Genomic DNA, 127359 nt, shown 5'->3' on the forward strand with positions numbered 1-127359 from the left:
CAAAAAGCCTCTAAATGCATGAGAAACAGATAACATGACAAATGTGTGTTGGGATTGAATGAATAATAAATAGGCTCAGGATAGGGAAGCCCCAGGGGTTTCATGTCCCGCAGTTGTTTTCTGCCTTTGGTACGTACAGTATTTTGAGTATAAATTATGCTCTACAGGGAATACTGTTCATGTCATATGGTTATTGCTGTTGGTTTGTTAAGTATATGAGTGATGGACAACATTTGCAAGTTCCATTTCGGGAACAATAAGACAGACAGTTACATACAGTACTGTATTTTCTTTTTAAGTGTTACCCCCTGAAGAAATGAATAGTACTTTATGTCTAAAGGGATAGTTCACCCAAAAATGAAAGTTCTGTCAACATTTACTCACCCTCATATTGTTCTAAACTTGTATGGCTTTCTTTCTCCTATGAAACACAAAAAGAGATGTTAGGCAGAATGCTAACCTCGGTCACCATTCACTTTCATTGCATCTTCTTTCCGTACAATGAAAGTGAATGGTGACTGAGGCTAACATTCTGATTAACATCTCTTTTTGTGTTCCATCCTCCAAAGTGAGGGTGAGTAAATGAAGAGAGATTTGTCATTTTTGAATGAACTATCCCAAAAGCATGTACACTCACATGAGATAAAGACTACGATCATAGATGACTCCTATATCGGCCAATGCAACCTAAACAAAAAATACTTAGTGTATCTTTAAACTGACTTTTGTGATTTGGTGCATTATCATGCACATGATTGGGTGCACATTCTTGCATTCATATGTTCGCACAATTTTACTGTCAATATTCTTTTAACTTTGAACCATTGTTTTCAAGATATCACCTTCAAACACCTCTGGGGTTTGGAAAATGAAATGATAGGTGCCAAAATCATGTGGGTTATTTCTGGATGATTGATTTCTCATGACTCAATCAACCACTAACTCTACCCCTCTTCTCTTTCCTTTCTGTGCAGATTAAAAAGATGGAAAAAAGAGTGAAAGTGTAAGGTGTGGATAGAAAGAGTGGTCAGATATTATGGGAGCTCATGCGCCATAATAGAGATGTATTATTTGGGGTGATATTGAAAATTGCTTTTTATCCTCACTGATTGAATTCAAGCCAGAGATATATTGATCAAATGACCCATCTCTTTCTATTTCTCTCATACAGTATTACACTTATCCTTCATTTATTTATTTATTTATTTATTTTGAAAATATACACTATAAATTTCTTGATTCATTTAATTAAAACAACTATGACCTACAGCAGCATCTTGGAGGAAAATACATTTATTTCCAGTTTCACTGAATTACTGTAACTCAAGTCTGAAGTTTAAGGTCAATATGCCTGTCCTTTTTGTTATAAACTGTATTTATTTACAGACTTTCTCCCTCAGGATCTTTTTAGATAGACATTCTGAGTTAGGTTCTTTAAACCTATGGTTCCTAACCTAGAAACGTTAGAAAAGGCTCACCCTGCACTGCCTTTAGTTACGTCACTGACTTCAAGCTATAGCATACTTAATGCTAACAATTAACAATGTTTATTTTTTAAAATATATATATAATTCTCTTTTCTGGTTAAATAACACTCAAAAGGTTTTTAGATGTGCATATTTCAATTGTATGATACATTTCCATCAAACTGAAATAATTAATTTTAAAATAATGTATGTATTAATCATAAATGTAAATAATTTAATAACTTTTTTTTAATTATTTAATCTAAAAGTATAAACGTTTAAACCTTAGTAAACAAATATAATGTTGTAGACAATACAGTTTGGTAAACTGCAAAGCAGCTGCATTTGCTTTGGCATTTGAACTCATTTTATACTTTGTCAAAGTGAAGCATATTAAAATAAATGTAATTAAAAAAATATTTTAAATCTTACTATTTCCAGGATTTTTTTTATTTTTTATGGTACAAACGCATGTAGAGATGAGACCTCTCATCTCTCTGATAGAGAGAGAGTGTTTCTATATATGAGGCCTGTGAATGTGTGTCCAACTTCAGTGTAGGATTAATGATTATTAGGTGCAGCCATGATATAATGAGATTCATCTTTTAGGACATAAAGAACAGAATAATGGACAGTAAGCTACTGTACCTTGTTCATCTCTCTCTCTCTTTAAGCCATGACATCCCTTCACTCATCTCTCTTTCTCACATTGTACCCTAATTAAAACGAATCAACAGTCCCAGGCCATGAGGCACATTACACTGCTCATTTAATAGCCTATCAATGCATATCAGGGAACTGCCCAGGGATCACAGCATGCCTAATGTAACGAGGACGTGCAGCTGTCCATTGATACGCTACAATCGCCTCATTATACTCAAGAGTTACACCATAACACAATTCATTGGAATCACAGTATTGTTCATAGTATTTCATTCACAGTTACTCAAATAATGGGGTTTGTTGGGTTATTTATCCAGTGTTGTGTAGTTAGATTAACCGACAAACTCAACTTGATGGGCTAGATTAACTCGGTGTGTTCAGGCTTATATTTAGCCAGCGGTGTATTTAAAAACTAACCAGACTGGGTTGGTACCAGCCTTGAACTTCAATGTGTTGGATAGATAGGGGTTGGTTGGAAGGTGACTTCTAAATGTTTGCCTTTAAATTCAAATGTCAAATTTATTACAATTATGTCAAACCAAAAAATTACCCTCAAGCTAAAAATTTTATAAACATAATTTTGAGAAAGACATTTAATATCTATAATTAATAGAGGTGGGAACCAGCTATATTTTTGATAAAAGATTTGGAATCCTGTGATAAATTATGATGTCTGGCTGACATCATTTAAAAGAAATGAAAAAAAAAAAAAAAAAAGTACAATCCCCCAGTCCAGAATATGTTGATGATATAATAAAAACAGGCGACTACTAGAGAAAACAAAATTCAATTAAAAAAGCATTACATTTTTTTACATTTTAATATTAACTTAACTTACCTTATTTTGCTTTCCTCTCTACACTGTAAATGATGTTCTTATGACGTGAATCCTACCAACCCTGTTTTCAGGGTTGGTTTGATCAAATACACAACATATTTTAGTCATTAACAAAAGTTCATGTCATTAACAAAAAAATTATTCTGACAAAAAACAAAATCTGTTTGTTTTTGTTTTTTTCTTTCTTTCTTTCTTTCTTTCTTTCTTTCTTAGTATGCTAAACATATTGTAACTTATTTCTTCACTTCTGTTCAATAACAGTAAAACTAGTATTGTACTGTTGTCTTCTAGGACTATATTGCATTAATACAGATAACAAATATTGCAAATTAGCTATTGTTTATTGTGTTACACATTTTACCCTGATATAGTTGGAGAAAAGAAGAAACAGACTAAAAGAAGGAAAAACTGCAGCTGGTAAAGGAGTGAATGAGTTTGCCAATTGAGTTGGATGTGTGTCAATAGGGAATGCCAGTGCCAACTGCGATTGAGACAGCATGGCACAGACAAGAGAGGAGACGATGCGAGAAAGAAAATGTGACTGTAGGTGGTGCAAATGTGAGGAGAAGGATGAGGTAAAGTGTAAGGATGCAAATTTGATGTCAAACCACAACAAATATAAAAGGACAGTAAAAAAGGAAATGTTGAGAATAAATAAGTAAGACAAGTTGAACACAAATTATGCATTTACCAATACGTTATCCCTACCACACGAGTAAAAAAAAAAAAAAACATAACAGCCTTTGCAAAGTTTATACCAAAGCTTGTGGAATCATAAATAAACACAACTTCTCACCCAGGAGATCTCCGTGCCCTTTCTCTGCCTCCAACAAGTTTGTTTTCACTATTTCTTAGATGTAACCTTTTTTTTCCTCCATCCTGTCAGTTTCATGTGTGCCTTCCACATCCTGCTCCAGGGCAATCTCTGGAGAGAGATTGTGTTTAGCCTCTGAGTGGCAGAGATAAGCCAGCATCAATGCTACAGGTTTAACCACAGCCAGACGCGAACGAAAGAGAGACAACCGCGGGGCAAACAAACAATTCACCCTAACATGTTTGACAACGAGACACCCGCTCTTCAGTTTTATTCCTGACACTTTGAAGTGCAAATGAAATTGACAGCAACGGCGTAGCTAGACCCTGGCTGATGGGGCTGAAGCCCCAGATCTTTTGTTAATAGCCATAAATGTTTTTTGTGATGAGAAAAAAAAAAGTAAGGCTTAATGTTAATTACATCAGGGTACAAATGCAACAAGGCAGGCCTCAATTCTGGCTTTAAATGTAAATTAATTCCAAACAGTCAGCCCAACTTGCATTAATTGACAGTTCCTACTGACTTTTACCTGCTGTTCGTCCTCAAGTTCATCAGACGAATTGTTATGAATGCCTCGTGTGGGGTACAGCTTTTATGTATCAAAGACACTGAGGTTTTATTATGCAAGCCTTATTTCTAAATATATAATCTATATACCTCATTTCTAATCTTTATTTGTTTTTAACAATCCACACACCAAGTAGATTTTAATGCATGCACCAGTCATCTTGTTACTCGGGTTTAGTCGGGAGTCGGTACATGGGAATAAAGAATGTTTATTGCAATGGAATTTCCTCAAATGCAACTCAAAATAGCAGCACATTGAGCTATAAGCCTAAATAACACAATACATAGGTCTTAATATTATAAAATCTCACATTAAAGTCAAACAAAAATGACTGCATGTATGTGCGCTCTGACCGTTTTGGTTCACATTTCCATGTTATGTGCGTGGAAATAGCCTCCTTGGGGTGCCTTGATTTTTAAATGGTTTAAAATCAAATGACATTGAATATGTCAAATTATTGTGCTTAAAATTGGAGTAAGCGATTCCTGAGAAAGACTGTTGATATTTGAACTCAACAGCCAAACAAACACACCCCTCCCTTCAGTGCTCTTTCAGAAGCTCCTGCACACTTGAATAGTGTTGTGTGGATCGGTCTGATCCACTTTGTTTATTTTCCCATTTACAGAGCCAGGGCTGTGTACAAACACCAGGCAGCGCACACACAGAATGGACAGCTAGCGGACCATGAAGAGATATTCGTGGAATTTTACAAAAAGTGCACTGGATTCAAACTACTTACTCAACCTTTAAGTCTGCACATCAGAGCAAAAGGTGGGAAAAACACTCTTACAATTTATCAGGCGTTGAAATTTTGTATTGTTAAAAACAACCTGGAATCATGTTTAATAGCCTAACAGTCATGAAACCCAACACAGGTGTTTCGAGATGCATTTATAAAATTTTTAGTTATTTTTAACTTTACTCAGTGATCCCACAATGGCCTTTTATTGCAACATTAAATAAAAAATAATAATAATTAAGATTTCGATAATAAAGTAATAATATTTTGTGAATAAAGTAAAAATTACAAGAATAAAGTTGTAGCATTATGAGATTAAAGTCATAATAGTTTGAGAATAAAGTCATAGCATTATGATATTAAATTTAGTATGAGAACAAAGTCAAAATTATTAGAATAAAGTCGTGGCATTTTGAGATTATAGTCATAATATTTTGAGAATAAAGTAAAAATGATTAGAATAATGTCTTAGCATTGTGAGAATAAAGTAGAATATTGTGTGAATAAAGTAGAAATATTAGAGAGAAAAAAAATCTAAATATTAGGCTAAACAGAACGTCATAATCACAACGTTAGAATGGATGCTGAGCTATCAGCTTCATTAATGCAAGAGATGGATGTGGAGGACGTAGTTAAAACAATTTGTAATTCTCACTTTGATCATCCGCAATTTAAATTAAAACGTGTTTGATCCGTTTATTGTGCGCCTGATGTTTGCTTATATAAAGTTCTGAACCAGTGTCAGTGTTGCGCTTAATATAATTATTATTTGACAGACAGGTGGTAATTTTTAAGTCATGGAAGGAAGGATTCTTTTTATTTTTATATTATAATATGGCCTGTGGTCTAAGCCCCAGAGGACACTGAAGTATAGCGATGCCCCTAATTGTCAGACAAACAGACGTGTTCAAGGTTTGATTATATATTTGGACATATTCTGATATGGGCTGAGGAGAGGGGCCTGATGTTCAAGCGTGATAAGATGGTTGAAGGGAAAAGGTAGATTTTGCTTTCTCTGGCTACTCCTGCAGTTGGATAAGGCAATTTGCATGGCAGTAGAGCAATCTGAAAAGCACTTTTAAAAGGTGCCCTGAAGGCAGGTCCTCCTGACAGATAGAGTCCCTTTTATCCTGTTGAGCAGAGCCGTTCGCATGACACGCTTAGCACACATGTGAAGAGAATGCTGAAACATGAATGTGTAGAGCAAGAACTGCAGAAATGCCTAAACATTAAAAGCTACATCAAAACCAATTTAATTCCAGCACATTAGTTTTGAATCGTAATTTTAGGAATTCACATTTTCGAATTACAATCACATCTACAGTATGTCTGAATACAAACTTTTAGTCCAGGAAGATTTAAGGTTCCTTGATACAACAGTCTTAGCTATATGTCAGTATAAAACAGTTAGTTCTGGTCCTCGAATCTGATTTGACGAGAGATGTTCCATGAGTACTGATGTCTCAGAACATCAGCACTCGGATGCTTCACTGTCTTTATCACTCTGCTTATGTTTGTGCTTTTCTAAACTAAAGTGTAAGAGCAGTGCATATGTAAAAAGAGCTAGATGTGTCTCTTTACATATTGATTTTAGCCAGTAGGTGGTGGCAAAAGACCATTTTTGTGTGTAAAATAAGCCAGTTTAGGTGATGTGCAATAAGTCAGCAATGAGTGTTTTCATTCATCAGCACTACATGATCGCTCGGACTGCTACTACACTACTAAAGCTAGGAAATAGCTTTAATTGGCTTTAAACTAACAACTTCAGCATTAAGGCTCATCACAGCTGAGAGACACAACAGACTGATTAATTACACAAACTCAAGGTGCTTACCTCTTACCACAGAGTTTCCACATTGAAGAGCTCTATTTTGGTCTCGTCACTCCAAATTACAGTGTGCCAGAAGCTGTGAGGCATGTCAAGGAGTTGTCATGCATATTGTAACTGGGCTTTTTTGTGGCACTGGCGCAGTAAAGGCTTCTTTCTGGCAGCTCGACCATGCAGCTTATTTTTGTCGTATTGTGCTCCTTGAAACAACCACACCATCTTTTTCCAGAGCAGCCTGTATTTACCTGTGGGTTTTTCTTTGTATCCCAAACAATTCTTCTGGCAGTTGTGGCTGAAATCTTTCTTGGTCTACCTGACCTTGGCTTGGTATCAAGAGATCCCTGAATTTTCCACTTCTTAATAAGTGATTGAACATTACTGACTGGCTTTTTCAAGGCTTTGGATATCTTTTTATATCCTTTTCCATCTTTATAAAGTTCCATTACCTTGTTACGCAAGAACAACAGTTCTTTACTTCTCCTCATGGCTCAGTATCTAGCCTGCTCAGTGCATCCACGTGAGAGCTAACAAACTCATTGACTATTTATACACAGACACTAATTGCAATTTAAAAAGCCACAGGTGTGGGAAATTAAACATTAATTGCCATTTAAACCTGTGTGTGTCACCTTGTGTGTCTGTGACAAGGCCAAATATTCAAGGGTATGTAAACTTTTGATCAGGGCCATTTGGGTGATTTCTGTTATCATTATGATTTAAAAAGGAGCCAAACAACAATGTGATAATAAATGGATTCATATGATCACTATCCTTAAAGACAGTTTTTTTGCATGATCAGTCATATTTTCAAAATCAATGCCAAAATTTCACAATTTCTGCCAGGGTATGCAAACTTTTGAGCACAACTGTGTCTAAGTCCCTCATTTCATATGTTGCTGATTGCTCAATTGGGAACATTTTAGTCTCAGATCATGCCCTGGTGTGTTTAGAGGTGTTGCCACATATGGACAAAAGGAAATCATATAGTTGGCTCCTTAATGTATCCTTTTGCAAAATCCTGAATTCCAACAAATGTTAAAGACTGAAATCAATGTCTATATGGAGATCAACTGGTCCTCAGTATCCTCTGTGGGCATGGCTTGGGAGGCACTTAAGGCAGTTCTTAGGGGCCGGATCATACAGTATGCCTCATTCACCAAAAAATTCCAAAGCACAAGAACTTGTGGAATTGGAAGCGAATATTAAAAGTCCCAAGGCAGAGCTGAAGCACCCAATATCGTCTAATGGCTTCAGGGAATTGATCCGATTGAAATACAGATATAATACTATTTTGTCGCGGAAGGTGGAGTTTTGGCTATTCAGGGCAAGACAGTCATACTTTGAGACAAGGCAGGAAAACTTCTGGCTAGATATATAAAACAGAGAGAGTATTTTTCTACCATTCCCTCAGTGAAATTTGCTGGTGGTAAAATATTTGCCTCAGCCACTGATATTAATAATACTTCTAAGAATTCTATCTTTATAGTTCCACATCTTCGTCTACTGATGAGGATATTAGAAATTTTGTGGAACCATAGGAACTTCCTAAACTGACGGCTGAGCAAAAATATTATCTTGATTCTGAGACAACCTTGGAGGAGTGTGGCGAGGTAATTAAGGCCTTGCCTACAGGTAAGGCTCCGGGGCCAGATGGCTTTGCCGCTGAATTTTTTAGATCTTATGCAACAGAACTGGCTCCACTTTTGCTAGAAGTTTATATGGAACCATTAAAGAATGGTAAGCATTCGCCAACCATGACGCAAGCCCAGATTAGTCTGATTCTTAAAAAGGACAAAGATCCAATTTCCCTGATCCAGCTAGATGTTAAAATATTGTCAAAAATGTTGGCTAACCGATTAAGAAAAGTTATGACATCTCTTATACATATAGATCAGGTGGGGTTTATTCGGGGCTATAACTCTTCTGATAACATTAGGCGTTTCATTAATGTCATGCGGCCAGTGGCAAACGATCAGACTCCAGTCGATGTCATCTCACTTGACGCCAAAAAGGAGTTTGATATGGTAGAATGGGATTATCTTTTTAAGATTTTGGAAATGTATGGGTTCGGAAATACTTTTATTGGGTGGATTAAGTTACTTTATAGACATCCGGTAGTGGCAGTTCAAACAAAAGGATTAATTTCAGATTATTTTTATCTGGATAGGGGCACCCGGCAGGGTTGCCCTCTTTCTCCCTTATTGTTCTGTCTTGCCCTGGAACCATTAGCAGCCGCGATAAGAAAGGATGATGATTTTCCAGGGGTGATGGCAGGAGGTGTGGCGCATAAGCTTTTGCTTTACACAGATGATATTTTATTATTTGTCTCCGACCCTACTACATTTATGCCTTGCCTCCATGTAATTATTAATTCCTTTTCTAAGTTCTCAGGATATAGAGTGAATTGGTCTAAATCTGAAGCTTTGGCTCTGACAGCGTATTGCCCGATAACGGCTTTTCAACCGGGCGCCTTCCAGTGGCCCAAGCAAGGCATTAAGTATTTGGGCATTTTATTTCCAGGTGGGCTTCACTACATTTATCTATGAATGGGAAGTATAATATGATAAATGTTAATGTTAATGTATTCCAAAATTCAACTACCTACTACTGTCTCTCCCCATTGAAGTTCCCCTCTTTTGTTTTAAAAACTTTGATTGTATAGATAAATACCATTATTTGGAATGGTAAACGCCCTCGGTTTCATTCCAGTAAGTTACATAGGCCAACTGACAAGGGTGGGTTAGGTCTCCCCAAGATTTTGTTTTATTATTATGCTTTTGGTTTCAGGCATTGGTCGCTTCCACCTGAGAGAGCCCCTTCCCTGGCTCTTTATTGAACAGGAGGTCCTTGCCCCTATCTTGCCATTGCAAAGTCTTTCTACCAAGCTGCCCGCAGAAGTAGACACATCCCGTTATGTCGCACATGCATTTAGTGTGGACAAAAGTCTCCCGCGTGTTCAGTTCAGACATTTACCTGAACATTGCCGCAAGTATTTGGTTGAACCCTAAATTGTGCACTAACAAGTCCCCTTTCTGCTGGACAGAATGGATTGAGAAGGGTGTTACTACGCTGGGTGACCTGTATGAAAATGGAGCATTGAGATCCTTTGAAAAAATAATACAGTGGTTTGGGATTCCCAGATCTCAACTCTTCAGGTACTTACAGCTGCGCCATCTAATCTGCACCACGTTTGGATGTAGTACGCAGCCCCTTAATGCGGCAGACACTCTTGAGATTGTGCTTATTGCTTTTAGAAAAGGTTATGAAGCTTCAGCTTATTATTCCTGGCTAATTCAGAGTCTAGGGGATGGGGTTTTAACATTTAAGAAGTTATGGGAGAGACACTGGAATTTAGTACTGGAAGATGGAGAATGGGGTAGGATTTAAAAAAATGTCAAGTCTATGTCTAGGGATGCAAGGGTGCGCCTCATTCAATTTAAGATTCTGCATCGTTTTTATTGGACTCCCTCTAAATTGTATAGTCTTGCCCTTAAAGACACACCTACTTGCGGCGATGTCAGTTGGAGGATGGGGACATGGCCCATGTATTTTGGTTCTGTACTAAGATTCAAGAGTTTTGGTCAAGGGTTCAGAGGTCTTGAGCACTCAGATTTTATTTTGCCCCAGACTTTGTATTTTGGGTGATGGGGTGGGTATTAACATAATGAACAATCATATAAAAAAACTGGGTCCTTACCAGCATGATGATCGGCAGGCAGGTAATTCTTAGGGGATGGAAGTCGGCTGGTGCACCCTCATTTCATGAGTGGCGGCTTTTGAAGAGATGACACGTAGATGGCTGGGCAGTTTGGGTGCATATGGTAAGAAGTGGGGCACTTATGTGGCCTTCCTAGAAGGTTGCCAGGGGGAGCAGTGGAGAGGGACAATTCCGATTAAATATATGCAAATTAATTAATACGTGGAACCCTTTTTCTTTTTTGTTGGTTAATTTTATATGTTTTTTTATGTCATCGAGTATTTTCTTTGGACTGTCTGTTTATATGTGTGTCTGTTGTTGGGGGGGGGGGGGGGGGTGGATATTGTACTAGTAGCATTTAAAATTAACCTTTAAAATACATACCACTTAGTTTGATGTTTTGTTATCTAATGCAATGAAATTCATATATTTTTTAGTGTTGTTTTTTTTTTTTTTTACTATATGTGTTTACATGTACTTTGTGTTGAAAATAAACCACACTGTTTTCAAAGTTTTCTTTAGCTATCGAATCTGCTCGTCACAGTTGGTATTTCCTCTCAGTAATTAAATAATGAAGCCCAGGCTGCTTTGGTAAGAGATAAGTGCTAGAGGGAAACTTTTAGCATCCGCTCCTGCTCCAATAAAGACCTGAAATCAATCGCCCCTCACAGAGGACATACTCTCCTCTCTATTGAACTGTTTTTTAAACTGTTGTTTGTAATTTTATGCTCATGATGCATCTGTTTGAGCATTTAATTACTCAAATTAAGTGTATACACTTTAATTGTTTTGATAAATGTTTAAGCTGAAGTGCCCATTTCTAATTTGGGCTCTCCCCCAAGTGCAAAGCTTTATCTAAAAACTGAGGGGGGTGGCTGTTTTGGACTTGCATGGCGTGAATGGAGCATACGTTTCTAATTGGGCGCAGATTACCTAAGAGTACTCAGGTTGGAGTGGAATGCCCCCACTGTTCCCTGCTTTTCACTGAGAATGAGACTTATTTGGCCCTTTACTCACTCACGGCTCATGAGTCATGATGCTTCAAGAGTCTGATTTGCTCAGCACACACTGTGAAACCATTCAGAGCAATTCCCCTTTTTCCAGGTAAAATGTCCAGGGGGACACAGCAAGAGGTTTTTGCACAATTTGGTGGCTAGTTTTTATGTTAGCCCTGAATACCTTCCAATTATCCTCAATCAGCCGTTTTTCAGTGTGGATGTGTAAGTGTGTTCCCCATGCTAATCAATCTGAAATGCATCATGCTGGCATGTTGCTTAGCTCTGGAGTCATGCAGTTTCTGCCTTTTCCTCTCCCATTTTTCCTCCCGCTCTAGTTTTTTTAATTATATTTATCATTTTCCATATCAAGTTCCTCCCATCCACTTTCTTGCTTTTGATGACTTAACTACACAGGGGCGACAAGGCAGTGTTAACAACTTAACTTTAAATATAAAGGTACAGAGTGTTAGTATAGATGTACAGTTTGTTTGCCATGCAAAGAGATCAGGATTCATATCTAATAGATAGAGAGATAGATAGATAGATAGATAGATAGATAGATAGATAGATAGATAGATAGACAGAGAGACAGACGGACAGACAGATAGACAGATAGATAGCAGGAGTGAGGTATCTCACTATGGGAAAAGCCTCGGTCATGGCCAATCCTGGAAGCACCAATAACACCCTGTCTTTCTGTTGACAGACCAATCACAGCAGTGATGAGGGAGTCCACCTTCCTGATATAAACCACTGTCATAGGTGCCTACTTCATTCTCCGCATATCTCTTCTCCATGCAACTGCAAGGAGGGAAGTGTGATGAGATACCTAGAACCGGGGTAACATCAGTAACCTAAAGTTCTCTTTCTAACATTCTTTCAGTATCTCACTATGGGATATAGGCAACTCCCGTATTGCAGATATGCTGTCCGAAGCAGACCAGTCAACTGACTCAAGGTGTTCAAAATAGAACCCCATAAATTCTAAAAGAATGGATGGGGGAAACAAAACATCATGTTACTTTCGTAACCTCCATTCCCTGATGGAGGGAACGAGACGTTGTGTTGATGTAGTGACACTAGAGGTCACTCTTGGGAGCCCCAACACCAGTGAGAATTGGCAAGTGGAATTTGCATGCCACTCCCCCGGACATATGGGTATAAAAGGAGCTGGTATGCAACCACTCATTCAGGTTTTGTGTTGAGGAGCCGAGACCAGGTCCCGGCCGTTTCAGCGGGTAGTTCAGCGTTGTGGCAAGAGGGACACAACATCTCATTCCCTCCATCAGGGAACAGAGGTTACGAAAGTAACCATGACGTTCCCTATCTGTCACTCACTCGACGTTGTGTCAATGTAGTAACACTAGGGGTCCCTATACAAACCGCAACAACTATCTGAACTGTGTTACATGAACTGGCGGTGTGTGACAGGCAGACCGCTGTGTGCCCCGTAGCCAGCGCACCAGGCCATCACTTAACCTCCCCCAATGCTCTTATGAGCGTCGAACGGTCCTTCAGGAACAAGTCAACTGCCCAACGATAGGGACAGGCTAGCCCAGCCGAGGCCTCTTTTCCTCTCTTTTCTCCCCAAAGAGAGTGGAATTTGTTAACTGACTGGGAGGCATAAGTGTCTGCGTCGGGGGGTGTCTCTATCAAGGGGAAGACACCGCGGAGACCACACCGCGCCCAAAAAGAGGGGGGGTATACATCGACACAACTTTGAGTGAGTGACAGATAGGGAAAGCACACTTGTGCTTTTAACGTTTTTTTGGGGGGGGGGGTTTACACATTGGCAGAGTGCGCACCCACACCAAGGACTCAATAAGCCAGTGATGGCTCTGTAACATCCAGTCTATAAAATCAGACAAAAGTGTGAGGTGACACCCAACTCACAATTGCACATATGTCTTGGACTGTAATGCCCCTAATTAGTGCTCACGATGTAGCCATGCCTCTGGTAGAATGAGCTTTCAAGGCCTCTGGATGTCGCAACCTTAGACTATTATAACTTAATATTATAGCCTCTACTACCCAATAAAACAGGTGCTGTCGTGATATGGGTCTGCCATTATGAGAATCAGCCCAAGAAACAAAAAGCTGATTACTCTTCCTCAATTTCTTCGTTCTTTCCACTTACAAACCTAGAGTAAGAACTGGACACAAACAGTGAAGCCGCCCGTCCTCCGGCAAGGGAAAAGGCGGCAGGTGAAAAGTTAGCAAATCCATCGGCTTATAGCTGAGCGCGGAGTCTCAACTTAGGCACAAAGGCTGGATTTATTTTAAGAAACACTCTTGATAAATCCACAGCAAAGCACATACACGAGTGATGAACTGACAAAGCGTGTAGTTCACTAACCCACTTCACAGTTATTAAGGCCAATAATAAAGCTGCCTTTAGCGAAAGGAGCTTCAATTCTATACTTTCAACTAGCTCAATGGGAGGCTGAGAAAGCGCATTCAGAACCACAGACAGATCCCATGACGAACCAGTGGTTTTGACAACCTGTTGATACAATTCCGATATATCACACAATTTAATATAGTAAATAACATAAACATAAAATTGCTAAAAAATTTATAAATCTTATTTAGCAATATATTTACTCAATTTCACCCAAAAAAAAAACTTTTAATAAGTTATATTAATAAACTTATATTTAATTATCTTTGAAAAATAAGATTGTATTTTAAATGGTAGATAATTTCTTCTGTTTTCTGTTTAGTCATAAAATATTAGTAATTTATTTTTGCATGAAGGAATTGTTAATATATTAGAAAGAAGGAAGTTACAGTACACACAGTAGTCCAGCAACAATAGATGGCATTTGCGCATTACCAGTCGCATTTTCTCATAAAAGACCCAATCAAACCAAATGTACATACAGTACACAGTGAATATGGCATTTACTCAAAGTGCACGTGAAACACTTTTACTTTGAAATTGCACTCACGTGCTCGTGCGGATCCAGCGAGAACAGCAGCAGTCTACTGAGAGTATAAATGCCGTGGATCACCTGCTTAGATTATCACGGACTGACCATCATGATTTGTGAATTATTAGAGGAACATTTGATCCATATCCTGAAGTTTTGATTCTGGCTGATGGAATACGCGCTTCAGAGAAAGATAGTAGATAAGCGCTGGGTGGGAAGAAAATGCTGGATTTTCGTGAGGTTTGTGAATTACATCTGTTTAAACAAGATATCTGCATATTTGCAAATGGTATATAATAGAAGTTTTATTGATATTTTCCTTTTTATCATTAGATAAGACAGTTAAGAGATACAGGGAACTGTTGAGGAAAGAGATGGAAAAGGAAAGAGGCAAGCACTTTAACACGTCATGGCTCTGATATGCGGACCGTTTAAATGAGTCTGTCTTGTACACCGGTCTATTATTGTAGTAACACGATGGCAAGTAACAAAAACGAACTGTGATTGGTTGTTTACATGTCTCAGACACTCCTTGTCATGCAAGCAAGCAATTCTCTGCACCCTTGTGGCCTTAAGAAACCAATCGGGCAAACAGGAAAATTTATCAGCCGATGCGATAATTAAAGAATTCTGAATATCGGCCAAGTAACAACAAAATGAACTGTGATTGGTTGTTTACATGTCTCAGACGCTCCTTGTCATGCAAGCAGGCAATTCTCTGCACCCGTATGGCCTTAAGAAACCAATCGGCCAAACAGGAAAATTTATCAGCCGATGCAATAATTAAGAAATTCAGAATATTTATTGGTCTCTGCAATATATCGGTCAACCACTACTTGAGATGCAAACTGGGAGGCACTGGGGGAACTGGGACCAACACTCTCATTAAATTGTTTGTGCATGAACCGTGTAACACAAAACTTATGATTTGATTCTCCTTCCGTGTCCTCTTGGCTGGAGGGGTGGAAAACAAACTCACTTCTTGAGGGAGGAGTGGAACAGAGACTCCGCGAGTGCTGTTCACCCACTCCATGTCCCGATCCAGAACACTGGTTAGGTCGCTCTTCTTTTCTTGTTTCCCTGAGGATTAGACGGAAGATGTTTTTTCTGCTCTGATGAGCAGACGAAAAGGCTGCCCGACGATCAGGGTGAGGTGATTTGTCACTGATGCCTCGACTGGAGGGGCGCTAGACATCCCCAAATCCTCTGTTTCATGCACATCCAGCCTAGAAAAACCTTTAACAGGCATTCTGTGTGAAAAAGGCTTCACCCAAAAACGACGCATCTCTGTGACGCATGCTGGTATAGCTGGAATATTTTTTTGACAGGGGCAGCGTGAGACGGTAGCCATTTGCTTTACAGCTGTTTGTCATACAGATCCCTCTCTGTACTGTGGTCAGTCTGCTGTGACAGCCAGTCGATGGAGCGCTTGACTGCTGCCCTCCTACACATTTCAATAAGGTCCAGCTCTCCTTGGACACGAGAAGGGGACGTGTCCATCGCACTACCTGGCCAGGAAGGAGGAAGAGTAGGGAGAATGGCATCATCTTCATCCTCCTCACCATCGCCCTCCAAAAGAAGAGCATCAGCTTCATCCTCCTCCTCTTCCCTGTCTGCCACCAAAGGGGCTGATTCAAAGAGGGGAGGAAGATCGGGGGGAACTTCGCCCATGAGATTGCCCCAGCTTCGCTTCTGGGGTGGGGGGTCTTTCTCCGCTGGTGGCAAAAATAGGAAAAATAGGAATCTCTATTATTCTATGCCGCGACCCACGCCCCATTTCCAAAACTCTCTGAACTAAATGGAAGCAATGCGGGTAACATTCGGGATTAGCGAGTGCAGCCTGTGCATGCCTGACACCCAGACTGGCATTACATAGTGTCCTTCTGAGAGATCATAGATTCACAAGCACAAGGATGAGAGGGATCCTTCCCCTTCGCTCCGCCGCTCGGTAATCACGCAGTTGCATGACAGAACTCGAACTCAAGAACACAGAAGCAGTTCACCACAACGTGCCACTTGATTCTGTGTTAATTCTCTTAATGTGACAAGACCGCCTGATCTGCCACACCACCACAATGTGCCAGAGAGTTAGAAGCTATAACAGCTCAAAACTCAGAAGAAAAAAGAAAACCCACCTCGACACGCTGGTTCACACCACCCGGAGAAAAACAGTACAAATACAGCAGAAAATATATATTCATTTTGACAGTGAATATACTCGCAAAAAGAACAGCCGCAACGTACCTGAACAGTTCGACTGATGAACTGTTTAGCAACCACTTCTTACAAGTCCTGCTGAGGATAGCTTCCAATGATCTTCACAGGGAAGAGAATGACAATAATGTAGGCACCTATGACAGTGATTTGTATTAGGGAGGTGAGACTCCCTGATCACTGCTGTGATTGAGGCATTTCCCATAGTGAGATACCAAACGAATGTTAGAAAGGGAACTCCACCCATCTTTCAAGCAGTTAGTCCCACTCCCATCCCAAACTCACACCATTGGTCGAGCCAACTTAAAACAGCTCAAAACTTCCCAAAAAAGTTTTAATAGTGCCACATTATTACACTTTTAGGTGAAATTACCCTACACATTTCTTCCTTGAAGTTGACTCTGCACATTAAGCTGGGATATAAAAAGGATTTTAAAATTGAAAAATTACAAACATCAGTTTTAATCATCAAAGACACTTTAAAAAAAAATCAAAATAGGTTTTCATTGGATCTTATTTTTTACAGGTAAGATTGCTGTTGAAGGTATTTGGCTGTTCCTGACACCAGACATACAGTAGATACATTTTTTCCAGGCAGTTTTTCTTGCTCACTCTTTTTTTTTCATTCTTCTTTCTTGCAAGGCTGCTCCTTCGCTCCACATCATCATGTCACACACTGATAGTGTTCCCAGTATGTTTCCTCAAACCCATTTCCCAGACTATGTGTGTGTGTGTGTGTGTGTGTGTGTGTGTTTGTTTGTTTGTATGGCGGGTACTAGAAAGATTTGATATGAGAATGCTGTTGCCTTGTTTGGAAGGTCTAACTGCTGAGACGCTAAGAATAGATAGGCCATTTGTGGAGGGTGATGAGAGCTAACTGGTGCTCATAAGATGTGGCTGTCAGACAGAATGTTGATGAATGAGTGTCTACACGAGGTGGCTGAGCAGGATGAGTTTTAGGCAGTTGATAAGGGAATGTTTGATAGTTGCGGAGATGAAGTGCCGTTGTTTCAAGATGAATGTGGATCAGTAATGGGTTGGGTCAGCTTATGTGACTCAGAGACAGAGTTTGAGGAGAGAAAAGCCTGGCAGAGTTATTTGTGGTGTATGGAAAATATGGGTCTGCTGGGTGTAAAGGGCAATATAGTCAGTTAAACAGGACTAGTAACTAATAGACTAGTGAGTTGAAGCCTACATTTATAGCCTCTTTCTAGTCATTAATGGAAGATGGCTTAAATTAGGCCTCAGTTGTAATGGCTATAAAAGACTTAGAATACAGAGGTTGAATTTATGTCCTTTATATTATTACAAGGATTCAGTGGTAATAATTAAGGGCCACACAGAATTTGTGCACATGCAGAACTCTGCAAATTTGTGTAGCATTTGAAAACTCCTCATTCATAAAGTTTGTTTATTAAATATTTGAATGATTTGGCTACCAACAAGAGTACAGTACTCTCTAGCCCTGTTAACACCTTACATTAAAATGCATTTTAAATGAGGCAATGCTAAAGAGTGTTGTAAACAGAATGTCCACTTCAACCACATTCTGAGGTGGTCAAATATTGTAGAAAATCCATGTGATAAAGATAGGGTCGTAGGCAATGGAGGAGTCAGGAAACAGCGAACAGTTGAGTGTTTATTTTTATCATCAGTTTCACACACACATTCAAACATAAAGCAAAACGGCTCTGGGTGGCTAACTCAAAATAGCTTTCTCTCTGTGGTCTGTTGCTCTGGCCACTCTGGCGGGCCTTATCAGGTCTCCCTCCGCCATCACTATAATGAGAGACAGGTGTTAGAGTAATTACAGCCCAGGTGACAAGCCTTACTGCTTTCCCTCTCCTGCAGACAGACACATGACCATGCCCCCCCCCCCCATTTCACAATCCATTTGACCACATTGGGCTCATACTGCACCCAATCGAATAGGTAAACGCCTATTCATTCGAATGCGTTCGAACAGCAGCTAAGTGCCATCTACTCACCTGTACATCAACCACTGTCCAAAAACAAGAGTTTTAAACTTTGCCAGTTATGTGCGGTTTTGAAATAAAATAACAGTCCAATCAGAAAATTACAAAAGCGCATACAAATACTGCACATTCACAAGATCTTAACAGACCTTCTTCAGTGTGCCTAATATCAACATACAAAACACACACACACACACACACACACACACACACACACCTGAAGCTCAGTTAAAACTTGCATTCCTCTAAAATAACAAAGAATTCTGCTCTAAACATGTGGTCATGTTTGTGCTTAGATTAAATGCAAATGGGTGAAACAGTGTGCTGTTGCTTTGTGCTTTCTTTTTCTTCTGTTACTTTTTTGTGATTTGTTATAATGCAGTAACAGACGCTGTGATTAATGTGTGTCATCATGAAATCAGAGCCCTTCCCCTCGAAATCTGAACACAAGTGGTCAAAAGCAATGCATATTGCAACCAGGTGTAAACAGTGATGTGTCTCTCCTGTCCACTTGTGATCGAATGGCCCAAAACGCATCTTAATACCAGGTGTAAACATGGCCTCACAGCTCTGTTTAACATATTCCACCATGTTTACAGTAAATCCATTCCTAGGCATTTTACATTTTCTCCACACACACACACACACACACAAAAGTGCATAAAATGCTTAAAGTCTGCAGATTTTGTGCGGGGTATGCCTATAACTCTTGTATACAGTTTATTTAACTAGTTTGTTCTATTTTCTGCTGTCTTTTGGATTTGTAAAAGTCTGATACAGACTGAGTAGCCTACCACCTTTCTTCATAGCTGATTATAGCTTTAGAGTTAAGACTTGCTGCAATGGGAAAGGTGTTATGGTGAGTGCACAAACCAGACAGCACACATTACTAGCTGCCATATGCCAGCTTAGCACATTTTTCACAGCTTGCGTATCAAGGGCCTTTTAAGCTGTCAAGACACTTTTTTCTGTCCAGTAGACCAAACTGCTGAATTCTAACCTCAGTTTGACACTGTCCAGTGTGCTAAAAGAGTTTTAAACCAGCCCCATTGCCCCAATGGCTTCAAAGACACACACTTCCCAAGCACCCAAATATACCTGCATTCTTATTTTCTCCAGACATTTTCTCATCAAATGCTTATTTGGTAGCATGGGATTACTCAGATCCTCTCAGGTGTGTGTGCGTCCTTTTGAAGTATCAGGACTTACTGATTTTTGTAGAAGATGTGTGAGAGGGAGGGGAAAATGTACATGTGAAATACTGGTATCAAATAAAAGCCAATGTGAAACAAGCATATGTAACTGCAGCCTTGAAATGTCTCTATGAAAGTGTGTTAAACACTGAAAGGGCACCAGGCGACTCTTTTACATTATATACTGTTTATGCTGCTTTCCAACTAACTTTCTGTGTAAAAAAAAAAAAAAAGAAAAGAAAAGAAAAGAAAAAGAAAAAAGAAACCATCATGCAGTGGCCTACTGAAATCTTTGGGCTAAACTCCTAGAATTTACCAGATTAACTTCACTGCTCATCATAAAATTGTGATAAACTTAACCTTTCTGAAACTACCCTGCACTACATAACTAAAACAATTTCCCAGCAGTGAACACCATCCATTCTGATTATGTCTTTTTTCATATGTAAATCTGAAGCTGAAAAGCTCTGAATTTGACAACCTATCACACCGTTTTAAGCTCAAAATGTAAATTTCCTTTAAGTAACTCCCAGAAAACAGAACAAGAATGCTAATTCTTTGGTTTGGAATTCAGATAACTTTCATCAACAGATCCCAAACTCCCAGCCCAGGGACCGGCTGTTGGGAATAAAGTGAGGCCTACCTCAGCCACCACCACTGAGCATCTCTCCCACAGGCACAGAGGCAAAATTGGGGGCTGAGAAATTGTACCTGTCATTCTCACATATGTAAAACAGTTCTTTTTTTGGCATTTCAATTAAACTGGAGATGGAGAATCTCACCTAAGCTGTCGGTGTGATCGTCGCTTGGTCTGTGGGAGGATTCTGGCACTAACACTCTCTGGTAGGACATTTCTCAGCAGACTTCATAATAGAACTGCTGCTCTGTGGGTTACATTCAGAGCATATACATAATGACAATCCACAGCTAAAGCTTTTCTCTCTGTAGAGTTGGTATTAAAATGTCATATTAGTTTGATGAAATGTTGGCAGGTAGCACCATATTTTAATGGCTGTTGTACTGATAGACTCGGCTTTGTTCCCTTTGTTGCTACTGAGATTAAAGTGAAATACTGTTAGAGAGAGCAGTGCAATATTATTTTCCTAATGTATGTAATGTATGTGGATAGTTTAAGCCTAACATGTGCATTTTCTTTTTATCAACATCAAGATTCTAGGTTAAAATGTACATGAATGTGTTAGAGAACGTCCTAATTTTAGGTGCTGTGTCAGGATTGAATCAAGTTTTTCATTGTTTTTTTTCCATTCACTAGTTCATTTTAAAGCCATGTGAATGTTTTTTTATTATTATTTTTATTTTATAAAGTGCTGTTTAAATTAGTTTTAGGATGGAGAATGGAGTAGACATACTATATGTACTGCCCAAAAGTATTTTATGTCTATTAGCCATATATATGTAGTCAATATCTTATGTAAAATACCATAACATGTTAGATGTACAGTATAATAATGTAGTGAATATCTTCTGTAGGCCTGCATATAAATACAGAAGACATTTTTATCCAGACCAGTGTGCAAACATCAGTGATATTATCTGTACCAAAGAGACGTATGTAGTATTGATGACAAAGAAAAAGTTATTAAAGTTATGAGATCCCCTTATTATGATCATATGAAGTGGTGCTCATCGGGTGCATTCACGTTACATGCACTCCTTGCATCACTTATATTAATCTCTATAAGCTGAGCAAACATCTGATACCCTGTTTTACCAAAGCCCTAATTATTTATTTAATTGAATTCTGTAATAGTTAATAGCCTCGACAAGGTTACAAACAACTTCCATGTTTGTTAGTATTTCTACATAATTTTCTTGTTGAGTAGACAAACACCTGGACATATTTGCCAAAGTGATCAGCACCTTTGGAAGGGACAGCTCCCATAACGAAGCACTTAAGTTCACCTTTATAATGAGCAATCTATGTGCTGGTTTGGGAAACAGCCGTTACTCCATCATATAAATAACGAACGGCATCAGTTAAGATGATCGTAAAGGCTTAAGTTGCAACGTTATCGGGAAACCCATCGTTGGCTATTTCCCCAAAGATCGAATCTTTAAAATCTGACAACTCTCCTTTGGCTTACGTTCTGGGCTTCGTGCATGGAGCTGCTGCAATGTCGCAAAATATTTATTTTGATGAGCAGTCTATGTAAAATAAGAGGTCTGGTGAAAATGTTCTATTTAACAGCTGTGCTAAAGAGTTGGGGAATGTTAGATTCAAATGGAGGCTAAAGAGTAGACAAGCACAGAAGAGAAGCTTCTTGTTCAAGAACTATTTCTGAGGTTATAGCTGCTGAATTATGACACATATGACAATTCACCTGTCGTCCCAATGTCCTTGCATCCTGAGATGGTCTGAGATCATATTCAGCATTATCATAGATGACACTATTCCTGCAAATTGTTCCCAGATTACAAACAGGGAAGAAATAGTGAGAACTTGTCATATGCATGTGTTCCGCAAGCGTGAGCGCCAATAAACCTCTAAACACACAGTGAATCAGAGACAAGCATCGACGGCTTCTCTTTCGTCTGGTTTCCAAAATATGATCAAGTGTGCTTCTTCAAACGCGCATATTTGTGTCTAACAGCGTTTCTTGTCATTTGTCACTCCGAGAAGTCTTAAAGGTCACCTGCCACACAGTTGCGGGAGTGCCATAAAGTTGGCTTGACGTTGGACGTTCGATATTCAGAAATAGTCGCAAATTTAGGGACCGTCTCTAAAGTTACATACGACATTAGTGTACACATTTCTAACTTTAATAGCATTTGAACCATATCACCTACAGTCACAAAACCAACTCCAAAGTGTTCAGCTCGGTGTCAGCAATAATGCACACCTATTAGATTTTTTATATCTATTAAAATAAACTGTCCAATCATATGTAAACATTGCTATGTATATCCCTACTGTTTAGGCTCACACACAAAGTATACCATAATTTGAAGCTCAGTAGCATTTAAATAGAATGACTTACAGTCATACAACCAACTCCAAAGTGTTCATCTATGTGTCAGCAATAATGCACACCTTTTAGATTTTTGTTATCTATTTATGTAAACTGTCAAATCATATTTAAGCATTGCTATGTATATCACTACTGTATAGGCTCATACACAAAATATACCATAATTTGAAGCTAAAAACATTTGAAGAGAATGACATACAGTCATACAACCAACTCCAAAGTGTTCATCTAGGTGTCAGCAATAATGCACACCTTTTAGATTTTTTAAATGTACCTATTAACTTTTACTGTAAGTAGCAAATGTGACGCTGCTGTACTACCCACTCCATACGGGACTCAAACCGGCATCTCCAGCATGGGAGGCGGGTGCACTAACAAGGAGGCTAAAAGCTACAGCCTCTAGCGTCAGTTGCTGGTGCACCTCTTGAGGTCAGGTGAGTGAGGTTTATACACATTGCACAGATATCTATCAGCTGGCCACCGTTACACTCACCCCCCTAAACCTCACTCCCATCCGGGTCATGGCACCATTGTGATGCTCCTGTTCTACCTGCTCCATACGGGACTCGAACCGGCGTGTCCGTCATGGGAGGCGGGTGCGCTAACAAGGAGGCTAAAGGCTACAGCCTCTAGCGTCAGTCGCTAGTGCACCTTTTGAGGTCAGGAGAGTGAGGTTTATACACATTGCACAGCTATCTATCAGCTGGCCACCATTACACAAGCATCTCGCAATCATTGTTGTGTAAAGTGAGTGAGATATGTAGTTTAAAGACAATAATTATCATATACTGGCTATATAGGAAGTTAGGTTATAATGTTGTAATGCTTAATGTGATCAAGTCCATCATTTTTACCCGTTCAACACTTTTTTCCACACTTGGCTTTCTAATTATATAATTATTATGTTTCTGTGGGCTGTAAAGATAACAGAGTGAGCACAATGCAGCACATTCATTTAAATTGACTAGCATAATGGATCTCTTTAGTAAAAAGATCCACAACAACATTTATTGTTTAGATTTTGTAAAAACATTTGGTAAACATGTGGTTTAAAAGATGAAAATAAAAACAGTATAAAAGAAAAATGAGTTTTGGTCTAAAATCACATTTCTACACGAACTTGCTTTAAGAACAATCTTTTTTATTATAATTTTTTTTGGGGGGGGGGACTTTTTGGCTTTATTGGGGTAAGAATAGTGGAGAATTGACAGGAAATGATAGGTAGAAGAGTGGGGATGGGATTGGGAAAGGACCCTACAAGCCAGGAAATGAACCCTGGTCACACGTGATGCATTTATATTCCATGTCATGAGCGCAGCCCACTAGGCTACACCTCTGTCCGTTAAGAACAATCTTAAAATAATTTTTTTATTGGGAATACAAAAGATTCCTAATTAGAAATTAGAAATTAAGTGAGAAATTAAGATGAAATTGGTAGTAAATAATAATCTTCTTCTTAAGAGCGTTTCATGAATCTGGCCCCAGGCCCCTAACTGTAGGAGACAAGCAATCAGGATTTTCCTTTGATTTGTCATCTTTCTGTACATTTAGACAAAAAATAGGAACAAATAAAAAGGTTATTTACATAAACAATATTCATGACTTTCTTTATTTACACTGCCAAGAGAGTACTTCAAGATGAGAAGAAACTGTCTGGAATGGAGGACAAATGAACCATTCCACACAACAAGACTGGGACAGCTGTGGAGTGTTTTTTCATGCAGGTTGGTTTTCCTCATTAAATTGTACAACATGAAGAAAAACACAAGTTCTCATAATATATAATATATTATATTTTTTAATATACAATTTATAAGAATAGACACAGTTCTTATAAATTTGTGGGGCAGAATGTTGATTTGGTTCAGTCTTATAAGAACCTTGGAGTGCACCTAGACAACAAACTAGAATGGAGCAGGAAAATTTAGGCTACATACAGAAAGGGTCAGAGCAGACTCTACTTTATGTGGATGCTCAGGCTCTTCAATGTTTGCAACAAAATGTAGAGTATGCTAACAGTGTCCTTAAATAATGAATATGATTTATGGATTTAGATGTGTTTTTTTATTTGTATGTATGGCTGCTGTGGTGAAACAATCTCCCCTGGTCGATAAAAAGCATTATCTTATCTTGTCTTATATAGATGGCAAAATAAGTTGTTGGGTCTTTTCCCAATATCCCTTGCCATTTGACAATTAACTCATCCAAGGTGCACATGGAACATATTTTATTTCTTCTACAAAAAGGCCTGTCATTTTGACTATGGCATAAAGTGTAGATTTGTTTTATCACATAAAAACCACACATTTTGTAACACCATACTATCCTTTTTATATGAGGAATACAAGATCAATAAGATTTTAAGCAGTAAACATATGGTAGCATACTACTATATGCTATTTACCATATGTACCATTTGCCAACACAGCTAACATGTAACTACATGTTTTCAGTATTCAAGAGTGGACATTACTGCTCATTATTTGCTGCCTCAAAACCCCCGGGTGGTGGTCCAAAATAGTTTGGGGTGGGTAATGTAGCATTGATTATACATTTTTAATGGGCATACTATATTGTTTACAAGTGTGTGTGTGTGAGAGAGAGCGAGAGAGAGGGAGAGAGAGAGAGCGAGAGAGATAGTGAGTGAGTGAGTGACTGAGAGAGAGTGAGTGAATGAATGAATGAGTGAGTGAGTGAGAGAGAGAGAGAGAGAGAGAGAGTTAGTGAGTAAGTTAGTAAGTGTGAGAGAGAGAGAGAGCAAGAGAGTGACTAAGTGATTACAGGGCAATTTGATTAAATTATTATTATTATTATTATTATTTTCAGATTGAATGTCACCGCTGCAAGAGGTGGCATGCCTTTCTATGTCAGACAAGCAGTTTAACAGGGCTCAAAAGGTTGACTGGAAGTGCTGCCTATCTATATAAGTGTGAATTTCTGTGGCTCCCACCCACAATCTGTCTAAACATGTACATAAATAAAACTACTATAGCTATACTATAACTGTATAGCAATTTCTCTTTTTTTATTTTATTTTGTTTTAGTAGTTAATTAGTGTATTCAGTTCAATTGCAATTGAATACATTTAAAATTTTTAAAGAAATAAAATCCAGATCATGACACCAAGGCCAATTACAGGTCTGATAGATACAGAAATATTTACATATAATCTGAATTTTTTTTTTTAAAAATACCAAAAATCTAAAAGGTGTGCATCGTAGCTGACACCTAGATGCACACTATACAGTTGGGTGTATGACTCTAAGTCATTCTCTTCAAATGCTTTTGAGCTTCAAATTATGATATATTTTGTGTATGAGTTTATACAGTGATATAAAAGATTTCAAAAAATCTAAAAGGTGTGCATCATAGCTGACACCTAGATGAACACTTTGAAGTTGGTTTTGAGACTGTAGGTGACATGTTTCAAATGCTATTGAAGTTAGAAATGTGTACACCAATGTCATATGAAACTTTATAGATGGTCCCTAAATTTGCCATTATTTGTGAATCTCCAATATTGTCAAGCGAACTTTATGGCACTATTTGAGTGTATGTAGATGAGGAGCAAAATTACCCTCTAATTTCATACCCTGCCATGTCATCTACAGAAACATTTACCACACTCCCACCTAAAATAATAATAATAATAATAATAATAATAATAAATTGAGAGAGACAAAGCGTGGATGCATTATCTTGGTGCTAAGTGCAATAAGCGGATCTGTTTACAGGCATGACTGTAGAGAGCTGAGCAGTGCAGAGAAAATGAGCAAAGCACATCACAACCTATTTCAGTTCACCATAGTCATATCATACTTTTTATTTGAAATCAAAAATAAATAATTCGAACTATATTTATAACAGGAATATGATTTTTGTCTTGCACGTGAGCTATTTTGTGTGTGACAAAATGCAGTTTTATTTGCAAACTGTTCTTATATTCATGCAGTTTTGATTGGGTGGACCAGCCGTCAGTCTGGGTGGACCATGCCACTCTGGCCCTTATGTGGCCTTGCGCTTGCTTTGGGTGAACTACAGCATCACTTTAAGTGGCTTTCGCAGTCTTATGCTTGAAGTCTCACTGTGCTGAAACACACAAGCAATCCTTTCTCAAGTGAAATGACTGCAGACCCAACTGTTTTTGGTTTCTGGCCATGTGAAACATTGGTGAGCGGATTGGCCCTCCTGCTCAAACAGATGAGACATGTGAATGTGTGGGAGTACAGTGAGAGTAGATGTATCCATCAGGCCTGGAGCAGCTGTTAAGTTAATGTTCAAAATGTAAACTGTAAGACCGTCAGTCTGCCAGTCAAACCCTGCTAACATCATTATTTCAGCTCACTCAACAGACAGCCGGGTTTCATGCCAAATCCAAAGTAACAGACACTCACAGAAGTTGCTTTTTCTTCACTCTGCTTCGCCTGTCATCGCTGTAATCATGTCTTGGTTTAGTTATGTTTCTGTCCTTTGCTCCTTGGTGCATATAATCACAAAAAGAAAATCGCAGGCTCTGATGAAAGCAAACATATGTGTGCATACATACATGCATTGATGGACCTCAAACCAATTATGCAAATCATAGCAATCAGTCCCTCTGTTGGAGAGAGGACACAGACCATCATCTTTTCCCCCTCCAACTCGTTCACATCCTAGATATTTTCCCTCCATCCTGAGTGTTCTTAAATCCGTCTCCGCTACTTTTTTTATTGTTGGTCAATCTGGTTTGTGTTCCAAACCAGACTTTCTTACTTCCATGGAATACAAAAGGAGATATTAGGCAGAATGTTGGCCACAGTGACTGTTTACTTCTACTGCATCTTTTTTCCATACTATGATTGTGAATGGTCACTGAGGCTAACATTCTGCCAAATATCTCTTTTTGTGTTCAAATGAAGAAACATGAGTGAGTGAGTAAATGATGACAGAATTTTGGGTGAACTAAGCATTTAAACATGAACTAGAATCAGGGCCAGAGTGGGATTCATATTCAGCTCGGGATGTCATGTCCAAGTCATCCCACACCCAAAAGGGGGGTTGGAGGTGAAGATGATAACAATAAAACAAGATCACAGCAAAAATATGCAATATATGTAATTACTTGAAAATTTATTTAAGCTCTCCATGTCATTATACCACATACGGCATTCACTAAGATTTTCACTTTGTCATAAGACATCGTTGTATGTGTTGTAAAAATAAGTGAATGTTAAAGGGATATTTGATCATTTCCTCACCCTCATGCCCTCCCAGATGTGTATGACTTTCTTTTGCAGAACATGAATGAAGATGTTTAGAAGAACTGTTGGTCCATTCAATGAAAGTAAATGAGAAGCAGTGAGAAACAGATCAATACCTTTTTACTATAAATCTTCGCTCTTAAGAGTTCTTCTTCTGTTTTTGGTGATTTACATAAGCATATCGCACTAGGAGAATTTATAGTTAAAAAAAAACTTAAATATTGATCTGTTTCTCACCCACACCTATCATATCGCTTCTGAAGACATAGATTAAACCACTGGAGTTGTATGGATTACTTTTATGCTGTATTTATGTGATTTTTGTACCTTATGAGTTCTGATCACCATTCACTTGCATTGAAAGGATCAACAAAACTGAGAAATTCTTCTAAAAAGCTTAATTTGTGTTCAGCAGAAGACAGAAAGTCATACACATCTGGGATGGCATGAGGGTGAGGAAATGATGAGAGAAATTTTCATTTTTTATTGTTTATAACTCTTTCAAGATGTACAGCCTCACACTTTAAATGGTCAGTGCTTTGTATTATAGATAATTAAAATAGCAACAGATCCAGTGAAACAATTAAGGTTGAGTGATTGTTTTTACTTTTTTACATGCCATTCAAAAATGTGCCATTTACAATGATAAGAGTGAAATAAAAGACTAAAAAGAACACATTTGTACTTTTCTTTAACTGTTCAGGACAAAGGCAAAATGGTTACTGTCTCTTTAAGAGGGTTTTATCGCATTATACAACATTGAAGGCACTCTGTGCAGTTTGTTTCGTTGAGTTTAATCTTTTGAGAGCTGTAAAGTCCCATTATTTTTGTACCGTGTCGTACTGTTGCATCTGTATTCGTTTACTTTAAGTATTCTGTTATTTTGTGACAAAAAATAATTTTGCTATTATCATTCTACACTGCTAGGGAAGAGGATTTCAGAGATTAATTGATTGAGATTGTGAGACTGCAGTCAGTATTAAACTTGTGATGATCTTGTAGGCTACCTGAAGTACGTTCATCCATTCAGCTATTAGTAGCCTATCTGTTCTCGATGGATCTTCCGTGATCCTTCCCGCGCTGTCAAGTGAAGTGGTGCAACATCAGTTTCGTCTCTCACAGGCTGCTCTCTCATTTGTTTGGGTGTGAGATGATAAAATACAAACTGCATCCACTGTAATACGGAACGCAATTCTGATCCTTTAAATATCAGATGTTACGGACTGTTGGCAGTTGTTATGCGACATGATGAAAGTTTGTCAATCAACATGCGGACCTAACCGGCCCAATTTTTGACCGGCCCAGCGGGAATTCTCCCAATCTTCCCGACTGCCACTCCGGCCCTGACTAGAATGGACGTATTGGACCATGGAGACACGTCTAACTGTTTTTTTCAGCATCTTGCGCCATGAGCACCACATATTTTAAGATGCTGTCAAGCTGCAAAGTCAAACCAAAAGAAATAATGAAGAAGCAACAAATACAAAATAAAAAAACAAGATTTGTACATTTTCCGAAGAAAATGTTCAGTTGTGCTTGCCCATACAAAAGTCGCTGCCACACTGCCAGGGTGTTGCTATGTGGTTGCTAAGGTTTTCTCTCTGGTTGCTTATTAGCCTAGACCAAAAAGCCCAAGTCTCTATGGTACTTTATCCTCTGGATATCTGTAGTCCCTCCTTCAGTGTAAGTCTATGGGAGTTTTTTCATCTGTTTTATCATCCTTGGTGAAAATCTTAAGTCTGATTGCTTCGAAAAGTAATAACACACCTCCTCAAGAAGCCGCACAATTAGAGAAATCATTCATGTCCATAGCACAAATGATGTGGGACGATTTACACCCCAGATTTTTAATACTTAGAGGTAGGGGTTTGTTTAAATCTCTTACCCTAAGTATATACAATAGTAATGTTATGTTTGCATTAGCAAACACCACTAATTGCAAACTATTTCATAATGAATTGATTAGTCAAAAAAGACTTAGACAAAACCCACAGGGAGGGCATGACATATCCCACTCTTCGTCTGTCAAATCCAATAAGCTACTTCCCCTTGTCTCATCTGTTGCTGTCCCCTTATTTCAAAACATCTCCAGAAGAATTCTGCATGAACTCTAGACTAATGGTGAAGGGAGAGATTGAAGCGTAGCGCTGAGGCATAAGAGAGCTCATTATGGCAGTCACACAGTGACAGACAGAAATGTTTCAATGTCTTTAAGGGACACATTCATGCCAAAGTAAGATTTCCGGAGGTCTTCTCATCCTAGAAAGATAAGCTGCAGATGAGAGGCATGTTTTCAGTCAGTGTGCTGACACTCTGCCATCACTGAGATTAACTCATCAGAGTCAACAGATAAGGCTACAGCACTTTTAACTCCCTTTATGTCTGCACTGCTAGGGGCATATTTTCCTCAAGCCTGTTCCATCTGATGTTATACTTACACATTTCACAGTGCTGTGATAAGCCATATGATGTAGAGAATATGAAAGAGAAGATACACCTTATGCTGCTTAATTTTTTTGTTGGTCTATAATAACGGACAAAACTATCCATAAGAATATCCCATATTCATCTCAATGGTAGTTGCTTGGCTGCCGTAAGAACACCAAGAAGTATGTGATTGGAAATCTGCCATTTTTGCACGTTCAGTTTTGCAGCCAGTTTTTTTTTTGTGTGTGTGTCATGTGACTAATCACTCTGCAGCTTCTGGAAAATGATGTCCTGACAACGTTTATTAGACTACGTTTTTGACTGCTTTACATAAACAGAGGCCATTCAAATGACATCATCTGTTTGTTTTTCTGTCCATGAGGGGACTTTCCATTGTTTTTATGCTGAGCTAAAGATCTGTCTTAACCCTACCCCTAAATCCCTAGCCCTTACACAAACCTATCCGCATTTTCATTAAGACATTATTTAGTATGTTTTTTAAGCCATTGTCCTTGTTGAAACAGTTGGCTGGTCCCCAATGCCAGAGATTTCAAGTTTTACTATCCTTGGATGTTCTTTTACCAGGCACATACTGTAAAAAATAGAAGTATAGCTAATAAATGGGAGAATTCCAACAAGTCAGAATTTTAAAATTTATTTTATTATTTTATTTTTTTCATTTTGTAGTGTGTGCGGGCATGTTTACATTTTCACTGGTGTCTTTCTGCAATATTATAGATCAATGGATTTTGCTCTAGCCCTTTGGAGTGTGCATTGTATCTTTTCAACATTAATTTAAGGGCTCCATTTTTTTCATCCTTCCCCAGCATCTCTAAACTCTCTATTTGTTTTCCACTCATAGACACAGCTGGAGGCACATTTATTTTTTTAGTAATGCCCTTTTGTTTGGTGATGCCATAATTTTTCATGTTCTCTTCAATGGGCTGTTAGCCTTAAGAAGATTTTGTGTGCCTCTCCTTCTACACAATACACAGTTATTTCAGTGCATCTGTATTCTAAGGACACTTCAGTTTCAAAGAGAATAGAGTGAGTTTGACTAGTCCGATTTTTCAGGTAATTGTTTTTTTTTTTTTTTTTTTTTTTTTTTTGCATGTATGCTCTTTGATGCCATCTTGGTTATGGCCTGGAGTCTCAAAATAAATAGAAACCAATAAAAAAAAAAAAAAAAAAAAGTGAATACATTTTTACAAACACACTCCTGATGAACAAGCTTTGTATTGCTGGTACGGTGGTGAAAAATGAATTGTAAAAGTGAATATAATTTTTGTTAACACTTTAAAATACACTTCTATTTGTTAGCATTTGTTTTATGCATTAGGTATCATGAACTAAAAATGAACAATTATTTTTACAGCATTTATTAATATTGGTTTATTTTAATTTATCAAAATTGGCATACTATTGTTCATTGTTTGTTCATGTAAGTTTGCGGTATATTCCATTAAGTAACATATGCAATGTTAATGTTTACAACTTTGAATGTAAAAAAAAAAAAAATTATAGAATATGTAGAAATTAACATTTACAGTATTGATTAATTTGTTAAAATATTATTCATTGTTTGTCCATGTTAACTACTGTGTTAATTACATTTCTCAAATTGCATATATTTAATATACATTACTACACCTTATTTTTTTCAGTGATTAGTAAGCTTTAGAGAAACACACAAGGGGTGTTTGTGGAACTCAGTTTATACAGAGTTGAGGGTGAAATGGTATATTAGCCATATGGCACATTTAAGATACAACAGTGCCACCTATATGTAGAAATTAGTTAACACAGCAACAAAGGATAGGTCCATGAAGCATACTATCACAGTAAAGCTATTATAAAAAATAAAAAATAAAAAAACCTTTGCAAAATGGTCTGCATCCTGATATTTAAGGCCTAACTTAAGTACCTTCTTTCATATTTATCTCAAATAACTAACAAATAGCTTATTTATCTCTTAACAGAAGGGCCTGATATGATTAGGTTTGCCTTTAAATACAAACTTTGAATTGTGCAGATTTTTTTTAGACAAAATTATTTTGAACAATGAGACTTGGAATGAAACAAGGACAAGAGTGGCCATGTTTTTTTTTTTAATTTATTTATCTCAAATCTTGGAGAAAATAATAATAATAAATACCTCATCATGGACATGGCACACTGTACTTTTGAGATTTGAAGAATGAAATTAGAAAGGTGTTAGAATATTCTCTGCATTCTCTCAAGTGCAGAAAAGACTTTATTTGAATTGTTTAAGAATGGCTTTGTACATGATGCAACATTTGTATGTGGGTTCTGGCTAGCACGGAGTTGTTTCTGTCTGCACAAGAGCAATAAGTACAAACAGCAATCTATTTAGTGATATAGCAATATATAGAACTACAAATACAGTTAGAGTTCAGTATAGGGTGTTTATTATGCTTTATTCTGACTCTTTCATAATGCTCTATATTATTAACCTAACAAACAGACACACAGTGCAGAGCCTGTCCTCAGTCACAAGAGTCACAACACTGAAGCCAAACTGAAGAAATAAAAGCAAACCAACCATAAGATTGTTTGCATAAAATCATTATTAGTTAAATACACAGTCATATTGTAGCACCAACATGAATGGTCCATGTTGTAGTCACCCTCACATTTTTTCATTAAAACTCTTGAGTTAACAAATGTCTCTTTTAAACAACCTTACATGGGACTATCATCAAGAGCAGCATTCATAAATGTAAACTTACATTTTCCATTATATTAAAAATGGCAAGGAATGATGTGGAGGCAAACATACAAACCTAACATACACACTCACACACATACAAAAAAAGCTTAAACCATAGCAGAACTGAAGAGCATAATATCCTAAAAACCTCACTCATTTTCCTGACACAATCGTCGGTAATATCTAGCCAGGAGCTTCTGAGCCGGCCTATGTCAGCAAAATATCTGCATGAGGGCATAAACTGTCCCAAAATAATTAAAGATTATTATGAAAGTGTCAAGGCTTCCTACTTGAAATAAGATTAAGTGTAGCCAGTGAAAGGAGTGCTTGTGTTGCTATTACTCTGTTAAAGGGCTTTTGAAACAACAAGATATTCCCACTGTTTGACCACATGATTGGAAATCAAAAACTGTCTGCTTTAAAGCTAATACCTCTTGTATTCATAACATTAGCCTTGGGGTAATTCATCTCTATAATCTTGCATTTCTATGTTAAAGCCAAAGTGTGAAATTTCTATGCCACTAGCGTCACCCAAAGGAATTGTAAAAATAAACAATGTTTTGAAACAGCTTTCCCGAATACTCCATCCAACTGCCACTGTCAGCCAAATAGATGGTCCCATCACAAACTCAAGCCTAAGTCAATGTTGCAGAGTCTGGCTGGGCGGGACGCTCAAAGTAGCCACAGTATTTACACTTTTCCGGGAAATCAACCAACAAATGGTTTACTTGACTCAGCATATTAAGCTTGGATAAGAGAAAGTATTGTACTGTAACATCAAAAAATGAACAAACAGTAGCTTTATAAAATGTCACATCAGGAGATTTTACATGAATGAAGCCCAAAACCTCTTGATTATACTGTACCTCTTTGAACGTGCCAAGTTAATTCACTACACTCAACAAATCTGATGAAAGGTTACATAAAGACATTGTAATCCTCTACTTTTCAAATCATTAAGTAACACCAGATTTTACTGATTCATTCCATTTATAATGTTCTGGTGCCAAAAATTCTTCACTTGCACATTTTTAATTGAAAGAGCTATTACCAGCTGCTCCAACATGGGGAATTATAATAATAATGTATTATTAATTAATTATAATGTAGAATTATAGATAATGATTCTGTACAGATGCACAAGTTAGCATAGCAGTTGCTTTAAGAGGCAGAATGTACAACAATGAAGTCTAGCACAGCAAAGCTAGCTGATTACAAGTAAATGTTGAACATACTGTATGCATCAGATAACTGGATCTAAATTGTTTTAATGTACTCTTTTTGAAATTTATAAAATTGTAGATTGTATCTGTGACTACAACATAAATTATAATATTTACACATGATTGCACGGACAGAAAAAAGTTGTACACTTGGGTGTAATCCACTTAAGGAGATGACATCATCAGATCAAACTTAAATTTGTCTGTCTGAAAAATAATACAGTATTCTGAATGCCACTTAAATGTCCTTAAATGTCTCTCTTGCACATTTTTATGGTGTTTGAGGCCAAGCTGTAGTGACTTTGAAACATTGAAATATGGCTGTAACAGTAAAATAATAATGTCAAAGCACGTCTAAAGTACCTCAGCTTGTTCACCTAAGCACTGTAAGTTTATGAAAGGCAATCAATTTAAACCAAGTATAATATGCACAGTGAAAATGTTTATCTAAAAACAGGACAATTTACACAACTTAAAAAAATAATCTGTACATTTTGAAATGATCTGTTAATTTTTTGTGGTATCTGAGCAACTGTTCCATTTAGGGCTTTTCCTTTGTGAGTGAGAAGGATAAATGACAAAATTCTGTGAGTAATGAGACCTCTCTGTTGTTGTATTCCATGCATTTGGTCCACTGTGAGAAAAATACAGTACCAGTGTTCCGGTACACTGTATTCAAAGTATTGTTGTTTTTGTACAATTTCACTTGTTGGTTGAGCACCTGGTGTGCATTACTGTGTTTTTAATGCACTGTTGTTCATGAACATAGCAATAAATGCCTTGTAGCACATCCTGTAAGTTCTGACTTGGGCGGCCTTCAAACACTTGACGTGACTGGTCCATTGCTGAGCCAAGTTGCATTTGTGCCTGTGATTTGCTGGTTCAGACTGTGTGCATATCTGTTCAATCAAAAGATGTGACTGTAGAATGCAAAACTGTAGACTGTTACTGATCTCCCACACTGTTGGCCTTTGAAGTAGCTGCTCTCTGAAAATAAAAGCTGAAGGGTACCTGGTTACAATGAGGGTTAGTTTAATATAGTTGCAATAATTCCACTTCACCAGCAGGTGGCTGAAGTTCACATGGTTTTAGACAGAGTCCATGCCTCTGGAAAATATGAATGGGTTTGTTTGTGATATAACACATTTGTTCCAGTTCCATCCATTTGAATATTTGTGATTAACACTTAAAACTCAAACAAAAACTGCTCACTTGCTTAAGTACAAATAAAATCTCAGAATGCAGCCTTTCGATTAGAGCAGTGATCCAATGTCAATTGACCAATTAAATGCTCGAACACTTTAAATTAGCACAAGGAAATCCTGTGGTCAGTGAAATGTTAGATAAGATCTGGTGCTTGTCTTTGAATGACCAGAGAACAGAGGATAAAAACATCCTGTACATAAAGTGGGGACTGGTGTCATGAGAGTAAATACTGTGAGAGAATCCACAAGTGTTTGTGTGGATAGGGGGTATGATGTTTCAAAGACAGGTCAGAACCTGTTCTGTTTTAGCTTGTCGATGTGGTAGCAGAGCTTGAGAGCAGGGCCCAGTTTGAGTCCCAGGTACTTCATGATCATATCACTCTTCAGAAGGAGGAGAGCATCTCCATCAATCTCCTGAAGAAGTAATCACACAGTGTCCACAAAGGAATGCTTACTATACACTTGAAACAATATTTTACAGTACAAATATTCAGGAATTTAGAAAGGTTTTTTTTTTTTTTTTTATGTTGGAAGTAGGATTTTGGAAGTACACAATTTGGCCCAAAAATCATACTGTGTACATTTTGACAAATATTGTGATTTGAATATTTCTGTTGCTTAGATTTCAAGACTAAAAGAGCAAAGGCATAAAATCATACTGATACAGCAGCTCTCATGTATGTGAAATCTACAAACTAGCAAGTGATCCCTTTTGTCACGACAGTAGGCCAAGTCCTGTTTTGTCCACAATCTACTGCTAAAAGACTTTGAAGGGTGTCCACACTTAAGTCCTGTTAAAAAGAAAGAAACCCAGACCTCTTTCATTTGCTGATTGAAAAAGTGGACTAAGATCTATTTTTGGTCCGTTTTTAATCAGTGTGTATTCACTTCCAAGCATGCAGCGCATACAAACAACATATTTATTAACTAAATTGCAGTCTTTATCTGTTTATTAATAAACAAGTCAAAAACACTATTTTGTTTTTAATTCAATTAATTGTGGAGCCTTACTTACAAGTGTAATTTCAATTTAATCTGTTTAGTGCTATTAAATTTATACTTTGCATTTGTTCTGATCTAAATATGACTGTACAAACATTTGGAGTCTAGCCCTTTTAATATTTTTCAGCTTGGTGGTTATTTCATCAACTGATTCTAAACTGAACCTGCTGCACATTATCTACACAGGGTTGATACAACATGTTCAACACATGGTGTTTGTTTGCCAAACTCACATGCTTTCTAAAGAGATCCACATGTGGGCCCAGCGCTTGAGGGTCTGCATCCTTGATAAACCACACCACCTCATCAACACTCCACCTGGAGGGGTCCTTACTTGGTGGGGGCTTTGCCTCCCCTCCCTCTGGGCATGGACTGTAGGCTAGACAGAGAAGACAGATTCAGAGAATAAAACAAGGATTACAGTTTTGGCTGAAGCTAGAAATACCTTGCCATTTATCACTGTATATGCAATAGAGACGGTAAACACGAATGGCCACCAATTTTCAGACAAATAAACTTGCGTATGGTATTTACACTTAGAGGGTGAAAAGGCTGGTTGTCAATCAATATATCACTGTAACATTTAGTTTACAGTGTTCTGATTCTCTCTAGTAAAAATACCACCTGTATCTTGTAATCATTATGTATACAGAGAGAATTACCAGACATTAATCTTTTAAGGAAACTATCGCTGCTTTTGTGCATATTTCTGAAAGTAGCTATTTCCTATTTCTTACCACTTTTATTTCCTTCCTGGAATGTGCTGGGACTGGCTGCCTGCCTGCACACACCTCCAGAATAGGTGGAGCCAGAACGAAAACCATATGAAGGTTTGGTAGCTGTGTATGGCAAGGACATCGCACCAAAGGCAGAATCACTGGGATCAACAGAATAGCGCTTAGGGTCCATTGAATCGCCATGGTAGTCATCCATCATCGAGTTTGCTGCAAAAAAAAGATCATAAATGTAGGAAATAATCCATTTAAAGGCTTAATTTGGTTGTGGTTTCAAATTGTTTTCTTGAGTGTCCATAGGCCTGCATGGTCAAAATTACACAGGCAAATTTCCTAAACAGCAGTAAAACATGCATCTAGACTCTAACCACCAGCAATCCAGTTTAACCAGGCACTAAATGCGCTGAAATAGCACTACAACATGAGTATTTAATGTAAATTAAGTCAATGTCATTTTTTCTGCGCAAACACACCTCTTTTCTATGTAAATTAGGCTTACTGGAACACCTTATTCACAAAAGCAAGCGCTATTTGGCTGGCACAATTAACATCATGCTGTTACCGTCCTCAGAAAACAGGTTGGAAATTGGTTAGAAATTTAATAAAAAGAGATTTTTGTGTACATTTTCTATTGATTATGGCAGCAATAATTGATCAAATGCAAGAGAAGCCAATTCAAGTGTCTGGACCACAGTGGTGAAGTGATGCTGTACAGACCCAGCTAAGTATGCCACATCGCAGTAATCTCCTTAATACTCCACAACCTAGAAATCAGAACTTACTTGCAAGATTTGGAATTGTGGCATGAGAAATGTAGGCATCCTTATAAATGGGTTTTCCTCCCTTAACCCTGTTAACCATTGACATGGGATTAAATCTTGACAGAAAACTTTTCTGTGTAGCCGAGAGGCACGAAATTGCTTCATACTGAGGTTAATGCTCTAATCTCTAGAGCTCCTAAAGCACATGTAGGAGGGAACAAGAGAGCCAACAGAACTCAAACACTCAAACCTCAGGCCACTCAGAGGCACTCAACCTTTTGCAGGCACTTAAACAGCTCAGCTAGCACTAAAGACCTCCTCTGCATTTTCAAAAGGGCAGATTGGAAAAGTGTAGGCTCAATAATCAAACAGCCAAATTACAAAACACCCAAACCAAAAGAGACCAAACAAGAATCACCAAAATAATATTCACTCTATATTGACATTTGCCACAGTTAGATAAAGTAGGTGTACATGGAAATGCATCTCTACCATTTAAAACCAAAGGCTAGCAGAACAGAGGTCATGCAAGAGCTTAATGAGTACGCACTTGACTTGGGCTGTCCGTCTGAGTGCTTTTCAGTGTGGAATGAGGAAGAGGAGGAGGGGGATGATGAAGGGGCAATGGGCTGGTCACTGAAGAGGTTCTCACACAGCAGGTTTCGGCACAACTTCTTGAGGAAGCGCAGGACGTAGCCCACACTGTTTACCACCGGCAAGCTCAACAGATGCTGCTTACCGTCAAAGGTGGCTGATGAACAGAGAAAGAGTGTTAAAGTTCAGGACAAGTAAAGTGAACGCTTTAAGAACATTCTGCAGTCTGGTATCTAATTTCTTAAATTATGCTAGTTTCATGCCTCTCGTATCACTCCAGAGCCTCTTTCTTCTCACATGGTATAATAATCTCAAATTATGCTAGTTTCATGCCTCTCGTATCACTCCGGAGTCTCTTTTCTCTCACATGGTATAATATTCTCAAATATATGTAATAAGCTTTGCGTCAGTTCCTGATCGCCCTGTTGGGGTTTATTTTGTGATAATGACTGGCTAACTTCACATAAACACTTGTGTTACTCATGCAATATAGCTAAATAATATTGGCGTATGTACATTTATTGTAAAGCCAGAGGAGGATGGGCTCCCCCAACTGAATCGGGTTCCTCTCAAGGTTTTCCTCTCCACTAACTGAACATTTTATGGAGTTTTTTCCTTTCTACAGTAACCTTTGGGTTGCTCACTGGGAGTTTGAAGGCATTAAGGCATGATTTTCTGTAAAGCTGCTCTGAAATGATATTGAAAGCTGCTTTGAAACAATGTATTGTGAAAAGAGCTTTTCAAATAAAAATGACTTGACTTATCGCATTTTAATGTAATTGATTATGTCAATAACCAAAAAAATGTAATAAGCAATATTATAAATATTTATTTGTATGTACTTATGTATACAGTACACACTGTAGCATAACACTGTTAAAAAAAAAGTATGACCATCTTTACAAAATCTTTTAAAATGTTCAAGCCCCAGAAACTAAGGGGGCCTGGGTAGCTCAGCGAGTACTGACACCGACTACCACCCCTGAAATCGCAAGATCAAATCCAGGGCGGGCTGAGTGATTCCAGCCAGGTCTCCTAACCAACCAAATTGGCCCGTTTGCTAGGGATGGTAGAGTCACATGGGGTAACCTCCTCATGGTCGTAATAATATGTGGTTCTCGCTCTCGGTGGGGCACGTGGCGAGTTGTGCGTTGATATCACGGAGAATAGCATGGGCCTCCACACGTGCTACGTCTCTGCGGTAACACGCTCAACAAGCCACGTGATAAGATGTGCGGATTGATGGTCTCAGACGCAGAGGCAACTGAGATTCGTCCTCCACCACCCGGATTGAGGCGAGTCACTACGCCACAACGAGGACTTAGAGCGCACTGGGAATTTGGCATTCCAAAGAGAAAAGGGGAGAAAATAAAAAAATAAAAAAAACACTGACTCTAGATCAATAATTTGTATATAAGGGACATGAACATAACAGCTACAAATGGATATCAGAATGCAGAATGAGAATTAGAATGAGCCATGCATTTGTGTGTTTGCATGCAAATGAACCTGATATCTTTTCACCCCCATAGCCCTCAGTGAGCAGAGTGAAGACGGCTTTCTGCTGGTACGCGCTGTCAATGCAGCCCTGTACTGCCTGCTGCAGCACAACAGAAGGCCTCGCCGGACCTAGATGATCCGGCAACTGCAGCACCTTCTGCCTGTCCAGGTTAGGACCCGTGTTCACCTGCTTGTTCACGTAGATACAAACTGGGATGAGAGAGAGAGAGAGAGCGATGTATAAGGAAAATCCTACATTTGCTTTGAGCACACATTTATAATTGAATAGGCAAAATATAAAACTGCAGTATTTGCACATATTTTTATCAGTTCATCTTAAGGGCAAAGTCTGATTAGGTTAGAGAAGCAACAAAAAAAGCACAGTTCAGCTGCACAGTTAATTGCGCTGCTGCCTACGCCTGCATGTAGGGTAATTCTCTGATTTTGTTCTGCTCTTGCTTTTGATTTTCTTATTAATTGGGAATTAAGTTCTTTTGTTTTGGTTGCAATGCCTCTTTACATGTTTAAATTAACAGTTAACTGTTAATTAGCGCAATAATAAGTAACTTGGAAAGCACAGCAGAGTTAACTCTGACAATAATATGAAAATACATAGATCTATAAATACAATTACATACAGAGTTACATAGGCATAATTAAAAACATATATGATATTGCATCAATATAAACCATTATATATAAAGGCAATGTGTACATGGGCATTTACACACACACACACATACACATATTGACACACAGTGCACGTATTCCTTATTGACACTCGAAATGGTTTCACATTTAAATCCTTCACTTAAATATTTGGGAAGGAATCTTCAAATATTTGAGACCACATTTATAGATGGTTTCTGGAGGTCATAAAGGGAGAACTGCATTTCATATCTAAGAAATACTCTCAAATGTTTTGGAACCCATAAAAGGAAAGAGGAGGAGAGGGCTGAACAGGAGAAAATAAGAAGAAAAAAACAATTCCATCTTCTGTGACAGCTTTGGATTTTTGAATAATCAATAGTGCTACATCCTTTGCATTTCAATTCTTGCTTACCTGCAATGGAATAATTCACCATGAATAAATCTAATTTTAAAGTCTAATTAAAAAGAAACTCTCTGTACAGGCACTGGTCACCATAAGAATTCAATCACAAGAAATACAAAGAATATTAAAAATGTACCTATGCAGTCCTCATGAAACGTATGCAAATACACTGCACTACACAAATCTATGGAGGTGAAATTGTTGAAAAACTTCAGAAAACGACAATAAATATTTGTATTTGTACGTTGAAATTTTAACTTTCAGATAATAATCACAAAATCATGTTCTGAATTTGAGGTAGCAGACAAAGTCACAAATTGACATTCACAGAAATACAAATGACAGACGCAAACTTATAACACATATTTGCTTTTGCACTTTAATTTAGTTTCACAATACAACCACAACAAAATCTCTCAAATCTGGCACAGCAATTTTAATCTTCTCACCTTAACGTCTGTAATACATTTTGTGATAAACCTGTTGCAAATCAAATCTAAAAATCTTCTGCAGTTTTCAAGACAAACCAGAGCCGATTTATGTCATTATACTCCAATAGGGAACATTTTCATTTTAATTGATTAATTTATCCAATATTACTTACAAATGAGGAAAATCAAAAAAGGGATAAATTACAAGAAACACAATACAGCTTTTGTATATCTTGCCACAGGAATATAACAGAGAGAAAAGGTGAGCCAGAGAGAGCAGTGCATGTAGGAATCCCCCCTCCCTCCTCCTCCCACACAATCTGTCCTCACTGCCCTGACTCACTTGTCTACAGCATGTGGATGCTTTAATCTGACAGACTGCCATGCTGAGGGATTTCCTTCATCGTCAGTCATACACAAGCGCCATGGCCAGGAGTCAGACACACACACACACACACACACACACACACACACACACACACACACACACACACACACACACACACACACACACACACACACACACACACACACACACACACACACACACACACACACACACACACACACACACACACACACACACACACACACACACACACACACACACACCACTCCCAATGCTGCCCATGGGCAAAAATAATGTGCATGTGTGAGTGTGTAGCAGGATAAAATCTACAATGAACGGGGAGTGGGGGAGGACTGTTTCCAAAAATGGGTGATATGACACAAAGCTAAAAATAGATAATTGATAGCAAGATAACTGACATGCCAGACATGTAGATTTACAGACAGCACACTCAGGAAGGGCACTGAGATTTAACTGCGAGTACACAAATGTGTAGGCTACTCAAACAAGCCATGTGAACACGCAGACGCATACAGTTGAAAACACCAGATCTGCTAATAATGATCTCAGGTCATTAAGATCATGACCCCCACCAGCGGCAGTAACAATTTCCTCTGCAACCCCCACAACAGACATTCTGTCGCTGTCAGAGGGTTATATCTATCCATTGAGAAGTGATTTGAACTTACTAGAAAGGCAGTACATGTTTGGAAAATACCCCACTAAAACACTGTCATAGTTCTGCCTTATCAAATTTCCTTTTTTAAAGAACTAAAGAACCAAAATGCTGCATTGATATACAGACATTAGTGTAAATCTGTATATAATGAACATTGTTGCCAAATACGGAGTGTCTATTTACACTAAATTCAAATAGCCCATCTTGTTGGCAGAGGCTATTTACACTAACTCCACCCACCACAGCTCAGTCCAAACTCAAGACAGCCAAGACAGATTTATTTGGGGTCAACTGCTGATCAAATGAAGGTGGGTATATCTGAATTTTTCACGATGGGGCAGAGACATTAAACTGGTTAACAGGTTAGACATTTAGTGGATTAAGAGATTAGATAACTAAGTGACTATTTGCACTCCAATATTCTGGTGAAAACACAGGATTTTACGACAAACTGTGCACCCATGTGCAGCTGTAGTAGCTCTGGGTGTAACGATGGTACGTGTATTTGTTGTCACGCTGGAGATCCGGGTATGAATCCCACCCCTTGACATATTTTTTCCCATGTCTCTACTCTTAGTATTTCCTATAATACTACTTATAGTAATAAATAAAAGAGATTCCTCACAGTGATTTGGTCACAGTGAAGGTCGGGGAGTTGAAATAAGGATTTGATGCGGATAAAATTAACTATGGTTTTACTGTAGTAATATTGTAGCAACCATGAGTTTTGGTGGAACCTATATAGTTCTGATGTACTAACCATGGTGTTACTACAGTAAAATGTTGTTAATAGTAGTTAATAGTAACCATGTTTCATTTTGTGGTTACTATGATTTTACTAGAAAATACCATGGTGATACTATGGTTACTGTAGTAAAACCATAGTTAATTTTTGTAAGGTAGGGTAAGGGGTTGGTGTAGGGTGTCTGTGGGACTCCAAATAAACACAATAAAAATGTTGCAGTGATCCCACTATACTGTACGTTAGTATTTAAACAGGGGTGTAAGAGTATCTGCCACTATTTGCACTAGAGACACTTTTTGTTGCTTTTTACACTTACTGCAAATAGCCTCTGCCTTTAAAATAAGGTGGAATTCCCCTTTTATGGCTTCTTTTTAGATATTAGAGTGTGACTAAAAGAAACCATGACTTTTCCACTACACACAGATTTAAAGTCTACAAACCTGGAAGGCAGACAAAAGCCTCTTGTTCAGTTACTGCTCCCCACAGTAAATGGATTAAGCTTCAAGAACACAAGAACATGTTCAGCCATACCTTCACAACTGTTTAAAGTAGACCCAAAACAGCATGGTCCTGGAGAACCAGACAGGTGCATCGAGATGGATTATTGGAAATTCAGTAATGTCTCCACTGTATTTGATTGACAGAATTGAAATTGAACGCACTGTTCTTCTTTGGATCATATTCTCGTTGTATTTACGAAATGCATTTAGGTCATAAATTCATTCCGATTTTTTTTTTTTTTTTTAAATAGCTCGACTTTCCTTCAGTGAAAAGCTAATTTAGGGGAACAGATTTGATCTCTCCATCGCAATGTGGAGAAATTGGAAGATAATGTCTCCTAGCCAAGAGCTGTCAGGTCTCTTCAATAATGTCCCCGGAGAAATTCATAGCTATTCGACTTTAAAATAAGTGATGTAACTACTCTTTCTTTTTTTCTCTCTTCCTTTCCCTCTTTTTCTAGTGATGGATGTAATTGCCAATTGGGAGGGTAGCCCTTCGGACCACAGGGTCCTGACCTCAAAGATGATGAGTGTGTGAGTGTGTGTTGACGCATTGCATGGATCAGCATCTGATGTTGTCTGCACATTATGAAATATATGCATTTTACATCAATATACTGTATTTAAATTAAAGAATCACAATTAAGAATAACATCACAATTAAGAAATACATGAAAGGGAGAAGTTTGTTGTAAAGTGCTTTCTGTAAGGCTATAAACCTCCGTGCTCTTAAAGGCACCTCTGCTTAAAAGTGCACCTTTAGATTTGTGGACGAAAGGAGCCTCCGTTCTGTGCACGTCAGTTTTCTTGATATTTTAGATAAATATATAACATGTGTATTTGGTTTGGCTTGTGAAATGGGCGGGGTGTGTGATGTTTGCACCAGGGCGGTGTATTAAGTGCAGGTTTTAGAGCAACGTTGCAGGGCTTTTGGCCTGATGGTGGGAATGCAGATCGATTTTGGTCTCGCAGCTCGAGATCCGATGCTACTGGCTCCGGCTGACCAGTTGATAGCACTGGCTCGCAAGAATTTCCATTTTTGGCAGAACTAACCCTTTAAACAACAGAAGAAGAAAAATATATATCTTGGTCCTCTCTCACCTCGAGGCACGAATCCCATCATATCATGTTGACATAATACAGTTATCATAATTCGGATATATGAGTCGAGTTACAGTCCCCACTGACCAGTAAAAAACAGAATGATATGGGATTGAGTCATAATGTGGCTCCTCTGAGGACAGTCTATTTCTCTATATTACTCTATATTTCACATCTGATTGGTCCCTTACTAGTTAGAGCTATGTGTGTGTGTGTGTGTGTGTGTGTGTGTGTGTGTGTGTGTGTGTGTGTGTGTGTGTGTGTGCGTGTGTGTGTGCATGTGTTACCTGTGAGGACCTGTGGCGTGGCTGAGTGTGGGACAGTGGCAGCGTCCTGGGGGATGGAGCTCATGTCTGGCTCTGGGGTGCTACTGGGAGGGGAGATGGCCAGGGGTGTCATCAAGCGAGACTTCAGCTGCAATCGAAAAGCATAGTTATATTATATATATTATATGAGATACATAAACTCCATATATACTGTCCATTACATAAAAACATATCTCATAAAATGATACTCCTCTTCTGTGTGCATAATCTTGTTCTGAACAAACAAGAGTTCTGTAATTTACTGGAGTGACAACCGCATTCTACAACCAAATTCACTCCATGTGTGCAGAACTGAACTGAACAACTAGTTGTTAAGGCAGTGACGCCACTCTCTTTTGGACACTGACAGCTCGTCTGAAATATGTTGCTGGAAAATCACAGAAGCTAAAGTATGTGTCTTGACTCATTATCATATTCTGATGCCAGTCTGTCTCTCTCCATCATAGTTGCTAGGAACAATTGCCTTATGAATAATCGCAGATAATGGTTGGGTGATATTATGTCTCCAGTCCCTAATATTACTTTGGTCAAAAAAAAGCTAACACTAAATGGGTTAAATTGTTCTCCAAGTCTCTTGTTTACAGCTGCAAAAGCTAAAATGTTGTTTTGGTAATCATATCAATCATGTGCGCGTACACACACACAAAGATCATTTAGAGAATTCATTGATGCATGTAAATGTGGTTATTACTCCCAAAACTTTGCAGAGTGTACAGTATGTGACCTATGTGTTCATACAAGACTAAGATATCTAGCCATTAACTAGTTTTATTTTTTTTAAATTTTTTTTTTATTTTTTTAAAGTCTTTAAAGAAATTTACATAACATGGCTAAAAAATATCCTGATATTAAGGATAATAAAACAACCCTTTTAATGAACCATTAAATGGTGTAATAATACATGTTATGACAGATAAAGTGTCCCTAACATTAGGTTGCTAAGAAAAGCAATAGCAATCCGGTTTGGGTAAGCATGAATGTATTGTGCTCCATCCACTGCTAATATGCTAACACACACACACACACACACACACACACACACACACACTATGGTGGTGTGTTGCTCTTTAACTCAGCAGCAGCAACATCATGAGGCGTGTGCTCAGGCACATATGGCTAAAAATAACTCAACAGCAGCACACTGCAGATACATCAGTCAAAGTGCAACACACTCTATCACTGCCTTCTCTCACAGTCACCACCAGACATGTGCACAGACCTACAGTACCCATATACAGACACACACAAAACATTAGTCTGGTCTGTTCTTCTGCCTAAACAGTCCTAAGTATTACATGCACACAATCTGTTCTAGACCATTCAAATGTACCACTCAATGACATTTACATTTATGCATTTGGCAGAGAGATGCTTTACCCAAGATGACTTTCAGTTCATTCAAGGCAAACATAATGACAAAGGGAAAGGCCTTATACCTGTGGCCTACAAATAAGCAGACACAAACATTCTCATATTTATTGACCTTAAAACCAGGCTTCCTCCCTCTCTTCTTAGGCACTTTAATGGGTGGGAGGGATTCTGGGTAGTGACTCTGATATTCCGGGTGCCTTTTCAAGGGTGGGCGACCCCTCTTGCGACCTGGAATTTTTCCACTGGGGGGCGGGAGGAAGGAGTGGCTAATGGCCCCAGGTGATTGCATTTCTCCACCCCCTGACTGAACTGATACAGCAGCAGGAATACTCATCAGACCTGAGAGAGAGAAAAAAACAACACTAGAAATGTTTTACAGTGTATTTACATTAATTTTATTCATTTTAGTACAGTGCAAACATCGAGACAATTTCTGATTGAAAGTAAAAAGCAAAAGTAGGGACAATAAAGGTAAATTGGGACACTTTATCTTTCATTTGCATAGTTTTTAAAATAGTAGAAAATATTATCTCATTCTAGTTTATGATTAAATTATTGCCATTTTTAAATGGAAGAATATACAGATAATGATTGAGTGTCAGGTTTGACTTGTATTCACCCTATTAAACTGTCAAATACTGACATGACTCCCTATACTATGTCATCTGCATCATGTCATGTACTTAGAACTTTTAATTTTATAAGAAGCACATTAGTCTATTAGTCTATTTAAACAAAATAAACAAAATAAACTTACTTTTTTAGGGGTTTCATTAGACAGTGGATCTGTACATTTAAATGAATGTTTTATATTACTCCTAATGGCAACTGCAGAACTACAGTATAACCCTGTTATAAAAAGCAACTAAGACACAAAACCACAACTTTTATAATCCCGAACCATCAACTCATCATTTAACTCTCCAACACGCACACACAGATTTGTGTAGACAGTATGAAATTCTGAGCCACTGTTGTTACATATATTACGGTACTTTTTTTTTTTCTCCCCTTTTCTCCTCAATTTGGTATGCCCAATTCCCAATGTGCTCTAGGTCATTGTGGTGGCATAGTGACTTGCCTCAGTCCGGGTGCCGGAGGATGTACCTAAGTTGCCTCCGCATCCGAGACCGTCAATCCACGCATTTTATCATGTGGCTTGTTGAGCGCGTTACCGCGGAGACATAGCACATGTGGAGGCTTCATGCTATTCTCTGCAGCATCCACACACAACTCACCACGCGCCCCACCGAGAGCGAGAACCACATATTATAGCAACCACGAGGAGGTTACCCCATGTGACTCTACCCACCCTAGCAGCCAGACCAATTTGGTTGCTTAGGAGACCTGGCAGTAGTCACTCAGCACGCCCTGGATTCGAACTCGCAACTCCAGGGGTTGTAGTCAGCGTCAATACTCGCTGAGCTACCCAGGCCCCAATTACGGTACTTTTATTAATTACTAGAGTAATAGCAAAAACAATATGCAAGTACAAGAAGCTCCACAATATAATTACCCAGTAAGGACATGCAGTTAATTTGTATTATTCATTAAATGCGTATTTAAATGCACAGTACCATGAACATTGTAAAAATACAGCAAGTCAACCTAAAACAGTTTGAATTCGAATAACAATCAATACATCTATTTTGAGAAATCAAAACACAACAGCACTAAAAGTCAAAACAAATGCATGTCCACAGCCCAAACAATGCAACCTGTCATGCAACCAGCAAACTAGCTGTTGTTCCTGGAGACATCACAGTGACCCAGACAAGATGATGTGCCTGCAATGGTGGATAATTAAAAAAATGGATAAAAATTAAGCAGAAAAAAACATAACCCATACTGCATACCAAAATACCATATTTAATGGGCTAATACTGGACAAACATACTCATAAATAACTGGCCTGTTATTAATTATGTGAAGAACAAAAGCATGATGATGATGATGCTGTGAGGTGACCTACACTGTGCACACTGTGAGTGTGGAGGAAATCGACACTGAGCCACATAAAAGCATCGTCTCTATCCTCGGCTCTACAACTCTCTCTCTCTCTCGCTCAGTCCCCCTCCCCCAACCCTGATTCACTTTCCTCCCCTCCCCCTCCAGCTGTGGCGCCTGGCCTGACAGACACTTCCCCTTCTTTGCTCATCCCTCTTTTTTTAGGTGTCCCTTTGAACTCTGTACCTCAGAGTACAGAGCTTGTAAACATCAAGTTATGGTTTAGAATTTCTTTTTTTTTTTTTTTTTTACATTATTTATTTATTTTTTTGGACAAAGAAACTCATAATAAACATTTTATAATTTTTTCCTAAAACTAAAATAAATAAATAAAATAATACAGAAAATACTAAAACTAAAATAAGTGTATATTTATTTCTCTAACAACATTGATGCATTAGAATCTTTTATATTTTAATATACAGATCACACAAATATTTGTAATTAATTTCTTTAAAAAGGTGGATAGTAAATAAAAATATGCCATGCCATAAATATGCAGTGTATTCTTCATGAGTCCTCTCTGAAATCATTGCAGACAATAGACAGAAAGCTCTGCTATGCAAATAAAAATAATATTGATAAGATGAATTATGCACACAACTCGTATTAATCTTGTCAATCTATAAAATAAGATGAATTACTGAGAATACAAAAAGTTGTTTGCACAAAACATCAAGCAACATATGTAACATTTTGTAGCAAAATATTGAGAAATGATTTATTTCTTTAATTATTGTTTGTATTTAAGACCTTGTGCACGACCCTAAGTCCTCATTAATTTAATATGCACTTTCTAAAGATCAAATTATTGTCACTCACCTGCACGCGCTCTGTCTCTCTCTCTCATGCAACAGCCAGGCCAGGCGTAATTACATTAATCTATTTCTATGTTTCCAATAGCTACATGAAAGTCATAAATTCTTATTCCAAAGGCAAAAAATCGGTACCCAGCAAAACGTCCAGAAAACTGTATGAGAGAGCGATTAAAAATAGAGCACAGCTCACCATGCGTGTGTATTCATGTTTACGAGCAGTGTTGCATTGCGCGACGTCTTCTTATCTACAGCAAAGTCAGCGACACTCAAAGCAAATATTCCATTTATAAACACTCACCGACCACTCGGCGCTGGAGCGGATTCGTTATCAACAATGTCAAGAATAGTGCAAAGGCGTCCGGCCAAATGCTCACTCGTCCGCTTCCGTGCCTCTATCGCTTTCCAGACCGGCCTCAATAATTCTGCGCTTCTGAAACCCCCGCCAGCACTGAGAGCCTCCGCCGCGCGCTCTCGATACCACGGCGCGCTCCGCAGTCGCTACATCTTACCCTTCCTGTCGTCATGGCAACTGGGCGCCTAACATCCTCCCTTTGCCACAGTCGTATGCTGATGTGATGCGGAGCCTGCGGAATGATTTACACCACAGCAGCGTTTAGTGCCGCCAGATTCCCAAAACGCAGAGCCAAAAACAAATGGACTGAATTGTGTTAGTTGATTTAAATAAACATCATATTGGCACACAGCTGTTCTTGTAAGCATTTTATCGAATTTTCTTAAATAAATGTATGAAAAATATGTAATTAATAGCCTTCAGGGGTATTAGGGCTCAGCTGATCCCTGAAACTGACATGACAAGAAACACTGTCACACACCAAATAACTCCCCAAACACATCCAAATACATCTTATCCTTACAAACCAAATACATCTCATTAAATGAAACTCCACTTTCATAGTGTACTCTTTTGTAGATTGTGTATCATCAAACATTCTTCCCTATTAGAAATGTTTAATTCTTACCTGCTCATCTGAAATGTCTGCCTGGCTGCTGTCCTCATCCTGTCCCTCACTGTGATATATCCACATTAACCAGATTAAACAACTAATAATTTGAGAGGACACTTTTAATATAGACTTGAACTTAATGTTCAAGATCTGTCACTGGATACTTTAAAATATTATATGACATTAAGCCAGGCATTACGTCCTGTAAAGTGGTTTTTGAAATTGTATTGTGAAAAATACCACTATAAAAATGACTTGACTTAATCACTTATCTTTTAAATTGTGTTTATTTGCCTCAGTATTTTATTTCATGAATGGCATCTTTACCTGATCAGCTGTTCCTCCTCTTTCTCTTCTGACTGGTCTACCCTGCTGCTACGTCACCTTTGATCTGATAACAACAACATGTCCAAATCATATCCACTAAAGAGGAACACATACTACAGTAAAAGTGGGGGAACAAATGTGGAAAGTAAAAAATAAAATGGAAGTGTACAGATGTTCACACACTGGAAGCGTCGAAGCTTCACCTCACTTCAGAACATTCAGAAACCATGGGCCAGATGACTACAACAGTCCGTCATGACGTGACGCGACACAAAAGGTGCTTCCAGTTTAAACAACCGTGTTGCTTATAATGGGATTTCGTTAACATTGATTTAGCTGACATAACTCAAGGTTGTTTTTTCGCTAACTTGTTAATTTATACTGATATATGGGACTAAATACCAGTGAAGTAGCTAGCTAGTTATAGTATCTGGATATGGTGATAGTTATAGTGTCATTAGCTAAATTATACAATACCATCCTATCTCCTTTTGAGAACATGTTTTATTTCATTTACTGTCCATCTTCTTTGCCCAGAAATGCAAAACTGTCTGCTGGGCAGCGCTTCTCTTCATCTTGTAAGTAGTTAAACTCCGTGCTCTCCCAGTCAAGCAGCAGCAATGAAGCGTTCTGTTAGGTGAGATTGCTCCATTAGTTGGGCAATACCAACTTGTGCAACAGAGGGGGGGTGGCTTTAGTTTTTTTGGTCTTATGACAAACTCACAGTCGATTAGATATACCAGTAATGTTACCAAATAAGCTAAATTAATCCTTTGCGTTTCCATTGATTGTAGTACAAATATGGGGGGGGGGGGGGTTTATATTTGGTAGTTTTGATTATTGGGGGGGTTACCTCCCCCCCATCCCCCCAGAATCTACGTGCTTGACTGTTGGGATGCGTAAAATTGAATGTACCTGATTCTCCATGCATTTTTTAAAAATCTATAAATTCACAAGTCTAGAATTGCAGACCTAATAGTTACAGTACAATTCCAGAATCTTCAACCACCATATCCATAAAACAATAGACACAACAAAAATCCTTGTGTTTTCTTAAACAATTTGTAAATCGGATTACCTGTTTTTTTTGCATTTTTATTTTTAGCCCTATTTATAAACTTTTTGCTGACATGATGAATACTGAAGGCCAATGGTACTATATAAATGCAATAGGACAACATTTTTATTCTGGTGACTTAACCTTCAAAATAATGTAGGCTTTCTTACGACGTTTAGACCAAAACCTGAAATGTACCGTATTTGTAAATATAAAATGACCGTGACTCGAGTCATGGGACCAAATTCTTTCTAGCAAGTCAGTACACTGTCGGCCATCTTTGGAACGCTCTCGGGAGGCTATTTCCAGTCATGCCAGTGCAGTGCAGAAAGACCAAAATCTCATAAATGGTCGGTCAAGATTACGATCAAAGAACATTTTTCAAATCAGCAATAAAATCTGACAATACTGGAATAATAAATTGTGATTCTTTGCCTCATATTATGCTAAAAAACACAATTTTCCCATCTTGTATAGCTAATGTGCATTAGCGAGTTGATTGACAGGCGATGTCTGTCTCTAAAAGGGGATTGGCTTTTTTAACTGTAAAAAAGGTGATTGGCTCTTTTTGTCAACATCCTTTGACCATTGGGCTCAGAGCTCCTTGGCTGAGCATTCCAATTTCTCCCATTCATTTTATTAGAAGTGGCGCATCTCTGCTAAATAATCTCTGGTGGGACAGCCAACTCTAACATTTAAAAATGGAGTTGGTTGATCCCACAACAACACAATAAAATCCAAGAAAAGCAGCAGATATAATTTCACATGTGCCTGCATCACATTTAAGCTAAGCTTTCTATTTGACAAACAGAAAGGCAAACCAGTGGAAATATAACACTGAATTATTATCAAAGCATACTGCCAAAAACCCAACACTGAACCAATGGCACATATCAGCATTGCCTGAATGCCAAAATGAAGTAGTTTAGTTTAGTCACTTTTCTCTCTCCAACTTTGCTCATCGGTGGTGGTACTAGTCAATGGTTGCTTGGCATTAATGCATTAGACCAGATAAAACCAAGCAGAAGATGTTCTGAGGTGCAGTTGGGTATAGCCGCCCCCCCCCCCCCACCATCTTGGGCTATGGCTGAAACTAGGGGATAATCCTAACACTGCTGTCTCTGTCTCCTGACTTGAGCCGTTGCACTGTACAGAGTCAAAGAATCTGCCACCTTCCCTTCCCACCCCCCTCAGAGGAACGCTGGGAATGTACAGCACTCCTTCAATGTGCTACGGAATGGAATGGGGGGGGGGTTACCGTATTGCATGCTGGCGAGTGTACAGACAGCATAGGTCATGTGTCTTCTGGATTGCTCTGTATAGGATAATTTTGTTAGATATACAGGTGAAAGACAAACCAGAACACCGTGTAGAGTGGACAATGAAATTACATCCAACAAATGCTTTGAATAAATAGGTTAAACAATTGAGCATTAAATTACTTTTTTCCCTCCTTTTAGCCTACATCAGCACTCTCCAGCTACAGGAATACTAACAAGCACTTCGAATACATGCTCTCCTGGTTCCATCTATACACAAGCGCAGACACACACACACACACACACACACACACACTCCTGGGACTGTCTTTCAAACAGACCTGTCCCTGACCTCCCACTTGGATACTTGCATGTGATAAACTGCTTCCAGGTCAACTGAAGGTCAAGCCAATTGTCTCTTAATCCCTGCCGTTAACCCTGTCCAACCAGACGCACACAAACACACAGAGCTGGAACAAAAAGACTTGGGTTCAAGTTCAGCATCATCATGTCACAATGACAAATAATTTTGCTTTGTCATGAAAGACTGTAAATTGGACATCAAGTGGAAAAACCACCGCAGTACTAAATCTGTTTATGGCACTGGTTCTTAGCCTTTTTGACTTCAAGATCTGTGGGCCCCTCGTGGGCCTCTGCCTCAGGTTGAGATCCACCGGTTTATGGTACAAAAGTACACAAAATAGAATGAAACATTGATCAGTACTTACCAGTAAATTGCATAAGCTTAATAGTAAATTGTTTTGTACATGTTTTTAAGGGTGTCACTCAATCTGTCCTGTCCATGTTGGCATCTGCCTAATTTGGCTAGTTTCTACCAAGTGGCCAAATACCTTAGAGTGTGGAGTATGGATAGGATGCACAGCCTTTGACGTCAACAACAACAGATATGGGTTGCCTTTTCCCTCCTTTTTAAAAGGTGATTTGCCTTTTAAATCCCACCCAAGATTATAAGTTTAGTTGCATTTTATTTTTTTGCATTTAGCGCTGTTATTTCCCTGCTGTCTGTGACCCTATCAGAACAAACCTTCGACCCAGTTGTGTAACTTTTTTTTAAATTCAGAGAATGTCCAAAATGCAGAAGAGAAGAAATAGAAAATGCAATAAACAAGACTTACACAATCCCTTAACACAAAAAGCCACATGCTTTTAACACAACAAAAGAAGAATGCATGAACACAGAAATGCCAGCACCAGCAAAGTGCAAACTACATCAGACACACAAAATCAAATGAGTCATCAGCAAGATCAATAATCAGCTGTGGGTTGCTATGACAACAGCACTTGCCAATGCAAAATAATAGAGAGTGAAGAAAGAAAGAAAGAAAGAAAGAAAGATTATTAAGAAAGAACATTAAGAAATAAAAGTTTTTGTTAATGTCTATATATGAGGACTTGATTCATTGAATAATCTTGTTGGCACAGCATTGCTATCACAGGAATAACATTCCCTTTAATGGCTGAGAGACAGTGGTTTCTGGGGAGCCATGTTACTGACCACAAAGAACAAGCAAACCATTGGCAATGAACAATCTCCTGGAACTGTGACAAACAGAATTCACAAAACCAAAGCCTCTATACAAATTAGAGAAACACAAAATTTTTCAGAAAGAGGTCATTTAGTACAGTCTTTGTACAGTGGGCACCGAATTCTGTGAAATTCAGCCCATTTTATAGCCTGACGCAGAGCTGGGTGTCATTCACCCATCCAGCTGATTGCTATATTTAATTTCTAATTATGGCTGAATACAGAAGCCAATAAATCAAAAGTTAATTAAAGTCACATATTCATTGTGGTGGCAACTCAATCATCTCAAACCCATGAACACTGCAGAAGAGGGACAACCACTGTGTGTGTGTGTGAGTGAGAGAGAGAGAGAGACAGAGAGAGAGAGAGATAGTGAGTGTGCACATGTGTCTATTAGAGTGAGAGACAGAGACAGTGAGTGTGCACATGCGTCCATTTAAATAAGAGAGAAGGAGAGGAAGTTGGACAAAAGCCTGTGGCATGAATCGATTGTTATTCCTGATGGACTGTTGACCACTTTTGGGCATATAATAATGTTCACATTTTGGTGAACTACTGATTTGATATGTTGATGGCATGTTGCTTTGGCTGGGACAAATGTTCTATAGCCTCTGGAAGCTATTGTTGAACCAAACAGAGAATGCTCATCTATCTCTGGTTTCAGAGTCACATGCCTGGAATAGCCTTTAGCCAATGACTGGAAATGATTCCTGAAACATTCCCACTGATTGTGCACATGCTCCCACTGTGCAATACAATGTGCACTCACACAAACAACACACACAAACACCTAATGGAATCAACCAGCTAACACCAAAATAACAAGAGAAAAAAAAGCCACCATTGTTTGCCAAATCCTCCAGCCAATGCCTAGCATTGAAAGGAGATTGTGTTGTGAAGAAAAAAAAAAATCTAAATGGATGTGTTACCCCTTACAAACAACGGCAATAAGTTATTTACTTCATACATGGCAAGTTGCCATAGCAACAGACAGGGGAAACCTCCTGCTGCAACAAGATGCTGTGAAAGGTGAAAAATAGCACAAAAATGTATTACTGTGTAAGTACTTAGGGTGTCATACACCATATCCCAAAAAGCAAAAATAAAAAGAGAAATATCTTCTTTTTTCTTCCACGGTGAGGTCAGGGACAGCAATCATTAAAAATGGCACACATTGATCTCCATTAATCTTTTTGGAGCGAAGAGTTCTTTGTAATAAACTGAGGATCTCATCTGCTCTCTTTTCCTGTCGTTTTGTCCATGTCATCCTCTCTTATACTGTGTTTATCTTGCCTGTTCCCAATTATTCTTCTTTTACATGTCTGCGGTTACATTTAACATGCTGAAAATTCTGTCCAACCAAATTCCTATTAAATTCAGATGGTAAAATTATTGGTACTGTAAATGTAGGTCTCTGTACACTCCAAAGGAAGATTCTACTGATTCACCCTAACTGGAAAATACAGCCCTTCTTTGCATATATAGCACAATTTAATCCACAGGCTTTTGAGAGGAAACAGCATTAAAGGGATAGTTCACCCAAAAATGAAAATTCTCTCATCATTTACTCATGCCATCCCAGATGTGTATGACTTTCTTTCTTTAGCAGACCACAAACAAAGATTTTTAGAATAATATCTTTGTAGGTCCATACAATGCAAAGGAATGGTGATCAGACCTTTGTATCTCCAAAAATCGCATAAAGGAAACACAGAAGTAATCCACATGACTCCAGTGGTTAAATCCATATCTTTAGAAGTGATATAATAAGTGTGGGTGAGAAACAGATAAAAATGTAAGTCCTTTTGTTTTACTCTAAATATCCACTTTCACATCTGAAAGTGAAAGTTAAAGTGTAGGTTTGGAGTAAAAAATATTATTTTTTATAATTTCTAAAGTTTCTCACCCACACCTATTATATTGCTTCTGAAGATATGGATTTAAACAATGGAGTTATATCGATTACTTTTATGATTTCTTTATGTGATTTTTGGAGCTACAAATGTTTGATCATCATTCACTTGCATTGTATGAACCTAAAGATCTGAGATATTTTTCTAAAAATCATTGTTTGTGTTCTGCTGAAGAAAGAAAGTCGTACATATCTGGGATGGCATGAGGGTGTGAACTATCCCTTTAAGAGGGATAAAGACTTAAAAACCAAAGTCTTTAGAATGCTAGGATAACCCCTGGCCACATTAAGTTCTGACAGTTCCAATTCCAAACAACACCTTGACAATTCAGGACCGTCTGGACTATAAGGAAGTCTGGGTTTGTATACTCAGCTATTTAACTGCAGTTATTGTGAATTAATGACTTACTTTGTGAACAAGTAGGTGGTGTCCTATCCCGTAACTGCTGCCCACTCTGCGCTTCCACTCCCTCCAGGTCAACGAGTTGCCAAAAGCCCCTCCCCCTGTCGTCACGCCGATCAAGGCGAAGGCGGAGCCTGACACTCTGCACACCCAGGACACTTGGTATCCAGGAGACAGTGGAATCCTCCAAATCCCTGCCACGCAGTCTCATTCCCACAGCAACTCACACATCGACCAAAACATTACACTGGGAGACACAAACAGATATGAAGAGAAAGACCATTATTCCAGAGTGCATAAAACATAACAATGAAAAATTATTTAAAGAATTATTACTGCCTTAATAGATGAAAATACCAAAGATTAAAAATAAGATGTCATCTGAAATATGCATAGAGGGTACAAAATACAGTATATATGAAATGCAAAACAAAGTCAGGGGTTATAATCAACCTCTTATTTCAAAGAAACGTAATTTCTTTAAAAGTAACAAGTGGTCTTACCCCATATTGAAACAAAATTACCAATAAATATTCAAGAGCTGTCCTTTCACTACCCTCAGAAGAACAGTGCTTTAACATAGGCTACAGCATGACATTGTTTTTAGCAATTATAAAATGTGTAATATTAACCACTGGGAATCTAATGGCTGAGTTATAATAAGAGCGAATATTTGCAATAAGATTTTGCATTCCTCTGGTCCCATTAAACTAGGGATGAAAATTCATCTAATGATAGAACAAGATTTAATTTCCAAATTTTTTCCAAAAATGTTTTTGTTTTTTTTGGGATAGGATGTGAAAAAACTCACTACACCTCTATTATAGGCATTATGATGTTTATTTTTACAGAATATTACTGCATTAAAGCAAGTGAAAAATGTGTAAGATGTCATGTACTTTGCATTAAAGTGAGTAAAATCTTTATTGTAACAGATCAGACCAAGCGATTTGTTTGGCATAGGTAAATATGTCTTTGTAACCATGCTTGACCCATAGTTTGGACTTAACTGAATGCTTGAAATTCAGTCGAGTGGGGATGCAATACATCTTAATGGTAAAAATGACCCAAATTTATGACTAAAATGTTGGGTATTATACACACATCACTGCAGGCAATTGTGAATTTAAAGCCTTCACTGTGAAGTCATATGTCACTTTGAAGTAACTATAAAATCACTTTTATTTCAATCATAACTTTCCTGTTCTAATTTATGCATTCTATGATTTATCTTTCAGTAACTCTGACAACAAAAACATATGCAACACAGGAAGGACAACAAAAACATACGCAAAACATGGAGGACACCCAACCATGCAATCATCTGAAGAGGAGTGCCTCTCATTCAGCTACCCACAGCGTTTTTGGCTAAGTACCAAAGATACATATACACACCAGTACATAGTTACTTTGATATCTTTAAAGAGCATAGTGGCAAAGATGTCCTGAGTTTCTGGGCAAGGTGCCCAGTTGTTCATTCTGTGGCACTTCCTATACTGTCTGCGTTCATATCCTTAGCTCCCGTCAAGTATGTACTTATCAATGGTAGTTTAATAATTAATCACATCATAACATACTTGAATGGTACTGTAGTAAAGATGTTGAGTAATCGGATCTTTCTGAACTGGTATTCTGGACTGCTGTTAAGGTGCAACCAGTTGTGCAAAACAGTCAAACACTGGCATCATAATGGGGGCCTGGGTAGCTCAGCGTGTATTGACGCTGACTACCACCCCTGGAGTCGTGAGTTCGAATCCAGGGTGTGCTGAGTGACTCCAGCCAGGTCTCCTAAGCAACCAAATTGGCCCGGTTGCTAGGGAGGGTAGAGTCACATGGGGTAACCTCTTCGTGGTCACTACAATGTGTGGTTCTCGCTCTCAGTGGGGCGCATGGCGAGTTGTGCGTGGATGCCACGGAGAACAGCGTGAAGCCTCCACGCGCACTACATCTCCGTGGTAACGCGCTCAACAAGCCATGTGATAAGATGCGCGGGTTGATGGTCTCAGACACGGAGGCAACTGAGATTCATTCTCCGCCACCCGGATTGAGGCGAGTCACTACGCCACAACGAGGACTTAGAGCACATTGGGAACTGGGCATTCCAAATTGGGGAGAAAAGTATCAGAGCAAAGTATCAGAGGGTAATTAACCATTTTTGTTATGTGTTGCATGTTTAGGGCGGTGTTGCTTTCTGGCTGATTCATTGGAGAGTTTGAAATAGTTGTTTCATATGATGTCGCCATTAGGGTGATCTGTGTCCTGTCCCCTTTAGTCAAGTTGGACCATGTTATATTCCAGGAATATTCTGGGTTCAATACAAGTTAAGCACAATCGACAGCATTTTGTAGCATTTTGACTCATCCCTTTTCTTTAAAAAAATGTAAACAAATCAAGGTTACAGTGAAGCACTTACAATGGAAGTAAATGTGGCCAATTCTTGGAGGGTTTAAAGTCAGAAATGTAAAGCTTATAATTTTATAAAAGCACTTTCATTAATTCTTCTGTTAAAACTCATGTATTATTTTAGCTGTAAAGTTGTTTAAATTGTCATTTTTACAGTCATTTTAGGGTTTTAGGCAGTGCTCGAATTGAGGGGGGGCTGGGGGGATCCGGGACCCCCCATAAGGCATTAGGGACCCCCCCATAAGAAGTTAAAAAAAAACTTAGGGGGGGTCCCCAAGATACTTATATTTTAGTAAAAATAATAATGACAAATCTGATTAAATTCATGCAGTGGATACGGTAAATTTCGTGAATTATTTACAAAAATTTATATTAATTTGTTTATAGGCTAGTTGTCATGTCTCTTCTAAAGACCGCTTAGCGCATGACATCATTGACATGACTGCTTGCTTTGCGCCGCTCCGGTGAAGCTAACTTTAGCTAAAAGATGGAGAATAATAAACCTCCACTTGCAGTCGGGAAGAGAAAGCTTCTTACTGACTTTTTTGAGGGGTAATTTTCTCTCTCTATATATCTGTGTACTATATCTATCCACTCCATGTCGGGGCTTTTGTTTTTCTTGCATAAATTGGAAACATTTAGGCTTACTCATGTTTCATTATTAATAGGCCTGGTTCTACGGGGGTGCTAGAGATCGTGATGAAGATGAGTGACAACTTTTTAGTGATTATAAAGGGAGCGCTCATTGTGCGCTTTCTATGCTATATATAATCCATTCAGAATTTGTATAAAACTTGTTTTTCATGCTGCTAAGAGGAGGACCAACGGCCACGTACACGCTGCAAAGTTTCAGGAATTATATCTGCATATAAATGCAGGATTCACTCTTGAAATAGCAATGACTGACATTGATAACCACAGCATTGTTTGTTCCTGAATAAAGCAGCCTTTTTGGCTAAAATGGTTGAATAGTCTGCTGACTGACTCACTCATAACATTCCCTTGCCGCCACCTACTGACGTAACAATGTAACTGCACTGAAGTCGTTGAAAAATCCCCACCAACACTAACACACAGACTGACAGCCTGTCTTGTCACAGTTTATACCTTTAATATCTAATAAACTAGTTTCATACATTTAAACAAGTCTTTTGGAACAAACATTATTATCACAATGTGTCACATCAATCATCCAGTTGTTTTTAGGGTAGTAAATATTACATTGGTAAATAATGCTAGAATTATTCTGTTGAATGTACATTACTGTTCAAAAGTTCAAAAGTCTCTTCTGCTCACCAAGCCTGCATTGATTTGATCCAAAATACAGTAAAAACAGTAATATTGTGAAATCTTAGTGAGTCTGGAAGCCATCTGATTATTTTCTACTGTTTTTCAGACATTTCAATGTATTTTGAAGTCACATGCTTTTATGGGTCTTCAAGTGCCTTATATGTAGTCCCCTGGAATATTTGCCATAGTTGCCCTTTTGGGTCTGCTGCTTTGTCACCCTCTAAATCCAGTATTACTTGGAGTAAGCCATTTAAAAGTAGAATAGTAGCTTATCTCTCTTTGTTATATAACATTGGACTGAAAATGTATATATTTGTTTTATTCTTTATCAACACAAAAGCCTGTTCTTTTATGTAAGCCTGTTTTTAATACATAGTATATAGTTATGCATATTATGATCAAATAAATATATTGTATATTTTGTGTAAATTGTATATCGCGAGACTAACTTTACACAGAAAAGCTTAGTAAGTGATTTTATCACACTAAAATCATGTTTACATGCATATTGCTTATGTCTTGTGACTATCCTTTTGAAAAAGTGAGTATTTTAACGTTGAAAAATTGGCCCCCATTCACTTCCATTGTAAGTGCCTCACTGGAACCCAGATTTTTGCTTCTTTTTTAAATAAAAGGAGGGACAAGTCAAAATACATTTGTGTGGTAATCATTATGACACAAATGCTGTTGATTGAGCTTAACTTGTATTGAACCCTGAATATTCCTTTAACACTTTCTCAGTTCTCCTTGTGCTTGTGCAACTGAAGTACAGGCATATCTGCATTTATGTGGGGAAATAAGAATATTTTAATGATTGTCCTAGAATCAGTTATAATCTTTATTATTTAAACTGTGTATGACCTAAATTTGAGTCCATTCAATGAAAATTATTAAGTTGAAACAACAACATTTAAATAGCAAATCTTAATTAAGTCTACTTGCATTTAGTTACCTTAACTTAAAAAGTAAAGTTCAATCTATATGAACACCGAGTTAAGTGAATTTAATTACACAAGTTTTGGAGACACCATTACTCAATTCAGTTGAATAGAGTCAACTTATTAGGGTTTTCAGTATTCTGTACATTACACCTACAATTTCACCACTGTCACTGTACTGGTCTTTACTAATGCATCAGTCATTCGGAGCATTAATTGTACAAATAGCAGCTATTCAAATTAAAGCATATTATTATTGATCTTGATCTTAGTTTTGATCTGGTCTTGGCCTTAACCATCACAAGTCTCAAAAAAGCAGTCTTGATGACATTTTCTAAGTTCATGAGGGCAGGATAGTAATGTCATTTCTAATTAAAATCTTTAATCAGTTTATTTAAATACAATCTATTAGACATAGTGACAGCCTCTGTGCATAATACAAAATTCTATAAAAGTGAAAAAACTCCAACAGTGAATTCACCAGTCCTTTTTTTAACCATAAATAACCATTTTCATCCCTTTCAGTGTCCAAACAAAAGATGTAGCATGAAATGTGTGGTTGAATTTGATAAAGCAATGACTTCTACTGAATGACCTACAGAATTAAAAAAAAAAAAATTGATGCAAATTAGCTGACTTTTCCAAACAATAGGGCTATTGTTAAGAAAACTGGACTGGAGACAGCTGATTTTTTTTACCACAGAAGAAAAAAGTAAACTGGACAAAGCTCCTTCCTCTCCCTCTTCCTGTTTTAGCGTATATCCTAATGCAAGAATCCTATTTGTCATGAATGCATAATTTACTAGCTGGTACATTTTGTGGCTTTTCAGAGATGTTTCTCTATACATGCATTCATGAAAACTATCCTGTTAAAGGAGATGAGGTTTTAATTTAATGAATTAATTCAGGCCCTTTCCAAAGCTCACTCATAAGGTTTTGATAATATTTCATGTGTGCAAATTTCCTGCAAGGGGAAACATTTGGTATTAGTGGGCTTAAGATACACTGTTTTCATCTTAACAGAAACCAAGTGAAAACACTGCTGAAATTGTATGGTATTAAGGCAAGTATTGCAGTTGTTGTAGTTTTTAATTTGCGTTTAACGGGTATAGGCCTACTGTGTTCACAGCAAAACAGGCTTTCCGATTGTTGAGTTTTTCCCTTTCTAAATTCTGAGTGGCCCCTCTATTACTCATTATAATTTAACAACTGAATCAATGTGGCTATTGGTCTTTGCATATTTTGTGCAAGTGAGCTAACTTCTGGGGAACATAGTATAGTAGTCCAACAAAGGGTTGCAAACAGTGACAGGTGGAATCGACAAGGTCATTTCACCCAGGGGTCGGAGTACTCACTAATAATTAATCATTCCTATGCTGTTTAATGAGAGTAATGGGAGCCGGCTGATGATCAAAAATCAAATCTATCTTTCTCTCTCCTTTAAGTTATTGTAGGCCCTATAATACATTAAACAGAGATGAGCACACTGAAATTTTCATGCATTGCTGCCACAGCAGACCAGCAGCTCCCCCTGTAATAATGGCTGCCCTTTCAGATAATCCTTTTAGTGAGGGCTACACTTGGCCAATGCTTTATTTGCATTCATCCATATTTTATCATATTTATTCGTATTTGCCCCTGTGCTTTGTAGGCTGAAAAAGGCTTAGGCTCCCCATGAGTAATTACTTCAAAAGCAAAAGAGGAAATCAGAGACACCGCCAAATGATCATTCTGAAACATTAAAATCCTTAAATAACATTTAAATGCAAAACAATGATAATCTAAATAGGACATGTTGTATTAAAGAAGAGGTACACACACTGCAGACAGTGTACAGTCATGAGCCTATTTTTACTACTTAAATGAAATAACACTTCGTTCTGACGTCTTGTGCTAAAAGTGAGAAGCCCTTTCTTCTCACTTTTAGCAAAAAACCAAGATGATTGAATATCATTCTGGACTGCATTTGGTGAGCGATATTCAGATACACTTCCCTCTAGCTTTACTTTACTTTACTTGTATCCTCAATAGGAGACATATTTGAATATCTCAGTTTAAATTAGGGAATTGAGCCATGGGGCAATAAGCAAAAAGTACAAGGAGGAAGCTGCAATTGGTTTTCTCAACCAGTATAGTTTTGGTAGCAGACTTTTGATAACACTGTGAACCAATCCCAGCTCTGATGTACTCATTTTCTGGCCCATGATAATGAAATCCATACCCCCAATTTGACTTATCAGTGAATCATACTGTTTGGGTTTTTTTTAAACTTCTATACTTTAAAGTGAGAGCAGAAGTTAAAAATCATCTTTATGATATAATATATTGCACAATATGTCTCAACTGAATGGTTGAGGTGAATTTTTTTTCAATAAAGGTTAGCGAGAGTGACGCAATCACAAAAAAAAAAAAAAAAAAGGGGCAGGGTCTAGCAATGGCAATACTGAATGGTCAGGTGCAGAAGGTCTTGTAAATGGATGCTGAAACCCATCTAAATGACCTTGCGGTTAATCTCAAATTTCACCCAGCTAAATCTAAATCATAATCATACTCTCAAGAATCACTTCAGAAAATCGCCAAGCTCATATTGGCCCGTGGAAAAGCACTCTACCTATACCACAAAAAGATTAGCCACTTCTGAAGCCACTACACAACAATCATGTCTTATTTCAGGCCAATTTTCAGACCAAGGGAGGAGTGTGAATTTTAAAGGGCCATGTGTGACAGACTCCACAAGATCTTTATTGAATTGTACTGAATTATTTATTTATCTATCTTGCAGTGGTATTTCCTAGCACGGACCATACCACAAACTTTGAAAGGGCAGGGCTGTTTTTTGCATGACCATGAAGTGCTCTGTGACTGGAGTGTGTTTTTCTAACCTTGTAACCACACACACTTTCACACATCCCATCTCTAGTGGCTTATTTGGACCAATAATAAAGTCTGTGTGTATCCACTTATTCACTCTGACACACTGCCTGGGGGTCTGTTAATACACACACCACTGTACTGTGTGTGGGTGTGGGTGTGTGTGTGTGGGTGTGTGTTGAAGTCGCTCATTTCCATAAACATTAGGCCTGCTGGAGGATTAATAAATATCCCATAATGATGACAATTTGATTCATGATGTCAAATCTACAAGCTGATCAACAATTGGAAATTAATAGCCCTGAAATGGCTCTGAAAATGTACCCATTTTTATTTGGTCTGAAAAGCATGTTTACTTACCTGAAAGTGCAACTTGTATTCACATTTCTTTATCACAAATCTGACTCCTAGGCTGAACAGGGCTTTAGGGAAAATGCCGACAAAACAAGTGGCGGCACAGGTGGGGCAGGTATATTGTCCCAGGGGATCTTAACACCATAACTTAAAAAACAACCCCACGAATAAAAATAAATAAATAAATAAGAGTTCTTTACGATTTTAATATATAAACATTCAGCTAAGGTAAATGTACTGACTCAACACATAATAAAATCACTCAAATTTCCTATGCGGTAGATGGTGGAAAATAATGTCCTAAAAAATGCTTTATTTGTTATTTGACGACTAAACCGATGAGTATCTCAGAGATTTGTAGATGGGCTACGTTTTAAAATAAATTACCTGTGCGCAGCATTAGTGTGAAAAAGAGTTCTGACTGACTGCTTCATGCATTCCCTTTGATCGTCTGATAAAAAATATCGACAGTCACCGAACAGTATAAGTTATTATAGCCGAAAATGTTGATTAATCACCAGCCAAACAGCATTGCTGTGGCCATTTCATTTTTGCCTCGATGAACTTCCAGTTTCAAATGACATTGAGATCAGCAAAGATCCATTTGGGTAAATGAGCTCATGCCAAAATCATTTACCTCTGCATTTGTCGGCGGCCGAACAGTTAGATCGTCATCTATCCGATCGAGTCGTGCAGAACTGCCCCAAGAGCAGCAGCTGGACTGCGGGCTCGATTTTCTTCCCGCGCCGCCGGTGCAGAAGTGAAGTCGCGCGAGGATCGTGGCCAGGGTTCCCGGAGCAAAAAACAAACAAACAACCGGTTTCGCTTGCACTTAGAGACTGTGCCAAGCTGATTCGCACCCAGGGGATCTAATTAAATGGCAAGGCACGGGGGCATGGTGAAACGTTTATATACGCTATTTCGCCTAGGTATGCAAAACTATGGCGAGTAAAACATCCACACAGGATATCCGACTGTATCCTAAAAAATCTATTGCCTAAATACTGCATTAGCCCCTGAAACTGTATATTGAGCTAGAAATCTCTCTTCGGTTCTTGGGTTTCGGAACAGCCAACTTGTAAACCCACATAAAGCTTGTTAATGTAATTCCTAAGAGGATTCAGGGCTATTCTAATCAATGTTTCCTATCAGGTTATTTCCACTAATAATGCAGTGTGTGTGTGTGTGTGTGTGTGTGTAGGCTGCGTGCAAAAAAATGCAACGTTTCCGAATTTTCAAAGTGTTGTTTCTTATATTGTCCAGACACTCAAAAGTAACAACATACGTAAAACTCGTTGTAATTCGTAATTTTATAAATAACTGTCATTATGAAACAGATTGTTAAACAGAGATCATAGAAACAGCCCTTTACATAAGATAAATAAATAAAAAACTTTGAGATTTATTAGTTTCGTTTTTTGTTTTTTTTAAACATTGATCCCATAAATCTTTGTTATTAAGTTAAATGTAAATTTTTACTCAAATGGTAAATCAGAATTTTGCTAATTGGGTGTTACAACCTTCTCTGTCGCATCCCTCTAGAAAAAGTGGACCCTCCAGAATTAAAAAAGAATATTAATAATAAAAAAATAAATAAAATCCTGGCCTAAAAATGGATCCGTGCATACTGGTGGTAATTTGTTTAAATTGTGTGCTGATCTGAATGTTAATTTAAATGTTTTACCAACTCTGTGGAAGAAACTCACTAAACTTTTTGTAGAATGAGAAAATGCTACAATTTGTTTTTCATAATTTTATGCATTAAGTTGTCAGTTATTCTTGATTCATTTAGTAAAGAAATATCATTTACAGTTATTTAAATCTATTTCGATGTTGGTGTAGCACGAGGCTGAAAGCATGTCATTCATACGTGAGTAAAATACGGTACAATTTTGAGTTTACGCGACACTAGACGCACATAAGCCACACATCTCCACCAAAATCAGTGTCGCATCACAAGTATGGAGCGAATCTAGTTAGTCAACATTAGGCTAAATTTTTTTGAAGTTATTGCCTATAGTGTTGGGTTTAGATGTTGGGTTTGTTTGGATAATTCAGTTTCTCCTAATGGCAACAATTTTTCATCGGTGACGATAAATGTCCATAAACATTAAGAATTATGGAACATATTTACACTCAGGACTGTTAAATAAAATTAAATCGACATTCAAACTCATGAGATGCAAAGGCTTGGAGAACTTCTCAAAATACAGACATAAAACATTCAGCAGCACTAGGCAGTCGTTTAATTCAATATGGCAAATTCACAATTCAATGAAAGCTTTCAAAGTGGCCAAATTGCAAATTCAAGAATCCAATAATAAGTATGTGTAAAATAACATACTTGATTTCTAGCCTCCAGCTGAAGCTGCAGAAACTGGCTCTTTAAATAATGGATAGGACATTGACTTTTTATTTTTAAAGCTTAGTCTAGTCTATAAAGTTCTTAAAAAACATGTTGTATTTGTTTATCAATAAGTGTGAGGCTAAAAATATCCAAAACCCCAAATTATTTATGTATTTAGGTACCAAAAAGAGTCATTTTAAAAGTTATTTTATTTGAAATTATTTAAATACAAATAATATATATATTTTCAATTTACAATGACAGTTTTCTTGTAAACAAAAGTGGCAGATATGTTTCCTAGGCAATTTCACCATTTTCTCTGGCCAGTGAGTCTATCTGTCTGTGTGTGTGTGAAAGAAAGAGAAGACTTCTGTGCACTTGAATCACCACTTTCAGTACACAACATGAATTCTGAGGCTACATTCTTTGTTGGAGCTATAATACTAAAATGTCTATTTATCTGTAAAACCTTGATTGTTTTATAAAACTGGTAGTGAATATGTTACATGCAGCCAGAATAACCGTTTCCTCTGTTAATAAAGATTGCATTATGCAAATGCTAATGGGGGGGTAATTAAAATGAATGGAGAGATTACATTTCATACACATTTCTACATTTCAAATAATATCACCTCTGTTGGCTTAACCTCTCCCACTGCTTGACAAAAGAACAGATCAAATAAATTTTTGCACTACCACTACATTACCGCCCTCAATAAGCCATCATACCTTCCACTGGTGGAAAAAAGAAGACATTTAAGTGGGATGCAAATACACACATCCACAAAGATGCCAAATTGATTATTTTAAAGCCTTGTTAACACCCCTACCCCCACAAAAAGAAAATAATGAAGAAAAACTTACAGAAACAAAAGCAAACCCTCAATTTTTTCCTGCACTCATATTGGTGCTTCTGTATCACAGATCATCTGCAATAAAGGATGGAACCTTATTTGATGCCATTCAAAATATCTGTACAATGAATAAGGTGTTCATATTTTTTTGAGTGGAATGTAAGACCAAAAAAAAAAAAAAAAAAACATTCTAAACTATGCTCTATGATTGAGGCATGTAGGCCAAGGGATCCATGGAAACAACAGAGAAACTCTTTGTTCTAAAGTCATTTTTTAAAAATTGTTTATCGTTGCCCTATGGCCAACAGATAATGGATTAGTCTAACAGATAGGAAACTAGAGTCTACCACAGACACTGTGTCTTTGTAACAGTTGCAGTCAGCAACCGTGGGGGATTTCCTGTTTCCAGTTCAAAAAGTCAGTCAAATAATTACATGAAAATGGGGGAGGGGGTTGGAATAAAAATTTGAAATTGTCCTAGAAGGGGTTCCAAAAAAAACAACAAAAAAAAACACTACAATTGAATCAAATGCAAATGTATCCATGAGTGCCAAGAAAGCAGCCTAATATTAACCTTGTGTGGAAAGGCAGTATAGCCATTTAAGCAACATTAGACCTTAAATCAGGACTAAACTGTAGACCTGGCTGTGGAATGTCTGCAGTCATTATTACTTTGTGAGGCTGAGATAACCTGCACTGGTGACGAGAAGTTGGAAGAAGTTAAAAGAGATGAGATTTATAAATGTACAGCACTTTACTTCCAGACTTCATGACCATGGAGTCAAATTGAAATGCAACCCACAGTGGTTCCCCCCAATTCCTGCTCAAGCTCAGTACGCCCACACACGTGTCCTTGTGGTTCATACTTGCTCCAGATTACGCTTCACATGTAAAAGTGGGAACAGCTGATAAATCTGAATTCTAATATACTACATAAAACTAAAAAAATGATAAAGGTAGAAAATACCCTTAAAGAATTCACTGTGACATTGGAAAATGACAGTTATAAGGTGTGTGATTTTTCAACCGTAGTCTGGTTTTTATTTTTCTGACATATTGGTTGGTTAGACACCTTTCGTGAAGTGGAGAGGAATCTGACACACAGTGGGACCCCACCAACAATCATTCAGACAGCCCACCGATAATGACTGGATGAATGCAGGGAAAGATAACTAACAGTTTCTCAAGTCTTATGATTGGAAAAATAAGAGGTTTGGACAGATTTGTGATTCATGAGTGTTTTAAACAGGAACGTGGGGTGTCAACGTCGTGGTGGTGGCCATGAAGACTGCAGAGGTCTGGGGCTATGTAGGTCTGTTTGTTTGAACATGAGTGGGCACACTGTGTGTGAGCTGCACTATGAATTGATTGGTTGGTTTAGTCGTTGTCTTCATCATCTTCCTCAGACTCCTCAATACCATCACTGTCCTCCTGGTCATCCTCCTCTTCCTCAGTTTCTGGGATGTCCCATTGTGGATGGTTATCCAACATGGCCTTCGCCTCGTGAACCTCCAACTAAAAAAATAAAAATAAAAATAAAAAGGTCACAAATGCTCTAGAAATTACCTTAACAAAATTTACATTTCAGCCATGCATGCAGTTGATGGATGGATGGAATAAACAAACAAACACTGGCAGCCAAGAGTTTGAAATAATGTACAGATTTGCTGTTTTGGAACGAAATTGGTACTTTAATTCACCAAAGTAGCATTCAACTGGTCACAAAGTATAGTCAGGACATTACTGATGTAAAAAACAGCAGCATCACTATTTAAGTCATTTTCGATCAAATCTAGACAGGCCCCATTTCCAGCAGCCATCACTCCAACACCTTATCCTTGAGTAATCATGCTAAATTGCTAATTTGTTACTAGAAAATCACTTGCCATTATACCAAATACATCTGAAAGCTATTTGGTTCTTTAAATGAGGCTTAACATTGTCTTTGTGTTTGTTTTTGAGTTGCTACAGTATGCAATAGACTGGCATGTCTTAAGGACAATATTAGGTCAAAAATGGCACAAAAAAAAAAGAAAGAATCCGCTTTCTCTAGAAACTCATCAGTCAATCATTGTTTTGAGGAATGAAGGATATACAATGCTTGAAAATGCCAAAAAAACAGAAGTTTTCATTCAAAGGTGTACACTACAGTCTTCAAAGACAAAGGACAACTGGCTCTAACAAGGACAGAAAGAGATGTGGAAGGCCAGATGTACAACTAAACAAGAGGATAAGTACATCAGAGTCTCTATATAGATGCCTCACATGTCCTCAGCTGACAGCTTCATTGAATTCTACCCGCTCAACACCAGTTTATTTTACAACAGTAAAGAGAAGACTCAGGGGTGCAGGCCTTATGGGAAGAATCGCAAAGAAATAGCCACAACAAAAAGAAAAGTTTAGAGTGGGCAAAGAAACACAGACATTGGACAACAGATAATTGGAAAAGAGTGTTATGAATCTTAACCCACTGAGCTTTTGTGGGATCAGCTAGACTGTAAGGTGCTTGAGAAGTGCCCAACAAGACAGCCACATCTATGGCAAGTGCTACAGGAAGTGTGGGGTGAAATGTCACCTGAGTATCTGGACAAACTGTCAGCTAGAATGCCAATGGTCTGCAAAGCTGTCATTGCTGCATGTGGAGGATTTTTTCATGAAAACTCTTTGAAGTAGTTACATTTTTTTCAAATTGTAATAGTAATTTTTCACATTATTAATGTCCTGACTATACATTGTGATCAGTTGAATGCCACTTTGGTGAATAAAAGTACCAATTTCTTTACATAAGAGCAAAATCTGTACATTATTCCAAACTTTTGGCCACCAGTGTATTTATAAAGTAGGAAAGGGCATTTTCTAAAGTGAGATTTGAAACAAACTGACCTTCAATGGCTTGACCTGATCTAATCCCATGTAGGAATCTGATCTGAGAATCACAGAATATTGATAGTTTCCGGTTTTGGATGGAGCGGGGAATTTCAGTTCAACCTGGTACAAATGAGAGGTTTACACAAACATCGGTCACTTTACACATCTGCAAACACAGCAAAATCGAATACGACTGCAAACAACGAGTAATTCTGACATGTGGGGGAGATTTATGACCCTTTTGTTTACATTCTTACATTCTCATGCTCCTCAGAGAGAGGAAGCACCCACTATGTCAGACAGAATCATGATGGGTGTCTGGCTGCCTCATAACCAGTGCCTTAAATAGACAGAGACTGCAGTATGGAGGTTGCCTGGCAACAGGCTATGGGGAAAACTGCTGTGCAGGAGACTCACAGCCAGTCACACAAACACATCTCTCTCTCTCTGTCTCTCTCTCACACACACACACACACACACACACGTTTATTATCCTTACATTTTACTACATTAAAATGACAGCACACCATATTGCAATAAATTACAGTCATTTGCTTTTGGCATAATGCATTCTGATTCTAAATGCGTTGGTTTCCTAAAAAAAATAAAATAAATAAAATAAAATAAAAAACCTAATGAATAGACAGAAATTCTTGAATCGTTCCAAATGTTTTTGGGTAAAAAATATTACCCAATCCCAGCATGACACAACTAACTACCACAATTAAAGAACCAATTAAAATATTTTTTGAGGACCAAAGCAATGTCTTCCACTCTTTTCCTTCCTCAATAATAAATAAGTTGTGGTAAACAGTAAACTGGTGGTTGCAACCTTACCTCTTCTGTGTCTCTGAGTGTGCAAACATGGTTGGGCATAGACACCAGTGTCTGCTCCTTCCTATCTGCAATGTAGAGCCACCACCACTCCTGCTTCTCCTCAGGGAAGTACAGGCTGTACACAGGGTGTGTGATCTTTGACTTGGTCTCCAAAAGTGCCCTCTCACGGCGCTGAATACTCTGCTGTAGGGCCTCCCATTCCTACAGGATATACATACTGGTTATAGAAAACTGTACTGCCCTCACTGCCACAGGCAGTCCAGTGCTAGAAAAGTTACTAAAGGCTACTCATTGTTTAAAGTAGCTAAACTATTGACAAGCTACCCTCTTAAAGGGATAGTTCACCCAAAAATGAAAATTCCCTTATTATGTACACACCCTCATGATATCCCAGGTGTCTATGACTTTCTTTCTTCACCAGAACACATTTGAAGAAAAATTGAAAAATTGCTTAGCTCAGCAGGTCCTTAAAATGCAAGTGAATGGCGATTTCTCTTTTGAAGCTCCAAAAAAAAACACAGACAGTCAGCATAAACGTCATTGATACGACTCCAACGGTTAAATGAAATGTCTTCTAAAGCGATACAATGCCTCAGTTCTCACGTGTTTCAAATGCCAAAGCGATTACGTCACACGCGCAATACCGCTGCTGAATGGAAGCATAATTTAGAGTTAAAAAAGTACTTAAATATTTATCTTTTTCACACCAAAAGCGATTGTGTCGCTTTAGAAGACATTAACAGCTGGTGTCATATGGATGACGTTTTTGCTGACTGTCTGTGATTTTTGGAGTTTAAAAACTGAAATCTCAAATGTGTTCTGGTGAAGAAAGTCATACACATCTGGGATATCATGAGGGTGAGTAAATAATGAGATAATATTTGGGTGAACTATCCCTTTAAAAAAAAAAAAAAAAAAAAAAGGGTGCTACACTTTAAGCTGCTTACAAAAAGCAGCAAACTACACTATAGCTATTTAAAGGGCCGAATATCCTTTTAAATATGTAAGTATTATTTAATGCTGCAATTGCAGTTTCTCTAGCTCAAAAGCAATGGAGATCTCAATTAGGGTGACAGTACTAAATTGACTGATAACTTTATACTATATACAGCTAATAAAACAAGAACAACAATTTATACACAGTAGCAAAAAAACACCTCCTCATCGTCTCCAGCAATCTCGTCCACCTCAGTGTCACTCTGCTTGTCACTCTCCTCATCTCTCTCGCTGGGCGAGTCCTTGTTTCCCTCCGCTTCATCTGATTCACTGCCTTTATCAGAGAGCTCATCCTCTTCCTCTTTTGAAGCAGCAGCAACTTCCTGTAAAGGAAATAACAGCACTTATATTAAATCAAACTCAAAAGGACACCCAGTCAAACATATCCAGAGTTCTAATTGGCTCCTTACATTTCCTGCCACATTCCCATTGGCCTGTTTAGCCTTGTCTCCCTTTGTTTGCTGTTGGGTGACTGGTTTCTTCTTAGTCAGTTTCTTCTTTTTAGACTTGGTGGCTTTTTTAGCTCCTTTATTCTTGTTTTGCCAAACTTTTGTTTTGTTTTTGACATCACCTTGCTGCAAATGAAAAAAGTAATCATTCAACTATTCAATAGTCAGTTTACCTATACACAATGACCAAGTAACAAGATTAAGTGCAAACGCATTTTAAAATCATTAATTTGTGATTGAAAATGTGTTGCATGAATGTGCAGATAATTAAAAGCAGACAAATCAGCACCTCCTCTGTATTAGTGTCCTCTGTAGGCTGCGGTGGTTCCTCTTTCTCAAACATCTCCTAAACAGAACATTTTTGTATTGTTATTTTGTGTTAAGAATTAATTTACAGATTGTTCTGAAATAATACAACTTGGTAACAGAAATCAAAACACGTCTTTCTATAACTGATCCTTAAACGATAAACCACACATGTTCAGCATTGACATCTTGTGGATGCCTGCTGCTACTACAACATGTATTATTTCATGACAATCATCTCACATCATACATACAACAGATCAACTGCTATTGTATGAGTTAAACATTCACTCAACATTGGAATGGGTGATGGTGGCCTATGAGACATTCTAGTAAATGTGCTACTTACAGACATTCTCTTCCTTGTCAAGGTGACCGTAACCGTGACGATGGATCCAGCTGTGATGTTATTGCTATCTTCATCATCCAGCACTATGGAGTGATGAAACACACACACAAAGTTCCAATCAAATTCCAAGCAATGGTCATTCTTGAACTATTGAGTTTTGAGCAATTTCACCTTGAAGTTTGGTTTCCATGTTGATGTAAGGGAAGCTCCCGAGGACTGCCATGACCTCATCATACTTCTCCTCCCCGAGGAATCTCAGCATGTTTCTCCTGTCAGAGTCCTTCAGACTGACCAGATCCTGCAGCGTCCGCACCTTATACTGAGAGAGAGAGAGAGAGAGAGAGGAACATGCAGGAACCATATTCAGAAATGTGGAAAAATTTGTCAAAAGTTAATTTTTCAATTAACAGTTAATTGTTCAACTGTTGGTAGTATGACAGCTTTGCATCCAAATGCAGGAAAAACTATTACAAAACATTGAAAATGGTCTTTTCTTGGCTTATGAAAACTTGAATAATGTGCAGCAAAAAAACACTTTTTGGAATAGGACAGTCTATTGTTAAATTGTTTTTAGTACAAACAACTCTCTTGTGTTAATATTTTTTATTTGAAAAGGTCGTTTGTATTCCCTAATGAGACAAGTTGTGTCACTGAAGCACTTAAGTTAAAAGGCACTTTCTTCTGATTTCATTTAAGCAAGCATCCTGGAATATAATTAGGTGTATTTATTTCACCTTAATTTTCCTTGCCAATCGACAACTTGTATTACATATATGTCACCAGTAAAAAGTGGTTGTTGTACCTTCTTAGAGATGCAGTATCTGAGGTGCTCCTCTTCAAAATGGGGCAGCTGCAGTAGAGGAGACTTGGCCTCCTGCAGTCCCTGAACCACCATCTGAGAGAGCTTCATGCAGTTTTCTATAGAAGTCAGCCTAGGAGCTCGAATGCCTATAAAAACAAACACCAGCTAAAATCATAATCATTTAATCATAAACTACATGACTTAATATGGGTTAAGATTAGGGTTGGGGTTAGGTTAAGGGTTAGTACCTCGTAATTACTGTAGTTGTTGTAATTGTATAGTAAGTAAATGTACAACAGTACTGTAAAATCGAGTGCTACCCATATATTAATGAAAATAGCCCCTTTCACACATACAGCCTTTTCCAAAAAAATGAACTGCAATTTTCAGTTTCATGTGTGACCACGACCCGTTTGAAAATACCGGTACATTTTGTACTGGCTATTTCCCTGAATGAGAAGTTGTAACATAACCTGAAAAGTTCAGTTTTGATGCTATGTGTGAACAGAGGCATAAGATTAACAGTTTGAGTGCGTACAAGGACGGGACGCACTGACATAAGACGGAGATGATTCAGTTCCTCTGGAGTCCAACAAAATGTCTTGAAATTGGACATATAGTGACATTATTCCATTTAGTTGGAGAATATATTAAATGTTTGATAATTTAGAGCAGACAATAGAGGAAATCTCGTCGTGTACGACTCAAATCTGAAGTTATACGGTGAGCAGCCAATGGAAATCAATCACCGGAAAAGGGATCCTCAGTCGTTTAGTGTGTGATGTCCAGTTTTTGTCAGTATCCATTTACAAGGATGCAAGCTAATGAGGGGCGAAAAAGGTGAGACAAATTTTTTTTCCAGGGATATTTTTTTTTTTTTTTTTAAAGAATAAGCTAAAAGCACCAATTCCAGTTATTTTAATGATGCAAGTATACCAAATTAAATGCACAATAGTGCATAATTAGCTGCAAAAAATAAAGGGTATTTTGGTGTGGCTTGCTTTTGTTTAAAAAAAAAATTCAGTTTTATTAACTGATTAGTTCAGCAACACCTTCTGGGAGATGCCACTAGGTGGCGACAAATGAGCGTCTTATGTGCTTTGAGTGAGCCATTGAATCATTTTGAGTTGTTCATGTCCCAAAACTACCAAGAGACTATATAAGAACAAAGCAGATCTATAATTTTTCTTTCAGTTTGTTAACGGCTGAGAAAGACTTTATCCAAAATGACAATAGTCCAATAATGTCCTTACTGTCTCCTTTATTAAAATGTATATATCTTCAAATCTACTGACAGTAGAATGTTTTAGAATCACAAGAACAAGGCAGATCTAACATTTTCCTACAGTATTTAAACAGCCTAGCATGACTTTTATCAGAAAAGACAACAATAATGGCCTGATAATATTTATGAGTTTCAATAACGTCCTTTTGTTATTGTATTACGCATTTTACATGAGTTGAGTCGTGGTTTCAACGCTCTGTTCAACGCCAGCATAAAGTGCCCTCCACATGACAAGCGTTGCAGTAAGTGTCACGGAGGGGTGATTTTACAAGTTTGCCATGCAAGAAAGCGGGAGATGTGAACATGTTTACATTGAAAACATGTACTTGGGAGAGAGAAAGAAAAACTGGAGAAAATTGCTTTGATTGGACTTAGCGTTATCTTGATATCTTGGCGTTTTCTTGGTGAATATTATTATTATGTTCAATAACTGGGGTCTCTGCATACTTAGAAACGATAAGGTAATATTTAATTAAAAGAAATTATGAGATTCAGTATATCTTAACAAATTTGGACTGTTTTAAAATATTTCTTGTTGCTTTGCACTCTCAAATGACATCATTTGGGAAGCAAAAACGTGTGAAAATGTTATTTTTTACGCATACTGGCATCACTACATAGACTTCAATGTATTCGGCAGTGCTGACGCAAGTCATGTCAAAGCCCCTAAAGGAATATTCGGGGTTCAATACAAGTTAAGCTCAATCGAAAGCATTTGTGCCATAATATTGATTACCACAAAATTAATTTTGATTTGCCCCTTTTCTTTAAAAAACAAGCTAAAATCTGGGTTACAGAGAGGCAATTACAATGGAAGTGAATGGGGGCCAATTTTTTTTTACATTAAAATACTCACTGTTTTAAAAGTATAGACACAAGATGTAAACATTATGCATGTAAACATGATTTTATTGTGATAAATCACTACCCTTTTCTATGTAAAGTTATAGCCAATTATAGCCATATTGCATATATAGCCATGACAATGTAATGTCAACAAACCCTAAAACCTTAAAATGACTAAAAATTACAATTTAAACAGCTTTACGTGCATTTTAACAGATGAATTTATGTAAGTGCTTTTATAAAATTATAAGCTTCACATTTCTGCCTTTAAACCCTACAAAAATTGGCACCATTCACTTCCATTGTAAGTGCCTGACTGTAAACTTGATTTTTGCTTTTTTAAAGAAAAGGATGGAATGAGAAGTTTCACGAGTACCACTTCTTCAAAACCCTTCATGCTCCATTCCTGTCTGACACAGAATCACTGTGCACGTGCTGCTGTAGCCAAGTACGCGACTGGCTGTAGCTGTAACCAATCAAGCGATCTGCCTCGGTAGCACAGTACTTGCCAAGCACGCGATTGACTGCTGCTGTAATAAATCAAGCAGGAGTCCATAGTTGGGAAGTGCGTAATACCAAGTATTTTTAGATTCTGCTCATATTTTAGAAGTGGTTTTGTGTAATCCAGCCTAAAAGCACTTCTCTTCATCCAAGCGGATGAAGGAATTTGTCAACTGATAAGATAACTAACTAGATCTCAGCATTTTGGTGCTAATGTGTGAATGGTATCAAAACTGAAAAACTAAGGAAACCATTGCATGTGAATAGCAGATGTGGTACATTTACCAGTATAGGGAATTCAACAGTTTTACTGCAATTTAACAGGCTGTATGGGTGAAAGGGGCTAATGTGAACCTTGGTTCAAGACTTAGTCCAACTCACCTCCTCTACTGGTTGCCATCATTGTGAGTTGACAGCCAACATTGATCATTTCCTGCAGTAAGGCAGGACACTTTTTCACCACAAACCTTTGATCTGAAGGGGATATAAAACTTCCAATTAATAGATGCTAAATTATTACACAACCCTCTGGAAGTGTTGATTCTGATTTCTCTATATATTCTATGTATATATAGGTTATAGGTATATAGGTTAGTGTCGAAGTCTGTTCCTCCCCTGTTTCCCCTTATGTTAGTGTCGAAGTCTGTTCCCCCTAAGTTTAATGTTCAACGGCGCTGTCGAAGTCTGTTCCCCCCATGTTTCCCCTTAGGTTAGTGTTGAAGTCTGTTCCCCGTATGTTTAATGGCGCTGTCGAACTCTGTTCCCCCATGTTTCCCCTTAGGTTAGTGTCGAAGTCTGTTCCCCCTATGTTTAATGGCACTACGGGAAACACTAACCTAAGGGGAAACATAGGGGGAAGAGACTTCGACAGAACACTGCCACATTAAATATACAGTTCAGACCATCACCAAACAGAAGAGCAGCATTTAAAAAAAAAAAATGCTTTTCTCCCAATTTGGAATGCCCAATTCCCACTACTTAGTAGGTCCTTGTGGTGGCGCGGTTACTCACCTCAATCCGGATGGCAGGGGACAAGTCCCAGTTGCCACCGCTTCTGAGACTGTCATTCCGCGCATCTTATCACGTGGCTCGCTGTGCATGACACCGCGGAGACTCCCAGCATGTGGAGGCTCATGCTACGCTCCGTGATCCACGCACAACTTACCACGCACCCCACTGAGAGCGAGAACCCCTAACCGCAGCCACGAGGCCAATTTGGTTGCTTAGGAGACCTGGCTGGAGTCACTCAGCATGCCCTGGATTCGAACTCGTGACTCCAGGGGTGGTACTCAGCATCAATACACGCTGAGCTACCCAGGCCCCCCAGAAGAGCAGCATTAAGGCATGTTGCCATGGTTGTCAAACACAACAGTAGCAAAACAGTACCCTCAACTGGCAACTATTATGAATCTGAATATGGCATTAAGCCTCAATGATCCAATTCAATTACAACACTGTGAGAATGCACAAAATGACTGACAGGCAAAGGCCGCGGCCTGCAGACACATTTTTGTTCGCTGTTTATGGAGTCTAGAGCTGTCACAGCAACCAGTGAAATATCTGTGGACAATTATTTCAGTGCTATCTTCAGGGATCAGAAACTTTCGCTTACAGAACCTTTAACAAAAACTAAAATGTATTTTGAGGTGTTTTAGTCACTTTTAATTTTGTCAGATAGGTAGTTGGTGTGAAGCTCTGCGATATTATGAGAACAAAGTCTGACACTTGTAAAAGATGTGTGAAGGCATACCTTCCTCTATGTTCTCAGAAACCTCCATCCTGGCAAGGTGTGTAAGTAATAAGACGCGAGCTTTCAGGCTATAGGGGTAGCAGAACGGAGGCTCCTTCTTCTTAACGTTAATGTTTCCCAGCTCCCGAATCAACTGCAAAAAACGTATGCATAATCAGCATTATATTTAAGACTAAGCATTAGAAAATTATAGCTTAGAGATCATCCACAGGATATTTCATCATGCACGAAAATCATTGGCACGAAAATGTCTGCAACACATTTCACAACTTTTGTATATTTGGTATGTTTTGGAACTACTGAACATTTTACCTGGGGAACTTCTACGTTGTCTGTTGGTCTTATAGTGGCCTCTTTGTTACTACGAGGATCAAACTCAAATGCTGCTGTCAACACCATCCCCAAACCTGTCAAATACAGGAGAGACTAGGACTCAAGACCCTCCTGAAGTATTTTTCTTACAGGTAACCTTACATCCTGAAAAGTGTGTCGAACAAGCATGCATGCTAGGTGGTGGGGCACTTACGTTTCATGTTCATTGTAGGTGTTTTGTACATAAAGTGCATGAAAAGCTGTGTTGTGTTGATCAGGATCTGATCACCACTGTAACGGATGGAACGATACCACCATGTGCCCTAAACACAAATGCATGTACATTACTATAGTGTTCATTGTTACATTAACCAATGGAAATCAATAATACGGTTTACAAAATACATGTACAAAAACCCCCGAAAATTATTGATTGCCACTAGAAGACGGTCTTACCACAACCACAGGAAGGATGACCATAAAAGCCAATCCATAGACCAGCAGCACCTGAGAAGAGCACAGACAAGGAGATTTTGCCAATTCAGTTATTGGAAAGATTGTACATGCCAGCTGGAAAACAATATTTATGGGAATTTACAAGCATAGAGTTCTTCTGGTCAACGATCCACGCAGGAAGAGCAATTCCAAAACTTGTCACTGAACAAGAGAGAGAAAAGAACAGAGTATTTTCATTGTAACAAATGCTAAAGGATCAACCCTTAGAAAGTAAGCTTGAAGGTTAAGGCACCTCACCTCTTGGGCCATCAGGGTTGCCATAAGTCTCCCAATTTTTTCGGGATTCCTCATTAGTCAAGCTGTGAAATATTATCAATGCGGACATAAACACAAAAATGTCACAACCTTTGACATTTAACTGCTGCACAATTTTGAAAAGTTATAGAAAGGTTAAGGCTTTAATTCTGGCACAGTGGTATGACGTTTTTATGACTAGTTTCTAAGAACTGTATTGTGATGCACACTTAATTACACACTGTATAATGAAAAATTTGTTGTGATCACTATAAATAACATAGCATTAAATATAAAGGGATAGTACACTCAAAAAATGTAATCCTCTCATCATTATTGGGGCCTGGCTACCACCCCTGGAGTTCGCTAGTTCGCTAGTTCGAATCCCAGGACATGCTGAGTGACTCCAGCCAGGTCTCCTAAGCAACCAAATTGGCCCGGTTGCTAGGGAGGGTAGAATCACATGGGGTAACCTCCTCATGGTCACTATAATGTGGTTCGTTCTCGGTGGGGCGTGGTGAGTTGAGCGTGGATTCCGCAGTGGATGGCGTGAAGCCTCCACACGCACTATGTCTCCGTGTCAACGCACTCAACAAGCCACGTGATAAGATGTGTGGATTGATGGTCTTAGACGCAGAGGCAACTTAGACGCTCTGCCACCCGGATTGAGGCGAATCACTACGCGCCCACGAGGACTTAAAAGCGCACTGGGAATTGGGCATTCCAAATTGGGTGAAAAAGAAAAAAAAAAAGAAAAAAAAAATCCTCTCATCATTTACTCACCCTCATGCCATCCCAGACGTGTATGACTTTATTTTTCTGCTGAACAAACAAAGATTTTTAAAAAAATATCTCAGTTTTGTTGGTCCAAGTAAGTGAATGGTGACAAGAACTTTGAAGCTCCAAAAAGCATATAATGGCAGCATAAAAGTATTTTATACAACTCCAGTGGTTAAATCCACATCTTCTGAAGCGATATATGTGTGGGTGATAAACGAATCAATGCAAGTAATTTTTTAATATAAATGTCCACTTTCACCAGTCCTCTGAAGTGCTCTCTTTTCTCCCAAGTGTTCTTGTTTTGTTTTTGGTGATTTGCATTCTTCACGCATATCGCCACCTACTGGGCAGGGAGGAGAATTTGTAGTAAAACCTATCGTATTACTTCTGAAGACATGGATTTAACCACTGGAGTCATATGGATTACTTTTATGCTGCCTTTTTGTGCTTGTTTCGAGATTCAAAATTCTGGCCACTATTTACTTATATTGAATGGACCTACAGAGCGGATATGTTTTTCTAAAAATCTTTGTGTTCAGAAGAAGAAAATCATATATATCTGGGAAGACATGAGATAATTTTCATTTTTGGGTGAACTGTTCCTTTAAAAGTGCAACAGTGAACAAAATGGGTGGTGAAAGCATTCTTACGCTGAGTAAGCTTTAGCAAGCTTCATGAACATGGCCTCATCTCCACCTTTATCAGGATGGTGTTTTAGAGACAGCACTCTGTACTGCTTCTTAATCTCAGCAACAGATGCCCCCTAAACAGAGATATAATATATCTATAAATCTTAAAAGAAAGCATTTCAGAGATTAAAATAAGAGAGAATTAAATGATCAAAGGGAAGGAAAGAAACTGGTCCTTACTGCGTCCAGGTTGAGGACTTCATAGGGGTTATATTCCTGGTACTCACGATCTAATTTAGACACCTTATAGGCCAGGAGAAGAAATACTGCCCACCCAAACAACAGGGCTGCTTTTCTATGATGACACAGGAGAAGTAGATTTTAGTTTGTAACCTAATGTCCAATGAAGTAGATATATGTAATGGAGACAGACTATCTAATAGGTACGTGTAAAAATTCAGATTTAAGACATAAACGACAGTGTCTCAAATATTCCACACATGTAATCATGTTAAAACTAAATGCTTAAAGACTTTGTGCAGTGTGTTATAATAAAAAAATAAAAATAATAATCCCTGAAACACCATTACTAATAATCAAACAATATACAATCACTCACTTAAATGTTGGAACAATGCTCTGCTGTGATTTCATAAGCCGAAGGCGATACCACAGACATCTTCCATGAACTCTTCGTAAACTCTTCAACCGTAATTGCTCTGTGTATGAATTTACATGATAGAAAACAGTCAGAAAATTGTAAGTGTCATGCCACCTGGTTCACATCCACTGTCCAAACATACAGCCACTTATAAAACATTACTGTGGTGGTACCATAGTACAGTGATGATATCAAATGGCACTACCATCCATGCTACTGTAATGTTTTCCATGTTACTCAGTGATTACCAGATTCATGTCATGGTAATAACGGAACACGTGCAACAATAATGGTGTCAGTATTACACTGTTTAAATATTAGTCTAAGTACCATTGTACATTTGTTCCTTTTTTGTTAGTGGGGTAAACAACCTCATGAAATTATATAAAATCACATTCAGATTCTGGTGTTCCTGTGCGCCCCTCTAACATTCAGCACCAGATTACACAAGCTGCCTGCAAGTGTGCCAAAAACGCTTTTGTTATATAACAGGCATGAACAAGACAGGAAGAATCGTTGTGCAATAAAACCATCTCTTTTCAAATCTAAAGGCTTTTATAGCCTGAAGCTATTGTAGTGTTTTTGGGACCGGTAGGGAAAATATTTAGCCACAAATTAACTGTAAACTTAAGACCCAATGGAACCATTCTCCAGTTAAAAAAATAAATAAAAAAATCTGACAAATTGTTGTTACAATAATATGCTGATATTCTTATTACTGATAAACCAATATTAGCCTATACATTAGCAGAATAAACACAACACTGAATGGCATTCTGGTGGCTGACTCGTAAAACAGGTTAGAAAGAGTGTGGTTCTTAAGTAGGTGAAACTACCGTCATGAACAGCTAAATAAGCAGATATTTTGCAACATTTCAAAACCCACCCAGAAAAATGCAAAGGAGTGGCACTGAATCCCATAAAGTCCAATGGCGAATGCACTGCACTTGAGCAAACTTTGAGATCATGCCATTTGGACACAAAAAAGAAAAGTCCTTACAAAGAAATGGACAGTCGTAAGATTTAACATAACTCTTCAGAGACGTAGCTAAAGTGTGCTGGGAGTAGTTCTCAAAAACTTGTTAGGTCTGTAAATGCCTGCAGCCAATAGCAAGAAACCCCTTAAAGCTGATGTAACTTTTTCAGTGTTCACATACTTCCTTCTATCCCAGCTTAATATGCAGTGACTACAACAAGTCAATCAGAGGTTAAAATGCTTTGTCTCTGTGGCACTATAAAATTCCTGTGTGTGACCCGCTTAGACCCACCCCAACAATGTTATTCAACCAATGGCGTGAGTTGGGGCCGGGACTCTCTGACAGTTTGAACAACAGCAGATAGGGGGCATATTCGGAAAGCTCTTTTGATAACATTGTAGGGCTGCCCACAACCAAAGAGTTTCCTAGTCGACTAGTAGTCGTTAGTTTAAGCCATTAGTCGACTAGTTTTCGCACATTTATTATATTAATTTAATTAATTAATTTTTTTTGGGGGGGGGGGGGCATCAGAAAATGGTTTGAGTTCCAGGGCTGAGAAAGAATGTTATAAGTAACATTGCTAACACTGTTCTACATTACAGAGAAATACTGAACCGTAATAATGAGCCTTTAAAATATACATTTATAAGCACTAGCATAAAGAGAGCCGCAGCGACACCGGCAAATGTGGTAATGATTCTGAATGTTTTCAGAAAAACCAGCAAGGAGAATGTGTAAACATTTTGTTAATTTATAGAGAGAAATGCACATTAAGTTAAACAAGCAGTAAGCGAGGTACTAATTTAGCTTCCCCATTCCCCACAAACACTTGGATAAGCCTAATAGCGCATATTGATCTAGGTTATCTAATATTAGATTGAGCAGCCATGCTAAGTGGCTAACGTCAGGCTACTAACATGTTTCAAATGATAAGACATGTTTGAAGTCGATGAATGATAGGCGAACGTTTGCCTGCATAATTTGCATGTCGCACTCTTGGGATCATCCTTTACCCTCTCGAAATTATCCCACACTTTGGATTTCCAGCCCGACATAATTAATTACCGCATGGATCAGCCATGTAAACGATCATGTCTGTCCGTCACTGACTGTGTGACTTTTTCTGCGACCAACCGGCCAATCCAAACTTGGTTGACCAAGACTCTTCTCATCGACTAACGTTTGGTCGACTCACCTGCATGACATCCCAAGTGTGTATGACTTTCTTTCTTCTGCTGCAGAACACAAATTAAGATTTTTTTTTTTTTTTTTAAGAATAGCTCAGCTCTGTCGGTCCATTCATTTCAAGTTTGGTGGTTAAATTCATGTCTTCAGAAGAATATGATAGGTGTGGGTGATAAACAAATCAATATGCAAGTCCTGTTTTACTATAACTCTCCACTTTCACTCCCACATTCTTTTTTCTTTTTTTTTTTTTTTTGGCAATTAACATTCTTCGATTATATCACCACCTACTGGTCAGGGCTGGTCAAAGGTGGAGATTTACAGTAAAAAAGGACTTAAATATTGATCTGTTTCTCACCCGCACCTCATCATATCGCTTCTGAAGACATGGATTTCACCACTGGAGTCGTATGGATTACTTTTACGCTGCCTTTATGTTCTTTATGGAGCTTCAAAGTTCTGGTCATCATTCACTTGCATTATATGGACCTACAGAGCTGAGATATTCTTCTAAAAATCTTCATTTGTGTCCTGCAGAAGAAAGTAAGACATAAACATCTTGGATGACATAAGGGTAAGCAATGAAATAATTTTTATTTTTGGGTGATCTATTCCTTTAGGTCCTCCATTTAAGAAAACCTTTAGTGACAATAGTCTTACGATTATAAGGTCCAGATGTATGCAACTGCTTCTTTTATTTCAGACATTGTATTTCTTAAGTTACATCAAATACCACACCAGTTCCAACAGCCTGATATAATGATGCTTTTGGGGGGCAGGGTCTGGGGCTATATAAATTAAGAAAATCTTTCTTTGACCCACTCCCTAACACATGAGACACTCTAAAAAGCTTCTGCATGATGCTGTTTCCATTGAGCTGCATGACAGGTTGAAGTTCAGCTCTTCCATATAACGATGCTCTATAACCGTGCAGGACCACAAATAAGCGTCAGCATAATAAATACTCGTGATTAACTTATGCAAATCAGCATGATCCATTAATAACACTTCAGTAATACTGGTAAGATCCCCTCTGTTATAGTTAAACTGAGTGGGGGTCAGCTGTTAATGCTACATATAAACAAACTAGTGAACCCTTAGTGTCAACACTAGAACCATCACTAGATTTACAGCAGGCCCTTATTTGGTTAATTATCAACGATAAAACATCAACAAGTACTCCTCACAAGGGTGACAACCTGGTTATCAGTGTTAATCAAAAAGCCGCAGGTAACGGTTAGTTGGACGTGCATTAGCATATGGGGCCTTACCCGCATTCTGATCCCGGGGCCAGAGATAATAGGTGGCTGGGATGACTATGAGTCCCACAAATGACGTGAGGAAATAGAAAAAAGTGTTGCCACTGTCGTCGTACTGAAACTGCTGTCCCGCCATTTCGCAGCGGTTCTAAACCCCGATTTCTACTGCCTCTTTACCGCCCTATCAGTCGCACCACTGTAGGACTAGTCACATATGCGGGAGAATGAAGCCAGCGGCCACGCACTTTCTGCCACGGACACCAATTGCTTTCAAAATAAAAGTCCATCAACTGCCTGATTAGCTTCATGGATCAGGATTCTTCTGTTTTTGTTTTGTTTTTTTATAGCGCTGTGACCAATTTGTTAATTATTATTATTATAATAATTTTTTTTTGCGCTTACTTCTCGTCATCAATTCTGCAGTGGTAGATTAGCGGGCAAACACATTTCTTAGCTCGACAAAATAGGTGCCCTCATTTATGAAACAAGCATTACAATTTCTGTGTACATTGTAGGCTACGTAAAAACAATTAAATTAAATGGGACAGTTTTCACAAGAATTGATTTACAGGCGATTTAAACAGTATAATCTGTTCGTATTTCGCGAATAAGGCCACCGACTTGTATTTTGGCGATTTAATAAGGTCTATCTGCTTGGTGTATTTCGTAGGTCTGAAACACGAAAAATCTGTGCGCCTTTTCAGAGCGGTGTACGTGTTCTACGCATGCGCTTTCTAGTAGTCATTGGTTTGCCACTGCTGTACTTAATTTGCTCTGCTTTCAATCTGTTTACATTAGTTGATGAATAAACTGCTTACATTAATACCCTTGTCACTCATCTGGTATTTCTTATTTCTTTAATTAGTTTTGTTATTCATATGTACTGTGACAGTTTTGCTGTATTATGCTGATTGTTATTGTATTGGTCCATGGTTACAATAAAAAAATAATAAATAAATAAAAATAAATAAAAAAAAACACTAAAAACAGTGTGAAGCAGATACCTTTCAAACTTAGTACACTGTCACTGTGTAATTCACATGCACATAAACAAAAAATTTTTTTGCAGTTCAAACACTTAAGATACTTACAGAGATGGGACAAATAGTTAGCTGTCCTATTTAATCTTGTAATTAGGTAAACTTGGCGAAGATACATCACTCCAGCACATTACATACTGTTTTGAAGTGTTAATGTACACAATAAAAATAAATATACTTTTGTGCTTTTTGCTTTATTTACATATACAACATTTTAATTATGTTAAACTATTAAAGTACGATCTGAGATAGGATAGTTTCCCACCTATTATCACATGCAACCTAGTGTGTGATAATACAATAGACTGAATTTCAAATAAATATCTACTTATACATATATTGTCTTTTTTTAGTGCTTCTCCCAAGTGAGGCTGCAATGTCTTGTCTTGTAGATATTCCACCAAGTATTCCAGAGTGCCCATAAGGTAGTTCATGAGTTTCTTGGGTTACGTTGTTTTCCATGCAGTCCACTGGCTCATTATAGGTCTCCAGGAACAAGTTGTAAAGAATACAGCATGCCTTTACATCTATACTGATTTGGCTAATGGAATTCTTCTGCAGACATTTAATCCTCTGAAAGCAAGACTTCAGAGTATGGATGGAGCCTTGCACCACTGTAAGTGCTGCCTGTACTTTCTGGTTATAACACACCTTTTTTTTGTCCAAGTGTTCCATAATCAGGGAACGGTGTAAGAAAGTGCTCTGAAAGTGGGAAGGTGGAATCACCTATGATGGGTTTGACATGTAGCAGTGCCACTGGGTCTTCCTACAGTGCCTTGCCAACGCCAACCTCTGTGGCTAACAGGACCCTCGAGTTATGCCAGTTTCTAGGATGTTCTGAAGTCTCATAGCTAAAACGATCCCTGCTGTCACAAAAAGCCATTAGTTTGACGGAGTAGGACTGCCCTGCATCTTTATAAACCTCTGGGTCTGGCACATCGGTGGGTTCTTCCAATAGGAATAAAACCGGTTCCTACTGCACATAGAGTGCCTGTAAGTCCACAGTAGAAAAGAGCCCAACCACACACACTTTCGCCTCTTCTCCCTTAGGCCAGTGAATTGCATTACCAAGTTTCTGGTAATAAGGTGGCAGGATTCATCCAGCTGATCACAAATGAGTGACTCTGTGATGTGGAAGCGTCTTGCAACACTGTGGTAACACTCCAGGGTAGACAGAGTCCACAGACTAGCAAGAACTGCATGCAACACTGTCCATCCCTCCTGCCTTTTAGCAGTCCATTTACAGGGTTTCAGCAGTCGTACCAACTCCTACAAGTAAAGGAAAAGAACAACTTCATTAATAATCAATATTCTCTCAATTTCTAATGCTTCTTCTAAAAATGAGATACATGTAAGAAGAACAAGCATTAACGTACCTCAGCTTAGGATGGTGTCAGCTGGAAGTGACTCTTAAAATCACTTATTGACAGGCTTTGTAGCACTGTATTGAAAATGTGTCTTTTGCCATCATCTCTGCTTAACATACAGTTTAATTATTAACAATGTCTTCACAGCATCATTTCTAAAGTCTCTGTTCATCATCTGACCTTCGCATATTGTCAGTTTGTTAAATTTTCTACTTCATTCTATAGGAATACAAATTAATACCAAAAGAATAAGTTACATCACTGGTTGAAAGAACCACAAACTGTGTTGAGTATTAGCCGTAATAAGCACTCAAATACAGAACTGACTACCGTATTCTGCTGCCGTGTGAACAAAGCTTTTTGTAAAGGATGTAAACAGAGATCATGAGCAAGGCGTCGGCTTCATGGTGCTATTTGTTTACTACATGAAGAAACAGAAAATCATTGGCGACATTTAGACAATGTTTCAAATTTTTCTTCACCTGGTTTTCCGGCGTTTGCGAACAGCATTTGTCTTGAGGATTAAAAAAAATCGTCAGTATCAAAACTGTCTGTTAATAAAAAAGCAATGCCTGTTTCCAGCGTCATGCATCATGTTGCCCTCTTGTGGCAAATCTGCTAAGCCCTCTTTTCCCCTTAAAGGGAGAGGGGTCTGTCTGAGTCCTGCAAGACTACTACAAGCACGCCCACTACAAGTTACGCCTCCTCCAAATACCTCTTGGGTCAGTTGGATGCCACATTCATACATTGTGTATGTTGTGTTTATTTGGACTCCCACAGCAACCCTACACCCACACCTATCCATACCTCTAAACCCAACCACAACCACAAAGATTAAAAAAATTAAAAGTTGGTAAAATCATTACATATAACCCAAATGTAAAGTTCTTTTGAATTCAGTCATACCGCCATATCACTAGGTGGCGACAGTGAGGAGAAATATGATGAAAATGAAGAGGAGAAGAAGTTAGCGGCATGCTAACCCAAATTGTCTTTCTGGCTAAGCAAATAGGCTAATCGATTAGCTTGTTAGCTAACTGGCGAAAACAAAAGATAAATGTTTATTTTACCATTTATATCTTTTTTTATTATTGAACAAGCAGAAATTGTACAAACACCGTCAGGAATAGTCTAATTAATACAATTTCACATTAAACAAGTAAGTTCAGTTTACCATTTATCTTTGGTTTAATTATATGTGACATATATTAAATAGTTTTCTTTGTCATATTTAAAGAGGTAAGAGAAAATAAACCATACAGCGATGGCATAGGATTTTAAAATTTCTTGTAGCCAATAAAATCGCTTGATGATCCAAGCGGGGCGTTACATGTAGTGGGCGTGTCATTAAGTGGGTGTTCCTTTTAGTCTTGCAGGACCAGACAGATACACTTGGTTAAAGGGGTCACGACATGCATTTATTATTATTATTATTATTATTATTATTATTATTCTTTTAAAGCTTAAGGATGTAATTTCTGAGCCACTAGCGCCACCAAATGGATGTGCAAAAATAAACTTTGTTTGCAAAACAGCTTTCTGAATGCACCCCCTGTCTGCTGTTGGTCAAAGAAAGAGAAAGTCCCGCCCCCAACTTACGCCATTGGTTGAGTCAATGTAATGGGTTTGTACAGACAGGTGGCTTAAAACAAACAGAAGATTTTCATGGCGCTATAGAGACACAGTGCTTACATTGTTTTTAGAAAATTAACCTATGAATGGCTTACTTATAGTTGTCTCTGTATATTAAGATGGGATAGGAGAAAGTATTTTAATACAGAAAAAGTTACATACCTCAGCCTTAATATGTTCTATATTAATATGTTATAATATTAGTATTTTTATTTTATTTATTGTTTTTGCAAAAAAACAAAAACAAAACAGTCCCATATTTGTAAAACATGATAATTTCCACCCGAATTCTGATCCTCCTGTCAGAAACACTCAGTTTTGGTGTTGCTTCACCCACTGTTATTGGCTCTCTCCTTGCCATCTCACTGCTCACTACTACTGGGCAGTGCTATGGAAGTAATAAGGTAAAGTAGGCATTAATGTTTTGTTGTGGAGGCAGTCAGATGCAAATGTATACCACAGTGGATACATCACAATGTGGAGGAAGTAAAGAACGATTCATTTTGGCAGCTTGGTTTCAACAAATGCTCTTTTTCAGTGAGGAAATTTGTGAGTTCTGAAACTTACAGTATGTTTTTATAGTACAATGTCAAAAGATCAAGGAAAATGTAATTTCTCATGTCATGACCCATTTAATGTGATTGTTTTCTCCAGCTATGAAATGGCAGCATCCAAAGCTGACTAGCTGCCAAGCTGCCTAATCAGTTAATGGGTTAACCGACAGCGTTTTGAATGAATGGAACTCTTAAAGAAACTGTACTCAGAACAGTTTGGAAAGCACATTATATTCATCCTACCTCATCATTTATTCACTCTTATGCTATCCCTGATGTGTATGACTTTCTTTCTTCTGCAGAACACGAACAAAGGTTTTTAGAAGAATATCTCAGCTTTCTAGTTCCACACAATGTAGGTGAATGGTGACCAACACTTTGAAGCTCCAAAAAAGTGCAGATTTACATATGGACTTTTGAAATTGGATGTACTGGTTCGGACTAACAGGAATAGACCAGAAAAACATTTCACCTCTTAAAGGTGCCTTATGAAAATATATCCTCTGTCTCAGTCTACAACAGAATCAATCAATTGAATTAAGCAATGAACAAAAATGGCTGAATCTCATTTTTCATCAATAGATGGCACCAGAGTAATAATTTGAACCTAATTTTTGAGTCATGCCATGGAGGTTGCAACACTATGGCCTTCAAAACAGTCAATTCACAACAATTGTTAATCAATTCCTCAAAGTGTGTATGTTGATATGAAAGAGAGAGAAATGAGAGCAAGTGATCATGCTTAAGCCTTGAAAAACCCTCCTCAATAACCTTTGCCATTCCCTCTTCAGTCCCATTGACCTGAATGATGATGGCAGTACGAAATAGAAAATAAGAGCTATAGTGATGAGACTGCTTACTTCAAACTTGAGAGATGCTCTTACCATCAAGCATTAATCAGACAGAGTTAAATATGCAGGGAGTAATTGTGTAGGTCACAACCTCACATCTTAATTTACACATTATTACATGAATTAAAAAAAGGTTATGCATGGTAAGGCCATAAATCTGTATAAAAATCAACTATAATGAGTTTCATTGAAATTAAGAATCTGACATTAGCTTTGCTTTATGGCCAAATATATTATAAAAATATTCTGTTTTCCAGCAAGGGTCATGACTGTCCATTGATATTTACAATTTACTTTTACATGTAGGATCATATCCATGGATATTCAACAAATAATTGCTTTTACAATCGAGTCACGTTCATTGATTACTAAATAACAATCCACTTACACAATAAAGGTCATATCCATAAAAATGGAATATAATGTGCAATCATCTGTGTTCAGTCTAAATATGAAATAGAGAGCAAACAGACCAAAGAACAATTTTCAGAGATCAGTGAAAGGGTAACTGACACATAACATGTCTATAGACTCTTTCTCATCAACATCAAAATGTTAGTTTATCTTCACCTTGAGTTGAGTGTCTAAGATCATGGACATGAATACATATCAGTAATGCCAAGGTTTTATGGTAACACTTTACATTAATGTTCCATTTGTAAAGTGTTCATAAAGGGGATCATTATTGACTAATAAACCATTTACAAATGTATTATACATTATTGATATGCGGTTATAACAACATGAATAAAAAAGGTAACTTTCATTTTCATACTTTATTTTCCCTTACATGTTATAAATGCTTAACAACAATTATTCAACATTAATAACCTATACAATTGTACTTTAACGTAAAATGAACAAATAAATTATATTAAAGAGACGCCAAAATTAGAAAACCTATACATAAAGTTCTGTGTGATTTAACAGACATCAGGCTTTATTATATGATATATGCTGTGAATGAGCATGAAGACCTGAAAAGTGTTTTTGTTGAGGACTTTAGGTAACCAGGACTAGGTACGTTTTAGGACACCACTCAGAGTAGCACTATTTCTTTAACATCATGACAAGGAAAGTGACAACACAAGTGAGTCAAGATGACACAGTCATTAATATAAACATAAAGCAGACTGTGGCAAAATTACATAATTCCTCCTTTTAATCTCATTATAATAATTTATTGTTTCTGCATTGTGACTCATACATAATTCATGAATTAGGGCATTTTATGTTTATGATTAATTAAATGAGTGTATTATTAAGCGTTTATAACAAGTTAAGATGCTCACTACTTGGCCAGTTTTGCATGAAAGTCGCCTTTTCTATTTATGTTGTTCTAATTACATATTAATGATTTTTAATGCATTTGTAAATTACCTATTAGTTGTTAATAACCCCCTTCATAACCCTTAACAAAGGGAACACTAATGTAAACTGGTATCAGTTTTATTTTATGCAGGGCTTTTTGTTATCTAGTCTTTGTTTTTGTTTTTTTGACCTATCGTTAGATGATAACTGAATCTCTGATACACTAAGCACCACAGTGGTCACCTATTGCCTCCATGAACCCTTGTCCATTATCCTTCTCAAGAAGCTTTATAGCCATCTTATCCAGCTGATGGGCCATGCACTGTACCCAGAGCTGAGTGGGCAGGGGTGCACAACAGGGTCAGATGTTTTGCTGCCCTTATGCCATAGTCTCTTTTTTTCAAATGCTCTTATTCTGTCAGATCCCTGGGTATATGTAAGGTTTTCAGGCTGTGATCCTGCCCTCTTGTTAAATGACCACAGCTACAGGGGACAGAATTTATCCACCTTAGGTTTCTGACACACCAATCAGCATCTGCGATGTCTCCTCCAGCTGACCTCTCAAACGACTTTTGTTACAGGGGTGGAGCATTTGAGAATGATCAGCAACAAATGGAGATAGGATTTGAAAGTTCTGCAGTCATCAGGCTTGCTAAGTGACTACCTTGATGAAGTGTTTCTATAATCTAGCATAATACCATAATCCCATGATCTTCAGACTTTGACCCTCATGAGGTCATAATGCTCCCCTTTCATTCAGTAACACATGTTGACTCCTTACTGAGAGTTCTCCAATTATAGTTCAGTGTGTTATATTTCTTCAACAGTGACCCATGATAATTTTCAGAGTTAGCTTAGGTAGCTTTATCTAGTTAACAGAGTTTTAAAGGGGTTAAAAAGGAGTTACAAAGTTTGCATAACTACTAAAGCAGCACAAAATAACGATACATGTGTGATAGTTGTTGAATGGAAAAGCAGATTTATATAGCTGAAGGAACGATAAATTACACAAGGAAATAAAAGAATCAGCTAGTTGAGCTTTTTCTTGTGCTTTAATACTCTGACTTAAGTAAAACTGTGTCCAATGTAACACCTAACCTCTAAATAATTTATTAAACATGTTACAACAACAATATTCTAAGTAATTTGATGATAATTGTAACAATTTGTGGCTACTTATCCATAACATTATTTTCTAACTAATGATTTGGTAATACTATACAATAAGGTTGTATTTGTTAACATCAGTTAACATGAACTAAGAATGAGCACTACTTTTACAGCATTTATTAATCTTTGTTAATGTTAATTTCAACATTAATGCACACAACTAATGCATTTTTTAAATCAAAAGTTGTATTTGTTAACATAAGTTAATGCATTATGAACTAACAATGAACAATTGCATTTTTTTTTTTAACATGAACACATTTTTATCCCCCTTTCTCCCCAATTTGGCATGCCCAATTTCCACTACTTACTAGGTCCTCAAGGTGGCACGGTTACTCACATCAATCCAGGTGGCGGAGGACAAGTCTCAGTTTCCTCCGCTTCCGAGGCAGTCAATCCGCGCGTCTTATCATGTGGCTCATTGTGCATGACACCGCGGAGACTCACAGCATGTGGAGGCTCATGCTATTCACCGCAATCCACAAACTTACCACGCGCCCCATTGAGAGCGAGAACCACTAATCGTGACCACGAGGAGGTAACCCCATGTGACTCTACACTCCCTAGCAACCGGGCCAATTCGGTTGCTCAGGAGACCTGGTTGGAGTCACTCAGCACACACTGGATTCGAACTCGCGACTCCAAGGGTGGTAGTCAGCGTCAATACTCGCTGAGCTACCCAGGCCCCCAAAAAATATATTGTTAATTATTCATGATACCTAATGCATTAATTGATGTTAACGAATGGAACCATACTGTAAAGTGTTACCATTAACATTACTTTAGCATTATGAACTAAATGAACAAATAATGAGCAATAGTATTTTGATGAATTAACATCAACCAAGATAAATAAATGCTAAAAAAAGTTTACTGTTAGTTCATAATACCTAATGCATTAACTAACGTTAATGAATTGATCTTTATTGTAAAATGTTACAAATTCTTTTTTTCTATTAAACCTAGCAAAATAGCAAATATACCCCACCCCACTCCACTTAACATAGACTTATGTTCACAGTCAATTCCTATTAAAGCTCCTTGTGGGTAGATTATGGGGAATGGAAACAGGCCAGAGGTGTTATTATAAGGGGAAAAAATGGTTTGGAATTGCATAATCTCAACTCTTTTTAATACAATTATAAAGCCAATAAAACACTAAGTAGCTTTAGAATTAGTATGTCATTTTATTTATAATAAAATCACAGCATTAAGAAATGTACAATTAGACTTTTTATTAGTGTGAAAGTTCTTCTGAAGGAGCACAAACAGATAGCAAAAAAAAAGTCGATGATATCATTCATCATGACAGGTCATCCAAAATGTAATGGCAGCTTTTAAAAAGAGTGCCTTAACTCTACTGAAGACCTTGGTTTGGTGGATTTCTAAGCCCCTGTTGAGTTTCAGGCGAAGAGGGATATTTCATAATAGGCTCATTGCTTAAAGTCCAAAGTCACTGCTCCGATTCTTGCTGGGGCAAAACGTGATGAAGGATAATCTCATATCCCCCACCAGTTTCCCCTCATCCTCTTTAATGTTCTTGTCAGGTAAAGTAAAGCTTAGGTCATGCGCCTCAAAGGTATTTCAGCTTTTGTTTCAGTTCCTCCAACACGTGGCCATAAAATTACCCTACTCACAACAATTTCCAGTCAGGTCAGGAGTAATGACTTTCACCACCGCTTAACGGATACAGCATTTCAGCGATGAAATCTGTCATTCTTGATACACGTTGCACTCATAAGCCATGTATGAAAAGGCTATTTTTCCCAGATCTTCCAGCATGATCATATGATTGAACAAATCAAGCGAAATGCGCTTAACGGCCGGTATCATAGGCATTGGCTCGGCTCCATAAGACCAAAAAGCCAAGGCAGCTTTAGCTGATGTGTTGTTATGATTATTCGGCCAAGTAACTTTATCCTACATTTAGATTAGCTGCTAATGACGGGGGAAACGGGTGCTTTGCAATCCAAGGTAAGTCCATACAACCCTGAAAACAACGAGCCTGTCAATCGCACCAAGGAAAATGCTTAAGTTAAGTTAAATTAACATATTTTAATAGTGAGGTATGAGGAGGCTTTGGGGTAGAAAACTATTTTATTATACTACTTTGCTGTATGTATTAAACTGAACAGATCTTAAGAATAAACATACTGGATTCAGAGTCAAATTAGTGCAAGGTTACTAAAATTACACTTTATATAATACTTTCAAAAATGGCCAACATCTTGGCTGAGCAAATAAAAGATTTGTCTGATTCAACACTCTATAATTGATACTTTCATTTTCCTTGTCTAACTCTCTTAGAATAATTGGCCAGACTATGGTAACTCCATTTATAAAATGAAAGGTCAATAGTAAACAGGCAACTGCCTAATAAGGCCTTATGTTGCCTGTCTGTTAACGTTTTCTCTTTCACTTAATTTTTATTTTTTCCTTTGCTTTTCTCCTCTACTAACTGCATACACCTCTAACCTTGAATCAAGTACTTGTTACCAGATCTTTCTCTAATGTCCATGGAGTGCTTTCAGAAGTGGTACCATTGCCATGTTGTGCGTGTGTGTTTTAATTCACTGTTACCTAGCAAAATAGAGAATTTAAAATGTAACATGCTCTCTTAGTGCAGTAAAAAGGCAGCATAACCAGTCTCATGTAAAAGTTAAACCTCCCTGAATCTTTCATTCATTAAATACAACAATATAATACAAACATCCTTCATAATATTGGTTATTATTGATCCTCACTGGAAAAACAGCTCTTTTTTTTTAACACATTAGTGAAAAATGGCCTATTGGCCTATATTCAAATAAATAGTGCAAATCTTACCAAAAAAAAAAAAAACTACTTAAATAGAATGCTAGAATGTGATCGCAGCAGCGGGGCAATATTGTAATGTCTTTGATCCAGGATGTACTTGGAGTTCAAGAAAAGCAGTGAGCCCCGCCCATCCATGCAGAAAGTGCCTTAAGATTCAGTCAGTGCCCCCTATTTCCATCTTCCTCACTCAGCTGAATTTGTCCTGGATATTCATTAGGCTGCTGCTGGACTTGGCTCTCTTGGCTGTGGATCAGGATAATGGAATAGATTAAACCAGATTGGCAGAGAATATAACAGAATATTCAATGCATAGCTCAACCTTGAAATCAGAGACTTCACTCAGAACATTAATAGCACAGTTTGTTTACTATACTCTTTAAAAGGATGCAAAAATTAGTAGTACCATTGATCTGAGGCTGCTTGCTTAAGTACTGTCTGAAAGTGATTGAACAAGAAGCCTCAAATACAGTTTGTGAGTGGGAACCAGTGTCAGTGTTTTTCATTGAGGGGCATTATCTGCACCTGAAGTTGTTTTTTTTTCCCAAGGACATTTTTTACCTTTATGAGGCCAATTTTTTTCTAACAACATAAACATATACAGGGCCATTTTATTTTAAATACTTCGATTTAATAAATTAATTAAAATAAATTCTCCATTTTAGGAGGCTGGTACCTATTAAAAATACCTATAAATAAATAAATAAATACCTATATCCCTTTTAAATATAAATACCTTTAAATAAACTATAAAAATCAACTCTGACTCATTTTATGCAATAAAGTGCATAATAGAATGTTAAAGGGAAAGTTAACCAAAAAGTGAAAATTAGATAATTTACTCATCCTCATGTTGTTACAAACTGGTACGACTTTCTCTCTATGGTGGAAAACAAAAGGAGATGTTAGGCAGAATGAAAGTCTCAGTCACCATTCACTTTCAAGGTAGGGAAAATTATGCAGTTATGAGTCCTTAATATGATGCCTAACATCTCCATCTTCTTTTGTTTTCCACAGATGAAAGTACATCAAGTGTTTGGAACGTCATGTGGGTAAGTAAATGATGACAGAATATTAAATTTTGGGATGAACAATCCCTTTAAGAAATATATCAGATTTGACAAGAAATACATTTAGGAATTCATTACGGGGCATTTTTGCCCTCATAATTTCTGACTCTGGTGGGAACAGTTTGTTCATACGTGCAGATAGCAAACACAAAGAATACAACTATTGCCCATCTATTCAGAGGTCTCTCATTACTCTGCTGCAAAATTAACAAAGTATGACACCTCTGCCCTTTTCCTTCAACCTTCTGCAGAGACAACTGGGATGGCTAGGTGTGTCACTCACGGTGTATGAGCTTGCGTTTCTTTTGTTCTGAGTGCAGGAAGCTGCTTAAGTAGAAGATGATGGGAAGGAAGAGCATGAAGCAGGACACCGCAATGACAGGCACAGTCTCTTCACGAGGGAATGAGCAACCAAAGTTTTTACTCCATAACTGCCGTGTCGTGTTCATCTGAGGAATACACGAGGTGATGATTAGGACATTTCTGATAGTTTTGTTGTTATGAACCAATACTCTCCCTCTGTCCTGCTTTTCACTGCATTACGCCTTCAATGAAGGTTTATCTATTTCCATCTTTTTAGACAGTTTGTACAGGTGTAGAGGGCACCATTTTAAAGTTCTCTCAAACCTTTGAATCATAATTATTAGCTAATATTTTCTGATGCATCACAATCTTCATTTGAATGATCTCCAAATCAATTCTTAAATCCCAAGATCGATCTTATACTCTATGCACAACACTCCACTACAATGAGAGGAAATCATCTGAGCATCTAGAAACTTCTGAATTCAACTATTTTTGTACTTCAAGGTGCTGTGTTAACTTAAAAATTAACTTAACACCTTATTTCTATAGGCCTAAATATATTTGTAATGTGTAAACCACTTTACTGATTTGGGACTGTTCTTCTGTAGAGGAAATGTTTGTTTCCTACAGCATGACAAATATAATTTCCTTTTACCAGACTCTTAATGATTTGGGAATAATTGTGATTCTAGGGAACATCTGAAGTCAAATCAGGCCAGTTTGTTTCCTAAATCACAAACATAGTCAGGAAATATACTACACATGACTTTGTTCAAAATTTATAAAGGTCCAGACTTTTATTCTACATTGTACTTGCCCTTACGTTTACCATTGTACTTTCATTGTTTAACATTTGTAATGCCTTAATCATAAGAAAGAACATATCACCCTACAGCTTTCACCTGGTTACCCACTGAAACTAAGCAGGGTTGAGCCTGGTCAGTACCTGGATGGGCGAATTCCTGGGGAAAGCAAAGGTTGCTGCTGGAAGAGGTATTAGGGAGGCCAGCAGGGGGTGCTCACCCCGCAGTCTGTGTGGGTCCTAACACCTAATGGGGACACTATACTGTAAAAAAGGGCGCCGTCCTTTGGATGAGACATTAAACCGTGGTCCTGACTCGCTGTGGTCATTAAAAACCCCAGGGCACTTCTCGTAAAGAGTAGGTGTATAACCCTGGTGTCCTGGCCAAATTCCCCCCATTGGCCCTTATCAAGCATGGACTCCTAATAATCCCCAACCCTGAATTGACTGCATCACTCTACTCTCGACTCTCCACCAACAGCTGGTGTGTGGTGAGCGTACTGGCGCACTATGGCTGCTGTCGCATCATCAGGTGGATGCTGCACACTGGTGGTGGTTGAGGAGAGTCCCCTGTTCCCAGGAGATCAGCAGTTACAGAAATACTCAAACCAGCCCGTCTGGCACCAACAATCATCCATGCGATTATGTAATAAGCCAATCGTGTTACAGATACGGGTAAGGAGCTTCAGTTAATGTTCACATCAACCATCAGAATGGGGAAAAATATGATCTCGGTGATTTGGACCGTGGCATGACTGTTGGTGCCAGATGGGCTGGTTTGAGTATTTCTGTAACTGCTGATCTCCTGGGATCTTCATGCACAACAGTCTCTAGAGTTTACTCAGAATGTTGTCAAAAACAAAAAACATCCAGTGCGCGGCAGTTCTGTGGACGGAAACGCCTTGATGATGAGAGCGGTCAACAGAGAATGGCCAGACTGGTTCGAACTGATAAAGTCTATGTTAACTCAGATAACCGCTCTGTACAATTGTGCGATGCGGGTTGGCACCGTTTTGTGGCTGATTGGTGCAAGTCTTCTATGGTTGGATTCTGCTGTAAATATTTTGAGTTTGAGATTCTTCTGGTTACACAGCTAGGGCTAGTAGAATTATGGGGAAAAGCCTACTTTATTCATGTGTTTTGAGAAATGAACAGATGTAATATAAGCATAACATATAATAAAAATGAACAGTATTTTACAGTAATTATGTTTATGATTGACATACCACAATTTCACGCTACATGTACAGGTGCATCTCAATAAATTAGAATGTCGTGGAAAAGTTTATTTATTTCAGTAATTCAACTCAAATTGTGAAACTCGTGTATTAAATAAATTCAATACACACAGACTGAAGTAGTTTAAGTCTTTGGTTCTTTTAATTGTGATGATTTTGGCTCACATTTAACAAAAACCCACCAATTCACTATCTCAAAAAATTAGAATACATCATAAGACCAATAAAAAAAATAGTGAATTGTTGGCCTTCTGGAAAGTATGTTCATTTACTGTATATGTACTCAATACTTGGTAGGGGCTCCTTTTGCTTTAATTACTGCCTCAATTCGGCGTGGCATGGAGGTGATCAGTTTGTGGCACTGCTGAGGTGGTATGGAAGCCCAGGTTTCTTTGACAGTGGCCTTCAGCTCATCTGCATTTTTTGGTCTCTTGTTTCTCGTTTTCCTCTTGACAATACCCCATAGATTCTCTATGGGGTTCAGGTCTGGTGAGTTTGCTGGCCAGTCAAGCACACCAACACCATGGTCATTTAACCAACTTTTGGTGCTTTTGGCAGTGTGGGCAGGTGCCAAATCCTGCTGGAAAATGAAATCAGCATCTTTAAAAAGCTGGTCAGCAGAAGGAAGCATGAAGTGCTCCAAAATTTCTTGGTAAACGGGTGCAGTGACTTTGGTTTTCAAAAAACACAATGGACCAACACCAGATGACGACATTGCACCTCAAATCATCACAGACTGTGGAAACTTAACACTGGACTTCAAGCAACTTGGGCTATGAGCTTCTCCACCTTTCCTCCAGACTCCAGGACCTTGGTTTCCAAATGAAATACAAAACTTGCTCTCATCTGAAAAGAGGACTTTGGAACACTGGGCAACAGTCCAATTCTTCTTCTCCTTAGCACAGGTAAGACGCCTCTGACGTTGTCTGTGGTTCAGGAGTGGCTTAACAAGAGGAATACGACAACTGTAGCCAAATTCCTTGACATGTCTGTGTGTGGTGGCTCTTGATGCCTTGACCCCAGCCTCAGTCCATTCCTTGTGAAGTTCACCCAAATTCTTGAATCGATTTTGCTTGACAATCATAAGGCTGCGGTTCCCTTGGTTGGTTGTGCATCTTTTTCTTCCACACTTTTTCCTTCCACTCAACTTTCTGTTAACATGCTTGGATACAGCACTCTGTGAACAGCCAGCTTCTTTGGCAATGAATGTTTGTGGCTTACCCTCCTTGTGAAGGGTGTCAATGATTGTCTTCTGGACAACTGTCAGATCAGCAGTCTTCCCCATGATTGTGTAGCCTAGTGAACCAAACTGAGAGACCATTTTGAAGGCTCAGGAAACCTTTGCAGGTGTTTTGAGTTGATTAGCTGATTGGCATGTCACCATATTCTAATTTTTTGAGATAGTGAATTGGTGGGTTTTTGTTAAATGTGAGCCAAAATCATCACAATTAAAAGAACCAAAGACTTAAACTACTTCAGTCTGTGTGCATTGAATTTATTTAATACACGAGTTTCACAATTTGAGTTGAATTACTGAAATAAATGAACTTTTCCACGACATTCTAATTTATTGAGATGCACCTGTATGATTAGAAGCTGTGAAATTTCCTCCCTCAGTCTCTCGGAAATGTTGTGGAAGCGTCCGGTGGCAGTAGTCAACTTGGCAGGTGTCAGTTTTCTGAGAACATCGTTCATGGGAACCCACACTTTGTCTTCAGTAGATATCTTGAATGATGTTCTTGGTCCAGAATTTCACAAAAACATCACAGTTTTCCTCACTGATGTCCTCAACCAATCCTAAACACCACTGGTCATCATAGACACAAGCAACACAGTCATTATTCCGTCAGATTGGGGGGACAGATTAAATCACTGCATGTTCATCAAACTCTTGCAATGCAGATATAAAGAAACACCTGATAGAACACTCTGATACCACCTCAAAAAGGTGAAATTTGCTTGTACCCGGAATTCTCACACTCAAACCTGTCCTTGAGTTTCAGTTCATGAAGTTCAGTTACTTCCTCGCTTTTGACGTAGATATATGTAACCCCCTTAGTCTTCTCGTTGCAAAAGAGGAACCTATCTTCAGGGGTGAGGATTTGACCATCTGTTGTCTATCTGAGTACTATCAGGTGCTTCTTTACATTTGCATCGCAAGAGCTTGAAGAACATGCAGTGATAAAATCTGTCCCCCTTATCCAACGGCTCCATGACACAAAGATGGCCGCCGTGGTTAAACCAAGTAAAAGAAAAAGAAAAAACTGGTGGTTTTGCAATACCAATACATAGAGGTAATCACTAAAAAATATTAGGAAAATAAAAAAATGGTCAAGCAACCAACTTTACAATTATTGGACCACTTCAGATGGACTGACCCAATTGCTGTTCAGAATGTTGGAGTTGTCTAGGCGTTTGAAATGGTTGAACTGCTCCACAGTGCTTGAAAATAATAAAGTCTCATCTAAAATTCAAATGGGGCACATAACATAAGTTTTGTTGTCTGCACCATGATATCATGGGAGGCCTAGTTTAATCACGTGTGTGATCTGCTCGGAGCTATCCTGTCACCGGAGTAATTTCTGCGTCACCGAACGGAATTGTAAAAATAAACATAGTTTTCAAACAACCTTCCGAATACGCCACCCTTCTGCTGTTCATCAACAGCTAGTCCCTCCCCCAATACACAAGCCAATGGTCAATGTTGTTCTGTCGAGCTGAACGGGTCGCTCAAAACAAACAGAGGAATTTTCATAGCGCTACAGAGACAGTCTTTACAGAAAATTAACCTACGAATGGCTTACTTATGGTTGTCTCTGCATATTAAATTAGCATTGGAGAAAGTATTTTAAGACTGAAAAAGTTACACACTTCAGCTTTAAAGTACAGATAGCATTCAGTATGATAAGCATTTTAGTTGATGCATGATCTTGCAAATATCTGGCCTAAAATGGGAAAGCATTTTTGGTATTCATAAAAAACAACAACAACAATACAAACATAAAACAAACAATACTATATTCATGCTTCATACATGAGCAATCTATGAGTCAGATAGAAGGGCTTGTGTATGTTAGTGCATACAAAAAGACTTACTGCATCCTCTATATCAATGCAGCGTGTTTTGTTTTTCTCCATGCCTCCATAGAGCTCGTTCAACCTTCTGTATGAGTCTTTACAGTCTTTACACAATTCAGAGTGGTTCCCCTGTTTAAAAACATTGAAAATGAAGAATACTTTTATACTCAACTGTCATATGATTTCAATATAATTAACTGAGCAGAGCTTGTATGTTTCTATACGAGTCACTTAATGTTACCTGATATTTCTCAAAGCAGGTCAGTGACTTATTCAGCGTAATCATGAAGTAGATGGTATCATTGGACAGAGTCTGTTGATCTCCACTTAGACATTCTAATGAGCAAAAAAGTATTACAACCATTCTCAAAATAATCATAATGTCGAATGAATCAAATTAAATGAAAAAGTCATGATGTTACAGGATGACAAATTTCTTCATAGTGCCTTGCCTCCAAACCCGTATGACTTTCCCTTCATATGCGGAACACAAAAGGAAACATTTTAATGAATATCCTGGTATAGCTTTTCAAATAAATAAATAATTCAAATAAACAATAATAAATAATGTAGTCCATGCAACTCATGTGTCATACTCCAAGTCTTCTGAAGACTTATGATAGGTTTTGGTGAAAAGCCACACAAAAAGTAAGTAATTTTTTATGAAAATCTTTGCATCTGTTTTGCATTTATGAGTGAATGAGAGAAACTTGTTCACAAAACCATATCATATCTCTTCAGAAGACTTGGAATATGATGAATGAGTCATGATGCATGGATTATTTTTCTGGTACTTTTGCATTCTTTTTGAAGCTTGAAAGTGAATCCCTATCCAGTGCCACTGTATTGACAAGATGAACTGGGATATTCATTTTAATTCTCCTTTTGTGTTCTGCAGAAGAAAGAAAGTGAAACAGGTTCAGAGTGACATGAAGGTTAGTAAATGTTGAGAGAATTTTCCTCTCTCAGGCTGAGGCATAGCCTTAGTCTCTTCAATGTGTACTGTGTTGTGGATCACTCTGCTGATGAAACACTGAAAAAGAAACATATTTCCAAAAAATTTCAGTAGACCAAAAAACTCTTTATGAAGCTTTATCCAGCTTTACACAGTGCATACCACTGGAGAGACTGCAAGTCTATCCCTCACATCCTCGTTTTCATTTCAAGCAAAATGAATACGGCGTTACTGTAAATGGAAACAGTCTTTAAGTAGAACTAGTTCACCCAAAAATGAAAACTCTCTCATCATTTACTCACCCTCAGGCTCAATTTCACGCTATATGACTAAAATATGCATTTTATTCACCAAATATTAGATTTACTCGCCAGAGATTGAGTTGTGTAGTGGCGAAGAAGAACTTAAGCGCTGCGATCCTTTTACTGAATAAGAAGCTGCGAATAAGAAGCTGGATTCAGTCTCGTCTTTTACTGCTTGTTGTGTCTCGTGTGCACACCCTGAAGGAAATGTACCTTATTCGGCTGCAGTTTGTGATCACGCTGTCACCATCACTTTACTTCAGCCATGAAATGGCATTGACATTGCATTTAAGTCAACTCTAATTTAGATGTAACTTTTCCTTGGACGGTTTACACAATATTCTCCATTTTACAGCATGGCTACAGACCAGTAACACGCCTGTTGGACTTCTGTATGAAGGTAAAAGTGTTGTTAAACTCTAGAGGTTGTAGATTTGAATTTGAAAACGTGTACAATAAATATTTGTTCTAGCAAGTCAATTCACATTATACAAGTAACAGCTTCCTTTTGCTTAGTTTCATGCATTGTGTGTCCAAAGACCCAGGCACACCATATTCATTTCATGTCTCTTCTAAAACCCTTTCTATTATTTACAGTCAGTTGGGGATCAAAAAGATAAAAAGAAACATTATTTCTAATCATACATTGCACGGATGAGGGAAAAACAACCATAAACTCTTACTTGCAGAGCAGATCTCTTAAAGGGACAGTTCCAATTTAGTGCTTGTTATACATATCAATAAGTGTAATAAATGTGTAAATACATAAACATTTAAAAGGCACTATCATACATTGTGTAATATTTTAACTTCAGAAAACACTAAATATTAAAGAATTAAACAAATAGGCTTGTGCCGCATCTATGCAAGGGTTTCGTAAAAAAAAAAAAAAAAAAAATGTCAGTTGTTTTGATGTAGCACTATTATTTTTGAATATAATTATTAATTCTATTTTCATTAAGTTCCAACCTTGTGAATATTTTGTTAAATTAATATGGGAGTCACGTGGCGCCATGCGAGGTTCGGACGTGTGAACGTCGAGCTCTGTGCACTTTGCTAGTTTTAATATATTTTGTGTCATAAACCGGTGAGATTCGATACACCCTGCTTCTTAACTGTTCTAGGAAGACAATATGTCAAAGAATTCAAAATCCTCGGGCTCTGGAGACACTAAAAGACACTTACGTGCTCAAGCTGAAGCCCCTCAGCAGCAGGCTGCAAGCCCAGGAGTCGATTTGGCCGGTGAGGTGAAGGAAATTCAACAACAATTGATGAACGTGTCGGCAATGCTGACAAAGGTCGTCGCTGACTTGGAGGATCTTGCTGTAATACGTCGATCGATCACTGCCATGGAGACGACATTTACTGAGATGGTTACAAGAGTGGTGGATGTTGAGAAACGGATCGATTATCTGGAGTCATCGGAGAGGAATTAGCTGCTAATCCACTAGCGACCAAGGTGGTTTGGAGCACGTCTGGGAAAAGTTGGAAGATATGGAGAATAGTAACCGGCGGAATAATGTCTGAATTGTTGGAATTCCTCAGGGAGCAGAGGGTCAGAATATGGTGGAATTCATGGACGGGCCCTTTCCGAGTCTGCTCAACATAACAGGCCATTAGCTGGAAATCGAACGAGCTCATAGAGTTCCGGCTCGACGATCCGCTGAGGGAGACAGGCCCCGATCAATTCTGGCCAAATTTCTGAGATCACGCGATAAAGATCTTGTGTTACATGAGGCGAGGAGTAAAGGAAGGCTTTCTTGGAAGAACCACAACATTTTCTTGTTCCCAGACTTTGCGATTTCGACGAGAGAGAAACATGATCGATTCAAGGAATGCAAGAAACTCTTTGTAACAATATAAGGATGGGCAAGGAGGCGGAAAGCGGCTGGACAGTCAAAGTAATATTTAATGTAAACTTAAACTAAAAGACACAAAACACAAACGCACACACGGCAGCTGCATGTGGCTGTCTCTCTCCCGAACTGCCATGTCCGGCTGCCTTTATCCCTCTCCTCGGCTGAATAGCCCGATTGGGGGCCGGGCGTACGTAGTCACGGCCCGGCCCAGCCCTCCTCCTCGTCGTCACACTCTTACATCAACAGAAGGTCGCTTTTGCACTGATATTCTCAGCCAAATTGAGAATAGATGCTAAGGATGGCCGCAAAATCAAGATCAACTGGTCCTCAGTATCCTCTGTGGGTGTGGCTTGGGAGGCACTTAAGTAGGTTCTTAGGGGTCAGATCATACATTATTCCTCATTCACCAAAAAACCCAAAGCACAAGAACTCGTTGAGTTGGAAGGGAATATTAAAAGTGCCGAGGCAGAGCTGAAGCGCTGAATGTCGTCTGATGGCCTCAGAGAAGTGACCCGACTGAAATACAGATATAATACTATTTTGTCACAGAAGGTGGAGTTTTGGCTATTCAGGGCAAGACTCAGTCGGGAGACAAAGCAGGGAAGCTTTTGGCTAGATATATAAAGCAGAGAGAGTCTTTTTCTACCATTCCCTCAGTGGAATACCATTCCTTTACCTCCTGCTGGTGGTAAAATATTTAATTCGGCCATTGATATTAATAATGCTTTTAAAGAATTCTATCTTGATCTCTATAGTTCCACGTCTTCGTCTACTGATGAAGATATTAGAAACTTTGTGGAACATTAGAACTCCCTAAACTGACGACTGAGCAAAAAAATTCTCTTGATTCTGAGATAAACTTGGAAGAGCTTCGTGAGGTAATTAAGGCCTTGCCTACAGGCAAGTCTCCGGTGCCAGATGGCTTTGCTGCTGAATTTTTCAGATGTTATGCTACAGAATTGGCTCCACTTTTGTTAGAACTTTATACGGAATCATTAAAGAATGGAAAGCTTCTGCCAACCATGACACAAGCTCAGATCAGTCTGATTCTTAAAAAGGACAAAGATCCAAGCGAGTGTAAGAGTTACCATCCAACTTCCCTGATCCAGCTAGATGTAAAAATATTGTCAAAAATTCTGGCTAACCGATTAATTAAAGTTATGACATCTCTTATGCATATAGATCAGGTGGGGTTTATTCGGGGCCGTAGCTCTTCTGATAACATTAGGCGTTTCATCAATAAAATGTGGTCAGTGGCGAATGATCAGACTCCGGTCGCTGCCACCTCACTTGATGCTGAAAAGGCATTTGATATGGTAGAATGGGATTATCTTTTTAAGATTTTTGAAATATACAGGTTTGGGAATGCTTTTATTGGATGGATTAAGTTACTTTATAGACACCCGGTAGCAGCGGTACAAACAAATTGATTAATTTCAGATTATTTTACTCCGGATAGGGGCACCTGGCAGGGTTGTCCTCATTCCCATTATTGTTCTGTCTTGCCCTGGAACCATTAGCAGCCATGATAAGAAAGGAAGATGATTTTCCAGGGGTGGTGGCAGGAGGTATGGCTCATATGCTTTTGCTCTATGTAGATGATATTGTATTATTCATCTCCAACCCCACTAGATCTATGCCTTGCCGCCACAGAATTATTAATTCCTTTTCTAAGTTCTCAGGATACAGAGTCAATTGGTCTAAATTCAAAGCTTTGGCTCTGACAGCTTACTGCCCAGCGATGGATTTTCAGCGGGGTGTCTTCCAGTGGCCCAAACAGGGCATTTAGTATTTGGGCATTTTATTCCCAGCAAATATGTGTGATTTAGTTAGAGTTAATTTTGACCCCTTAATAAAAAGGTTTTTGAGCGATGTGGGCAGGTGGGCTTCATTACATTTATCTATGATTGGGAAGGTTAATGTTACGGATGAGCACGAGTACTCGGGTACTTGGACATGGCAGCAATGATCGATCATGAAAATGATGATCGATAGTGATCACGCATGATGTGACTTTTCAATTAATTTAAAATCCAGTGACAATTACCTAACAACTAAACACACAAACAAAGAGGGAGCTTATTTTTAATTTTGAGATTGATTACATTGTGGTTTTGCGGGGTACACTGATTGTCAGAAACGTCTCATAGCAACAAAACTGATACAACACTGCAATGCTATTGTTACAATAATCAGAGAGTGTAATTAACCGTGTTTTGAACACCTGTCTCTGCAAAACATTTGCTAAACACGTTTTATTATCATTTCATGTACAAATTGTGACTCGTTAATGGATATTTAATAAAAGTAAATGTTTGTCACTGACTGTAAACCTCCCTGCCCTGCGTGAAGTAACACGCACCTGCATCTCGACGAAATAGGAGTTGAAGATTTCAGCACAAGTTTCAAAGTTAGATGTCCAATATAAAGTGTCATTCCATTGCACTTTCCCCAGCTGAAATGTGGAAATTCAGACTCTCCGAGTTGAATGGAATGCTTCATGAATCACAGCAACAACAATACAGAGCATCGCGGCTTTCCTCACAAGAGCAAACATTTGGGGACACACACACACCAGGCGCATGTGGCAGTGGACTCAATGCGCTGAAGCAACACATATACAGCAGGCGAGTGTTTCAAACAGCTAGACAGAGCGCAGCTAAATGGAACAGGAAGAATAGACAGACGTGCGTTAGGCACATTCTTTCAGAGTTGGACAGCCAACCTTCACATAATGATAAAATATGATGCATTATATTTTGAATCTTTTTGTACATTTTGTAACATATTATTTTATAACAGCCTATAATAATGAATAGACAATACACTGGAACAACAAGGCACAATGCAGCAGCCATAGATGTTTGTCAAACATGTAATCGCCCCTCGAGTACTCGACAAGTACTCGAGTAATTAGTCCGAGTACTCGAGTAGACAAAATGACCAAAATGTCCATCCCTAGTTAATGTTATTAAAATGAATTGTATTCCAAAATTCAACTACCTGCTACAATCTCTCTGTGACGAGGAGGAGGGCGGGGTTGGGCCGTGAGTGTGCACGGCCGGCCTCCAAATCAGCCAAGGAGAGGGATAATGCTGAGACGCATGTGGCAGTTCGGCAGAGAGAGAGCCACACGCAGCTGCCGTATGTGTGTTTTTGTTTGTGTGATTTTGTTTAAGTTTTTATAAAAAATATTACTTTGATGCTTCGTCCGGTTCCCGCCTCCTCCTTGCCCATTTTAAACCCTGTTACACTCTCCCTGTAGATGTCCCCCTCTCTTATTTCAAGCAATTAATGTGGAATGATAAGCATCCCAGATTACATTTCAATAAGTTACATAGGCCGATTGACAAAGTTGGGCTTGGCCTACCCAAGATTGTGTTTTATTATTATGCACTCAGTCTCAGACATTTGGCTCATTGGTCACTTCCACCTGAGAGAGCCCCTCCCTGGTTTTGTATTGAACAGGAAGTTCTTGCCCCTATTTCACCATTGCAAAGACTTTCTATCAAACTAATCAGAGAAGTTACACCCCATTATCTCGCATTTGCACTCAGTATGGACAAAAGTGTCCAGAGTGTTTAATTCGGACATTTATTTAAATGTTGCCTCGAGCATATGGCTGAACCCAAAATTATGTATTAATAAGTCCTCTTTCTGCTGGTCAGAGTGGATTGTGAGGGAGGTTAATATGCTCGATGACCTTTATGAGAGTGTAGTGTTGAGATCCTTTGAAAATTTGGTTCAACATTTTGGGATCCACAGATCTCAGTTCTTTAGGTATTTACAGCTGCTCCATCTGCTCTGTACTATTTTTGGGAGTAGCATACACTCCCCTAAAGCGGCAGATACTCTGGGAGTGGTGATTACTGCTTTTGGAAAAGGTCATGAGGCATCAGTGTATTACTCCCTGCTAATTCAGAGTCTGGGGGACGGAGCTTTAACTTCTATCAAGAGATTATGGGAGAAAGATTTAAACTTGGTATTGGAGGAGGGAGTGTGGGCTAGGATTCTAAAAAACTTCAAGTCTGTATCTAGAGATGCAAGGGTGCGCCTTATGCAATTCTAGATTTTACATAGATTCTATTGAACCCCCTCTAGATTGTATAGGCTTGGTCTTAAAGCTTTCGAGGAGGTGTCATATAGAAGGCTGGGGATCTGGTATTCATTTGATGGGAAATGGGGCAGTTATTTGGAGTTTTTGGTGGACTCTTGGGGAGGGGCTGTGGAGAGGAAGTCATAGTTTTAGATGTGTATGATTATTATATTATTTTTTTTTTCTTATTACTTTTTTTTTGTGTGTGTGTACTTATGTGTGACCACAGGGATGTTCGTTGGGGTTCGGAGATTGGGGAGGGGTAGTAGAGGTAGTTAAATGTTGATTCAATGTATATTTGTTTTGTTAGTCTTTGTCAACTATTTGAATCAATAAAAAATTTCAATAGGAAAAAAATGTATATGAAATTTCAAACAGTGACAAATTCGCAGGTTTTATCATTATGACATCATATAAATTGATAGAATGTGAAATTTGTACATTTGCACATAAGCTAAAATGTGATTAAAGGATCAAAAGTGAAATGTGAAAATAAAATGTACAATCTTGCATACTATATTGCATTAAATCATATTTATGAAAACTATTCCTTCTCTGTTTTCTTAACATCTTTTCTAGTTTTCAGTTGCATTACGCTTACATGTTTTCAAAAGTCTGGCGAGTAAGTACAAAAATGTAATAGCAAATGGTGATTCTTTCTCAAACGTGTCTGTAGAGGGTTGGCATGAATTCCTTTCTTCTGCGGAACACAAATGAAGATATTTAGAAGAATATCTCAGCTCTGTTGGTTCTCCTCACAATGCAAGTGAATGGTGGCCAGAACTTTAAAATCTCCAAAAAGCAAAAAAAGGCAGTATAAAAGTAATCCATATCACTCCAGTGGTTTAATCCATGTTTACAGAAGTGACATATGATAAGTGTGGATGAGAAAAAGATAAATATTTAAGTCCTTTTTTACCTTTTTTCATGCATATTGCCTCCGACTGGGCAGGGAGAATTTATAGTTAAAAGGAATTAAATATTGATCTGTTTCTCACCAACAATTATCATATCAATTCTGTAGACATGGATTTAACCACTAGAGCAGGGATATTCAATAGGCGGACTCCGGTCCTGATTCAGACCGAAGGACACTTCAATCCAGACCGAGATCTATATCTTTGTGTTAGGTATCTGACACCTGGCTAAGTGATTTTGTAAGCATACACGTATACACGTGCAGAGCGGGAATAGCGCATTCCGTGCTCTTTAGAGCGGGAATAAAGCGCATCCAGCGCTACGCACTTATTCCTGCTCTCCACACATTGCCTCTCTCGCCACTATAGACATGAGGTGCCACATAAAGCCTGATTTACAGTACAAAGTTGCAGGTGCGGTTATTTTCACAATAGTAGCGGAAACCCCGCTACAGATACTGCCATCTTTTGCTTAAACACACTGTAGAAAACAAAAATGAAGCAAAGTGAAACTATCTTCATCTGTCTGAAATGTGAATCAGATGGTTCAGCTAAGCCAGGTCTGTGTCAGGACATTTTTTCTGTCTAAATTTAGCTTCATTAATCAGCATGTTAGGAGCCTTTTTTATAATAAAAAAAACAGATTTTTGTTCTAATTTTGTGAAAATAAATCATATATGTTATCATGGCATGGATGGCAAGAAAAGCCTATTTACACTTTAAGCAAACAGTATTTTAATGCTTCACTGTTATGTAAATTGTTTGTTTGTTAGCGCGTTACCGCGGAGACGTAGCGCGTGTGGAGGCTTCACGCTATTCTCCGTGGTAACGCGCTCAACAAGCTACGTGATAAGATGCGCGGATTGATGGTCTCAGACGCAGAGGCAACTAAGATTCGTCCTCTGCCACCCGGATTGAGGCAAGTCACTACGCCACCACGAGGACTTAGTAATTGGGGATTGGGCATTCCAAATTGTGGAGAAAAAAAATGAATATCCAAGTGCCCTCGACTACTGAAGTCTTGATAAACATATTTTAATCCTTTAGCAGAAGATCCCTCAGACCCCATTACTTTGGCTGTCTCTGGGCCCCAATGTCCTCATCCCTGCCCAGTTTTGAGGATACTATTTTGACTTTTTAGGATTTCTTTTTTATTTCTTTACAAAGTAGGCTACTATTGCTTCCAACATGGCAAGTTATAAAAACTATTCAAAAATATATATTATATAATTTCATAGCCATATGACTACTGACACCATGTAAACTACGTATCATCCAGACCTTTACTGGGAAGGAAATGTTGAGACCGAACCTCTTGAAACTTTAATTGAATACCCCTGCACTAGACTTATGGATTACTTATGCTTCCTTTATGTGCTTTTTGGAGCTTCAGAAATTTGGTACCCATTCCCTTGCATTGTGAGGACCTACGGAGCTGAAATATTCTTCTAAAAATCTTTGTATTCAACAGAAGAGAGAAAGTCATACACATCTGGGATGGCATTAGCGTGAGAACATTATTAGAGAATTTTCATTTTTGGAAGAACTATCCCTTTAAGAAGGACAGTTGCAAGGTCTCAATGAAACAGCACAATGCCAATGTTTTATGCTGTTTCATTTTACTTACGTTTGCATCCTGCTGATGTCCAAATCTCATCTAATTTGCTGTAAAGGTTATAGAGCAGCATCAGCCTATCAGAACGCATCAAGCTGTCATGGCAACTGACATTTCCAGGGCCCAGCTAAGGAAACAACACATAATCAGATGGAAATTATTTTTGTATTAATTAATCAATTACTGACTAATTTACAGTAATAAGGAAAGAAACAAATACAGTACTGAGCTTAGTCTTAGGTGCATTATATTTTTCAGAAAAACGTTTGTCTTGAAATGGTTATTTTACACAGTATAATCTGTTTTTAGTGTATGAGTACGAAATATCCATTTTAAATGTCAACATTGCCTTTGCAAATAGAATTGAAGAACAACAAGGAATCCTGCAACAGACTATATGGTCCCCACAGAGCCCGGATCTCAACATCATTGCATCAGTCTGGGATTACATAAAGAGACAGAAGAACTGTGGCAAGTTCTCTAAGAAGCTTGGAACATCCTATCTGCCAACAACCAAGAAAAACTGTTTTCACGGGTACCTAGGAGAATTGGTGCTGTTTTGAAGGCAAAGGAGGTCACACCAAATATTGATTTAGCTTTTTTTTTTATGTTTACAGGACTTTTTATGATGCCAGTTGATAAACGAGAACTATTTATAGCATTATTTTTGAAGACATCCTTACTATGCAATATTATTCACAAGTGCCTAAGTTTTTTGCACAGTACAGCATATCTACAAAGATAAAACCTACATGCTATGTAGTATCATGACATAAAAGCTTTCTATAACTGTTGTTTTATTAACAAAAACAGTACAAGAGCACAATGATATTTAACTGTTTTAACTGCACTTGATTTATTTAAAAATAACTTTAAACGTGCTTTAAGCTCAGTGAAACACTCCAGAGTCGTCTGAGTCAGGCCTGCTGATATACATAGACCACACACAATCACGAGACATGAGTGCATGTGACCAGCCGAGTGGAAAATCAATTCAATTCAAACGATATAAGAACATCTATAGACCCGAAACTGAACAGCCAGCACTTACTTCGTCAGATGATATATTTGTATATATTTCCTCCAGACTGCTGAAGCCAGTATAACAGTTCTGACAGATTTTGACGGGTCTTGCATAAGTCACCAGACAGTTCGCATAAGTCACGTAGCGTTGACCGAAGATGTGGAGCAGTTCAATGCAATGTTCGTTAACCTCCAAGTTCTCTGGAAAGTTAGATGAAAGACTGAGAGAGTAGAAGAATCCCAAACTGTTTGCTTGGAAAACAGGTGACATCGGAAGGACTGGTGATGGAAGCTTTAGTGCACCATCGCCACTCGTCTCCGGTGGGTAAACAGAGCATTTAACAAATGTTATTTGCATTGTAGCCCATCCTGAAAATAGCCATGATATTATAAATTCAAATTTCGTATAAATACCCATTTCTTTTTCTTTCTTTTTTTATACCCCAAATATAAATAGTACAACACGCTGTTGCCTTGCCAGGCTCTGCACAGCTTCCTGTTTTCCTTTTTTTTCTCTCTCTCTCTCTCTCTCTACGTCTCGGTCACATGGATAGAGTAATCTCGCGATGGACGGGATTTAAACTCACAGGAGCACCTGTGCTGTCCAAAATTATGCGTCTAATCAAGCAAAGCTGGGTGCTTAAACCCAATTTCACCCATTTCCTGACAGTTTATTTTTATTATTTTTATTTGTTAAAATGGATATCACATAGGATATTTGTGTAATGAAGTTTTTTTTATTTTATTTGCATTTCATTTGTTTTTGTTTTCTGTTTCTTTTATTGTGTTTATATATATATATATATATATATATATATATATATATATATATATATATATATATATATATATATATTATAATGTAATATATAAATAAAATATAATATAAAAAGTTATATAAAATAAAAGCTAGTTTGGAAAAATGTAATGCGTCTCTCTCTCTCTCTCTCTCTCTCTCTCTGCGAGAAGAGAGAGTGTATAGGCCTATATATATGGGCGTTTGGGAATACATTTTTACTGTTAATAATTTTTTTGATTGTTGGCCTAATAAAAATTCAATAGACTCTAAAGGGCTGTAAATTAATAAAACAATTGCAATTACTCAAAATGTCGCTGCTGTACACACACATATCTGCATACCACGAGAGTTTATGCTGCTTACTGCCCAGCAGACATAGAACTTTCCCCTTCTAGCAACGTTTTCTTTATGTTCTATTTTTTCTTACCGTAAACTAACGTTCCCAGAACGCTGCATGGTGGTTTTTGTGTGTCAACGTAATAACTCGCTCTCTTGTTGGACTGACAAAGCACACAAATCTAAATTTTATAGTCCGTCTAACATAAACGCAGACACTTTATTTCTATCAATGAAGTGATCATTAATAATACGAAACAGCATAAAGCCTATTTCACAATATATTTAGTACGAGTATACAAGGTATTATGCTATAAATGTGGTTTATGAGCAAGGGTGTAGATTCTCCACCCATAACGGAGGAATAGGTCTAGGGTTAGGGGATAGAATCTATTGTGAATCATTATATCTATTGAGAGTCCTCATAAGAATAGCCGCACCAACGTGTGTGTGTGTGTGTAGACAGTGGTTTGATAAGAAAAAGAGTAGCATCTTCTCTTTTCTCATCACGCAGCCCCGGTTTTTGACACCGCATTCAGTTTGAATTTTCGAATGTGTGAGGGCGCGCGGCCAAAAAAATAATTACGGAGTGAAGGTAAACGATCTGGGCTCCGATTCTGATTGTGTTAATTGTCGCAAACACTCGAATCAAGCCACTGCAGTCAATGGTCTTTAATGTGAAATTAGTGCCTCTTGATAACTTGCAGTCCACGGCAATTCTGCAGTCATGAGAGCCTAATGGAAATGGGGGACTCAGAATGCCTTGCATTAAGGGCTATTCTGCACGAGCTGATGTGATGTCTGAGGGTAAATTCGCAGGTTTTATGTCGTGGACTGTGGCATTAGCTCTCCACTACTAGTGTAGCAGCTCTGTAATTGTGATATCCTTAAATTGGATGATCCAAGTCATACCCCTCCCCCAGCAGCTGATTTCAAAGGTTTGCAAGCAGAGTTTAGTAGGCCATTCAACATGTTTGGTTATCACTGTCATACCAGGCACAGAAGTATATTATTGGTAAAAAAATAAATAAATAATAATAATAAAATAAATAATAATAAAAAAAGCCTTTATTTTTAATCAAGGTTATCGCACGAGCACTGGAGCAAAAGAAGAAAAAAAAAAGAAAGAAATAAGGTTATTGATCAGAGTCAAACTATTCAGGTTTTATACAGGTAGGCGTACAGTTACCAAGTGCATTAAGGCTTCATTTGAATGCACAACGGAGACAGGTAATTGAGCGAGGACAAAAATGACTAATTAGCCGGTGTACGTGAAGAATCTTCATCGACTGGAGAGCTCTTAAGCAAGAGCATGAGCCTGGGTAACTTTGTTTCAGTTTTGAAAATTACAATAGTGTGTGGCTTACGATTGTCCTATGAAATGTTAAAACGAAAAGCAGGCTTTCAATGAACTGCAAGAGACAATGATTTTATGGGTCAGCTAACCATCACAATAAATTCTGAAGTAAATTATGCCTGTATAGAGGGGTGTGATGATATTATCTTGGGATCAGTTATTTTGTTCTTCCAATTTGCCGTTTAAAATAAAGTAGCCGAAAACATGTTGCTTTCTATTTTATATTCCAGTTAAATTGAAATGTCATATTACACCAGTGCACAACTAAATTTTGCAGTTTTGATTATCTCTTCAAATCACTTCAGGGACATTATGCGTAAAGGAATATTTCGGGTTTAATACAATTTAAGATCAATCAACAGCATGTGTGGCATAATGTTGATTGCCACAAAAATTCATATGGACGTATCCCTCTTAATCTTTATAAAAAATAAATAATTTTTTTTTAAAAAAAGAAGCAAAAATCTGGGTTACAGTAAGGCACTTACAATGGAAGTGAATGGGGCAAATTCACATAAAGTACTCACTGTTTTAATAGTATAGACATAAACAATATACATGTTACCATAATTTTAGTGTAAAAGTATATCGAAATGTATAACTTTGTTGACAACGTAATGTTGGTGAAAAACTAATTAACTAGTAGTTCATCCACTGCAAAAACAATGGTCTAAAACAACTTTCCAGCACAAATAATACAAAAGTTTTAACAGAAGAATTAATGTAGCCTAGTTCTTTTTTTTTTAATTATATGATTCACATTTCTGCTTTTAAACCCTCCAAAATTTGGCCCCATTCACTTCCATTGTAGTGCCTAAGAAAAAGAGGGAGGAGTCATAATCAACGTATTGCCACAAATGCTGTAGATTGACCTTAATTTGTATGAAACACGGATTATTCTTTTAATAAAACAGTAGAGAATTGTTCAGACTGGGCATATAGGCGCTTGTAGTTAAAAATGTTTTGTGCAAATGTTGTTGTTACACTAGGACTTTTTAATATGTCTTTAAAAATAAAATAAAATAAAATAAGGAAAAAAGTGGGTTTGGTCTCTTTTTCCATGTACTATTATTCACTGTATTACGCTTCACTAACTGGCTTTTGATCATTCGTGACACCGACTACCAGTTAAGGGTTAACTAAAGATTGTGCGCTTTTAGCCGTAGATTAAACCTGGCTCCCTCCCGAAATAGGAGAGAGAGGAGCTGTAAAGTTATGCAGAAGTTATTCTCCGTCCTTTGGGCCGTCCCTAATCCCCCCAAAACGCGTTCTTTTATGCGAGAACTGTGCCTCTTTTCTTGTTTTGCGCTGCCTATACAACATAAAGTCAGACTGCATTTAATGCTTATGGCGGGATGTGAGGGGGATTTTGCAAATGCGAGGCCCCCTTTCGCCGAAATATTGCTCTCTAAACGTCGTGTGAGTCTACCAACCCAAAGCGACCCCAGATTCTCCCCCCGGTGTCTGACTCGAATGACAAACCAGCCCGATTTCACTGCATCGCTGGGAAATGTTGAGGCTGATAATAGAGATTTCGCTTTCATTTTTTACGGTTGACTTGGTTATTGTTGCTTTTCTTTTGCCCTGATTCCTTCCAGGGATTAGGCCTGACTTCCCCACTAGCAGCGGCCAAAGTGGTCAGAACTGGGGATGACAACTGATGAGGATCAAGGCTTGGGCTATTCTACCCTCTGAGAGCCAATGTGAACTGAGAAGAGCTGGACAGAAGAAAAGCCCTTGGACAGGAGAAACGCGCTCTCAATGTTCAATAAACGGATGCCCCTAAATAGCTTAGAGAGCCCTGCGGCCTAATTAATTAGGCCTATACTCCTAACTTTCTCGTTAAAACTTGAATATAAGGACCTCACTAATTTGCATGATATAAATGGCGGGTATGACTATCCTAAAATGTCTGGAAATAAAATATAGTCTTGGATTTGTATCCTGTGCTTCCCTAATGGACCTTATTCAGAGTAGCGCCTTATACCATTTTTGACAGGAATGAAAACGAGGCTGTGAAAGAAACATTACACTCTCTTTATTGTTGTTTAAATTGGTTTTGATCGTTTTGCGGACAAAACATTGAAAAGTATCTTTAAAAAAATAAAAATAAAAATACAATCCATAAAGCATGAATTGTTAAAATTAGATGCTATCTGGAAGCATTATACAGTACAAACCTTTGAAGAAACTATATTCCTCACAGTCTTTATTCCCGTCAAAAATTACCCTCCTAACAGGGAACATTACAACAACATTGGCTAACATTATATAAAGGTTAGGGACAAAATATGTTCAAATAAAGTTAATGGAACATCCTTATGACATTATTAGTATGATAAGGAAAATCCTTTTAATGTTAATAGTATAAAGTCAAATTAAGTTTTCTTTAAGTTTTCCGATTGTCAGGAGCATTCTACTGACATTAAGAAAAGAGGACATTTCCATGTGCCCACAACCACAATGTAACGTTTGTAATATGTTTTAAGAACACAATGTTAGCTGAGCAGCTAAATATGGCGTTACTCTAAAAAAGGTCTTTACAGGCAATCTGCTTTTCAAAGGAGAAATTTCATTTACCGCCTTTGAAAATAAAACTACCTTGTTAAAAAAAGCATTATGTCTCCTTAAAAAGCAAATAAATAAATAAATAAATAAATTCTGTTAATTGATTCACTGTTAAAACCTTAATAATTTGCTGTTGAAAAACTTGGTAGCACCAAACAATGACGTTTTGAGCCTGTCTCCCTCGACTAGACATGTCAACGATTCATGAAGAAGTTAATCTTTGTTGAATGTGTTGTCGGCCCGCTTGGCTCACAGATCCAAGTTTCCAACAAACAGACGGGATAATTACCAAACATGTAGCCGGCGAGCTCGATGCACAATGCCGCATTGACTTCCTCACTGTTGGTTGCCTCTGTGGAGCACCACGGAGTGGCCGTCGCTCCACACAAGTCAGCCCAGCATCGTTCACCCGGAACGGGAGGCAAGAACGTCTTGTTTCATAACAAGACAGGATGCTGACTTCTTTCAGCTCCAGCGAACCGGATATAAAACCTGGCTGACAACCTCCAGCACAGGCGGAGCAGAGAGGGAAAAGGGGCACACCGTTAACTTTCCCTGAGAAGCAGAGCTGTTTCAACCTTGAATTTCACAGCAGTTTAGAGTGTAACCTATTAAGTGCACTTAAAGAAAGCCTTAGTCAGGGACGTTTGTAAACTAAGAGGAACACCAGTATTCCAGACAGTGGACATGGCCTCCAATATTTTTCACCATTTATCAAATTCTTGTTTGCACATGCCTGAAACTATGTTTGCTTTTATCCTAACATATAGGCCCAAATATCTGGGGGGTTGGCTGCTGACAGCTTCTCCCGTGATATCACCAAATGAAAGACCCCCCTACAACTCCTTGTTATTTGCCAACTATGAACTTTTTTTGCCCTGAAGAGCAGTTTAGTGCGAGTCGGCTCTCATTCACTGCCTGGCTTTTGTGGGCCGCCTTCGCTTTCATTCCTCCGTGCGTTACACCAATTAAAGGAGGACGTGCAGCAACTGTAATGGCCCGAAGAGTGATTGTTTCTGACATGCAACAAAACACATAGATCCTCCCCTCCGATTAGGACGACCTCCATGATTGGGGGGGGGGGGTCCCAGCCCGGTCAATGCGTGAACTATGAGAGAAGGGAATCTGGCCTTCAAGGGAAGTTTTTTTTTTTTTTTTTTTTTTATGCTTACAAAGACTGGTCATGTCAAAAAGGAGGAGCTCAAGACTCCTCTTGCTCAAGACTTTCTATAAGCTATACCGCTGCCTGATTCTATACAAGAGTCAGCATAAAAACCCGGAATTCCAGAATCAATCACATTCCAAGAGAGCTGGATCTCGACATAGATGCAGAAAAAATACTATCTAAAGACTAAGCATATGATTTTATTATGTGACTATTAAGACTAATATAAAGCTTTGGTTTGCAATTTAGTCTGTAAGCATCAAATAAGAGAGCAGCTTGGCTTAATGTGGAAAGGACAAATCAACCAAAATACTTTTTGGAGGAAATTCCCCCATGTGACCTATAATGTTAGTCAGTGAGATACTCATTGTATTAAGTGAACTGTTTCACTTAATCACAAACACATTCACAACCCTCCCTCAAAAGACCTGACTATAAGACAAGTGCCATCTAACTCTGCTGCAATTTTAATGTATGCATGTCAATAACTGAAACTTAAGGGATGGATCAAGACTAATAAAATGAAACATGTCATTCCTCCAATCGAAAGGTTTTGAACCCATTCTTTGATAAATTAATAGAATTTATTATTTCTTCACATTTCTGGATACTAAACTCCCTTTAATTTTCAGTAACATGATGTGATTAGATTGCTAATCACATATGGTCAAAACACTGAAATAGAAACAAAGTTCTCTGGGCATTGTCTTATAAATTTGTGTGAAGAGAGCTACCACACCTGTGCAAAAGCCTTTGTTGGTAATAACGTATTGATCCAAAGTGTTTTTCCAACTGAATTAATTTGAACCAATTAAAGGAGGACGTGCAGCAACTGTTATGGCCTGAAGAGTGATTGTTTCTGACATGCAACAAAACACATAGATCCTCCCCTCCGATTAGGACGACCTCCTTGGGGGGGGGGGGGTTGTCTCAGCCCAGTCAATGCGTGAACTATGAGAGAAGGGATCTGGCCTTCAAAGGAAGTTTTTTTTTTTTTTTCTTTTTATGCTTACAAAGACTGGTCATGTCAAAAAGGAGGAGCTCAAGACTCCTCTTGCTCAAGACTTTCTACAAGCTATACCACTGCCTGATTCTATACAAGAGTCAGCATAAAAGCTATTTATCCAAAATGTTTTTCCAACTGAATTAATTTTAGCTGAATGAGATGTATTTAGTGTTAGTCAGTGGTAATTAACCAATAATTAATTCACTGAAGTAAATTCACTGACTTTAGAAAATGGTGGAAAACAGATGTTAGGTGAAAGAAGGCTCTGATCAGCAGGGGTGTGTAAGGATTTTGGTCCTTTAGAGAGAGGGCTTGGCCCAGATGCAGCCATGTTAACTTTGAGTGGCCCCCATGGCTGAAGACCCCCCCCTTCCCACTCTTCCCAAGCCTCCAGGTTGCCTTTGCATGACATCATCGTTGAAGCATGCCCCCCAAGCCCCTGTGAATCTCCCCAACCTTATTCCCATTGAGACTCTGCAACCCATATGTTTCTTTCTCTCCCTCTCCTTTTTTCCGCTCCTCTTTCTCTTCCTCCTCTTCTTCCACCAGTCCCCTCCCTTTTTCCGTAACCAGGAGAAGGCATTGTTTAGGGCGAGGGCCTGATCAAAAAACGCGGCCCGCCCAAACTGCGGCCTTTCTGTAAATTCAATAAGCCCACCTTAAAGATTTGCCTAATTAATGGATGACATCTTTGGCTAGAGGAGAGGCGAGGTATTTTGCTCGGGCTCGCTCATTGTTGGACTCCTAATTAACTTTCCCAGGTCAGCCCGGGTCTCAGCAACCTGGGAGTGAAGAGCTTCATTGTAAGAGGAGTTGTAAACTTACTTTTTTTGCCTCGGCACTTAAAAGGGAAAGCAACTATAGGGAACAGAAAATATCCTATTTAAGGCCTTTGTGAGTGAACTGCTTGCACATGGTCCAATAAAGGAAGTCTTTTTAAATAAGCGTTCATGGTCCTCCCCACAGTCCTCCTCTCCCCTCCTTCTCTCTTCTCTTCTCTTTTCCTTTTTGGAGCAAAGCAGAAAGGTTATGAATGATAGTTTGGGGTCTAAGGAGTGAGGGGCAAGGGCCAGTCTTCAGTGTACCATTTGTGTTTGAACCATTTGAGAAAGTCCGAGTTGGGGGTGGATGGGGTCTTTCTAGTCTGTCTGGCAACTGTATTATTATCGTTTCTCACTACGAAGACAAGAAATTCAAAGTTTTAAATGTTACTGTAATTACACTTATTGGACTATAGCCTTATTATCTCCTTCAATTAGGCCACCTACCAGCCAAACCAAACTCTCTTCCCCACAGCCTACAATGGCAACAGTGACTGTTGTCGGTTGCAATTTACATAAATTCAACATATGAATATCATTAATTGAAACCAAGGAGCTTAATGAACATAATGTCAGTCATGGAGAATGAACATAACAACACAAATAACTTTTATGGAAAACAAAGAATCCCTTAGTTACACCTTATTCCCCAACGCCCCCCACCCCCTGCACACCATCCGAACCGATATCGTCTCACCTCCCCTTACCTCCCCTCCCTCTCCCTCCTTGCCTGATCCCAAAAATGAAGCCTTCTTATGTATTGAGTGGGGTGTGATCTTCCCACAGTCAGTGAGGCCAGCTTCAGCATCATAACATCATTCATGTACGGCCAGCTATTTAAGCTGTTTACTTTTAATTTGACAACATCCAGTGCCACAAAGCCAATGCCAAAACTTCTCATAGGTTAAAAAAAAATACAGTACATGCGCAATACAATATATATTAACTATTAGCTCAGTTTTAATTTAACTTATGTATGTTCAGTCCAGTTAAATGCATTTATTATCCAATAATCATTTCCATAATTGGTGACATGAAACAATTAAATGCACTAGACAAGATTAAGAAATAATAATAGGTCATCAGTTCATCTGAGTGTGACAACACAATTTCAAACATTCTAGAAAATACAGCAGTCTGTAGGTGTATAGTTCAAAACTTAATGTTTAAACAATCTTTCATTTAAATCATTACTTTCATTCTCTTCTCTGTATTTAATTTATAGCTGTGCACTTTATTTCACTTATGTCAAATATAAAATATAATGGTGCATAAATAAGTTATAACTATTACTAAATAAATAATGTATTTAGTAATATTTATTTAGTATTAATTTATTTATCCATCTTATATCATTTTTTAAAATAATGTATTAATTTATTTTTTAAATCAATTTATTATTAATTTATTATTATTATTATTCCCAATATCTCTCATTATCTGTGTAAACAACACTACCATGTCTGTGCAGAGGACTTTGTCAATTACATATTAACAAAATGTATTAGATTCACAAAGCCTAAATACATCTAATTTGGCTAAAATTCGCCAAATGAGATGTAATTAGGCTTATACTGAATGATAATAAATCTATATGTAATGCGCTGAATCAAATCCACTCACTAGAAAATGCACTCATACCCATTTTGAAACACAGATGAAAGTGAAATAAGGCTAAAATCAGCAGGGCAAGGATGTATGCATTTTGATACTTAGAGAGAAGGCTTTGGCCCATGTAAAATAATTTTTAATTTATAAGGGTGCATTATCAAATTTGGACTGCTAATAAATCTTACAAAAATTAAATAAATAGAAATTAAAATGTCTCATTTTAATTCCCAATATTTGTTGTTGTACAGCTCTACATGCTTCAAAGTCAGCAGAATATTATACAGATTTTAGTATAACTATGATACAATGATCTAATTCAGTGAATTTGATCCAACTCCTTCGGTCTTACTATGCGTAAACTAAAAGCACAAATCAAAAACATAAAAGAAATCAGTATACAGAACCATCCTGATAACATAAAAGCTGTTATAGCCATAAAATGATCTGATGGGTTTTGGCAGGCAAATGATTAGTTAAATATTTTAATTGATGAGATGTCACTTGAAGAGACAAATAAGAGTGTGCAAACAAAAACAAGAAATTTGATGTCCCAGCAAAAGGAAGTTTGTCATTTTGAGCCCCTTAACTGTTTGTCAAAATGGTGTGAACGGCCAAAGCTTCTCTAGCCAGCTGTCATAATTTGTTAACGAGCCTTTTCATAAAAAACAGAATGATAATGAGAGGACAGAAAAAGAGACAGGCAGTGAGAGAGGGTAGAGGGGGTGCCCTTCATGAGTGACTGTGGAAGCGGAGAGTCGATCCCCAGGGAGTCGGGTCGGGGGGGGGGCAACATCAGACCGATTTCAGCGCTGCAACATGATGGCATCTCTGATATTTTAATATTAATGAGCGAGAGCCCCTCAGCTCAGCCTGCCAGCACTCTCAACAGGTGTCTCTGCTCCTCTCCGCATAGAGCGGCAACCTCTGTCCTGTCCTGCTGAAGGAGCCTTGCATACACTCGTATGATAACACCTCTAAGTCTCAGGAGGATCACCATGCCTTAAAGAGAGGGAGGGCAGGGAGAAATGGAAATGGAATGAGTTAAGTCATCCATTTAAAAACTTAGACGATGAGGGGAGAAAAGAGCTCTCTTTTAAAGTCACCTCTCGTGAAGTCGGACCATGAGGTCTTGATATTTCTCCTCTTCTCCCAAACCCCCTTGAGAAAGAAATTGACTTTTGTTTGGAGTTTGTGAAAAGTGGGAATCAGGAGAAGGACAATGGGGCTCCCCATGGAGAGGACCCGAGTGAAGCCATCTCAAATCAGTCAGCCAAGGGACCAATTAATCCGGCCATTGTCAGGCCCAAGCCACTGCCAGCACATCAACACATTCAGAGCCCATTGTCCCGATTCTCCTGCAGTAGGATTTAGTCCGTCCAACAGCCAGTTTTGTCCGGGCCAGCTCAGGCGGAAGTTTCTCACTGACAATTTGCCCCAAATAGATTTGTCAGAAAGCATCCATCGACCTGCCAGTTAGACAGGGTGAGGTTGTGTTGTTGGGCCTTTATTACTATTATTATTATTTTGGAAATGTAGGCAGTATAATGAGGAAATACAATATACTGTCCAGGTGTGTGGACAAGTGTATGTGTGACTGCATGCCATAGCCAGAAGTAATCATATGTGAGCTTCACTAAGAAACTGATCTTGCCATTCATACAGAACAGAAAGTGAGCCAAAATATTCTATGGTTAAATAAAATTTGGCTCTTAAAATAGACTTGATGTCAGGTTTAAGAGGCTCTTTCTTTAATATAAAAATATACTTCACTTGAAAATGCAGAAGGCTGCACTTCAGCCTGTTCTGATTTCTCACCAATGTGTACAAAACGTATTGATCAAAAATGCATGTTTCATAACACTAGCCATGAACTCAGCCATAACATCATTTAAAGAAATAGGATAATACTAGAAAAATCAGACTGAAAAACATCTCAGTTCTCTTGAGTGAGAACAAAAAGCATTATGTACATTATGTAAGATTAATGTTTTTCAAAATGTACTTATTTATTTACAAAAATCAAGTGTCCACCAGACATCCAATATATTTCTACCCAAACTAACATACATCACATACATAGACATGGATTTGTGTAATGACAACACTCCAACAAGGTGACATTTTCATGAGTCATGAACCTCAATTATATCCTCTGAACATAAAACTGCTCTGAAACTGTGAAGAGGTGAACTAATGGCCCTGGTTATATAATGTTTAGTGACCTAATAACAATGAGTCCGTTTTTAATTCACTGAATGGCAATAACTTGTGGTTTGATTAAATTTGTGGTTTGAAAAACATTTCTTTTTATGTTCATAATAAATTTTTGGTTTGATCATGAGATGTTTTTATGCTAAACCTAAATCTTATTTCTGCTAAAAAAATAAAAAAAATAAAATAAAAAAAAAAAAAAAACACAAACAAAAAAAACATTCCAACTCATTGAAAATAGATTCACTCATAACAGAAATAAAAATATTAAACACACATTAATTTTTGTTCTGATACATTCTTGTAGTAGTTTCTTTCTCTAAATGTTGTTCAAGTTGATAAAGTCAAGCCAGGGACTGAAGTGCACTGAGAGTGACCAAAATATTAGATATATTTAATGACATAAACACTCTGGGTGGCAGCAATCTATTGTCCTTGCATCTTTCCCTTGGTTTGAAGCCGCCTTTCTGAGACATACTGTACTGTATGTGTGTTTGTCTCAAAGTCACAATATTCCAACATGCTGTTACAGGAGTGGATACGGATAAGAGATGGTGTTGCTGTCCCTCTCCACTTTAAGGGCTAAGTAAGTAGTTGCATACCGATTCTGTCAAGCCAACAACTAGATCCACAATCAGATAGTTCTTTGTCAGAGATTTTCATTGACTGTTATTGAGAGGAGAGTCACAAACACAAAAAGTGAAAGCAAGCAGCCAGGGCAACCATGATGTTGGTTATGTTTGTGTAAAGACTATCTATGAATGACAGGATTAGGGTGAGTTAAGCAGATTACTAGGAGCAGACCACCCCACCCCTAAGACACACACACACACACACACACACACACACACACATACACATAGTTAGAGAAAGTGAGAGATGGGATAGAAAAAGACAAACTAATGTGTTCGCAATCAAATGTATCATTTTTAAAAATTAGCATTATAAGCTCTTTACAGATCACATGGGCCTATCTAAAAGTCAGCTGACTCGAAATCATTTTGATTCACTCTCTCATGGCCTTGAGTTTGCTGGTGATGCCTACAGAGAAATCCAGTATGGGGCTGTGACAATGTTTTATTTTTTATTTTTTTTTATTTATTTATTTTTTTTTTCAGACTGGCACACAATGTCCTGAAAAACTAACATTTGGATGTGCAGTCATTCACCTGTCCAAAATCCTAATTTCTTTTCAGTGCACCGAGAACACCATTTAAAGGAAGACATGACAATCACTAATTGCGATTAGATACGCCCCCGTTAGCCACGTTTAGACCGAGGTTTAGGGCTCCCATATGGCTCCGAGCTACCGTGGGAATGTTCATAATTAAACCTAAAATATGGGTGTCTACTGGCGGCGGCCACAACACGGCACGCTGTTAAGGTCAAGATGTCATTACGCGCACGCTCTCAAAGGGGTACAGTTGTGATTCTCCTGGTCCACGAGGGAAAGTCGCACGCATGTGTCCCCTTCAACCCAGAGCGCGCATGAAACCAACAACTTGTTTTAATAGTGATTTCATTTTTTGCTTCTTCTCTTAACCACGCGAAACAAGGAGCCCTAATTAAAAAAAAGGCTTGTCGTATTGTTGTTTTCCATAATAGGCTACTTTTTAGAATACAAGTAGAAAGCAAAATGTATTCTTCATTATCATTGTTATTATATACATGTTTAAACATCCTCCGATAAATAAGAATACAT

General features: G+C 38.1%; 3 protein-coding genes across 7 annotated transcripts; all 3 read right to left on the reverse strand.

Annotated features, from left to right (window-relative positions):
• Positions 1 to 32798: 32798 nt before the first annotated feature.
• Positions 32799 to 66182, reverse strand: LOC127416426 (sex comb on midleg-like protein 4). Of its 4 annotated transcripts, none has more exons than XM_051655786.1 (9): positions 65678 to 66182; positions 57191 to 57431; positions 47003 to 47229; positions 45481 to 45607; positions 40344 to 40544; positions 38791 to 38991; positions 37483 to 37689; positions 36979 to 37124; positions 32799 to 36534 (listed from the first exon to the last, which is right to left on the reverse strand). In XM_051655786.1, the coding sequence occupies exons 2-9, from the start codon at positions 57393 to 57395 to the stop codon at positions 36439 to 36441; spliced, it is 1410 nt and encodes a 469-aa protein (XP_051511746.1). In that variant the 5' UTR covers positions 57396 to 57431; positions 65678 to 66182; the 3' UTR covers positions 32799 to 36438. The 4 variants fall into 4 exon arrangements, with proteins under 4 accessions (XP_051511746.1, XP_051511745.1, XP_051511748.1 ...); XM_051655785.1 differs by having other exon boundaries at positions 32799 to 36157; positions 65678 to 66179; XM_051655788.1 differs by lacking the exons at positions 57191 to 57431; positions 65678 to 66182 and adding an exon at positions 50014 to 50151 and having other exon boundaries at positions 32799 to 36157.
• A 1396-nt stretch (positions 66183 to 67578) lies between these two features.
• Positions 67579 to 86014, reverse strand: LOC127416271 (translocation protein SEC63 homolog). The gene is made up of 20 exons (XM_051655518.1): positions 85796 to 86014; positions 82321 to 82420; positions 81942 to 82056; positions 81723 to 81835; positions 80296 to 80357; positions 80141 to 80199; positions 79999 to 80049; positions 79757 to 79865; positions 79543 to 79637; positions 79231 to 79363; positions 77862 to 77954; positions 74849 to 74994; positions 74218 to 74365; positions 74047 to 74129; positions 73681 to 73737; positions 73353 to 73517; positions 73104 to 73265; positions 71947 to 72147; positions 71125 to 71229; positions 67579 to 69756 (listed from the first exon to the last, which is right to left on the reverse strand). Exons 1-20 carry the CDS (start codon positions 85917 to 85919, stop codon positions 69619 to 69621), a joined length of 2259 nt encoding a protein of 752 aa, XP_051511478.1. The 5' UTR covers positions 85920 to 86014; the 3' UTR covers positions 67579 to 69618.
• An 8771-nt stretch (positions 86015 to 94785) lies between these two features.
• On the reverse strand, positions 94786 to 114312 carry LOC127415953 (osteopetrosis-associated transmembrane protein 1-like). 2 transcript variants are annotated; one of them, XM_051655001.1, is made up of 6 exons: positions 113812 to 114309; positions 112773 to 112887; positions 103258 to 103352; positions 103035 to 103145; positions 97876 to 98041; positions 94786 to 96768 (listed from the first exon to the last, which is right to left on the reverse strand). In XM_051655001.1, exons 1-6 carry the CDS (start codon positions 114199 to 114201, stop codon positions 96713 to 96715), a joined length of 933 nt encoding a protein of 310 aa, XP_051510961.1. In that variant the 5' UTR covers positions 114202 to 114309; the 3' UTR covers positions 94786 to 96712. The 2 variants fall into 2 exon arrangements, with proteins under 2 accessions (XP_051510961.1, XP_051510962.1); XM_051655002.1 differs by lacking the exons at positions 94786 to 96768; positions 97876 to 98041 and adding an exon at positions 101496 to 101745 and having other exon boundaries at positions 113812 to 114312.
• Between the last annotated feature and the right edge of the window lie 13047 nt (positions 114313 to 127359).

This window comes from Myxocyprinus asiaticus, chromosome 25, assembly GCF_019703515.2.
Source record: "Myxocyprinus asiaticus isolate MX2 ecotype Aquarium Trade chromosome 25, UBuf_Myxa_2, whole genome shotgun sequence".
Taxonomy (NCBI): Eukaryota; Metazoa; Chordata; class Actinopteri; order Cypriniformes; family Catostomidae; genus Myxocyprinus; species Myxocyprinus asiaticus.

Bases quoted from the DNA above. Each gene is read 5' to 3' on its own strand.
- LOC127415953 (XM_051655001.1), bottom strand. From the start codon at position 114,201: ATGGGTATTTATACGAAATTTGAATTTATAATATCATGGCTATTTTCA. The intron at 103,353-112,772 runs GTAAGTAAAATG...TTTGCTCATTAG, and splicing joins GACATCAGCAGGATGCAAAC to AATGTCTAAGTGGAGATCAA. The intron at 96,769-97,875 runs GTGAGTGACACA...CCTGATCCACAG, and splicing joins GAAACGCAAGCTCATACACC to CCAAGAGAGCCAAGTCCAGC.
- LOC127416271 (XM_051655518.1), bottom strand. From the start codon at position 85,919: ATGGCGGGACAGCAGTTTCAGTACGACGACAGTGGCAACACTTTTTTC. The intron at 73,738-74,046 runs GTAAGTAGCACA...TGTTCTGTTTAG, and splicing joins TGACAAGGAAGAGAATGTCT to GAGATGTTTGAGAAAGAGGA. The intron at 71,230-71,946 runs GTAAGGTTGCAA...CATTTGTACCAG, and splicing joins CACTCAGAGACACAGAAGAG to GTTGAACTGAAATTCCCCGC.
- LOC127416426 (XM_051655785.1), bottom strand. From the start codon at position 57,395: ATGAGACTGCGTGGCAGGGATTTGGAGGATTCCACTGTCTCCTGGATA. The intron at 38,992-40,343 runs GTTCATTTGCAT...TCTGTTCATCAG, and splicing joins TGGGGGTGAAAAGATATCAG to CCACCTTTGACGGTAAGCAG. The intron at 37,125-37,482 runs GTAAGAAATAGG...TTCTCTGTCTAG, and splicing joins CCAGGAAGGAAATAAAAGTG to CCTACAGTCCATGCCCAGAG.